The 144179-nt window shown below is 45.2% G+C and overlaps 1 protein-coding gene across 6 annotated transcripts; it reads right to left on the bottom strand.

Annotated features, from left to right (window-relative positions):
* Nucleotides 1-51175: 51175 nt before the first annotated feature.
* Nucleotides 51176-143669, bottom strand: Bcl11a (BCL11 transcription factor A). Of its 6 annotated transcripts, XM_051200660.1 has the most exons (5): nucleotides 143106-143660; nucleotides 135997-136326; nucleotides 66407-66508; nucleotides 59469-61363; nucleotides 51176-51684 (listed from the first exon to the last, which is right to left on the bottom strand). In XM_051200660.1, exons 1-5 carry the CDS (start codon nucleotides 143158-143160, stop codon nucleotides 51583-51585), a joined length of 2484 nt encoding a protein of 827 aa, XP_051056617.1. In that variant the 5' UTR covers nucleotides 143161-143660; the 3' UTR covers nucleotides 51176-51582. The 6 variants fall into 6 exon arrangements, with proteins under 6 accessions (XP_051056617.1, XP_051056619.1, XP_051056621.1 ...); XM_051200662.1 differs by lacking the exon at nucleotides 66407-66508 and having other exon boundaries at nucleotides 143106-143667; XM_051200664.1 differs by lacking the exon at nucleotides 66407-66508 and having other exon boundaries at nucleotides 59621-61363; nucleotides 143106-143664.
* Between the last annotated feature and the right edge of the window lie 510 nt (nucleotides 143670-144179).

Here is a 144179-nt window from a genome sequence, read left to right as displayed (position 1 = left end):
CCCAGGCTACTATACCCAGCAAATCGCAATCACTATAGACGGAGAAAACAAGATATTTAATGACAAAGCCATATTTTCACAATATATATCTACAAATCCAGCCCTACAGAAAGTTCTGGAAGAAAAACTCCAACCCAAGAAAGTTAACTATGCTCACAAAGACACAGGCAACAGACAATCCCACTTCACCAGAACTCAAGGGTAAAGCAGGACAAATATATTCACAATACCAACAACAACAAATCTAAAACAAACAAGCATTAACAATCAATGGTCCTTATTGCCCCTCAACATTAATGGTCTTAACTGGACAATGAAAAGACAGAGGCTAATATAATTGATACAAAGACAGAATCCATTCTTCTGCTACATACAAGAAACACATCTAAGCTTTAAAGATGGGCATTACCTCAGGGTAAAGGGCTGGGAAAAGATCTTCCAATCAAATGGACCCAGGAAGCAAGCAGGTGTGGCTATCCTATTATCTAACAAGTTAGACTTCAAACCAAAATTAGTCAAAAGAGATGAAGACGGTCATTTCGTATTCATTGCAGGAGAAATCCATCAACACAAATTCTCAATTGTGAACATCTATGCCCCAAATACAAAGGCACCCACATTCATAAAAGAAATGCTACTAAAACTCAAACCTCACATAAAACCTCACACACTTATAGTGGGAGACTTCAATACACCACTCTCAACACTAGACAGGACCACCAGTCAGAAACTTAACAAAGAAACAAAAGAACTAACAGAAGTTATGTCTCAATTGGGTTTAACAGACATCCATAGAACATTCCATCCAGATGCAAAAGAATATACCTTCTTCTCTGCTACACATGGAACCTTCTCTAAAATCGACCACATACTAGACAGCATAACAAACCTCAACAGATACAAAAGAATTGGAATAGTCCCCTGTATTTTGTCAGACCACCATACTTTATATTTGGAATTCAACAACAACACAAATCTCAGAAACCTTACAAACTCATGGAAACTGAACAATGTGCAATTGCACCAGACCTGGGTCAAAGAAGAAATAAAGATGGAAATTAAGGACTTCCTAAAATTCAATGAGAATGAGGACACAAAATATCCAAACTTATGGGACATCTTGAAAGCAGTACTATGAGGGAAGTTTATTGCAATAAGTGCCCATTTGAAGAAAATAGAGGATAGTTACATTAGAGAATTACCAGCACAACTGAAAACCTTAGAACAAAAAGAAGCAAACTCACTCCAGAGTAGACACCAGGAAATAATCAATTTGAGGGCTGAAAGCAATAAGATAGAAACCAGGAAAACAATACAAAAAAATCAATGCAACAAAGAGTTGTTTTTCGAGAAAATCAACAAGATAGACAAACCTTTATCCAAATTAACAAAAAAAAAAAAACCAGAAGAGAGAACATGCAAATTAACAAAATCAGAAACGAAAAGGGAGACATAACAAAGGACAAAGAGGAAATCCAGACAATTTTCAGGTCATACTTTGAAAACCTATACTCTACAAAATTTTAAAATTCAAAGGAAATGAACAAATTTCTGGATAGATATCACTTACCAAAATTAAATCAAGAACAGACAAACAACTTAAATAGACCTATAACCCCCAATGAAATAGAAGCAGTCATCGAAAGCCTTCCAACCAAAAATAGCCCAGGACCAGATGGCTTCAGTGCAGTATTCTACCAGAAATTCAAGGAAGAGCTGATACCAATACTCCTCAAATTGTTCCACACTATAGAAACAGAAGGTTCATTACCAAACTCTTTTTACAAGGCCACAATCACCTTGGTACCCAAGCCATATGAAGACACAACTAAGAAAGAAAACTACAGACCAATATCCCTGATGAACATCGATGCAAAAATACTCAATAAAATACTGGCAAACAAATCCAAGAATACATCAGAGAAATCATCCACCATGACCAAGTAGGCTTCATCCCTGGGTTACAGGGATGATTTAACGTATGAAAATCTATCAGTGTGATCCACCATATAAACAAACTGAAAAAGAAAAACCATATATATGATCATCTGTTAGGAATAAGGTTTTTTCCTGCCAGTCGGAACCCACTGTGGTGCCAACCCCAAATAATACACCTAGACTCTGTATTAGATATAATTCTGTTGGCCAGTTACTTGTTTCTTATCAGCTAGCTCTGTCTTAATGATTAATCTATTTCTATTAATCTAAGTATTTCCATGTGGTCTCATCTTACCGGAGAGTGGGCCCGGACCACTATTCTCTCCAGTCTTTACATACTGACCCCTCCTTACTCCTTCCTTGAATCCTCCTTGTTTTCTAGTCCCTCCTATCTTGCTTTCCTATTGGCCAACAGTGTTTTATTTATTAACCAGTATGAGAAACATATTTACAGAATGACGTCTCCCATCATCTCCTTTTTTCGGTCTAAAATAAAAAGAAGGGTTTTAACCTTAGCATAGCAAAATACATCATACAACAGTTACCAAGTAAGAATCACAGTTAACAATATTTAGTCCATTAACATTTAGCAAGATTTAAAGAAAATATTCCATCATCTATCCTGTCTTTGTTAGTCTAAAATATTAATGTAACTTATCTTTAATCATAACTAAGGGAAACTATAATCTTAACTGCCTTCAACTCCTTCAAAGACCACAGAAGGATAATATATAAACTCTAGAAATGACAGAGACAATTCACAGCCTGGTCAGTCACCCGAAGTTCTTCCGTAATGTTCCATCTTCAGCCCATAGGCCATAGTGTATCTGGCAGACTCTTCAGCAAAGCAAGAAACTTTAAACTGACTTCTTGTATTGGCAGTTTGTCAGTCACTTTTCTCTGTGTCCTGCAGACTGTCTGGCAGACTCTTCAATGAAGCAGGAACTCTGTAGCAATGTCCATCTTGAATCAGCAATCACTTTTCTGTGGGTCCTGCATGTCCAGTTTATACATCATGAAGTCAAACAGTCCAGACAAGAGCAGTATCTTGCCCAAATGGCTAGTCTTGCCATATTGAAAGAAAACTTCATAATGTGTTTCTTCGATATCCATCTTCCTTTCTGACGAAGGTGGTGTTGCCAGAAGCATTTATGTCTCATTGTCAAGAAAAGCCCTAAACCATTTTAAATGCCATATTCTGTAAGTCTTTGAAAGGTTTGAAGAATGCCTATTTATCTCAAATACATGTCTGTATACCTAGAAATCTTAACTAACTTAACTATAAGATCTGACTAACATAGGTACTATCTATAATCTGTATTGAATTTTACATTACATTTCTACACAACACCTAAATAAGAGGAGAAATATACATATCACAAAATTGACTTAAATTGTATCAATAAATGAAAATCCACTCCAAAACAATGTATTCATATCTATCCCATAATCCCCTTTTTATCTTTAAAAAGAGATTGGTTGTGGTCATTAACCATTTATAACCAACCCCATTTAAATGAAAACAAACATTTATAAACAATATTTGGGAGTTTTGGGTTCATTCTTTCCAAACTGCTTCCTGCTGGTAGGGGGCACTGTCATTGGGGATCCTAAGAAGATGCAGATATCCTGGCTGTAGTGGTCTGTGAGGCTGCGTTGTCCTGTGGACATTGCTTCAGGGAGTCTTGCTTGTTCAAACCATGTTAGTCGGGAAGGAATCCATACCTTTTTGTTTTCTGTGGAAACACAAATAGAAATCCTTTTCCCCAGTAACCTGTTCTTAGACTTAAATTTTGAAATCAAAGAATTTTTAAAATATATAAATTGGATTGATCCAGCAGCATTTGTTTTTAACAGTTGTTGTTATTTCCTCAACAGTCAAAAGATATAATGCCATACAGTATCCAGATTCTGTCCATCTTTATGTGGCTTTTTTATTACTCTGTTTCTTTTACTTTTTATTGTTTCATTTTTTGAGACAGGGTTTCTCTGTGTAACTTTTATCTGTCCTGGAATTCACTCTGCATACCAGGTTTACTTTGCAATCACAGAGATGTGCTTGCCTCAGTCTCCTGAGTGCTGGGATTAAAGGCATATGCCACCACATCCAGTTACTCTACTTCCTTTTTTCTTTTTTAAACCATTTTATCGTGTTTCTCTTTCTCTCCCAAGCCTACCTATATTTTAAAACACACTGTAAACCTTTAGAGGTTTTTCTTAATGTGAATCTGTCTTTACTGTAAATCTTTCTCTTTTTCTGGCCATGCGTCTTTATCTGGTAAACAACAACATTGCTAAAATAAAAGTCACAGTTGTTTCAGCCATGGTCTGTCCAAGATGGCGGTGGGTACTTTTACCGCCAGAATTGAGAGCTGGGCTCACTGCCTTGGTCTAGGCTACCATTCAGCAGCATGCTGCTGGCTTGGAGATGTGGTCACTGCCATTGCCAGCTCTCGTACATACCAATGAATTGTTAACACAGTTCTTTAAAAGCCGTGTGGTTTTTTGCCGCTTATGCTGAGTCAGAAAACCTCCCTTAAAGGAACTATGCAAATCTCTGCTTGAATATAGCAAAACAGAGTCCAACTGAGAAAAATGCTGCTACCAAGAAGCCTTACTTTTCTCTGTTTTTTGGTTTCTAAAACCCATTTTTAAGCTTCTGTTAAGTTTCAAATGGAAGTTCTTATTAGCCACGTTGTGGCGCCATATGTTAGGAGTAAGGTTTTTCCGCTGGTCTGGTCTTGTCCCACCTCCATGCCAGCCCCAAATAACACACAAAGACGCTATATTTGATATAATTCTGTTGATCTCTTACTAGTTTCTTATCGGCTAGCTCTGTCTTAAATATTAACCCATTTCTATTAATCTAAGTTTTTCCACGTGGTCTCATCTTACCGGAGAGTGGGCTGGTGTTCTGCTCTCCCCAGTCTCTACATGCTGACTCCTCCCTACTCCTTCCTTGAATCCTCCTTGTCTCCTAGTCCTGCCTATCTTGCTTTCCTATTGGCCAATAGTGCTTTATTCATTAACCAATACAAGAACATATTTACAGAATGACATCTCCGATCAATCATCTTCCTAGATGCTGAAAAAGCCTTCGACAAAATTCAACACCCTTTCATGATAAAGGTCTTGGAGAGTTCAGGGAAAACAGGAACATACCTAAACATAATAAGAGCAATATACAGTAAACCAACTGCCAAGATCAAACTGAATGAAGAGACACTTAAGGCAATTCCTCTAAAATCAGGAACAAGACAAGACTGCCCTCTCTCTCCATTATCTCTTATAGCTAAAGCTATAAGACAACAAAAGGAGATCAAGGGGATACAAATTGGAAAGGAAGAAGTCAAACTTTCTCTATTTGCAGATGATATGATAGTTTACATAAGCCACCCAAAAAACTCTACCAGGGAACGCCTACATCTGATAAACTCCTTCAGCAAACTAGCAGGATACAATATTAACTCAAAAAAAAAATCAGTAGCCCTACTTTATTCAGATGACAAAGGGGCTGAGAAAGAAATCAGAGAAACATCACCCTTTACAATAGGCACAAACAACATAAAGTATCTTGGTGTAACACTTACCAAACAAGTGAAGGACCTATATAATAAGAACTTTGTGGCCTTAAAGAAAGAAATTAAAGAAGATACCAGAAAATGGAAAGATCTCCCATGCTGTTGGACAGGTAGGATAAACATAGTAAAAATGGCAAACTTGCCAAAAGCAATCTACAGATTCAATGCAATCCCCATTAAAATCCCACCACAATTCTTCACTGACCTTGAATGATAATAATCAACTTTATATGGAAAAACAAAAGACCCAGGATAGCCAAAACAACCCTGTACAATAAAAGAACATCAGGAGGCATCACCATTCCTGAGTTTAAGCTCTACTACAGAGCTATAGTCCTTGAAAACAGCCTGGTATTGGCACAAAAATAGACAAGTAGACCAATTGAATCAAATTGAAAATCCTGATATTAACCCACATACCTATGAACACCTGATTTTTGACAAAACAGCTAAACGTATACAATGGGGGGGAGAAAAGCATCTTCAACAAATGGTGCTGGCACAACTGGATGATGGTGTGTAGAAGATTGCAGATAGACCCATGTCTAATGCCACCACAAAACTCAAGCCCAAATGGATCAAAGATCTCAACATAAATCCAGCCACATTGAACCTCTTAGAAGAGAAAATAGGAGGTACCCTTGAACAAATTGGTATAGGAGACCTGATCAAACTGAGAAGCTTCTGTAAGGCAAAGGACACAGTTGACAATACCAAATGGCAGCCCACAGACTGGGAAAAGATTTTCATCAATCCTGCATCTGACAAAGGGCTGATCTCCAAAATATACAAAGTACTGAAGAAACTAGTCAACAAAACACCACATAACCCTATTGAAAATGGAGTACAGAAATGAAGAGAGAATTCTCAATAGAGGAAATCAAAAATGCTGAAAGACACTTAAGAAAGTGCTCAACATCCTTAGCTATCAGGGAAATCAAATCAAAACAACTTTGAGATACCATCTTACTCCTGCCACAAGGGCTAAAATTATAAACACTAATGACAACTTATGCTGGAGAGGATGTGGAGAAAGGGGAACACTCCTCCACTGCTGGTGGGAGTACAAACTTGTACAGCCATTTTGGAAATCAGTAAGGCAGTTCCTCAGGAAAATGGGAATTAGTTTACTACAGGACCCGACAATCCCCCTCTTAGGCATATACCCAAACGATCGACATCCATGCAACAAAGACATGTGTTCAACTATGTTCTTAGCAGCATTATTTGTAATAGCAAGAACTTGGAAGCAACCTAGATACCCCTCAGTTGAAGAATGGATAAAGAAGATGTGGCACATCTATACAGTGGAATACTACTCTGCAGAAAAAAACAATGGAATCTTGAAATTCTCAGGCAAGTGGATGGAACTTGAAGAAACCATCCTGAATGAGGTAACCCAGTCACAAAAAGAGGAACATGGTATGTACTCACTCATATATGGATTTTAGACCTAGAGCAAAGAATCACCAGCCTATAATTCACACTGCCAGAGGAACTAGGATACAAGGTGTATTCTAAGAGATTCATATAAGGTCCCTCACAGAAGGGGAAAGGGACAAGTTCTCCAGAGCACATGGGAAGTGGGGGAGGCAGTGAGGGGAGAGAGAATTAGGAGAAAGAGAAGAGGAGAAGAGGAAAGCACGTGGGACTAGGAAGATTGAGTCTGAGGGGGAATAGAAGACGAGAGAGAAAGAGAGAGAGGGAGAGAGAGAGAACAAGCATAAAAGAGGGAGCCATTATAGTTGTGAAGAGAGAACTGAACCTAAAATGTCTAGAGACCTACAAGACTGACTCCGGCTAACAATTTGAGCAACAGTGGAAAGGCTACCATAAATACTTTTCCCTGATAATGAGTTCAACAACTAACCTATCCACCATCATGGAGCCCTCATATAGTACCTGTTGGAAATAGAAACAACACACAACTTAACACTGAGTCGAACTATAGTCCAAATGCAGAGAGGGAGGACAAGACCAGGTTGCAGAAACACATAGATACAGCTGACATGAACAAGAAGGAGCTAACGGGCCCCCAGACTGATAGCCAGGAATCCACCATGGGACTGACTCAGACCCCCTGAACATGGGTCTCAGCTAGAAGGCCTGGGCAGTCTAAGGGACCTCAGACAGTGGAACCAGGATGTATTCCTGGTGCACACAAGGACCTTTCGGGCACATACCCCATGGTGGGATACTTCCTTAACCTAGAGACAGGAGAGAAGTCCTAGTCCCTACTTCAAATGACTTGACAGATTTAGATGAACCATCCTGGATGGCATCACCCTACATGTGGAGTGGGGGGTGGTGGGTGGGAGGGTGGTTGAGGTGCATGTGAGGGGGGGGAGAGAGGGAAAGAGAGAGGGAAAGAGAGAGGGAAAGGGATCTGTGATCAATATGTAAAATAAAAATTTTAAAAATGGCAAAAAAAGATCATTATCAGATCACAAGCCACACAAAAACAAGTATACAGACTGAACTTGGCCCATGAATACCATTTGCCCACCCCTGGAATATCTCATTTTTGTGTGTGTTTTAATCTTATAACTCTATTTGTATTTATTTAGATTATTGCTCATTGTGTCTTAAAATGTCATGTAACTATTTTAACTGTTTTACTGTGCCTTTACCCCTATAGCTGATGCCCTAGCCCCTGCCTTTTTAACTTTATACTTGGGATTTACCTGAACTGTTCCACATGCCTTCAGCATGTTCATCTTAGCAGCTGAATTGGATTTCACCCCATGACTTCCCCACAGTGCACTCACAGGATGATTTGTACTATGTCACTGTATGTCACCTGCTTCTCCATCCCCCTTTGGATGATTATTTGATGGTTCTTTTTATAGAGATGAAACTTCAGAAAGCACCCTTAGACATATACCTTTGTGTATGTGTGCCAGCATTCTCTAGGATTGCTCTTACAAGTGGGACATCATGCTCACAAAGTACCAAAAAGAAAGGCTTTGGCACCGCACCTGGCACCTGGTTAGCATTCACTCATGGGTAACTCTCAATCCCCTTGGAGACCCTTCAAAGCCATTGTGTAGCACTGATATATTCATTTGAAAAGGCTAACATGGGCAAAATGTGTTCAGGACTAACAGTGGGCCCTTCCAGGGACAGAGCAAAAGAAGGTAGGATGATGGCAGCCACTGGGACTCAGGATGTTAGCAGAGAGCAATAGAAACAAACACTACTAACGAAAGAAATGGCAGGGGTGTGCTGCAAGCAGGAACGAGTGTGCTGCAGGAACATCCAGGAGACCAGCTCAACCAGAACATCTGCAAAGTTCTGCAGGGCTTGGATGTCAGGCAGTGGTGTTAGTCCTGATTCATGAGCTGATGGGAGTCCTGGCAAGCGCCAGCTAAGGGAGGGTTCCCAGGATGGTAGCTCAACCAGTCTGAGTTTACTGAACTTGGGCATGGATATGGTACGTCAGAGTTAAAAGTTGTGTCAGAGACAGACTCAGCGCTGACAGTCTTTTGCCTGAGGGAATTCAGAAACAGTGTATGTCAAAGTTTGGGGTGGGCCTGTGCTGCCATGCTAAGCCAGACAAAGCCTTTCCAGAGTCTGTGAAGGCTACACAGAGAGCTGGCCTTTAAGAAGCACTTTCACTCCCTGGTCCTAGTCATGGGAGAAAAACTAAGCTGTTGCCTGGAGTAAGACCGAGCACGGACAGGTGAAGTAGTCCTAAGCAGTCCCATCCAATCACCTGGCCTTTGGCACGCTGTATCTTTAAACCTCTCAATGTGCACGGTTCAGGCAGAGGTGGGCAACTTACTCTTCATCCAGCTGGGGCTGTGAGGGCTCACATTTCCCTCTTTGCCTACACATCAAACAATTATTGTTTTTAAACTGTGGTTATGCCATGAAATCACAGAAAGACAAGATAGGGGAGCACGGGACGTCAATGGCACCTCCCACTCTTTCGGCACATGGGTGTTTATGAAGTCCTTTTGTGTATGTGTATGCCACTGTGCCAGGGATAGCAGATCACAGGATGCATAACACATGGCATGAGCATCACCTGTGTGACAAGAGGGTTGCTGGTTTTAACAGTGCCACAAAGCTGTATATTTTCATTGCCAGAATTCGCTTTTGTGGACAATGAGTGTGATGATGAGATTCTGAGGGAGTTAAAATGGGATAGAAGAAGCCTGGGATAGAAGAAGGCACTGGCAGCCAGTGCTTTAAAGAACCGAGATGCAGAGAAGCAGGAAGGGATGAGCAGACAAACAGATGAAAATGAGCAAGGCATGCTGGGGCTGAGTCCATCACTATGGGAGCCTATACTTCCTAGGGCACAGTCACATCGGCCATCGTGACCTGAGTACGCTGGCTGTACCACACACCACTGTTCTCTCCTCCCCTAGTGTCCTGTAGGATCAGCCTCTCCTGTATTCCCAGACCCCCAATGGAGCCAATGCCCTGGGAGCACTGGCTCTGGGGTTTTCAGACCTTGCTTTCTTGAGCACGTTACTTACTCCGTCTGAATTTTCATTTACTTGATTGGCAAGTGAGGATGAGTGTGTTCTCATTCACACCATTGTCATAAGCATGGAAGATGTAGTCCAAGCTGAGTCAGCTTTTGAGTTGAAAGTCCCATACATCTGTTTCTCTATGAGCATCTGGAATGCAGCCAGATGTGAACTCTGAAAAGATATGATCTGGCCAAGAGCAGAAGCACTTGTCTCCTTTAAAATGAAGCCTCTGGCTATGACCCTTGATTTCTGGATCCCACGCTTTGTCACCATGTTCCCCCAGGATCATGTGCATGGTCACTGGGGAAGATGGTAAGTGACATCAGTCCAAGTAGTTAAAGCATAGTCGCTGTCTTTGCTGCTCCACATTAAGCAAGTACCTCCTTCCTTTGGGACAGTTGTAAATACTACAAAATGTACATGTAAAGTTCTTTCTTCCAGGAAGCCTTTAACATGCCGTCCCTATACCCTTAAATGATGCCTAGATGAAGCTTAGGACAGAGAAAGTCTAGGAACTTCTGTGTACAGACTTGCTAGATTTGCTGTAACAAATCACCACAAACCTAGCAACTTAAACAAGAGCAAAACCTTAACATGGCTTCTGAAGGACAGTCCTTGAGAGAAGTCTCACATGGTCAAAATGAGGGTGTCTCCCAGGCCCCACTCCTCAATGAAGATTCTAACAAAATGTTCTCTTTGGATGACTGGGGTCTCTCCTCACCAGTCGCCATGCTTTGGCCCAATTCTCTGTACTCTGTCTTATGTTCCAAGGGAGACGCCTCCAATAGTGTAGATCTGTAGCCTCCTCTTTTGTCTCGTCTCTAACTTCAGCCAACTAAAGTTCTTTGCTTTGAAAGTCTCCTGGGATAAGAGCAGGCCTAGTTGGTCAGGGACACTCTCTTTTGGGGGTCCTTAATCTAAATAGCATCTATAAAGTCCCTGAGGTCTCAGAAGGTAATATGTCAAGGCTTTTGGAGACGGGGTGGGGGCATGGCCACCCTTGGAAGGCTTTCTGCTGGCCACCATACTAGAGAATCTAAGCCCTCCTACTGTTCTAGGGACTAGGGCAGCAGTACAGAGGCCCACATATGATACTTAAGGTGTCATGACCAAAATATCAAAATCCACAGCAAGGCAGATGACAGTGGTACTCCCATTCCCTGGTTTGATTTCATCGTGGTGTCAGATTATACTTTCTGCCATCATAGGAAGAGGAGGACAAATGGGGCAGGGAGTATGAGCAGAGTATGCGATATACACCTGTGAGATGTCATAATGAACCTCGTCATTTTGTTTGGCATATACTACTAATAATAAGAAGAATTTTTGCCCCCTCAGTGGGCTGGATTCAGAAATAAGAGATGGGTGTCCTTCAGTGGGGACTTATGTGTCTTTTTACCTGTGTTTATTAGCTATAATAATCTAAGGATTGAAAACAAAAATAAGAACAAGATGTTCAGTTTTGTGTCACAAAGTAGCCTTGTACTAAAAAGCTGTACAGAAATCATGCTTGTGCAATTCTGTCACTCCCGCTAGAAATTTTATTTTACTGGTAAAAGAAGTTAATGACAGCAACATTTCTATCAAGTAAAATCATAATTGTTAAACATTTATTTCATCTATGCCAGTCCTCCAATTTCCCTTGAGGGGCGTGTTTTTTTAAGAACACAGGTTGGTACAAAAGTATGCGTTAATATGAAAGTATAAACAAACATGCATCTCAGCTCTCCCAATGATAGATATTTTAGTGCTAAAGTCCTTGGAGTAAGGTTTGAAGTCCAAGCTGGGGTCATGGGACCCAGGACCTGTGATGGGGAAGCAAGGCCTCTGGGGTCACTTCAAACTTCCCTAGAGTCCTAGATTTGTCACTTCCATGTTTGTTCTCTGCTTGTGGATGGTTTTCCAGGCAGTTGGCAGGATTTCTTTTCCACAAAGCCCCAGCCCCCACCCCAGTCCTCTTGCTCAGCCGCAGGGAAGAGAATGGAGGGTCCCTGTGGCTTCCATTTCTGAAGGTGTAAACAGAGTAGGGTCTGGGCCTCCAAGTTTCTTGCCTTTGGGGACAGCAGGAGTCAAGAGTTTCTGAATGGCCATGGGGGTGGGGGCTTCCTGTGTAGGACTTTACACATTTGCGGTCCCATCAATCCAGCACCTCGGGGACAGGAAGCCAGAGGGGTTTGTGGAGCCAGATAGCCAAATAAAAAGAGTTACTTTTACCTTCCTGGAGTTAATTAATGCTGTACAGAGCAACTCAAGTACAAAAACTGACCAGGCTTTCTCTGAGCAGAGTTTCCACATCTCTCCCATAAAGCCAGCAAAGTCTGACCAGGGAGGCCACAAAGGCAGGTCAGGCCTAGCTGGGAGGCACCGAGGAACTCACACTTTCCCTCCACACTCCTCCTGGTGTTTCCCTTCTGGGTCTTATTTTTATTCATTTTTCCAGTTTATAAAACATGCTCACTGATGGGTCCTTGGGGCACATGTGGAAAAGCTTAAAAGACACAAGTACAAAACCAGACGGACCAAGAGTCAGGAACCCAAACCAGGAATTGTCCTCCATGGCCCCACCTCTACTCCTGCCCCAGTAACCTTCTGGCCTTCACCTCCCAAATTTGCTGGAAAGGCCATAAAATTGGGGTTTTCCAGTAGGAAAAAGTGGTGGGTGTGGGAACCCTTCCCTGATAAGGCTTCTCTGGAGCATGGTGCCCTGGCCTCAGTTTTGGGCAGCGCTACCCTTCATCTGTCTCCAGGCCCTAGATAACCTCCCGGACATCCAGGTCACATGCAAGTTACCCAAGTCCCATGCCCTGCATTTGCTTATCAGGAGCTCCAGTTCCCACCCCAGGAGGGAAAGACAGAGAAAGGTTCACCCTGCCTCCACCCACCCCTACCCTTTGTTAGAAGTATGGCTCCGAGATTATTTTAATCTGCTTATTATCCTTCTGACCAATAATATAAGACCAAAAGGGGCCAGGCATCTCCCCAAGTACAGAGGCAGTCATCTTTCTCCTTGGCATAATTCACTTAGGCACTATGTGCCTGCAGCTAACATTAGATGGGCTTATACTCTGGAGGAACCTGACTCAGTCTGGGAGTGAAGGAAGGCCAGTCAAAGAACACACACTTGAACAGAAGCCTAAAGGATGGACAGCAGCTACCCAGGTCAAGAGGAAGTAGGGACAAGTCCCTGAGGGTGCAACAGGAGGCAGTGGCCTTAGATGTACAATGGACAGAACGATATGACCAGTTCACAGCTTTAGAAAGCTCACTCCAGCAGGTGAGCTACCCGGCCACAACTCCCGAAGTCTGTTTGAAAGCCTTCAACTTGAAGGCTTCTGCAAGCATTGCCACTACGTCCCCATGGTTTTCTGGAGATGAAGCTGGGATAGACATAGGGAGGAGCAGACATGGTCCTGGGGTGTATATGTCCCCTAGCTGAAGACAAACTTACTAAGCAAAGCATCAGACCCCAGCTTAGGGAGAAGGTTTGATTTTGAACCACCACCACCCCTAACCACAAAGAAGCCAGGTACAGAAGTACATGCTAGTACCCCTAGCTGAAATTCAGAGGAAAGGTCCTGGAGTTTCCAGCCAGCCAGCCAGCCTCACCAGTCCACGAGGGTTGGGCTTAGTGAGAGACTGTGTCTCAAAAAGTAAGGTAGAAGGCAGTAGAAGAGGACACCTGATGGCAGACTCTGGCCTCCACACCTGCACACATGGCATTGTGTGACCTGTGTGACACAGTGGCATGGTTCTGCTTGTCCTCCTTAGCTTCAGGAAGAAGGTGTTCATAGACCACCCAACATATATAACAGTTGTGCACATATAACACACACAAAAACACATACAAAAAACAGCACATCATCGGATGTAACACAAATGTGGACTTCAGGTGGGGCCTGCTCTCCCTTAGTTCGGCAGACATGGAAAGACCGTCACCCACTCATGGCTCCCTTGGCTTGGCCCAAGGCTGCTGTCTGCACTCTGTTCTGGCTCCTCCGGGACAAAGGTGAAAGATGAGTGAGGCTTCCCAACCATGAGGCAGCACCAGGGCCACTGTCACACATGCTGTGTGGTCTCTGGTCACCGTCTTCCTGAGACTAAGGGAGTAAGCAAAGCCATGCCACTGTGCCACACAAGATGCCACCAGGACTCTGGACTCTTTCCCCCATATAAAGTAACCTTCCAGAAGGACACTGTGTCTCAGTGGCTGTTGGGCTGTGGTATTTTTCACAGGAAAGGGAAGTGGGGGTCTCTGTTAGAATCAGCTACACACCCCATGTTGCCCCAAAGTTAAGATAATGCATGCGTTCTGCTCCAGTTTTCTGTGGGGAGGTTCTCCGTGGTTTATTAAACCCACTTCTGCCCTTCACCCAATACAGGAATAAATGAAAAAGATGTACTTGGCTAAAAAGAAGTAAGAGAATAAGAGACACCCCCTGGCCAAAACATGGGGGGTGGAAATAGGCAATTTTCCAAAAAAGCCATTGCATAGGTTAAAATCACCCCAGGGAAATGTTTAACTTGCTCCTTGGTCATTTATTTGGGCTTTAGGCCACTCTTGGGCTGTGGTGCTTAATGGAAAGAGTATTTACCTTAGCAACCACAGCAAACTGGGATCCAGCAGGCATGCTGGGAGGACACAAAATCCCTTCACAAATGTCACACTTCACATTTGGGGATGCCATCAAGGGAACTTTTAAAAATATTTTTCTGTTAATGATGGTTAAGGGTGGAGAAAGGGAAAGGAAAAGAAAAGGAAGTTCAAGCTCCCTTCGGTCTCTCCCCTGCCTTGCTCCCTCCTGCTCCCTCGCCTCTGGACAGTCTCAAAGCAGGGATGAGTGTCTGGGGGAGAAAGAACCCTGGAGGATGAAGTGTGGAAGCTGTGCTGCCCTTCCTCTGTCTGTTGCCAGTAGTTATCATGCCGGCACCATGCCCTGTGAAGACCCGCGTAGAGTCCCTGGATTATTGCTTTCCCACATGCCAGAAGTGCAGGTGTATGTCCTTGTGAGTTCCTGCATCCAGTCAGTCCTCCATCCCCAATAATAAATGCATCCAATTCCACAAGTCTTCATCTAAAATTAGGCCTGCTGTACACTCACACACACACACACACACACACACACACACACACACACACACATGCACACTCATGCACGCGCCTGTGTGCATGCACACTCACATGTACACGCAGCATCTCTATGTTTTGAGACTCACATGAAGGAATCTGCTATTTAGGTGCAATCAGTTGGACCAGATGGCACAGCTGGCCTAGCCAAGAACCTGGACTATCCAACAGGAAGCAACTGACAGACACATGGACCTTGCAAGGGACTCCAACAAACTCTTAGCCTGACAATTCTCTAGGCTTCTGATAATGGGAGAATAGGTACAAGTGCAGAAGAAGGGTAAGGAGGCAAGCGTCGGAGAAAGCAGGAGAGAATGAGTATCAAGATCTTGGTTCCTGTGTCAGAAAAAGGCTGAAGTCCAAAAGTATTGTTGCCTGCAGGGTGTGGTTCAACCTGGTGCTAGCCTGCCTCTTCACCAAACGACTTCTCTTCCCATCTTCATTCACCATCCAACTCCTGCATAAACCTACCATGCCTATGGATGCCTTCCAACCTCTCCTCTTTCCCTTCTGCTATACCCGCACATTTCCACACACCCTCAAGTTGCAGCCCAGATGTCCTCTAGTCCTGTACTCCTCTGAACATCTTCTGAAGCTCTTAATAGCATTTTTCTTTGTGTCAGATCTGTCTCCATTTAAACTGACAGTTCTTAACCAGAGCCCAGGAGATATATGACACATGTGTCTGGAGATATTTTTATTGCCCTGGCTGAGGGTGGTGCCACCAGTATCTAAGGGTAGAGACCAGAATTTGTCTAAGCATCCTACCATGCACAGAACAGACCCTCCTACACGGCATGACCTACCTACCCCAAATGTCAATACTACCGGTTGAGAAAGCCAGAGTTGTCAGGACAAGGACATCCTTTACCTTTGAAATCACCTTAGCTGTGTCACCCGAGCACACCAAATGCACAGCAGACTCCCAAAGTGTTATATGAGAAATAGACAGGCAGATCAACATGGTTAAGACCACAACTGGAAAAACAGTGTGGCTACGTTTATCTCCCAAAATGTTTTTTTGCATAAAAATATATGGAATTGCTACACTGGTAGCCAGAGAACTGTGGCTACTACAGAAGCTACCAGAAGGAGCACTGGAAGAGAGGGACCCTCTACAAAACTCACCACTAAATTAATCATCTCACTAAACACACTGGACAGTATTTCAATACATGATTCAATATGTGTGTTTCTCTTTTATGCAACTTGCATTATGCTAATTGGGTTGTATAAATTATGATTATCAACATAAATAATTTGCATCCTGAACTTGTTGGTTTTGCTTTCTACATCTTCACACCCTTTAGTCCCTGAGAACTCTGAGGGACAAAGTGTTACAAAAACTAGTTTTAAAATGCATTTTCAACTGGGAAATGGTGGTGTATGCCTTTAATCCCAGCACTCAGGAGATAAAGGTTGATGGATCTCTGTGAGTTTGAGACCACCTTGTTCTACAGAGCTAGTTCCAGGACACCCAGTGCTTTACTGAGAAACTCAGTCAGTCTTGAAAGCCCAAACAAACAGAAAGAAGGGAGGGAAGGAAGGAGGAAAGGAAGGAGGGAGGGAGGGAGGGGGGAGGGAAAGAAGAAAAGAAGGAGGGAAGGACAGAGGGAAGGAGGGAGGGAGGGAGGGCGGGAGGGAGGGACGGAGGGAGGGAAAGAAAGGAGGCAATGCATTTTCAAGCCAGAAGTGCTGGGACATGCCTTTAGTCCCAGCACTCCAGAGGCAGCAGCAGGCAGATCTCTATGAGTTCAAGGCCAGTCTGGTCTACAGAGTGAGTTCCAGGACAGCCAGAGCTATGTAGAGACCCTGTCAGTGCCTTTTCAGAAGCCAGGCTTGTTCCCTGCAGAACTTCCCATTCTAAAAGCAGTGTGACTCTGAACAGACCTATCTTCAGCACAGACAGCCTCTGCACCCCACTCCCTTGCCCCCTGAATCCTACTGTCAAATACACAGGACCCTCGGGTGAGTGTGAAATCAGTGAGCCCTGCTGCCTGCCTGTCTGTTACTCTGAGACCATCGCTCTACTGCCTTGAGACCAGCAAAGCCTTCTTCTAAGACCCTCAGTGCCAGCACAGGCAGTGTGACGTTTGAGCCTTTCCCAAACGGGCTCAGCTGAGCTCCATTTAGGTCAATTCCAGGCAAAAGCTCTGTGCTGGTACTGTGCAGGAAGCAGGAGAGTTACAAAGCAGGACTGTGTCACTTTAGCACTTCCTAAGTAAGAACAGCTAAGGTAATGGAGGCCCAGGCGGAGTGGAGGGCCCAGGAGGAGTGGAGGGCCCAGGAGATGGCAGCATATAAGAGTAGAAGGCAGATTCTGACCTACAGGCTCAGGTCTGCAGGGTGAAGCTCCCTAAGACTTCTATGGCAGTCCTAGAGCAGAATGGGGGAGGAGGGTGTGGGTGGGCTGGACTTCAGGGGCTACTGAGCTCCCTTCATGTAAAGTCCATAGGATTCTGTTTCTCAAGAGGGGGTGGGGTCAGTGTTAAGCCAAACCTATGAGGAACTGAGCCCGCTGGGGCCTGGGGGTCTCTCTCAGACTAAACATCCAAGCCCTGAACTCCCACAGATGTCAGTCTGGCTGGACCGCGCAGTCGGACACCTCTGAAAGGCCATCCACTCCCTGTCTGAGAATAAACAGGACCATGAACTGTTGGATTTTTTCCCCTTCGCACGCATGGGAGGAGGGCCAGGGTTTTCTTCTTTAAGGAAAGAAAATGACATTTCCTGAACTCAGAGGTCAAAGTCTCAGCCTGCCCACCACAGTCAGCCGCACCACAAAGCCCCCTCAGCCTGAGACTCTCTGTGCTACCCCTCACTGCGCCCACTTGCTCTGCCTACACATCTGGCCCCTCCCTTCCATGAAGTCTGGCCTCTCATCTCTATCAGGGGCATACCATCTCAGCAGTCGCCTTGTCCATGACCCAGATTTGCGCAAAACCACAAGCCTAATGGAACCTGCAACAGACTGAGGGGGACCCTACCTGTCAGTGTCCAAGCAAGGAAGTAGACCTTCAAGAGATGAGAATGAAAACTCGGTTCACACTGACTTGTCAACCTGGATCACACAGAGGGAGTCTAATGCCAGGCGGTTCATTGTCAGCTTATTTAAAACAGTAAAATTTGGGGCAAAGTTTCCTGGCAACAAGCATTCCTCTTCCATATGCACAATAAAGCCTAAGGTATGACTACACAGACACTCTTTACAAAGTACATGTGACCGTGAGGGTGGGTTCTATAGCTTTCAGGCCTAAGATCCGGTGTGGTCTCTGACCAAGATAGCACAGATGTCAGCACACTATAAAGTACATATTCCATCCCTGCTAAGGATCAGTTCTATTAACTGGAAGCTAGGGAGGGAGAGTCTGGGATAAACACTCTGGGGGATTTAGGTGAGGTCCTCCTCTATAGCAAAAGGAAGGTGAGGTCTGCCTCCACAGATAGCCAAAAGGTCAGCAGCTTTCTGGGTGGGATAATAAGTATTTTATCTCCTCCACTGAGGAGAGACCCCTGTGTGTTTAACATTCCTGGTGTCCCCGGTGATCTGTGGGCACATTTGTGATCCCAACAACAGGCCATTGCTGGCTGAGCTAGATCATGGCAGCTGCACGGGACAACACAGCTCAGGGTTCCTCCCTGTAGCTGAAGAGGTAAGAGCCCTCGGTCCTGCTGTTGAATTTCTCTCTGGGGAATGGAGAGCACACACCTGAAGGAACCTTGTCTGTCATCTGGCTGGCTGGCTGGCTGCCCTAGAGCCTCCCGCCTGCACAGCACAGCAACCTTAGCCCCTCAACCCTGCTCTGAACTCATCCACTCCTCCCGCTCCCTAGCCCGGTGACACCAGCAAATGGCAGCTCAGGAGGTGTGACACAGCAAGACAGCCTTCATCATGACAAAGTCCACTTTCAAAGCCGCCTAGAATTAGACGGGACCAGTGTGCACATCTCTGATTTAATTGGTATTTATTATTTATTAGCCCTTGATAAGCCAAGTAGCATCCAGCCTTCAAATAACTAGCTGTATGCACTGGCCAGATCTGTTCCCTTTTCTTTGTAATTTTTTTATGTGCCCACCATTCCCACTGAAATGCACTACCCTGAGCTATCCTAGCCTAGGGTATGAGAAGTAGTCTTTTTCTACCAGAAGATGGACCACATGTTAAGCTAAAAAACTGAGGGTCCTGCAGTTACCCTTGGTCCTTTGTTCTTATCACAGACTAGTCACAATCCTCCATGTTTGCTCAAATTCACAAGCTCAGCTCACACTCACACACACTCTTATTTCTAGGTGACCCCAGAATCCAGCCATTTCCCACTGCCTACAAAGACCAGAGCCAACAACAATAACAAAACAACTTGACAGGACACCAGCAAGCACAGGAAGGTCTGGATCCACAAAGTCAATTCTCACATCCGAAATATCCCTGTCACCCCCTGGGTGACATCTCAGATCCCAACTCCTCAGGTCAGAAGGCTCTGACTGCACTTTAGAGTGGCTCACTGGCCTTTGTCTGCACTTTCAAGACCTATAAGAGATCTAGATCTGGTCCTTGAGGTAGTTAAGGAGAGGGTTCCAAAAGGCATGGAAGCAGCAACATCTGCTGAGAAGAACCGGAAATTTTAGTTACAGAGATTTGGATTAAAATCCTGATTTCACACTACCCTAGCTACATGAACTTGACTGAGTGACTTGACCTCTCCAAAAGTCAGTTTCTCTGTAGAAAGCACTGAGCTCACTGAGTTGTCATAAAAGGGAAAGGCGGTTGTGTAAGAAGATGGTCAGTTTCCATCTTTCTCTTGAAGAAAGGAAATTCCCAAAGCTAACAATATGATACTTATTTCTCCATTGAGCCCAAAACCAGTATTATCCTCCCCCCCCCCCCCGAGACATCAATAGAAATCTGTAAGTAAAATGTGTTGTTAGGAAATGGAGAAATTCCACATTCGTAGAAGACTTAGGGATGGCACATTTAGATACTACACCACAGACTGTCAAACCTGCCCTTCAAAGGTCAGGAGAATGTATACTTTGGCTTGAGGGCCTGTCTCTGTCACAACTACTAGACTCTGTCATTGAAAGCAGCCATAAGCCGTGGACAGCATAGCTACATATAAAAGTACTCAAGAGGCCTGTGGATTGACGGTTCAGCAGGTAAGTGTATACCCTGGCAAATATGATGACTAGAGTTCATCCCTGGAGCCCAAGTCAGAAGGAGAGAAAAGACTCCCACACACTGTCCTCTGACCACTGGGCATTTACTGTGACATATACTTGCCTACACACACACACACACACACACACACAGGAGCATATACACAGAGAATGAATGATTTTTTGTTTGTTTGTTTGTTTGTTTTTGTTTTTCAAGACAGGATTTCTCTGTATTTCTTTGGAGCCTGTCCTGGAACTAGCTCTGTAGACCAGGCTGAACTCACAGAGATCCACCAATGCCCAGCATGAGAGAGTTGGGGAGAGGGGGAGGAGGGAGGAGGATGTAGGGGAGCTTGGGGGAGGTAAAAGTGTCTGTTCCTGCAAAGTGTGCTCAGAAAAGGAGGTGCTGTGTCTGGGTGAACACCAGGACTCTTAAATGAGCAACTCACAGAGACATTTTCACATCAAGGTCTACTGATACATTGTGCACAACAGCTAAGTTAAAGACCCAAGCTAGGTGTCCAGCAACAGGAGGGATGGATAAAGCAATTGTGCTATGTATATATAGTGGAATTATTCCTTTCAGCCATAAAGAAGAATGAAGTTATATTGCTTGCCCCCCCCAAAAAAACAATGGAGGCCAGTATAGATAATCATATTAAGTGAATTAAACCCATCTCAGACAGACAAGCATCATACCTTGCTTCTCATTTGTAGTTCCTATATTTTGCATAGTTATATAAAATCAAATACATATATAGTAAATGAAAATACAAGTAGCTTTGTCTAAGGGAATAAAGGGACGAAAGTATGGAAGGGAAGGGAAGGGAAGACACAGGGAATAGGGCAAGGTGGAGTGTGGCCAACATATACCTATAAGGGAAAAAAGCAACTTTTTAAAAGTGTGTGAAGGCCTAGATGTGACGCTGGGCTGCAGATGGCAGACCCCGAGACTAGGTTAATGCAAGCCTTGTGACTAGTCCTGACCCGCACCGTAACACTGGGTGATATGCTGAGTCCCAACTCAGGATTATTTGGCCATGTAAAGTATGGCTTACCTTCTAGAAACACTCAAAGCTTAAAGAGACAAGCAGTATGAAGAACACATTGTTCCTGTCCTACCCATTTTTGGTGCATATCGCGATAAGCTTTAAGATGTATCGATAGCAGGTGCTGTTATCCCACTTCACAGACCTCAGAACTGAGGTGCCGCGAGTGAGAACTGCCTACCCAACACATCTTTCAGCAGAAATGAAGCTCCGCCCTTGCTTCTCTACTATGTCTCCTCTCTCTATATTCAGTTCACCCAGCTTTTTCCTAGGCTCCAATTTCTTCAAATCAGTGAGCAGTTTCCACAGATGGGAACTCAACTGTTTTAAGGGCAAAGGTGACAGGCTCTTCATGGCATGGGGCCAAGTGAGTTGCTGTATGGAGCTCTGGACGTCTCCGGATGTTGCAGAGAGTACATTTAAAGAGCAGCATATGCACCTGGAAGCTGACTCCGGGCAGTTGATGGGGGCTAGGCTGCCAGCACAAGTCCCCAGCCACAGGCTGGTACTTTTCTCTGCGGCAGGCCCCCTGCCCAGTCTTCCAGCTCAAGCCTAAACTCTTGTTTTATTATCCAAGCAGGTCATTAAGCAGGTATAATTGACCTTGATCTATTTAAAGACATTGTTCAAAGCAGCAGCTGGTCTAAATGGGGCAATGAGCACTCATGCCCGTCCTAGGGACCCTGTGTGCTCTAGGAGGAGCCTTCTTAACACAGTGCACAAAGGGGTGGAGGATCTGCAGCTCCCTAAAATCAGAGAACTCTTGATTTGGTCAGATGTGTGGGCTGATGGAGGAATTCAAAGTTTATTTCTGAGCTGTTCTCTTTATCTCTGCCAAATGTTCTTTCTCGGATCCTGCTTGTATCCCCACACACTTTCCTGAGACATACGTACAAACTGCTCTCACACTTGCCAGCATGGGCTAGATATAAATCCCACCAAATAAATGGTCACTAGGGTTCCCTGAGCATCCCTTCCAGGCTAGGCACCTTGCCTGGAACAACTCATTGGTGACTATACAAGCCTCACAGGGGAGTCAATGCTGCCCCATTTTCAACACAGCAAAGTTCAAGCTCAGGCAAAGGCAGGAAGGAGGAAGAAAGGCCCAGCCAGCTTCCAGAAGCCAAGGGGAGAGCTGCTCCCTGGTTGTTGCCTCACCTCTGCTGGCTTTGCTGGCTTGTTAACATGTCCTTAAGCTATGCAGCAGCACCTATGCAGCTAAGGTCTTCTCCAGAGCAGTGGGCTCCTGCAGGACTGTGGTGAATGGGACAGATGCCTCCCAGGCTTACGTGAACAGAGATTATCAGGCTCTGGTGACCAAGGCAGAGGTGCAATCTGGTCCACGGATGAAAAGCCTGCCCCTCACCACAGGGCTACAGACAGCCCGAAACCAGCAACTCTGATGCTGATGCTGCTCCCAAAGCCCTTGAGGATGTGTCTGACCTTGGAGCTTTGTTCTCTCCTTTGAGATTTCTGGTGATGACTGGACCCCATGCTGGAGCTCCAGATCTCACCTTCAAGAGCACAGCTGAAATCCAACACCATTCCCCTCCCTGCCAGCCTCCTATCAATCCCAAAGCCTCAGACAGTAACTACACCCAAGCAGGGGATGCAGACAGGCCGGCCTGGGGGAGGAAAGGGAGCACGTAACCCTCTGAGGCTTCCCATGCCATCACATTAGAAAAATATGGAGCAGGTCAAATTTCCTTCGTTTCTTATGGTTTATAAAAAACAAGTCTGGACTTTGAGTGGGAAGTCGCCTGCAAAGGAAGGTCCCTTAGGCATAGAAACCCAGACAGCCTGCATGTCTGGGGGAGGGGTGACACACTGTTTGACAAAGGTGTCATGTGATATTAAACATGGTCTCAGACCTGTGAACACTGACCTTTGACCTTTGCAGCCCCACCCCCATCTGTCCTTTGCCCCCACCCCTCCACCCCCATTTCAAATCTGAAATGTAGATTTGGCTTGAATACAAATACCTTCCTCTGGCCAGAACCGAGCGTTCACACACTCTGACTGCATTGAAGTGATACAATGCCGGGGTCAGGGTAACACAAAATACTAGGACCGCTAGACATAACACAGACTCAATTTCTAAACACCATTATAGTGCTTGGCAGTCCCAGCCCCCACCCTAGCCCTAGCAGCAGGCTCAAGGGACTTCCCATCCCCCCCTCAAACCCCCCCCCCCGCCTTCCCTGTTTCTCCTGCCTTAGGTGTCCCCATACTTTTGTTTTCATCTTAAAAATATGAAATCTTATCTAGTACTACCCTTTGTAAAATAAGGCCAAGAGCTGGAGAAAGTGTGTACAAAGGCTGTTTGAAGCCTTCTAAGAGTGTAACCCTACACCATTAGGAAGATAGTCCTTCCTTCTGCCTGCCCTGTGCTATTGAAAAATCAACAGACCACAACAGACTTTCTCAGAGCCAAGACACCCTCCGCCTGAGCAGTGGGTTCTGCAGGAGACCTGAGGAAAAGTTAGCCCAGAAGAGGATCGTTACCCAAAATGCTCTCTGTTCAGTGCAGACCATCTACTCACGTGTAACTGTGTGTGTGCACAAGTTTGAGTGAGCGGGCCCCATGTGTGGACACCTGCAAGTGAAGTACGTGCCTGTGAGGGAGTGGATGGATATGTGTGCAAGTGTAGACCTGTGTACAGAAGTGTGTGCATGTGGTGTGAGCTTGTGTGGATACCCCACCGCCTGTCCAGTAAATGAATGTGTGTGAACAGTGGCTCTGTGTCATGGAAGTTCATATGAGTGTGTATCACTGTACCCATTACGTGGTTGGGGGAGGGTTTAAAGAAGATGTGCAGTACCAGGCGTGCCAGCTGGATGAAGGGCCCTGTGCTTCCTCCCAGAAGCTGCTGCGGAAGCTGTAGTTTGGGCGGAGATGAGCAGGAAGCCACACTATGAGCCTTTCTCCTGCCCCTCTCCTAGGACTTCCAAATACTTCACCATAGACTTTCCCTTTTGTGACTGGCTTTCCCTGGGACTGTCAATAAATCCAGCCATGCCCAGTGTCCTCAGCAACTGAACTGACCCCAGGAACTGCTGCCTCGTTTCTCTGGTCCTCAAGCCATTCATACCTCCAGGTCACTCCAACCTCGACTTCGCCTGCGTTTAAAGAACTAGGCGTTGTGCCAATCAAAGCTCTCTCACCCTGAAGAGACCTGCCCAAGTAGGGGTCTTTGTATTACTAGATGGACCAAGAAACACACATCCTCACTTGTTCATCCCTCTAACCCCTCCTCCTGGTGCCTCTACCCTAGTAATACCTCCAAACCTTCTCATCCCCAGCAGTCTACCTACCTAGCAAATGACAAAAGACTCCCGAATTAAAATTTCCCTTTTCCCCATAAATTTATGCTCTTTACCTACCCTCTTATATTTCTAATCTCTTAAACTCATTTAATTATGTCCAGAGTAATTAAACTTGCTATCAGGGGGCATCTGGAAGGCAAGTTAATACATTTTAATTTTACTTATACAATGAATCTTTGATGGCATCCAAGGTGGGGGAGCAGCTTCCTGCATGATCGTTACCCAAAATGCTCTCTGTTCAGTGCAGACCATCTACTCATGTGTAACTGTGTGTGTGCACAAGTTTGCATCATATGCTCACCAGGTTCATCGGTTGCAGGAGGCTGTGGGGCGGGGTAGAGCTGGCAGGCTCACCCAGCCTGTGGAAAAGACCTGGGGATGGAATGGGTTAGTGAGCAGCATGGAGACAGAGCCAGGCAGAGCTCAAGACTCTCCAAGCTCCTGATCCAACAAGGTCCCCAGGATCTAAACTAGACAAAATCAGAAAAACCTGAGAACTGTAATTTCCTTTTAAAAGTGGGAGGAAGTGGACAACATAAATAAATAAGGTGTGGCTTGTTTTGAGTCTCCCTGAGAACAACATGAGGCAGACCTCAGCCAGGCAGGTAGGCAGAGGAAAAACTGTCACAAACCCAACACAGCTCCGATCCAGGCCATGTCCCGTCACTTGTAAAGGAAGAATGGATTGCTGGCCAGCCTTGGTGGCGCACACCTTTAATCTTAGCACTGGGAGGCAGAGGCAGGCGGATCTCTGTGACTTGAAAACCAGCTCTAAAGCTACACAGAAAAACCCTGTCTCAAAAAAAATAAATAAATAAAGATAGTGGATTACATGACTTCATGTCATGACACTGGCAAGTGTCTTCCTGTATCGAGCCACCCCAGTTTTGCCACCTATGGAGTAAATAGAGGAGCAGCAGCTTGCCGAACCCCCAGTCAGAGCCTTGTAGCTCTGGGGAAAAGAGGCTGGAAATGAGACAGATGTGAGCCACACTGAGCATGCAGTATAGGCATCCAGGAAATAGTCCAAATCTGCAATCCAGGTGGGGACATGTAACAAAACTGAAGTTTAATCCAGTAAACGGCAAAAGTGTACCAGCTAAATGGGAGTCTGTGCTGGCTGGCAAATAAACTCCCAGGCATACAACTTATTGCATGCCAGGTCTCCCTCTGAGCACTGAGTGGACACCAACATACATCCTCCTGCACTGGGGAGGCCTCTTGTCCCTGGAAGGTCCCCTTTGCTAAATGGCAACCAAGGCAAGATGAATCCCCTCAGAGAGGGTGAGCGATCCCCTGTGGGAAGCACTCACCTCCCTGGAAACAGATGTCCTGGCCCCACAGCTCCAACTGTGGTATCACATCCCCAAAACACAAGCCCTCCCATAAATCACTCGGGGGGAGCCTGTTTCATTTTCCTGTTCTGATGAAAGTGACCCATGGGGGGGGAGTGCACAAGCCAAAAGCCCTGTCACACTCGAGGGTTCCACACTTCCCTACAGCTTACTGTAAAGGTGCTGGTCAAAACCACCAGGGAACGCCCCAGCCCTGAACCACATTCAGCCCTGCAGGCAGCCCAGGTGGCGTGCCCACAGCCTGGCTTCTCCACTCATCCTTGATCGTCTCACACTTAGCTATGCGGGACCCCAGGGTTCACCTTTGGATTGTTCGGGCATCCTGACTACGTAGGTAGTATTGTCCATTCTGTGCAAGTGTATGTTCTCCGCACCTCTCTTCAACCAGTGTTGCTGAAGTGGATTTATACAAAGGAACCCCACCAATTTCAAATGTGCTGCTCAAGAGGTAGCTCACTTTGGACAGTCAGCATACTGTGTGAAAAGAGAAGTACACTGGATCCTCTGACCGCACCCCTGACTCTCAGTAGTCACTAAAGTGTGTCATTTTGCCTTTTTTTTTAGAACTTACATTTAAGTGGGGTCATTGACTGTGTAGTGTGGCCTTTCCCCTTGGAACACCATCTTTGGGACTCACTCATATTGTTTCGTGCGTGCAGTGTCTCGGTACTTTTCACTACTACAACTAGTTCACTACTCCTTTGGATGCTAAGTGGTACTCCAGCATATGGATGTATGGGTGTATGAATATACCACAGTTTGCCCATTCACCAACTGACAGTGCCCTCGCTCACAGTCACGTGTTTCTCTGACATGGAGTACAATTTGTTTTTGCACTTGAATCATAGTTATTGTTGTTCATTTGATGTAAGATGGTCTTGTCCAGCCTCATTTTGAAATTCAGCTGGTGATTGGCACATGGTCCACTCTGACTCCACTGCTCCATCCTCCACTTCTGCCTGTTACGTGTTAAATTCTAGGAAGACTGAGTCTCAACCCCCATGACTCCTGAGTACAGCCAGATCCACAGAAGCTGGCCTCAGACCTGCCAGCCACCTCTTCCTCCCTTTCTTGGGCAGTTCAGCTCTCTCTCTCTCCTATTAGGAAAGACCAGCCCTCTCCAAATGAATATGCACGGGAGAGTGGACTCCAAATCTCTGCCAGTCTCTGCAATTCATCCTCTTTCCAGAAAAAAAGGACCTCAGGGAGATTTAAGCTCAGCTTTGTGCTCTGGGAAATCCCTGCCACTCACAGGCCACTGGGCCCATGTCAACCCTCTCTCTCCCTGGTCTATCTCGGCAGTGTCTTGACCCCCACTTCTGAGAGGGTCCCAGAGTACCTCTGATCTTCCTCATTTGGCCGCCTGACAGGCAGCTGGAGAGCCTACAAGCCTGGCTTGGGAGACCTGAGCCCAAGTCTTCCCTTGACGTCAGCAAGGATTGTAGACTTCAGAGCAAATCAAGCCCCACAGACCTCCTTTGACCAGTCTTTCTCTCCACAAAGAAGTCTCAAGAAAGCAGACAGGGCTCAAGACCCGGAAGGCCCCAAATCCAGCATGCCTGCGAATCATGTAGAGACCGCTTACCTCTTCTGCTAGAAGCAGTTTAATTAATAAATTAAGGCCATCCTTTGTTTTTCTAAGCACAATGACATTATAGTTATACCTGTCACTAATGGGTCCTGGGCCTCCCTCCCACACCCTCCCACATCCTCCCCCAGTAGAACTTACAGTCCAGTCCCCAGGGATAGCCCCACATTTCTATGCAAATCAAGTGTCCAGAGTGAATGGGGGAGGAGGCGGAGTAGCACTTTCTCCATGGCTGGGTGGCTGGAATATATGCATACTAAAATGCCATTAACAGCTTGGAATTAATCATTGCTCTTACCCCGAATGGCCTAAGAACTATTTTCTGGTGCCTCCTCTGTGAAAACTGTAGATGGCATTTGAAGGTAACGGAGCCTCTGAATATTTTTCTAATTAACACCACATTTTCCTGTCTGTCTCTAGAATGTTCCTCTATCCTAGAATACCACAAATTGTTATAGATATTCGAGAATTTTTTTTTAATTGTACAATGATCATCAGATCCCTTTAGCTTGCTGATAGTGTTGAATAGGTCTGTCAGTGTCGGTGTGACGTAGCAGAGCCCTGATATGCAGCTCCGTCTATGGGGAACCGAAGGACATACATACCCTTGCTGGGCCTCAGTCTCCTCCTCCTTCTAACATGGCCCTGCTCTGGCCTCGGGTCCCTGGGGAATCCTCCCTCCTCCTTTGGCACTGAGATGCTTCTAGTGCTTCACTTCTGAGGAAAAATGGATGTCCGCTGTAGGATCCTGTTACAGCAAAAGGAGACAGCCCCCACCCCACCCGCATCCCCACCCCCACACCGCTTCCCCTGGTCAAGCCAGTACCACATGGACTCCACAGAAGCTAAGCAGCAGCAGCAGCACACTTGCAGCCGCTGAGCCAGTGGGGAGCTGAGTCCCTCCACCCTATAGTCAGGAACAGGAATCTGCTGGGAGCCACTTCATCAGCCTGGAGGTGGACGTGCCATGCTAAGCTTCCAGAAGACTGCAGCCTGTGAATAGCACCTGGACACTTGGGCTCTTTCCCCATGGAGACCATGATAAATGAGCTGGCCCAACTGCTGTGTTTGGGGTGCTTTGACCTGCAGCCATAAATAACTACTACTGCATATTATTCAACAGATAAAACCTTATAGACTATTCCACAGGGGATCAACATCTCCTAAGCCTTAGTGCTGTAAATTGTAGAGCACCTATGGACCTAGAGCATGCCTTCCTAGCCAAGAAGTCACATTCCTAAATGCTACACTGGCCTCCTCTAAATAGCGTTGGCTGTCCTGAACACTGTATTCCTTCCATGAGTTGGGCCTCATTGTTTTGATATACAGGTAGGACCTCCTCACCAAAGCCAGTGTGTAAGCCGCACTGGGAATGGAGCCAATAGTCACAGGGAGGCTAGCCTCAAGAAACTGTTCTTACTTGGCTTCAGTCAACGATAAACCCCAACTAATAATAGTGATAAGTGCCATTTATTGAGCAGTTTGTGCCAGTAGCTTCGTGACCATGTCTCCTATCCTAACCACTGCCGTGAGAACAACTCAGCAAATTTAAGTCATTTGCCCAGTGGTAAACTGCTAGAAACTGTCAAAGCTGGGACTAGCAATACTTTTTCTTTCTTCTTGTGTTTATTTATTCTTACTGTTTGTGTATGGTTCTGAATAAACTATTTTAATAAAGTTAAGAAATGTTTATTTCGTTTTCTTTCTTTTCACTGAACCCTTCATCACAATCATTTCTCCATGTTACACTTTTTGAAACACTTGTTTTAATGGCTACATAATACTGCATTTCTGAGCAGAAGGACTCTGTCCTTACCATCTAGCACTAAAACTACTTCCTGTGGTCCCCTCTCATAAATCTACGATCATCACTCTCATAATAAGATCTGTGATCACATCTCCGACTATTTTCTTAAGATTCACTGCTAAAAGTGGGACCACCAGGTCATGTAGGCGAACGTTTCCTTAAGGCTCCTAATGCATGTTGTCAAATCACTTCCCTGAAAGGTTGTGCCAGTTCCTATTCCCAAAGAGATAAACACTCAACTTCGAAAGCAAGGGGAGTTTAAAAGTGTGAGATAAGCTGACATCTTGTTTAAGGCAACAGCTCCTCAAGTTCCCCCAAAAGAGTCGTCTGAGGAGCCCTGTGACCCCTGCCTGAGGAAGACTTGTTCGGCTCTCCTGAACGGCTGCTGCAATTCCCAGCATCCCCAATGTCATTTTATCATGGTTTAGGAGGGGATTGGGTGGAGTAAGAGGGGAAATGGAAACATTTGCATGATAATAAGCCCGAAACTTAGCAATCAGGCTCTCACAATGTCTGGATATGGTCCTCTCTAGTCAGGGTCTCCAAAATGGGAAGGCCTCCCCCAAGGGGCCAAGTGACTCTCACTGCCTGATCTTCAGTCAGGGCGCTGACATTATTTCCAAACACGATGCAAAGAGAAGGAGTGAGCCCGGTCACAGGAAAGGTAAGAGACAGTTGTGTGGCAGCAGGGCCAGAGGAAGATGCAAAGCTACCCTTTCTAATCTAGAGACGTCATCCTACTTCATTACATGTTGACCTGACTCTAAAGAACAATGTGCCTGTCTCAACTTTTGAATGATGCCATTTTGCTTTTATAAGCTAAATGAAATAAAATATTCTTTTTAAACAAATATCCAAGATGACAGTGGAGGGTTGATTTTGAGGGTGAGGGAAGGGCTGCTCTATCTTCTGCAGTGATCTGTGTCTTCAAGAAAGAAACCAGTCAGGTTTACACATAGCCTCCCTTGGGGCAGCCCCAAGAGGCCAAAAGGGTTCTATATTCTGCACTATTTGGAATGTTCTAGATCACTCAAGGCATCAGCTACTCTAACACTAAACAGCTGTATTTCTGGTTATATGAGTCCACGTAGGCTCAGGAGGCCAGGGGAGGTCTACTCCACACAACCATCCAGGGACCCAGGGAGATGCAAATAAACCAAGACCCACCCTTATGGATCAGGTGGACAAAAAGCTAAATGTTACAATTTTTAAAATGTGTGAATAAATTGTAGGGTCACATATATTTTAGGAACTATGAAGTGGCACCTCTGTGTCCTGGTTTTTTGCTTGTTGACACGTAATTGGCATGTGCATATGTGCATTGCACATGCGTATGGAGGACATAGGCCACCTTAAGGGGGTCAGCTCTCTCCCTTTACCCACTGAGCCATCTCATCAGCCCTTCTCTGTGTCCCTGGCATCAGAGAACACAGGGATGTCCCCATTGGCAGAGCTAAGAATGGCAGGAGAGTGCTGCCCAGGGAGGAGACTGGAGGCACCAGTTGCACAGCTCATCAACTTAAAAGAGGTTTAGCAGAAAGGGTGGAGTCCAAATCGTCATAAGAAGTGACTACGTGTCCCTTACAAGCAGCATTGGCAGTGAGTGGGTTTTTCCAGTCACCACAGCCAACCAGGAACATTTTAGATAGGTCATCAGGACCAGGGTGTCTTAGAATCCCAGGCTCACCACTGCCTTTCTCACCTGCTGAAGGCCCTATCTTTCTGTGATTAAGCTTTTCTCATGCAGAAGCCCAGTCAGAGGTTACTTGTTCTAGCTAGAGGCATGGTTGGGAGGGACTGCTGAACCCTGACAAAATCTGCCTGCTGGTGGGGGACATCCTTCTGTATATATGTTTCTCTTATTGGTTGGCTAATAAAACACTATTTGGCCAATAAAAGCAGAAGATTGGCCGGACTAGGAGATGAGGAGAATTTTTAGCATAGGGAGGCAGAGAGCCCCCACATGGGGACACCATGTAGCTGGCAAAGGAGTAACAGGTCCAAGCAATCTCTTGTAAGCCAAGACCACATGGAAATACATAGATTTATAGAAATAGGTTAACAATTAAGATAAAGCTAACCAATACAAAGCCCTAACCATTGGCCAGCAGTTTATAATTAATAAGTCTCTGTGTATTTATTTGGGGCTAAGTGGCTGTGGGACCAGATGGGACAAGAAAACCCCAGCAACAGACTCCATCTGCAACACCTAGGCCAGGAGAATGATGGAGCAGGAAGACAGCAAAGGAGATGGTGATTTCAGGGTCATGTGGTGTAAAGCTAGACTGGCTTCATATCAGCCCCTGCGACAGGAAGTATCTTTGTCACACAAGCCCAGGGATAAGGGAAGAAAAGTATTCCATCTTTCAGATTTCAGTAATTCACTAACAGACTTCTGGAGAAACAGGATAATTAACAAAAGAAATCAGAACTTCCTGGCTGTTTTAGATTCTCACTCAATACCTTCATTTTTTCTGGTTGAGCAACAACTTGCTGTTATCTCAGGATGCATCATCTTTAGGGTGCCCACCACATCCCAGTTTGCCCAGGAAAGTCCTCCATCTGCAACAAACCAGCTTGGCCAGTCCCCAAAGGTGGATAGCACAGTTTCATAGACAGCACCAATCAAGGGTTATTTTATCAAAGCAACAGGAACCTGGTCACCTGGACAAAGGAACCATGACATCCTCACAAAGGGGACCAAGACAAGGCAGCTTAGGTCAACTCTCAGAGTCTCTGGAACACAGCACTTCTCCTTCACTGTAGGGACAGAAGTCATGGTTTAGGCTTCTGGTCACCCGAGTGGGAGGAGCTTGGAGATCATCTGGTACAACAGACCATACAGTAAATAAGGAGGAAGAGAAGCCAGAAGAGATGCTGATGTACGCAGCAACAGTCTCAGGACTGTGCTCATTACTCACCTAAAGCTTGTTCCACCATGTATGAACTGAGCACTGGAGTCCCAAGCAACCATTTAATGGGCCCCAAGAGATAAGCCTGGACATCTATGCAGGTCTCTGGAGGAACATTCCCAGTAGTCACCCCTGGTGGCAAAAGACAGGGTAGTGGCGACAGAGTCCTCCTGGGGAGCTCCAATATGGTTCCTGTGAGGCTACAGTGTGGCATACCCCATGATCTACCATGCTCTTCCGGGACCTCACAGCTCCAGCTGTCAACCATCATCACAGCCTCAGCCATCTCACCAGTGCACTATTTCTCAAGGGACAAAAAAGGCTTCATTCCCAGAAATGAGTCCTTCGAGCAAGTGACAGCCTTGGTGAACACTGGGCCCAGTCTGTGTGGCTGGAACGTGGGAGGGTGGAGGTAGGGTATTTATTTGGGAGGCATCTGAACATCTTCCTGGGCTCAGAGGTGGCTACTCTGAAGGTGTAACACCATGGGAGCCACACCACTGAGATTACTCCCACCCTGGACAATATTTGTGGGTTGAAAGAAAGGTATATTTCAACCCCAAAGTATGGAACTTTGCAAAGGTAAAGTGAACGGACTCTTTCTGTTCACTTCTGACCTCACCATGCCCTGAGCACACTACATTCTGCCACCCCTCCATTCCCTCTTCTGTAGACTTGCTGTGCTCTGAGACCAGCTGAGAATGCTTCCTAAACATCATGCCACACTCCTCTAACGTGCATGGCTCTTCCTCCTTTAGTTCACATCTCCCTGAAAGTAGACCCTTACTACCAATAATGTTTTACTTTGCTCTCTAGTGCTTGTGTGACTCATCACACACAGTATGGCCAGCATGGGGGCTGCAGGTTCAATTCGCACTGTTCAGTTCAGGTATGGGATGGACGAATGAAAGCAAACACGGACCTTTCAACTAGAAAGAATGGTCTTGCCTCTTGCTAACTAGATGGCCCGAATCAAAAGCATCTTAACCAGTGTAAGCCACGATATCTTTATGAGGAAATGGCAATAACGCCACGTGGCTTAGAAGAACAAATGAAACACGCTTGTCAAATGCTTCCAAACAAAGCATGTCCTTCACCTTTGCCAAGTGTCCAGGGGGCTGGCATTTCTCCTTCTTGGTATTTTAATTCTTCCAGAATTTTCGTAGTGTCCGAATTTGATCATATCCACTATGTGTCATTTCCCCCTCCAACTCCTCCTGGGTCTTCCCGCCACACTCATTTTCCTCCTCCTCCTCCTCTTCTTTTTCTTCTAATAATCGACTCAGTTCACTTAGTACTTCCTGGAGTGTGTGGGTGTGAGGTGGTCCACTCAGGCAAACCCACAAAGAAGAATGCTTCTTCATCCCCCAGCAGCCATGAACCTAGAAAATGCTCTTTGATTGGCAGGAACTGGGCAGTGGTTCTCAGGCCCTTTAATATAGTTCCTCATGTTGCAGTAACCCCGACCATAAAATTGTTTTTGTTGCTGCTGCATAACTTTAATTTACTACAGTGTTACGAATCACACTGTAAATATTTTTGGAGATAGAGGTTTGCCCAAGGAGTCACGACCTATAGGTTGAGAACCACTGTTGTACAGTATTTCTCCCTCTTCAGTGCTAAAGTTCTGGCTGGCTTAACCTAATGCAAGTCTTACACAGGTGACCACAGCTGATGTGACCTGGAATGCAGCAGCTACATCAGGTCCTTCCCATCCTCCACCTCTTCCTCCTTTCTGCCTGCTCTTCTGCGATGTTCCCTAAACTTTCCAGGGGGCTGAGCACTTGTCACTTACTCTCAGTACTTTGATCCATTATGAGTCTTTCCGTGGACTATAGCTTTATGGGTTGTCTGACCCAGTCCACATTCTGTGGTTTTTAACTCTTCACGCTGGAACATGTCTATTATAGTTGATTAGGATGAAAGTGGACTTATCAACTATGAAGACGCTTCCAAGACCAAGTATCCTAAATAAAGACACGGGATGCAGAAGTGCACTTCTCATCTAAGAAGAGGAATTCCCAATTCATGTCATCATTCAGAAATGTTGTCTGAGTCATCTGAGATCCCCGAATCCTTTGTTTTATTTCCCTCATCACACTTGAGTCTCACAGATCCCAGGATATGGTAGGCACTTGGTGTATGTGTGTAAACTTACTTATGTCATGACTCCCAAGTGTTGGAAGTTTAACAGGCTAAAGTGGGAGGGAAATGCTTTCAGAGGCATTTAGCTTTTTGTTTCTAAACCATATTTCAACAGATGAAGGGCCAAAGCTCCTAAGGATAGCCCGAAGCTGCAGCCAGAACAGCCCTGGGCCAGGCGGTGTTGAATGGTGTCCTTTACACCCTGCATCATAAATACTCTCTGCCTAATGAACCCATGCCCCAAAACAGCCCCTGAACTGCTCTGTTAACCCCAATACATGTTAAATTTATGATTTCTAAACAAGATGAAAGACCCGATTGGATTTATTTCCCTTTTAAAAAAAAAGGAAAAGAAAAGAAAGGAAGAAAGAAAAAGAAAAGAAAAAAGGCATTCCACTCCTGGCTGTGTGGAGACCCTGCTTACAGTCAGCATCCACTCCTGACTGTGTGGAGACCCTGCTTACAGTCAGCATCCACTCCTGACTGTGTGGAGACCCTGCCTACAGTCCGCATCCACTCCTGGCTATGTGGAGACCCTGCCTACAGTCAGCATCCACTCCTGACTGTGTGGAGACCCTGCCTACAGTCCGCATCCACTCCTGGCTATGTGGAGACCCTGCCTACAGTCAGCATCCACTCCTGGCTGTGTGGAGACCCTGCCTACAGTCAGCATCCACTCCTGGATGTGTGGAGACCCTGCTTACCGTTAGCATCAACTTGATGGCCAATCCTTGGGCAAATACTCTGTAAATTCTCCTGGTATTTTCAGCAGTCATCTTCCTTTCCCAAACAGCCTAGACCCAACACATGCACATGGCCAGGGACTCCTCACTGATTCACATCTCCTTCAGTGGCTACATCTGGTGGCTTCCTACCTGCCTGTCCTAGAGCAATGACCTCCAAATTTCCCTGTCTGGGTTCCTCCTTCCAGGGAAAACTATAGACAGTCTTAGTCAGGAGTAAACTTGGGATTTCTCTACCCAATTTACAGTTAAGAAAACTGAGGAGCAGAGAAGATAAAGAAATCAGAAAGCTAAGATCACAGCCCAGGTCTGTTCTGCAGCTGGCCTGCCCAGCTGGCCTCAGCAGCTCCTCCCCTGGCATGCCGCACATTCCTGGCCCTTGAGATATCTATCTGCTTGGGGGAGGGGGTTACATGGTATCCCTGCCACCAAGTCCCAGCTCTAGCAGCTCCAGTGAAACACACAAGCTAAGACATCCAAGGAGAGGAGATCCAAGGAAACTTCCCAGAAATTTGAGGTAACAAGCCGAAGGCCTTCTGAAGGTTTCAACTTTGTCATCCCAAACAGAAAAGCATTTGAACTTGTAGAATTCCTGAGGAGCTGGGCTCTGAAGGGTGAGGTGTGGATCCAACCAGGCAGGGGTATGATCAGAGGAGGCCATCAGACGTATCCACTTTAACATCTAAACAGAAGCTCTGTTAACCTGAGGTCAAGTCAATGTTTTGAACCGGACACTGGAATTCCTCCTTTGCAAAAAGGCTGTCCTTGGTTCTGTGCCCTCTTCCTATGGCAGGTTGGGACCAGCTCCACACTGCACATTAGCTTTTTCAAAAGTCATCTCCACTCCACACTTACCACCAGTACATCCAACATACTCCATCCAGAACATAGCATGGGGCTAAGGGCAGGAGTGCTGGAAAGCACCAGGGAACTTTGCAGCCTGTCACAATGCCTGGATCATCATCTCTGGGTCCTTCTTCCCAGCTATGTGGACCCTGACAAAGTATCAGACTGTTCTGTGCCTCAGTTTACACATCTGAAAAGATGTGGGCATTGGCAACAGTTAGGGGACAGACAAAATGAAAAGATAAAGTCCTCTCAACAAGGTTCAAAACGTTTGCAACGCCATGACCTCCTCACTCTTGTTATCACCGGCCACCACTCCTTGTCCTCCTCCAGATGTTCCTAAGATCTTCCAGAGAATGCCCATGTTTACTAATGGCTTGGAACCATTAGCTGTTTCTCCCACCTAAATTCCCTTGCCCTTGGTCTCAGCCTCCACTGACTAAAATTTTTTTCAAGATAGGAGGTAAGATTTGTCCAGGTCATTTCTCAGGTACCAGAAAACAAAATCATTTGGTAAAAAAATAAATTATAATCACTCGTCTGGCACATGAGCATGCTCACCTCTGCCTGGGCACAGCTCACCCTGCTGGGAGCATGCCTTCTGTGCTGGCCTCCATGTGCAGTCCAAATGTCTGATGGTTCTACGGCCCTGTACACTGCGGGCAGCTGTCCCCGCTGTTCCCTGACCACACCTTACTCTCCAGCCCTGTCTAACACTTTGACCTTCAGGACTGGACAGACGTGCACATGAGGACTGTAGCTGCCCCACTTCTACCTTTAAGGTGCAGGACGGGAGAACGGTCCCAACTGGCATACAAAGCAGGGCACGCATGCTCAGCAGGAGACACTTAGGAAGCAGGAATCGTCTTCTTTGTCCTTGGGTACTCCCATAACGTTAAGGAACCCATTTCTTGTGCTTTGAAAGGGTTCAGAAATTATTCAAAAGTAAGAACGTAATCAGAAGGAAGCTCCCCCACCCCCAGACTCCCCTTCCACTAAAGCAAATGGCTCTGAGGGCGCAGTTCACTGGGAAAGCACTCATATCAAATCCAGGCCTTAAAGTGGACATAAATATCAGGTCAGTTTCACAGTCGTTTATCCCACTCTGGGGATAAAACACATAAATAAACTGGAAATGGACACTTTTCCTGCCCCAGGGATATGATCCTGCCCCAGGCTCTAGGCATGCTGCCATGTAGCAAGAGCGGCCAGCCCTTTTCTGTCTGATTGGGGTGGGGTGGTGGCAAAGAGCCATCTCCCTGAGGGATAGATCCCTGGACTTTCTGCACCCTCCCCAGAGCCACCCTTTCCCTTCTCTCCTTCTTTCTCTTAATTGCTGCCACTGTCCCTTCTGCATCACCCACTCTTCACCGGGGTCTTCTGGTATCTGCCTCCACATCTGTGACATTGACGTTGTTGCTGTTTCCTAGTTGAGCCTGTCAGCTTGCTTTCTAAACAATTTTTAATTGCAGTAAAGCATATATAGTTACGTTTATGACTTGAACCCTTTCCAGAATGTTTCCATTGTCCCCATGTGAATTCTGTACCCATTAGCTCCCCCCACACACACACCAAGTTAGCTACTGCTAGTGTCTATTCTGTGCCTGTGAATTTTCCAAGACTGAGAATCTATATCTGGCTTATTTCACTCAGCATATTTTCAAGGTCTATCTGCATTGTGGCATGTGTTAATATTTCATTTCTTTCAATGGCTCAATATCATTCCACAGTGCATCTAGTCCCAAGTTTTGTTTAGCCTGCATCTGTTGATGTTGCAGACATCACTCCAGCCTCTGATTTCATTTCTTTGGGGTATATATGCAGAAGTGACATTCTGGATCACACGGTCCGGTGTGTTTACCTTTCTGAGGTATATGCCACAGTGGCTCTTCTACTTCTCATTCCGAGGATTCCAGCCCCCTCCCTTGTGTCCTCGCCAATACTTATTATGTGTCTTTCTCTCCTGATTCATTTGTCTGGTTGTGTATTTATGTTTAATAGCAGCCATCTTAATCAGCATTGTGACAGATTGCATCTTGGAGCAGCATTTCTCCTGAACTAGAATCAACCCAAGATGAAGAAAGCCCAAGAAGCCATAGGCCAGTGCCTCAGACATGACACCTGGAAAAAGCAAGGTAGGAGACCGAACTTGTCAGAGAAAACCAGTGGTCCACAAACCTCACTCCATGCCATCTTTATGCCACTATGAAACATCTGCCAGCTGTAACCTCAGGAGAGCCCCCAAACCATCTCAGGTCTCAGTTTCCCTGACAGTGGAGCAGCAGCTGCTCTGCTTCTAGTTGTTTCCACCATGTTATGATGAGCACCCTAGGAGTGACTACTTCACAGAGTGACATTGCACATGCATAGAAACTTTCCACAGGACCGGAGAGAGAGCTGTTGCCCTCCATGAACTTATTCATTCCTCCTCCAAACCCCAGGGGCTGCTTCAGCCTCGTTGGAGGACTGCTGCTTGGGGATTTCACAAATTGGCATCATAAATTGTCACATATTGTTCCTTTGAGTCTCACATAGCAAAGTCAAGGCCAAATGGAGTGATGGCCTGACACAGAGAGACTCCATTCCCCAGGAAGCATCTGGAGATATGACTTCTCAAAGGCCAAGTGAGAGAGAGAGTGAAGTTACTCTGAATCTGAACTATGAGGAAAACACATTTGAATGCATACACTGGCACTCGTTAATTAGCAATCCCACTCCACCCATCCACAGGCCCCAGCCCATCTGTGAACATTTAGATGAATCTGAAGGGGTAATCTGAACTTTAAGGGCCTCAAGAAAAAAATGTGTTTGGGATATGAGTGGCTGTTCAGGTGTACACAGGAGTAAAATCCATCCTGGAGAGAGAAAACTACCCCATGGGAACTTGTGTTTGTCCTTTCAAAGGCCACTTCTACTTGAACAATTATATAGGGCTGACTCATCACTCAAGAATTATGTTTAGGGCACTGGGCTTGTTGTAGGAAAAGTCACAAGAGTTTGGGTTGGACCAAGTAGAAAGAGGGGACTTTGCAATGTTACCCTGGAGTTTGTGAAGCAGGAGACTCACCCTGTGGAGGAAGTTACCTGGGTTGAAAACCTCATCAAATACCTACACCAGACACCACAAAGCGGAGGAGACTACGTGGTTGGATGCATCTTTTCCTCTGCCCAACATGAAGTACACTGGGCTCCACTCAAGGTCAATGAATGAAGTCTTCACAGCTCATGCTCTGCACCCAACCTGCTAAGAAACTCCACTGTGTCCTACCTCAGGATAGGGGATGTTAGTTCAACCCACCCACAAAAACCAGATGGGCCTGCTTTGAAGCCCTTGTGACCCAATTGATTGGCAGGTTATCTTTTAACTCATTCACACCTGAGTGTTACCACACTCCTGCCTTTTGTTGTGTAAGACTTTCTCCCCTAACTTTGTTACTAAGGAACTCTTACCTTATTAGAGGCACTTTAGGTGGCAGCAGGTATGGGGAGGCCAAGTTTCCATGAAACCCTTGCAAGCTTACTCAGCCTGCAAGAGGTCAGTTAGCATTTGTCATCGAAGGTATCCTGGGGAGCCCTGTTCTGCTCATCTTCACCCCCCCCCCTTTTCTGTAACAACCACTCTTAAGGAGGTGGGATTTGCTTCTGGGATGAGTTAGGTGGGGACACACCTATACCTTCTTGCCCTAAGCCAATTATCACTGTCAGAATATGACACCTTCAGTAGACCGTTGCAATCTCAGGAGAGAGAGAGAGAGAGAGAGCGAGAGAGAGAGAGAGAGAGAGAGAGAGAGAGAGCATAACTCAGTCGCCTAGAGGCAAGGCTACTGTCTTTGCATTTCTAGTGGCTCTCAAGGGATATTCAGTGACTACGGATCCATAGTCACACTTGGAGTCTCAGGTGGCACACTCTCCAAATGAGGAATGCTTCTGAGTGAACGTAAGAGCTGAGGACATTTCTTGTTGAGCTCACAGAGTCAACCACCTAGAGAAACACGGGGTTTAATGCCTCATTTGACCTGAGAGGAAAGCATAACTCACCTGCTGGGGTGGACAGTGGCAGGAAGTCCAAGTGTCCCACAGGCTGTTTGTGCCACTCAGGAAAGAGGAACTGACCTCTTTCTCATGGGGAAGTACATCTTCTCTTCTAGAAACCACAGGCCCACCAGTGAAGGAGCTGGAGTGAAGTTCCTGTGATGGCCACTGGGTGTGGGCCTACCACTTGCTGCCCCACCCAGAGGGGCTTCCTCTCTGAGAGCTGGCCAGACCCCTGCTTAGACCAAGCCGGAGCCAGCCTCTTTGCCTTCACCGCACCAACGCGTTGTCTCTAAGCCCAAGCCAGGAAAGCAAGCTGTGTACACTGACACTTAAATTAGATCCTTGCAATTATCTCTCCATCCTGACTTGCCCCGTGCCTCTTTGTCACTTCTTTTTATAGCTAAAGTTACGCGCCCTCGTTTTAAGTACATTGTGCATAAGGCATAGGCCAACTTCTGATATATTCCCACAAGCAAAATTAAATACCAGTAACATGTGTTTTAGTGAATTGGGTCCCTCAATTTGCATCTTATAATAAGGATGTTATCATACTGGTTTATGGCTCAGCTCTTTAGTTTTATCTCTCAGGGGCTAGATTCCCCCTCATGAGTTCAATATAAGTCTATGAACTAATGCAATTCTTAAGACACTTTTTTTTTCTTCTGTGCTCGCATTAGCATTTTTGTGAGTGAAAGGGTTTTAGTTCCGAAGTGCACGGAACATTTGCCTTTACTGAGGATGTGGTGGGCTATGAGTCTCCCAAGCCCACCATGCTTGATTGTAAGTGAGAGTAAAGTCAGTAGTCTGGGCTGCCATGTAACACGGCCTCTTTCACCTCCTCACACTAAGACATACTCTCTAGTGCGCTCATTCCCTTACATTTAGATTAATTATAAAACATTGTCACCAGAATATTAAAGTAATGTTTAATACACAGAAGGGAATAAGGTATTCTGGAAAATGCATAATTTCCCTAGGATGATTTTGCCAGTTGCATGCAATATGATCTTTTGATTGCCAGCTATAGAAATATTGTGACTAAGCCTTCACTAGCTTTTTATTTTTGCAACCATCCTGTCATAGCACTTGGAAAACTGTAAGCTTGGCCTACAGGAAAAGAAAGAGGTGCCCATGCTAGAGTTTTCTCTGCTTGGTTCCTAAAGAGGGTGAGAAGAGACTGTGCAGGGTAAGAGGAGCTCCCTCCATGTGGCCAGACCTAATGTGGCTATGCAGCAATGAGAGGACAGACACTCAGCCTGGGACAGGCCTAATTCGTATATGCACACACATGCACACTGTCTCTTGAACAGGAGGAGGTGTCCACATTCCTAACAGGAAATCTTGAATTGGATCCCTCGCTTCGATTTTCCAAGCTCTTTATAGTTGTACGCCCTAAAGACACAGAGCTGCAGCAAGAGGAGGGCTCCAAGTGAGTGGACAGAAATGTGACTGTCATTCCGTGGGGAACAACAGCTTCTGGGGACTGGTTTCCTTGGCCACCTCCCTCTAGGTACTGGGCGCTGTCCTTAGCTCTGTTGGTTAGCAAACAAATGTCATCATGCACAGAGGGCTCATGCCCCGTGAGACCTCCTGCCCAGAGGGCTCGCTCCAGGTCTCTGCGGGTGAGACGTTCCCACACAAGCAATGACTGTACAAGTAGTAAGACCTATAGAAGGGACACACGCCAGCCCAGCCCCGCCCACCAGCACTCACCAAGCAGGCTGGCCACCCTGTTCTACTGTTTCAGCAGCCACCAAGAATGTTAGTAGGGTTCTTTGAGCTTTTCAAACTCACAGTTACTCGGAAAGGTTTCCCACTTATCCATGGCACCTAGTGGTGGTATGGTCAACACCTGTCATCTTGCTTCTATTTTCTTCAAGGCTTCCCATGTCTTTCTGACCTCTACCCTCTGTTCTTTAAAACATACACTGGATAGGAAAAACTAAGCCTTCTCCTGTCAAAGGGCTCAGTCTGGTGACTTGATTACCTCTCCATTTGCAACAGGGAGGCCCCTTGGGTCAGAATTCAGTGTGATTTCCAGTGGGAGAGAGGATAGGTTTACTCTGCCCTCGCCCAGCCACAGCTGTTCTGTAGACACAAAGACTTGCCAGGCTCAGAGAGTGTAAGCTGACCTTCAGCCTGTGACCCTTACCTCTAGACGAAGAAGGGCCTGTGCCTAGGGGAAGTCTCTAGAAACAAGAGAATAATAACTACCAAAGACCAAGGCCCCAAATGTTACTGAGATCACCACAGTCATGACAAGTAAGGCATGTCCATCTGTTCAGAAGGGGGCACAAAATTTGAATATGTATGTGCTGTAAATAAGATATCCATGAGGAATGTTTTGTGCAACTGTGAATATAGACACTCTTCTTATACATAAACCATCACTTGTTCTCACTGGGGGAAAGGAAAAGGCAACTTACACAAACAGGTCCCTGGTATTCACTTATGTGCTTGCTAGCTCAAGCACATGTCTTTGAATGACTATAATGTTACTAAGACGTGGATTGAGCCCTGCACTAATCCAGAAGAGGGGTGTTTAGTAGGGAAGGGGGCTCTCTCTTCTCATAACACTTCATCCTACAGACCCTACTTCCTTTATACTCTATGCCCTCTCAAGGTCCATAGAGACACTGTAACTCAGAGATTGCGGCCATCCTGGTAACATCACTGAGTGTTCGTACTTCTCGGGATAACTTCCACCCTCTTGACTGACTCTTTGTGTGTTGTTATATCCTTGCTTTTAAGTATCTGAAGGATGAAGCCACAAATGAGCCACAGAAATCAGTCCCGGACTAGGATATATATATATAAATATATATATGTATATATATATATGTACATACACATATATACGTATACATATATACATATATACGTATATATGTATACGTATATATGTGTATGTATATATATACATATATACGTATACATATATATATATATACATATATATATATATTTCTCTTATTGGTTGATGAATAAAACACTGATTGCCTGATTGGTCAGGCAGCAAGTATAGGCAGGGCTAGGAGATAAGGAGAATGCTAGGAAATGTAGGCAGACTATGGTCATGTAGAGCCTAGGAAGAGAGGATGTGTCAGGCATTCTCTGGTAAGCCAAGACTACGTGGAGATACATAGATTAATAGAAATGGGGTAATAATTAAGACAGAGATAGCCAATAAGGAGCCCAAGCCACTGGCCAACAGTTTTGCGACTAATATAGAGTCCATGTGCTCATTTAGGACTGAAGGGCGGTGGGACCAGCTGGGACAAAGGACCTCTCATTACACAAATTCTTTGGGTGCCTGAAATATCCTGACTTATGGCACTGCACAGTTGTAGAACAGGCCAGTGTCTAAGACCGGAAATAGAAGGCAGGGAAGTAAGGTGTGGGAGAATACCAAATGACAGAACTCATGACTGCAAAGCAAACTCCAAAGTCTCTATTTTTGAAACGTCACCTCCCAGAGAGCAGAGCCCCAACCTCTTTTTTTTTGTGCAGAGAATACTTCTCTGATTGTCTGGACTGATGTTTATTCCTAATTCATGAAATCCTTGTGAAACTCATTTAATGGCATGCCAAGTGGCACTAAGATAATATTGTGGAACATGGCTTATGTTCACAAGTATTGCTAAGAGAAAGCAACATAACACAACATTTATAAACTTCTACAAGTATAAAGTATAAGGATCTTTTAATTTGTTTCTTAGATTCTCTTGAATCATTTTTTAAATCTTCACCTTCACAATTCTTGGGGTTTGCTGACCTACAAACCTTTTTTTTTTTTGGTCCGTTTTCTGGTTAGGTTTGTCATTTTCCTTTCAGGCATAATGTTAAAGGGTTAAATGCTTGATGAGAAATGGTGCCTTCTAAATGTAAAAATAGTCCCATTGGGAACTTGTTGGCCTATCTGGGCCCCAATGTCTGTATCTGTATCTTTAAGCTCTTCTTGGCACAGACTTCTCACATGGTCCTTCAGTAAGGTAGACTTTTGGATGGTTTTTTAAAGAAAGCCTGGGGTGGATCTAGAAAAGCCCAAATAGGAAATAGATGGACCATAGGGGATGCTCACTGACACAGAAGACTAAATAATGTGACCCAAGTGCTGCACCCTTTGCAAAATCAGTGCGATGGCCAATGTCTTCAGGAACTGGTCTTCTGTTGGTCATGTCACTTCCTTGTCCTGGTCAGTCCATTCGACATCCTGCTACTCTATCCCTTAAACTTGCCTGCAGACATGGTTCTTAGAAAGCATTTACTGACCATATATTTTTAATGTATTGGCCATAAGGACAAAAAATACATGTCCTTTATTTAGCCCACCACTAAAGACCTCTAACATATGGTTCCAGGTCAATTTCCAACATTGTGTTCCAACACTTTCACAGATGAGCCCCTTCCAGCCACACTAGCCGAGTCATTACCATGGGAGCTGGGCTTTGCTAAGCTGAATTGGGCTTGTCATTGCTACTTATCACCAAAACCCTATCCTGCTTTTGAGAGCCATTAAAACTCACCATCTCTGCAGGCCCCAGAAAATAACCTTTCTCTGCATTCCTCTACTTTTCACCTCTTGCTTATGAAATATTCCTATCAGACCCCTCATTATTTGTTTTTATTCCCACAATCTTATCCACTAAATAGGACTACCTGTAGCTCCGAGGAGGGAAACTGGTCAGTTGTTCTTATAGTGACAGGGACACCACCTGGCATACTGTAGGGTGTTGGAGAAGTTTTATGTGTTGATATTATGAGAGATATTTTAATACTGGACATGGGAAAACTCTAGACTTCTTGGTCATGTTCTACTAAAAACAAATTAGCGAAGCTAATCAGTTACAGCTCAATCTGGATAAAATACTCAGACTTCACCCCAGCACTCCAGCACAACCTTTGGTTGCAGGACAAAGACTATGTCCCCATTACTACTCTCTTTAAATCATGTGGTGTTAGTGTTTATAAGCAAGACTGCACCAAATACATAAGGAGACTTCAAGATATAACTATCTCTGCCCTTTGAAAAACAGTTTATAAGTATGCATGCCAATGATGCTACATAAAGAATAGCATTCTAATTCAGCCCACAGTGCTAAAACCCCTCCCCTAGAACTGCTGTCTACATTGGCAAAGTGAATTATATATTAGCATTTTAAAAGGCCCACTGTTCTCACCACATCAGCTTAACTGAGACCAGTTATTTAGTGGGATTCTAATTAATTTAATTCTCCACTGGTGGCAATTTCTGATGGGCAACGACTGTGCCTTTTACCTCTTTGTATCCCTTCCCAAGCACTTTACCCAGTCGGTTGCCTATAGCAGGGACGCAATAAATATTTGTTGATTGAACAAATGAATGAGCCTCGCTGCAGATGGAGAAGATTCATGAGTGAGTTCTTAGATAAGCTTCACAAAACCAAATCAAAGTGGTCCTCTCAGGGTGACAGGGAGGAAGCAGACTGGCCTTGCTCAGCTGTCAACAGGACCAAGCCTTCAAAGCAAGGCCATTTTAGTTCTAATTAGCACTGGTGTTGATTTTTTTTTTTTTTTTTGATATGATGCACAAATCTTGGTGTTACATAATGTGGACAAAACTCTTGGACAAGAACAATACTGAGAGCCAACACGCAGGGGGAGAGATGAGAAGCTTAAAAGTGAAGGTTCTTAAGGGCTGGAGAAATAGGCACCCACAAAGAAGCAGGGTACGGCAGGATGGACTTATAATCACAGCTTTTGTAAGTCCCAATTTACCGTCAGGAAACAGAAAGAAAGATTCCTGGACTCAATGGCCAACCAGCCTGGCCAAAATAAGCTATCAAACTCCAGGGGCAGTGAGAGAGTCCATCTGGGACAATTGGGTTAAGAGCAGTTGAGGAAGACACCCAACATCAGTTTCTGGCTGCCATGTGCGTGTGCGTGTGCGTGCACAGCCACCCATGTGATCATGCACAAAGAGAAAAAGACAGGACCTGGAAGTTGTACTGTGGTAGCAGTGTAGGTTGTCAGTTTATTTCAGCTTCAGTAGAATAGGAGAAATAATAATAGCTAATGCATAAGAAAACCATGAAGATGTAAGAACAAAGCAAACTAGTTACAAGGATCCCTTCCTTGACCCAAAATGTAGGAAAACCTCAATAAATATTAGCTAATATCATTTCCATTTTAACCTGTATTTTCCTCTACTCTACACTCCAGGCAGGCAGTTCACTAGCTAAGGATGAGAAAGGTTAGGTTCTTCATCAAAGACAGCCGGTGGGACATATCCAGTTTCTTGATCTGCAGGCAGCAGGAGTATGGAGATTTGCTTTCTCTAATCTTGCAGCGTGCAGGCCAGAGAGACCTCTATCCTTAGGGCACAGATAAAATGATCCAGGCCTCACAGTGACAGCTTAAATTTCCAAGCCAAAATCACTGTTGTTTTACTTCCTGAAACATAAACTTAGGAAGAATATGGATTTGCCAGGCCAAAAGCACAGTCCACTCCCCTGGGACACTTCCTGACAACCATGAATACTGGATTCTAGTCCTCTAAATCTATTACAGAGTCTAAGAGTGTGGGATATTCCCTACAGTTGTGACTGTCACACTGTCACGTGCTGCCCAAGCATGGGGGCTAAGAAGGTGGAACAGGCCTGGAATGGCGTCAAGGAAGGAACAGCACCTGAGCCGCAGGCTCACAAAGCAACTCGCCCATCTGTGTAGAAAAGTGCAGGAGGCTGTCCTGGAACATCAGTGTCAGAGAGGAAAGAAGACCCCTAGAGAGTCGGAAAAGCAAGAAGAGAGGGAGCTACAGACCAGTCCACAGTGCGGGATGGCTCTGAGGGGAAAGTGCTTCTGTCCCTGAGTTCTGAACTTTGGGTGGGTTTCCGAGGAGCTGTATTTACATTGTATGGGGAAGCAATCAATGGGCAGAACTAGTCACTGTGAAACAGGGAACCATTGCAACTCCTAGAGCGCAAAGGAAGGGCAATGATCCCCACATGCTGCTCAGCTGGCTCTCTGAGGGGAGAAGACAGAGGTCAGATTGGGCAGAAGGGGCTGCCTGCTCGCATTACCAGGAGGGTAAGTCATGGAGCCATTAACTCAGGGTGGGAGAGAGGCAAGTAAACCCTTCCCCTCAGACTGCCCTCAACCAAGAGGAGGGTCCAACCCAGCCCCTTTCTATCTCAGAGTGAACTTTGCTTTTGCAGATGCTGCAGATGAGTGCAGTCCCATCAGGCCCTTAGACATACAGAATCCACCTGTGTCCTCCACAAGGCAAGAAGAGACAGGAGAGGTGAAAGTAAGGGCAAGGCTGACCATGCACACCTCCAGACAGAGTAGGGGCCTGATCCAAAGAGAAGACGAAGGCTTCCTCCTGAAAGGACAGACCGCAGAAATGTGCTGTGGTCGTCACATGAGCCCACCCTGTCAGCCAGCCATCCTACTTCACTGCTCTGGGCTCCAGATTCTGCACCTCCAGTAACAAGATTCAAGGCACGCCCATTGGCTCTTTGGTTCCTAGCAGGATGTGATGCAGCCTTGAAATTCAAATTAAGTGGGTGCTTCTCTTAAATCCTGCCTAAAGAATGGAACAGATTGTGAAATCTATTTAAGTCATTTGCAATGAATTTGGTGTGATGAGTGGCTCTTTTTTTTTTTTTTAATGCCCTTTTAATTTTAAAAGCCATCTCTCATCAATTCTTGGTCAATACATTTATTTCTACCAGTGGAGGTGCGGATTCAAGACTCCTTCCAGGAAGTGGCAATTACAGACACCACATAGTAATCCTCCCTACTAGGGCTGGCATGTCCAAACAAGCCTTTTTTGTTGTTGTTTGTTTGTTTGTTTGTTTTCTTCATTCCCTCTGAGGTGCACGATTTTTTCTGTGGCCCAGGCTTCTATATTCAGCAGGTCAACAGGATAAGATCTGTCATTTGAATCCTTTTGCTCAAGAGCTGGAATACTTTGATTCCAGTTCCAGGCCAGCTGTTAAGGCACCATGTTTTTTTTCCAGCTTGGCAATGACATTCCTGTACACCATGTGATCCCAAGTTCTTCCTTTGCCTTCAGGCCTCTTGTCCAGTCTGTAAAATGAATAACTGTTATGGTTCCTTTCAGCTCTAGTCTCTTCTCTTTCTACTGAATTTATACAGCCAGGAGGAAAACTGGCTGTCATGTACGTGAACATGTCCCATAGGCCTCTTGTAGAAGGGGCAAAAAGTAACATGGGAAAAGCAATGTGGTTAGATTCGAGGAGCTTTTTGATTCAGGGGTCTAATCTCTGCTTCCGGGATTTGTTGGAAATGATTCCTTTGGTTTGATGTGAAGCCAGATCAGAGCAAGCTTCACAATAGTGTCCCCACTGCAGACTCAGCGGGAAGAAGTGTGAGGCTGTTTCTCTTGGACAGAGTGAATTCTTGAAGAGGGTAGGTGTGTTTTGAACTGAGTTTCCACTAGGCAAAGAATCTAGTGCCCTCACACTAGATCCAAGAAGGAGACAACCCTATCTGTGCTACTGCAAGAGAAATGACAGCCTACACAGCACTTGATTTCTAATCTGATCCCTCTCTATCATTACAGTTGGGGCACTGATTTGGAAGAGGAAATTATTTCAGGAATATTAGCACTGAGGTTTAAAAACCTGTTGTAGTAAGTAACTTAACAATCAGCTTCTTCAGATCAATGCTACTCTCTAATGGCAAATAAATAAATAAAATATAAAACCTGAAAGTTATCTCTCAGCATCGGAAGGACCATGCTGTAGTACAGAGGCTTCTAAAAGTACCAAGCCTAAGTGACTGTGCCTATTCTGCCAAGGTCTGGGCACTCGGCACAGCCTCAGTAGAGGCCAAATTTGCTCTTCTTTATCAAGATCTTTCACCCAACCATCACTGGATTTTAGTACTTATTTTTCAGGCATTGCTGATATTTAGCAAGCTGGTCCCATAAGAACTCCAAAGTGGCTCTCTGCTATTACAGGTCCCAAAGTTCTACAGACTTTTGTACATGTGACAGTTGGACAGACGACATAACTAATACGCAGAGACCAGAAGAGAGTAAGAGTAAGGCCTATGTATTTGGTCCTCACCATCCAAGCAGCCAACAATTGGTCCTCTAATGTGTGAGAAGTGCATGCTGGTCAGCCAATTAATGTCTGCAATTTGAAATTCCTTTCTCCAGAGAGGGCACAGTGAGGGCCCCAGTCAGATTATCAATTTCCTCCAGCTTCCACCCAACTCAAATACCCATGACCTTGACATATCACCCAGCGAGATGCCTTCCCAAATCATCAATCTTCTATGAGGTTTCAAAACTTCTACCTCCAGGATAACACCCTTTGGTAATGAACCCTAAGTATGAATTTTCATTTTCTTGCAACTGAAAAAGGTTATGAGTGAAGATATGGAGGTTTTTGGGTTATTTTTAGTGAAGGGTCTTTCTTCTCAAGGCACTTCGGTTCACTCCCATCCAACAAAACAACTTAAAGCTACCTGTTCATTTAGCCACAGAGTCTAAGAAGAAATAAGAGGTGGATATGAAAACAGACTAGATATGAAGGTGTGGAGGATGTCCAGGACAGCTCTCAAGGCTGCAGTTGAGCCAGACCACACAATTGTCTCTCCCAGGAGAGGTGGTACCACTCTTTTTTATCAGCAAAGAGCTAGCACAGCTAGTTGATACTGTTCACCAGATGCTTGCTTTGTGGGCTTAGAGCTCAGAGTTGAACAAGTCAGAATGAAAGTGTGGGACCGGAGAAAGGTTTCTCTTGGAAATAACTTTTTGTTTGGAAGTCCTATTCTGAACACTCAAAAACCCATAAAGGAAGTGTGTGCAATCAAAGTTATTTATTTGTCATGGAAGGGCCACAGAGAGACGACAAGGAGGAAGGAGCCCTTGCTCCATCCATGGACATCCTTGGTCTCTCTGTATGTGGAAGCACACATGTGCATTTGGGAGCCTGGGTAGCCTGTGTGCTAACAGCAGAAGCATTTAGGGAGGGGCATTGCCTTTGACTATAACTGAACAGAACTCAGTAGCATCAACTCTGGTTCACAAATCAACATGGGCTTAGCAAGCTTTAACCAGGCAGAGCCCTGGTCTCCTCTACACTGGAAGCTGTGGGATGCATCCCAGTGAGGAGCAGATACAACATTGGACATGAAAGTACAATACAAATATAAACTAGAGCACTATTATTTATGATGAATAAGCACAAAGGAATCCAGGTGCCAATTATTTTGCTATCTTCTCACTAGGTTAGGTAATCTAGCCAGAGGGTGAACGGGGAAGATTTTCCCCACTTAGGTTCACAGCCAATCTATAAACCTGTAATGCACAGGTGTCTGAGATCTATTATTTATGAGCACATTTTAATACACCATACTGTTTCTAATTGTCTTCTGGATCTGTGGACTGAAAAATACCAAACTGGGAAAAGTTCTCAGCAGATTCAGCGCCTGTCATAGAGCTCATTACAGATGTTAAGGCACTCATGGCTGCAGTGGCCTGTTCTGTTGGCTACCTCTTTCCTCTAGCAACACTTTCCCTTTGTTAAAATCATTTGATGTAAATATTAGGCAGTTTCATGTTTGTCTGCATTCAGACCTATTCACTGGAAGTTTGGGATCCTAACATCAGAATATTTCATAAGCAACTACTGACATTTACCACCCATCCAGTGATGTCATCTTTCTTGAACTAAATTAACAGACAAATTCAGCTCTTACATGTAGTCACCAAAAGCATATATTTGAAAAAGAAGATTCAGTGTGCCATATTTATGCATTATTTAATGGTATGCAAATTATAAGTCAGGCAGGGAAAACACACATCAGCATTAATAAACAGCAATACTTCTACATTAATTATGATATTGCTATGATTTATTCCCTAGTTTTGCATTTTCTCTTTGAAAATGTATGCCATCTGATAAGCAAGAAGCCTATTTCCTTTTCTACTCTCCTGTCCATCCCTTTAATCTGGTACCCCTGACCACCCCAGGGGCTTCTGCAGGAAACAGGTACACAAACACAACGGTCAAAGCAGCCACATTGTCTTATGAGCATTAAAAATTAAAGAACACACACACACACCGCCTAAAGCTCCAACATTTATTATGTCAATGTTAAGCACACTTTTTAAAAGACAACATAGAATGTATAGAAACGAGGGGTTCGGGGCTCATGCTCATTTCCACAATACGGGTAGTTAGGTTGGCTGGCTTCAAAAGGGTCGGGCATCGCTATGATAGCGACAGTCCGAGGGCCCTCTAAATGGGACGGGTTCACTGTTCCAATGTGGGTCTGTTTTTTTGTTTTTACTTTTTATTAAAAAATATAAATAAAACGGCACTGCAGGCCTGGGCTGGAAGGACTCGGCAGGACTCTTGTCTTCGCACAACAGCTTCTTGGAGGGTTACTGTCAGAGAACATCACAAACTAGCAGGATGACGGGCCACGCTGACATCGGCTGGGCGACGCATGTCCACCCCGCCCCTGGGGGCTTCAAAGTTTCTCAGAACTTAAGGGCTCTTGAGCTTCCATCCGAAAACTGCCACACATCTTGAGCTCTCTGGGCACTACGCCGAATGGGGGTGTGTGAAGAACCTGCAAAGAGGTTGGAGACAGAGGAAGGAAAAAGTACAGGTGTGACTTGGCCTGGTGATTGTCTGTTCTCTCGCTAGAACTTTAAAATTATGACTTAAATCAACCACAGGTTGAGCCACTGGCACGATCTCTAATATAATCTCCCTCCCTGGATATGTCCACCTTGGGTCCTTTCCCATCCCCCCCCCACCTCATCACCCGCAGGGCCCAGACTCCCTATCCCGTCATGCCGAAGGCCTACTGGACTTGGGACACACCTGGGAGGAAACACTCTTCCTTAAGACTGACAAAACTTGGCAGCAAACAGTCCTTTGGTCAAGGATAGTGGGAGAGGGGGGAGGGAAGGGACACAATTTCTTAAAATGATAATAAAATTATAAAGAAACAAAAACAAAACTGATGCAAAAGCAGCTAAACAAAAACATGAAATGTCATCAAGTTCAATGTCAAAGCAGTCAACGATTACAAGAGGTGAACAAATCTTCGGACAGAACCACAACTCCCAAGAAGTTGCCCTCAACTTGCACCCAAACTGACTGTAGTTTCTTTCAGACATGAAGGGTTTTTGTTTACTTGTTTGGTTTGGTTTTGTGTCACAGGAAAGGCAATGGTGAAGGAAGGGGAGTATGATGTCCCTCCAAGCTCCCCCTTTCTGTGGGCATTGCCTTGAAGCAACACTGAGAGTCCAGATGTGCTAGGGAGGAAGGTTAGCATCGCCGCACTCCAGGCCTTGTTACCATGGCGACCTGAAGCAGGGGCCTGGGGCCTCCTCTCCCCTGACTCCATGAGGCAGGAGGCCTGTGGTCTGGAGCTCAGCTGTGCCCCACATCCCCTCCCTGAGCCGGGGAGACCTGGACTGAAGGCCCTGCTGTGACCAGGTGGACTCTGGGGAACCCCATGCCTGGCCCAATGCTAGCATTGCCTTGAAGCCTTTTTAGCAGATGCCCCTCCAAACCCCTTTGTCTGACCCACTACCTATATTTAAAGCCTTAATAAACGGAGTACATCATAGGCATGTACCATATTCCTCTAGAGACCTGGGGTCTCCTGCTTAGGAGAAACTGTTTGACTTGCTTTCTTTCATCGTCTCGATGAAAAATCTGGTCGATTCATGTGCCTTCCTTACAGTTTTTGCAGTGTGACAGAAAAGAAAAACATTATTTGGATCAATCATTGAGTTGTGTTCAGGCAAGTTTGGTTACTTAAGTACAATGACCCTTGTGAACTGCATTGGCTCCTTTTCCCATTTGGGAGGGAGGGAGGTATCCACGGTTCCCATGACAGATGATACAGAGAATTAGAAACAGGCCAGACTCCTTCCCCAAAGACTGACTCCCTGGCCATGTGCTGTTGTGAATGAAACAGTGAGCTAACAGGGTAATGAGATGCAAGAAAGCAAATGTGAATGGCCAACCATCCACGTCTACACTCTGTAGGGGTAGGAAGCCCTGGAGCACAGCCTGTATTCTAGTGTCCATTTCTAAAAACAAAAACAGAACAAAACAGAACAAAAAAAAGAAAAGAAAAGAAATAAAGAAAGAAAAAAAGGAAGGAAGAAAGAAAGAAAGAAAAAGAAATAAAAAGGAAAAGAAAGAAAGAAAAAGCTCTGGGAAGGCTTGGGAAGATTTGCTAAGTAGAGATCATGCTTTTCCAAAGTCAGTGTTCACTCTCTCAAAAGCTAATTTCCCAAATCGGTTGAAAGAGCTCTGTCATTCTCAGCCCAGTTCTTAAACACACTAGGCTAGGGGGCAATGAGTGACCACACTATAGTGAAGAACCATGCTTGTATGTGTGGAAGGGAGTATAAAACCAGGAAACAGTATTTCCTCCCTAACTCCCAGAGTAAAAAGCCCAGGGGCTTTTCAATTTCTTTGTGGGATGGTCCCGAATAACCCTGGTGTCTTTCAGCCAACTCCCAGTGTCTGAACAAACCACCTTGTTCCCTTATTTTTCCAGTTTAAACACTATCTAGTCCACCCTCCCTCTGTCGCTTGCTTTTGAGTTCTCACTTCAGCCACTATGAAGATGTACAATATGGACTTATTGCATATACAAAACTGGTATTTAAATAAACAGTTCTATCCACAGAATACCCTGGAGGGGGGGACGGTTTCAACTACTTCACACTTCCTGCCACGGCTGGTACACAAGAAGCAGCATGTTCACCCCACTTCTTAGTAACCTTTAAAATGTGTTAGATTTAGTCTTTCTGAAGACCCAATGAGAGGACAGCAAATGATCCCAGGAAGGGTACAGTCACACTGGAAATATTTAGGGGCTAAACTTTGCAATAATGGCATTCTCTGTATTCCTGCTTTTTAAGTTTTTATCATATGGAGAGGGCTTTTTGTTTTGTTTATTCCCTTTGGGACATCCTAAGCATCAGAGTTCACGTACACAAAGGACATTTGGTATGTCAAAACTTACAAAAACTCAACTGTGGATTTTCAGGGATAACGAACAGTCTCAGTACTTCTTCATTTAAAAATCTATCAGTAATTCACGTTATGTGGTGGGACTATTTGTTTTTTAGATTCCTTTCTAGTACAATTTAAAATGTTTGGGTTCAGGATAGAAAATGTCACTCAGAAGTTCTATTCTTGGTGTCTAAGTGTTCATGTCTCCATTACTCATAGAGCTTCAGAAACAACATTTTATCAGAGGGTTGTAAGATGTCACAAGAGGAAATAACCTGAAGAAGCTGTCTCCCAAGAAATTTATTTAACTTTGGGAACATGTAAATCAAACGTAATCTGTGATTTATCACCAGATATTTGCACCCCTCCCATTCCCAATTTGATTTAAGATATCTCAACCTATAAGGATCCTGCATCCACCATTAATTTTGTCTGTCAGGATGCAAAACCTAATTACACTAAGAGCATAGTATATGGGGGAATTAAAATAAGTACCATATATAAAATCTACACAGCTGCACTCTGAGTTCCCCTGGAAAGCACAATAGGGACACACAGAAACTGATGGATATTTAATATGGTGAAGCAAAAGTCACCATAATCTACAGCTGACAAAACACAGGAGAATATTTCTATTTGTTCTGGAATCAGTTTGGTACCCAGAAAACACAAATACCTTTCCTCAGTTTACCGACAAACATCAACTTCTCCAAGGTGCTTGACCCCCATCCCATCTCAGGACCTGTGCTATAATCCTCCAAATGTCTCTCAGTTCAGTCCCCTTCCCCACTCAAACTGGCTTTAAAAAATAAAACTAAAAACCAAATACCTTACTTTCTCTCTACTTAAAAAGAGAAAACTTCTGGCCTCGCATAAAAGGCATTACATGGAAAGGCAACTTCATAGTCTCCAGGAGGGAAGAACTATGCAACAAAAATGCTACCACGTGAAGACAACAGAACAGCTTTTGTGTGGGATTTTACAAAAATAAGAACACTGTTGGATCCATTCATCTACACTTGGAACAGGGAGACAGTACCACAGAGGCACGTGCTATAGAATAAAGCAAATCGATGCTGCAACATGCAGTAGTTGGAAAACCGACAACACAGATTTCTGAAAGGGTTTTTAAAACAGACCTAACCTGCCTTTCGAGCTATCGCAAAATATGAAAAGATAATGAATTGCAGGGTTATCTACCCTTATTTGCCACCAGCAAGGTAGAACCTAATATATATATAATATATATGTTATATACATTATATATGGATATATAATATATATAAAACAACCTGTGGCAAGTACAGACCATAGGATTTCAGAATCACAAGGTAAACCATGATGCATCTTAGGACCCCAATAGTGGCTTCCAGAGACCTGGCTTGGTCTAGCCACCTTTGGTTGCTGATTTCTGCTTTGTCTTCCTACTTTTTTTTTTCTTCCCTCGTCTTATTATTATTTAACAGATTTAATATATTTGGTGCCTTTGTTTCTGGATTTTTAGCGCTGAGGGGAAGGGTCATTTTTATTACGAGGAGAGGTCATTATGTGGAAGTAGGGAGCTATTTGTTTAAGGACCCCTTTTTTGGCATCATACTCTAAGACAGGGAAATAACTAACGGGAGAACAGGACTTTTAGACATACGATCACAGCAGAAAATCCCAAGAAAGTAACTGAGGAGCTGTTCCCAGGCTCATTGTACCTAGTGCATTCTGCTAAGGATAGAGCAGAGGTTTTGAACAGTACACAGAAATCACTTTCCAATTACCTAAAACTGTGATGCCTAAACCTATTTCCATGGCTTGAGGTATGTCTATTAATATAGTAAGCACATTATGCTCCTTTAGGGTATAATACACACATCAAAATGTCCACAGAAATAATCCTGAAAAAGACAGGCTGGCCTTCTCTCAAAACCTGCTACTTTGTTGGAAGTTATTTACAGAGTGTGTCAAATGAGGACACAAGAAGCTTACATTGTACTTTAATTTTTTTATTTTTTTCAATAAAGGGACAAAATGGGTGTATGAACAGGTTAATGCAGACAACTGCCAAAAAAACACAGACAGTGGTTTTTCCAATAGAACTTAACAAAGACCAGAAACAAATACAATAAAAAGCCAGGTTGTAATGACCTTTGGTCATCCAAATAAAAAAAAAATAAAAACAGAGAAAAATAAAAGATCAAATTAAGAGCCTCTGTTTTGAACAGGGCATATAAGCAATAATAAATAGTGACTCCCATAGTAAAAGATAAAATTTCAAGTTACGACAAACAGCTTTCATCACAGGAATAGAAAAGGCCAATAACAAAATATTCTGCATTGCCATTTACAAAAAAGTCTTGACTAAAGCGGGCTTTCTCTTTAATATGCTTTGCATATGAAATTCTTTCCAATCTAAATATAAAGCACCATTTAGTTTTTGGCAATGAAAAAAAACTGCAAAACATTGTTGTTGTTGTTTTTTTTTTTTCCTTTTTTTTTTTTTTCTTTCTTTCTTTTACTGCATATGAAGGTAAGATGCTGGAATGGAGGGTGGGGGAGGAGAGGGACAAAAGCACACTACATAACAAACCAACGCTATTAGCTTGCAGCACTGCGTACAGCATGGCAGCAGGAAAAAGGGACAAAAAGGATATGTACAACCCCATGACAGCCATTCGTGTGACATTCTAGCAGGCTCCCCAAACCGCCATTATATGGCTTCTCTGTACAATGTCACATTTTGTTTCTCTCTCTCTCTCTTTCTCTCTCTCTCTCTCCTTTTTTGAAGCATACAAATAATTTGCACTATATTATCCTGCCAAATTAAAAAAATATACTGTGGCAGCCTGTCTTTTTTTTTTTCTACTACCAAAAAGGTACATTGATACCTTTTAAGAGAACAAGCAACAGTTAAAAATACAAGCTTCAATATAAATACTATAAGTGCCTAACACTAGATGAACATTTAATTCAAATACCATTCTAGAAATACAGAAAAAAAAGACCATAAATGTGTTTTAGCATAGGAATCAACATGAGTGTGCATTTTCCTATATTTAAGTACTATATAATCTTAAACCTTTCCCCATGTATGTTTTTTACAACCTGAAGAGCGGTGTGTGATCCAAGGCATAGATTTTCCACTACCATTTTTAAATGGATAACAGGTCTTGTAACACCACCAAGACAATGGAACCCTAAAATGCTGTCCCCCCCTAAACATAATGAAGTGTCTTTTTAAAAACTTTTTTCTTAACATTTATACTTAAAAAAAGTTTTGTACAAAAAAATCCTTGCACTGTAGAAGCGAAAGCATCATTCATTTCTATGTTAAGTGTGTTCTTTTTCCATTCACAGCGCTTGCAATGTCCAAGTAAGTAAGCTCATTAGTCAAGTAAATGGCTGGCAAAGTTTTTTGTCTTTTTTTTTTAAAGTTTTTTTTTAATGCTCATCAATGAGATTGTGTTCAATTTTTTCAGCATTCTTGTAACTTTTCCCTTAATAAAGACCTGTAAACTGGGAAAACTGTACAGTGCACTTAATTGTCCTATCTGAGTAGGTTTATTTTATACTCAACCTCTGTATCTCTGATTAGAGAAAAGATACAGGTATCACAGGCAGAGTCAAGTGCCATTTGAACACCAACTGGGGCAGATGCTAGCTTAATTAAAATAAAAAAAAAAGGAAAAGAAAAAAGAAACAGAAAGAAAAAATAGTAACATAATATAAAAACAATGAACCCTCATCCATGTTAGCACAAATAGCACACAGTGTATGGAGAGGAAATGGAACACAACTTTCAGGGAGCACAGACACATACATTGCTGCTCTTAGAATTCTTTCTCTTCTCAAGAATGTCACATCAAATTTAAGTCTTAACAACTCATAGTTAATCATCATTGCATCACTATTAGCTTACATACCTGTTCTAGTTTAAAATGGCAAACAGTACCACATTGTGCTGATAAATCACTTTTTCTGTCTCCTTCTGTCAAACTATATCAAGCTGGTCTCTTAAATATAACCAAAAGATCTTAAGTTTATCATTCGATTGTCCATTTGACAACCATGTAGGTCTGTATCTATCTCGTTCGGTGCCAGAACGGCACTGAATGTGTTACTTTAAACAACTCCTCACTGATGGATGTCCTTCACTATGTTCCAGGGCCTTTGCACCATCTCACATTCACGTCAATCATCATTTAGAAAGAATAAAACAAAACTTTAGGCAAAACAGCCCATTTCTTTTAAGCTCTCATCAGGAGCAAAGAAGCTTTTATACTGGTATAATCAGTTTTGTTCACAAAGTTAAAGTCAAGGGACAAAATGATGATTAACTAGGACATAATGGGTCATATTTTAGGTAGCCATTGTTGTGAGAAATACAACATAGAACTACAAGCTAGGTCCTAAAGTTTATTGCCTCACCCAATGCAGAATTAAGCTACAAGTTTATAACAAGCAGAAAGAACCATCAACATGGTTTTAATAGATCCAAGGCACTCATATTTTAAAACCAAATGATAGAATAAAACTCGTTTTTCTGTCAATTTGTCAATTCAGGGCCTTTTTTCCCTCTCCAATTAATACATGTAACCCTTTAGAGACAGGCATTTAGCACACACTTTTTCCCCAGTGCTATCTGTTCTGTCTGTAGAGGGTTTGTGAACCCAAACACTGTTTTCCCCCCTCGTGTTATAAAATAAAGCTGTACATGATATGCATTACAGAAGTGTGCAGCACGGTTTCTTTTTCCCCTCTCTCTCACTCTTTCAGAACGGAACTGGAAACAGCAACATGTTTGCTCATAATGAATTAGGGACAATTTAAAATAGCCATAACATACCATACATGCTGTCTAATTTAAAAAAGAAAAAAAAAATACACAACATGTAAATTATTGCACAAGAGAAAGGCTCAAAGTTTGCGTAAAATGCAAGAGTATTGCCCCAAACAGATCATGCATTCAAACGGTGAGAAACATAAAGAAATTTAAAACAAAAAAGGAAGAAAGGAAGAAAAAAAAAAAAAAAAAAAAAAGGAAAAAAAAAAAAAACCCAAAAAACAGAAACAGGTGTGCTGGTGACGAGCACTCTCATTCATAGCTTCCATTACTTCTGTTTGTTTGTCTGTTTGTTTGTTTAATCACATGGGACTAGAAAAAAATCCTACAGGGAGTAGGGCTGGAGGACAGTGGGAAGAGGTGAAAAAAGAGGGCATCGGGTGGGAGTGAGGGAGGGTATTAATATACCTCTATTCAGTTTTTATATCATTATTCAACACTCGATCACTGTGCCATTTTTTCATGTGTTTCTCCAGGGTACTGTACACGCTAAAAGGCATCTTACAAATTTCACATTTGTAAACGTCCTTCCCCACCTGGCCATGCGTTTTCATGTGCCTGGTGAGCTTGCTACTCTGGGCACAGGCATAGTTGCACAGCTCGCATTTATAAGGCCTTTCGCCCGTGTGGCTTCTCCTGTGGACAGTGAGATTGCTACAGTTCTTGAAGACTTTCCCACAGTACTCACAAGTGTCGCTGCGTCTGCCCTCTTTTGAGCTGGGCCTGCCCGGGCCCGGACCACTAATATGGGGCGTGCTCCCTCCACTTCCTGTGCCGCTGCGCCCCGAGATCCCTCCGTCCAGCTCCCCGGGCGGTGTGGAGAAGCGCAAGCTCCCGTTCTCCGAGGAGTGCTCTGATGAGGAGGCAAAAGGCGATTGTCTGGAGTCTCCGAAGCTAAGGAAGGGATCTTTGAGCTGCCTGGAGGCCGCATAGCCTGCGAGCCACTGCGAGTACACGTTCTCAGTGTTGGGCATTGCGGCTGGGGGCAGGTCAAACTCCTTCTCCAGCTTGATGCGCTTGGAGAAGGGGCTCAGCGAGCTGGGGCTACCCAGCAGCAGCTTTTTGGACAGACCCCCCGAAGCCGATTCGCCGGGGGAGCAGCCCCGGCCGTTAACAGTGCCATCGTCTATGCGGTCCGACTCGCCGGCCACTGAGTCTTCATCGCAAGTGTCCCTGTGGCCCTCGGCCTCGGCCAGGTGGCCACGCTTATGCTTCTCGCCCAGGACCTGGTGGAAGGCCTCGCTGAAGTGCTGCATGGAGCTGAGCACCATGCCCTGCATGACGTCGGGCAGGGCGCGACCCTCGTCGCCCACGCCCACCACCGCACCCCGAGAGCTGTTCTCATGGTGGCGCGCAGCCTCCAAGCTCAGCCCGAAGCCGTAGTCCACCCTTTCGCTCTCCGTCAGCTCCTCCTCCTCCTCTTCCTCCTCTTCCTCTTCTTCCTCATCGTCCTCCTCTTCCTCCTCATCCCCATTCTCTGGGATCAGGTTGGGGTCGTTCTCACTCTTGAACTTGGCCACCACTGACTTGAGCGCACTGCTGGCGCTGCCCACCAGGTCGCTGGTGCCAGGTTCCGGGGAGCTGGCAGTGGAAAGGCCGTCGTCAGACTTGACCGTCATGGGGGACGATTTGTGCATGTGTGTCTTCATGTGGCGCTTGAGCTTGCTGGCCTGTGTGCACGCGTGATCGCACAGGTTGCACTTGTAGGGCTTCTCACCAGTGTGGCTGCGCCGATGCACCACCAGGTTGCTCTGAAATTTGAACGTCTTGCCGCAGAACTCGCATGACTTGGACTTGACCGGGGGCTGGGAGGGAGGAGGGGCGGATTGCAGAGGAGGGAGGGGGGGCGTTGCCAGGAAGGGTGGCTTGCTACCTGGCTGGAATGGTTGCAGTAACCTTTGCATAGGGCTGGGCCGGCCTGGGGACAGCGGTGGACTAGACGTGTTCCCTGCCAGCTCTCTAAGTCTCCTAGAGAAATCCATGGCGGGAGGTTCCATAGCCATTGGATTCAACCGCAGTACCCTGTCAAAGGCACTCGGGTGATGGGTGGCCAGGGCCATCTCTTCCGCCCCCAGGCGCTCTATGCGGTGGGGGTCCAAGTGATGTCTCGGTGGTGGACTAAACAGGGGGGGAGTGGGTGGAAAGCGCCCTTCTGCCAGGCCGGAAGCCTCTCTCGATACTGATCCTGGTATTCTTAGCAGGTTAAAGGGGTTATTGTCTGCAATATGAATCCCATGGAGAGGTGGCTGGGAAGGACATTCTGCACCTAGTCCCGAAGGGATACCAACCCGCGGGGTCAGGGGACTTCCATGTTCGCTTTCTAAGTAGATCCTTAATCCATGAGTGTTCTGTGCGTGTTGCAAGAGAAACCATGCACTGGTGAATGGCTGTTTGCAAGTTGTACATGTGTAGCTGCTGGGCTCATCTTTACCTGCAAAATAATACAACACCAACATCAATGTTTAATCACCCAGGCAGGCATCAGCAATTGCTTATTCATGTTCCAACATCCCGCCTCTCCTGGCCCCACCCCTAAGTTGAGCTAGGCCTTCAGCCATTTGGTACCCAACAAATATTTGTCAAATTGGTCTGCTCAACATAACTGTTTTCTAAGAATTCCATATTCAAGCCCCATAACATAAAGTTCCTGCCAATGCAGGCTCTGATAAAGAAGCACTACATCCTAGGGGCTTCAGCAAATGTCTTCCTAATTCCCCCCACCCTATTTGCTGTGGCATACACAAGTCATTCATCTCTGTGCCGCTGTCCCACTGGTTAAATGGGGTACTGGGACAAGCTAGACTTCACCCAAGGAAACTTAACTCCCAATGGTCCTGGTCCATTTGCCTGTGGGTTGTAGATGAACCCATCTTTCTCACTACAGATAGCACTGCATATAGATATAAAAAAGGGGGGGGATACAATCAATACAAATTCTCTAGTCCTACACCCCTTAGTAGGAAACATGGGGGTTGTTGGTATTGTTAAAGTGACAAGAGACCCTAGAAAGGCTTTGGAAGAAGAGAGTAACATCACTCTTACTCCAGCCTGGGTGTAAGTTCCACACCATCCTCTAATGACACCCATGTTGAATCTCAAGGGGATGCTGTGATTGAAATTTCAAAAGGAAACTTTAATTCTGATTTAACTAGAAAGCTGTATTGAATCCTCAGGAGTTTGTCCCAGTGCAGCAAAAGAGAGCAGAGAAGTTAGAAGTGGCTGGTGCCAACTTCAGCAGACTCAGCACCCTGGTTGTAGGAGCACTAAAGGCAGCCAGCACTGTGACAGGCGGCAGGCTGAGCAATGCTACCCTAGCCTCCTCCTCATTATTTTGAGAGGCTAACAACTTGAACCAAATTATACAACATCCTGCGCCCTCGGCTGAGACTCGGCTCCAGTTGAGAAAGAAACAGAAAGATACAGTTCAGCTAGTCAACTCTTTGGCCAGTAGCCAAGCTGTCTGGAGAGGGGCCCTGCTTAAGTCACATTATTTCTCTCTTACTGAAAAGAACCCGAGAGTGGTAAATGCCACTTTGGCAAACAGGGGACCAGCTTGACTTCACAAAAATCATTCATTTTTTTTTTCCTGATAGCTAAACTTGAGTATTTTTCCCATGTATGCTTATGTATGTGTACACATACATAGAGTATATAGAGTATATACTAAACAAAAGTTAACCAGACAATTGTAGCCTTAAAAATGGCAGAAGAGACAGTGTTCTAGGGACAAGGGTGAAAGTAACTGATGGCCAAGGGATTAAAAAAATAAAAATAAAAAGGACTGTACTTAAAATATAAAGGAGAAATACACTTCCTTCTTAAGTGAGAAGAGGCCCCCTAAACCCATGGCTAGCATCTGAAGTAACTTCTTCAATGGGACAAAACTCACCAGGGAGCTAAGGCGTGGGCATGAGGAATTCATCAATTATATGATTCCTCCATTTAGCAAGTTGGAAAGAAAAGCTGCCAAGGTCTTCTGAGGAGTCCCAAACACTCATATTCCAAAACAAGCCAGCCTCGCTCAAGAGCTTGTCTAAATAATGGACTCCTGCCCTGCCCTTGCAATTTACTTTACAATGCATTTATAATCTCACTCAATATAGCCCACTCCTGGGGAAATCTCTTTAACAAGATTAGATGGTAAGATACCAAAATTAGGTTTCAAACATTTGTCTAATGTGGAAGGAGGAAGAAAGGCAGAGAGATTTTGAAAGAAAATGCTGACATTAGAATCACATTATCTGCCTATTTTTGTCTGCCTCTTCTCTTCAAAGGGAAATAAAAAGCTTCATTGAGAGTATTTTCATAAATTTTTTTGTTGTTGTTGAACAATGACTTGGGTCCTAAATAAGCAGGGGAAAAAATCCGGTTGCAACTACTGTGACCCTCCATGGCTTTCTCTTTACCTCCCTAGGACTCTGGGTCATTATCATATATTTAGCCTGACAATCAGAACTGGGTAACTAAGGAGCTTTATCAGCTGAGGAAAATCCTTAACACTTCCGTCACTTCCAATGCCTTAAAATCATATCTGACCCCTATAATCTCTTAATGCCTGGGGATGGACCCATAATTAGCAATGATGGCTTCAAATGTGCTGAGATGGGGCCCCTATAAATGCCAAGTTCTGTGCACGTTAAGCCACACCAAGAGACCAAGAATCTCATCCATTACTTTCCCAAGAGGCTTAAGGAAGGTCCGTTTTATTTGCTTCCTAAAATAATTGTTTTTCAGAGCCAGCTATGTGATGATGCTGTCCTTCCCCTCGTACATCAGGTCAGAGAAAACGGCTTTGATCTTATAACGAGCACACAACATACACTTTTCACTGTTGCATTTCGTATTCCCATCAACTAGATATTCTAGATCATGAGGGGCAGCTAGTGTAATCATAATGTCAATGGGAAGGGCTGTTACGATTGAGACGAAAGATTACATGGAAAGAGCCGCTCTGAAACTGGTAATTATTACCAGTCCACTAATAGCAAACGATGCATTACAATTTCACCATATAATCTGTATTTCACTCGGCTCATGCTGGCGCACCACATTATATTACAGTGCTCGCAGATTCTAAATTCCTAAACTGCAGTCATCAATAAATGTGTTACTCGCCGTAATTTGTGAAATTACTTTGTTCATAACATCTTTGATGGTTTAGAAAGACCAGAATTGATTTCCTGCATGGCAAAATTAGGGCTACATTGATTTATTGATGTGTAAAATATAATAATATTCTTCATTTGCTCTGATGAAAATCAACTTCTCACTCTGAGAGCCTCGTTGGGCATTTACCAGGACTGTTTTGATATAAAGCAATAAACTGAGCCCTGCCCCTCATCGGTACAAGAACCCATGGCACTGAAAGTGTTAAACCCAGCCATTAGGCCACCTACCTACTTACTTTTGTTTTATTTCATTTTATGAGAATAGTGTCCATTTTTAAATGTGTCACTAATGTGAAAAGTCATGTGACTGAGGCCTCACAGTTTGAAAGAGCAAGGAAGTCTGTGATAGAACCCTTGAATGTCATTTCCTAGCTTGTGACTTGGAGCCCAACATGAAATCTCCCTGGGCCTTTGGGTTCCTATATGTAAAGTAAAGTATTAACAACAGACCTTTAAAGAATGGCTGAGTTTAAAGTAGAAGTATACACAGCCGGGTGTAAGCAATCAGGTCCGGTATGCAGGTTTTCATTACCACCAGGTGTGATTAAGTGGTGTGTGTGTGTGTGTGTGTGTGTGTGTGTGTGTGTGTATGTGTGTGTGTGTGTGTGTGTGTTTGTAACTAATCACATTGCACTCCTGCCTTGGCTTGGAAAGGAAGATGCATGGCAGCTTCAACCAAGGCTTTGGCAACAAAGGCAAGTAGGGGAATTTTGAGCTACCTTTAACAATTTCACAGGCCACAAGGCTTTGAAAGCCACACAGCTGAAGAGGACCACACTAGCTTTGTCCTAGAGCTTTCTGCAGCCTACAGCCCATTAACACATACCATCTTCTGATTACTTCTGCATTGGTAAGTGTACAAAGGACTTCCATATCAAGCTTTCCCAACCATCACCTCAAGCTCCTAGGCCCCAAGAACACTATGCTCAAAACAGGAGCCAAAACTGTCCTTGGCCATCAGCCTTTGACCTCTCAACTCCACCCTCCACTGCCCTGCTCAGCCTCCTTCCCGTGGCTTTATTCCCATAGCCTAGAGCAGGCTCCAGGCACCCCAGGCAAAAGAAAGAGTGTTTTCCACCCAGCAGGCATGCAGGGACTGGAATCTGCAAAGCCATACACTGAACGCTATAGTATGGGACTAGACCCAGGCTCAGGCCTAGCTGGGGTCAGGGAGAAGAGAGTGCTTTTAACCCCCCACCCCCTGTACCACCCAGCCCTCGGGACCCAAGGGCTTGTGAAATCCTATAGTAGCTCTCTGTTGCCTGGGATTACCCAGGAGTGAATCAGGGTGCATGCCTTGCCTTGCAGGCACCATCCAGAAGCTGGGTAAGGCTAGTGACCCTCCCAGGAAAGAAGTCATTGACAACCTGGCTTTTGCATCTCATACTTGCTTATACTCTCTCCTGCCCTCTTTTCTTCCCACAGTCAAGTGATTTTTTGTTGTTTACTTGAAAATAAACATTAGATGCCATACTTCCCTTTGTCTTGAACCTGCTTTTTTTTTTTTTTTTTTTTTTTTTTTGTTTGTTTGGGGTGGAACCAATTCTTTCTTCAAACATTTTGGCCATGTGTGATTTATACCACATACTTCTACACAGAGAAGAAAACTGAGTTGCTTTCTAAAACATCTTTCAGAAAAACATTTCTATACATGAAAACTCTGACTTTCATAAAGAAGTCCCCATGCAGACCTTAGTGGTGGTAGAGGCATGCGTGTGAAGGCAGCAGCGGACTCTCTATACCTACATTTCTGGGCATTTTTCTCTAAAATAAGGATGAAAACAGAAGTTATATGTGTTGTGTATCCGTATGCATATATATATGTACACATATAACCATGTGTATCTATCTACAAATATACCATGTTCAGATACACATGTGAGTGCATGAGAAACATGTGTTACCATGTCTCTGGAGTAACTGTAAACTCTGCCTACAGTACTGGCTCCTGCTAACAATCAATTCAAAGAACTGACAATGCCATAGAAGTGAATGTCCACAATAAGATGAGCTGTGAACACAGGGATATACCAGCTGCCAGCTATGGAGCCATGAAAAGCCAGGGGAGAAGCGGCCAGGGATGAGCTGCAGGCAGCTCCAGGTCTCCCATGAGAAAAGGGAAAGTCACTGTAGCGACTATGAACCATAGGAGAGCTGGTGCCAAGTGAGTAATGAAATAATACATATGTGGGTACCTGTCTATGTTGGAAGAAACTCCCTCCAGTACTTAAAAAGTAAGGACAGTTTCCAGGAACTCTCATCTCTATACACATGTACATTTGTAGAAGAGATAATGTTCAACTTACAAATACCCTGCGGGGCATATTCTGCACTCATCCCAGGCGTGGGGATTAGAGCTCCATGTGCAGATCGGGGGGAGGACAGGCCCCTCCAGTGCAGAAGTTTATCTGTGAAAGAAACCCAGAATCAAGCACTACAGCCATAAACAGTGTGCATCGTAAACCACAGGATATCACATTTCACTTCCATTAAAATAGATTAACATCATTACAACAGCCTTGCAGATAGTTACCAGACCCAGGGCAGAGAGCTGGCACCCACAGTTTTTGTTTTTTTTTTAATTTTGGACAACAAGGAAGGGGTTGGTTTGAAGTCTGAAGCTAAGCAGGGGCGGCTTAGACTTAGGTCCCTTTGCTTATTTGTTGCTGTTATTTGATTATCACAAAAGATATAGAAATAGAAAGGAGAGATTGGCAGTAACAGGGGTGGGTCAGAAAAATGAGTTTTATCTGCAAGGCTGGTTTACATGAATACAGTGACTATAGACAAGTACCCATGAGGACAGTAGGCTAATAGGAAACGAGTGGGTTTGTGACCTGTTCTTTCTTTCAGGGAATAGCACTGCTTAGCTTCCTCAGAGTCAGGTATTTCAGGACTCAGGGGGCCACACTATAGAATCCTGTCAATGGGGAGAATGCCTTCTCCCAGTACAAAGCAATGGGGAATGAAGATTAGACTTCTAGCGTTTAAATAACTTTGGCCAAGTCCCCCACATCCCTTCAGGGTGAAGGATAATGCTGCTAAGTGACAAGGCAAACAAACAAACAAGCAACAACAACAAAAACCAAAGTTACCCAACAGCAGCATCTGGAAGCCAAGGCCCAAGTTCTCCATCCCACTGTACATGCGCTGACATGCACCCTGTGACATGGTGGCTTCTCACCACTGCATGGAAATCATGGTGCCACACAATCCCTCTTAGCACCTGGCTACTTGTAGGAAAGGGAGCATAGTTTGTGCAACCTGGGGACACTGTGGATTCTGTCCTCAATGTCTGGCTTTTCCAAATACACCCCAGCTAACTACCCCTGGAGATGACCTTGAGATGGAGAGGGAGACAGACGAAGTTCATGTGTTCCAGGGCCGGAGTTCAGAAAAACTGAGTTTAATGGTGAGTAAGTAGGGCATGCTTAACAGTAACCACACTTAAAAGTATTGCCAGTGTACTCCAGAACACCTATCCATACACTGGGGGGGGGGCACAACCCCCACTGAGGTCACATAACTAACTGCAGAGGTCACTGAAAATTGGCAGCTTAAAAATTAATTTAAAAAATCACATGAACTTCTAGCCAGGCTTGCACACATGTTGCATGTCACTACAGCCTTGGTTCCAAAACATAATAAGTGCATATGACACTGTGCATGTCTTTCAAGCTAAGCAACACTAAGAAGACTGGCTGCCTGAAACAGCTGGGCCCAGACTCTAGATCACTGTATATTATGAGCTATAGTGTTTTTTTTTTTACTGCACATAGAGTAGACTGCTCTTAGGGAAGCATAATGGTTTAGTTATAGCAAAGACCTAATACTTCCCTACTGCCATTTTTAAACATGCAAATATCAAATTAGTCTACCTTTGTATTGCATTGTGATAGCATGTTTTATATTAAACATTGTCTGAATTGCTAACTTTTGAATTTCAGAGCAGGGTCGGGGGAAATCAAACTAATTTTGGCTTGGAATTAGGACAGAATTTCCAACAATACCTGAACTAGCGCTAGACATTCTGCCATTTTTAACTCCATATTTATGAGAAGTGGGTTTTCAAAATTAGTGATTATAGAAATCAAAATATCAATGCACTTTGAAAAATACTGAAGATGCTCGCCATCCTGCAATATCAAATATTAAGCCAAGATTTATTTATGTAAAAATAAATACACTCATCCATCTCATTAGTATGCTTATTTGCCTTAGTCTTTAATAACTGTTAAGATTATATGCATACCAAGTAATTGCTTAAAAATAAATTTCCTTATAATTTATTTTAAGTAAATGTTTGATCTGTGTAAGTATTTTATATTTGTACATACTGAAGGTCATAGGAACACTTAGGTGAAAAGGAGTCTCAAGCGGAAAAAATTTAAGGAATTCTTTGTGATCACTTTATAGACATGATGCCAAGTGCCTGTCAGGACAGTTGGGACCAGGTTCCCTTGTGTGAGGAACCAGATGGGTAACCATGGCAGGCAGTAGAAGTCTGCATTACTGGGCTGTCATGGAAGATTACCAAGCCTTAGACCACTGGTTCTCAACCTGTGTATCAAGACCCTTTGTAAGTCAAATGATCCTTTCACAGGATCAGATATCCTACACATCAGATATTTACATTACAATTCATAACAGTAGCAAAATTACAGTTAGGAAGGAGCAACAGAAATAGTTCTATGGTTGGGGATCACCACATATGAGGAACTGTATTAAAGGGAAGGCTGAGAGCCACTGTCTTAGGCCATCTGTGATGACATCATCTACTCTCATCTCAGATGAAAGCCAAGATAGATAAACACACACACACACACACACACACACACACACACACACACACACACACACACACACCTGCAACTGTTAGAGAAGAGACTGGGCTCAAGAAACAAACACGTGTACCTTTTGTTGGTGGAACTAAACTGGGAGTGGGGGTGAAAATCAAGGGTCAGCTTAGTTCTTGAAGCTTTCAAGAAGAAATCTGAGACGTCATTCTTGCACCTGTCCCTGCCTCGGCAAGCTTTTCTGTGGCAGAGCGTGAAATTCTTTTCTCAGAAAACTACACAACTGAGGTATTTCTGTGAACCCCAGCACAAAAGCAACAGGGTCCTTGAACCCCTGCACAGGGAGGGTCTAACTTCAAATTCCCTGACACTTGGGAAAGAGGCCCTACTGTACCCTAGCAAGGAATGGAGAGCTGGCAGTCAAACAGGAGAGCTTGACGGCTGCTAACCTGTTAGCAGCAAACGAGCCCAGAACAGCAGTGACCATGTGGCAGGCAGCGTGTCTCAGGAGCCAGCTTTGTAGTTTGCTTGGAATTTTGGTTTTTGAGTTGTATGAAACCTCAGTGGTCACCTTATCTGTATCTTCGTTTTAAAGTTGGAGATTCTGGGGTCCTGAAAGTAAGGGATGGTGGCTATGTGGATGATTAGTAACTAAGTAAAGAACTGTGTTAGTTTCCTCTTAGTAAAGATCTGTGTTCTTGCCTGGAATATGTCTCCCCCTCTCTGCTGTGGCCTTGGCTAGCTATTAAGTACCAATAAAGGAGGTTCTTCTGGGCCAGCAAGGTGGCTCAGAAAACAAAGGCACATGCTACCAAGCCTGACAACCTGAGTTCAGTTCCAGAACTGACTCCCATAAGTTGTTCTCAGATCTCCATATATGTGCCATGACACATGTGTACCGCCCCCACACCAAAAAGATTACACACATACACACGCACACTCCTAGTTTTAAAATGAAAAGGAAATTCTCATTCTACTAACTCACAGGGCAGACTTACCAGCCTGTATTGGAACGGGCCAGACTATCTATGTGGCAAGGCTTTCAGAAGGCCCAAAGGCGCTAACCGGGTGTCCTGAACTGGAACACAGTACCCACTCTGCAGCAAGAGTCTGTGGACCTTAGTCCACTATCACGCTGTCTACCTCTGCAAATAATCCAGCTAAGAAGAAAGTATTGCCCTTTGCCAGTAATTTATTTTAGAAACCAGCACATTGTCATGGTGACAGTGACGAGGGGGTGGGGGCTTAAATGTCCTCTCCAGGAAGAGGGTCAAGCAGGGCTGATTATGAACTCAACTGATTCCTGCCGCTTCTTCCACTAAAACCACCCTTTAATGTTCTCCTAAGCAAGGAGAATCGACATTCCCACATGAACTGGAAATGCTAAATTGTTAATAGCCTCCCTAGGGTTTAACTTCTTGCTATGATGCCTTCAATTATTTCATCACATCTTAGGCAAAGTAAAGTATCACAATTAATGTTTCTGAGCATCAACCAGAGGAGCTGTCCTGCCTTCCCTGTTCTGGGAGAAGGAAGAAAGCTGTGCTGGCTGAGGACCTCTTTCTGGCCTCTTCTCTCCCCAGGGAGAACTAGGCTCCTCAGCTGCCTGGAGAGTGATGATCTATAGTTACGTCTGCTTTGTTTCTTTGTGGGTACTCTTAGTGAACGGCTTCCCAGTGTAGACCCCGACCAAGACCAAGCAGATTCTTGGGACCAGTCTCAGAATTACCTGATCAGAAGCGGAGTAAGATGGAGGAATGCCTACATTAAGTAGGCTCTTCAGGTGACTATGACTCAGAGTCAAGTCTAACTCAGTTTAACTGAGAGTAGGAAGAGAAGTTAGAAACTGGAAGTTTTAATGGTCCTTAGTAGGGCTCCATGGACCACGAGACTGTCATCCCTTCCACAATCCTCCTCTTTCGGGATTAGGAAAGTCAAAATTAGAGAAATTCCTAAAGGTCCCTTCATGTGGAGTTTAAGGTTCTAGTCACTCTTCATCTATCCGTCACTGACTAGTTGATTCAGGCTCCTTATCAAGTAGGAAGCCACATGAGACAGCACTCAAACTACCACGTCAAGCAGACAATTCCCACTGCTTCCCGACAACTGCAGCAGTGGCCCAGTGTGTTTCCCTCTTCAACACACATATCTAGCTGACTGTGTCCCCAAGGAGAAGCCTAGGAAGCACTGGCCTCTCTTTCTCCTTGTGGATGACAAACCTAGGGGACTTGACAGGCCAAAGTAAAGGATCTGAACTGTCCCTTCAGCTCTACAACCCTCAGGTCTTCCCTTCACCTAGTCTAGTCTAGAAACTTCTTAGCTGACTAAAAAGTAAATATCCTCTGTGGCCCGCTACTTCTAGCTCTTGACCTTTAGTTTTACATTGGGTACCAGCCCCTCTCTGAGAGCCTGATTTACCAGAGCATTCTAGAACAAACATCATCAAACCTGTGTCCTGAGTTGCGTTGATTTGGATTGAATGCATGCCAGTTTTACCACGGCATGCAGAATTTCTACTTAACCTTCTGCTACTGTCAAGGTGTACTGACTTTTATTCTGGAATGAGCATTTTCTGCTTTATTACACACACACACACACACACACACACACACACCACTAAATCAAGGTGATCTCTATTTTGTTTTTTGGTTGGTTAGTTTGGAGACAAAGTTTCACTATGTAGTTCTACCTAGCCTGGAACTTGCTATGTAGACCAGGATGCCCCTGAACTTATAGAAATTGGCCTCCTCTGTCTGGCTCCTGAGTGCCAGAATTAAATGCTTGTAACACCACACTAGCCCATGATGTTCCCATGATTCTCTTGAAATATGTTCTGAAAAAGCAGAAGCAAGTAAGAATCCTGAACATAACACTCTAGAATTTTCTTCTTTGAAACTTGGTTGGTTTTTATATACTATTTGATACCACACCAGTGACTTAATTGCATCACTCATTTAAATACTCTCTTTTTAATTTCTCCGCCAATTCTGCTCTCTCAGACCTGTGATTATCCAAACGGGTTGCTAATGTCACCTTGGAAGAGTTCTTCCTGTAGGCCTCCTCTCAATGAAGAAGAAGGAAGAGATGGCATCTTTTATGCCCCTTATCTATAAAAATGCAAGCCACCAATCTGTCAGGCCTAAACAAAATTTTCTGCAATCTGTGTCTTTAACATAAGCAAAGCATATAATTCAAAAAATAAAAAGAGAACTTGCTTTTCTGAAGAATAACTAAGCAGAGAAACATTGTGTTCCGTCTCTGTGTTGAAATGCAGATTTCCCACTAAAAGGCAAATCTTTCATTTCAAAAGGTTGAATAGGATGGTACTTAAAAAAAGAATTCCAGCTGGTTAAATTTAGGGTGTTGAAAAAAGTTCACTCCAATAATATTCTTTGGCTCTGGGCCCAAAGTATTTTCACTTGATCGTGAATTAGATAAATTTTTATTACACTTTAAGCTTTTGCCTTAGAATAGTGGGGCTTTTTGAGGGGACTGTGAGGGCAGCTGAATAAAAAGCTAAATTGTCTTACGACAATTTTTTTTTGTTGTTTATTTAACCATGTCCCTCACTATGCAGAAATGCGTGCTCTAGGATACATTCCCTTCATTCATTCTTACATGCATTCATTCAACAAATATTTACCAAATGCCTATAATGCCCCAAGCTATGATCTGACTTCTGTGGGAAGTACAAAGTACTGAGACTATCATGCAGGGCCTGCATCCAGCACAGAAGCTACAGCCTGAATAGACGCTCCCACTCAGCATAAAAACCGTGTCACGAGAAAGGCACAGGACTGCTGTGGAAACCCACAGGAAGAGAAATCTCGGTGGGTTGTCAGTATCTATAGATGGTGGGCTCTCAAATCTGCAGCTGGTCAAATCTTTCATATACAATAGCATAATATTTACATACACTACACACATCCTTCCACATTCTTAAGTCATCTCTAAAACACTGCAGATGCTTAAGGAAAGGCATTTCTGTTTGGGAAATAATAACAAGAAAAATCTGTACTACAAGTTGAGGCTAGATACAATTTTTAAAAGTACTTTTAATCTGAGATTGGAAGAAACTGTGAACACAAAAGCCCCTGGGTGGAGATGCCTAAGTGTCACTCACTGTGGAAGGGAGAGCAGGGCTTGGGAAGAGGGTGACTGACAAGACAGACTTGGAGAGCCCAGAAAAAGGCTTTCTAGACAAAAGCAAGAAAGGGGTGTTGCTGCTCTGCAGAAGCAAGCTGCTGGAGTGAAGGAGCTCCCCAGGCAGTCACACTCAGACTAAAATACCACACAGCCATTCATCCAGGTGACAGCAGTGGCTGTGGTCAACCAAATGCCAAGTCTTCAGCATCATGGAGCCATGTGGCTTACTCCCAGAAAGATCACCTGCCCTGTTTTGCCTCACCCCCCCACTCCTACCTCAAGTCACCTTCTCCTAGTCAACAGTAGGTGCTCTGCAAGAGAGTCAGTGTTGATAGGCCTGCTCTTCTTTGAAACACTGCCTCCCCGGCATAAATAATCCATTTCAGATGTATTGCCAGTTTAAGATGCCCTTGCACTGGTTGAATCCTTTTCAGCAAACAACTGTGAAGAGATGTTAAGATCTCCTACACTACATTGTCCCTTCCATCATCAGGATGACCTTGCTCCAAAGCTCCCCTTTCTTCTCTTCAAAGCCATGGGGAGAGGTGTCAAAGTGGGGATCTTTGTCCCCCTCTGAGTCTTTATTTGAGGATTGTGTGTGTGCCTCTATTGGATGCATTTTCCAGGTTGTTTGGGAGGAACTTGAGAACTACTTTTAGAGATACTGAAGACAATGCTGCAAGGTTTGGTGGGATAGTGCACTCCTGTGATCCTAGCACCCAGGAAGCCAGTGCAGGAGGATAAAGGACTTGAGGCTAGCCTAGGCTATATAGTAAGTTCCAGGCCAGTCTGGGCTGAGATCCTGTCTCAGAAAACAAATGAGAGAGAGAGAGAGAGAGAGAGAGAGAGAGAGAGAGAGAGAGAGAGAGAGAGAGAGAGAAATTCCTTTAGGCAATGTACTGCATCTCAGTCACACAGCCTATCCCCAGATTCTTTTCTTGCTGGAACAAAGCCATGGACCTTGGTGCTTCAGTGCTAACTCTGTAACCCACCATCCATTTCTCACTTTGAATAAATCCCATCTATTTCTCACTCTGAATAAATCCCATCCTCCTTCTGGCACTAAGTCTTTTTAACTTTAAAAAGCGAAGCCTGGATCAGCTGAGTGGCCCCTCTCTCCTGCTTCCCATGCCAGTCCAAGACTCCTTGTAACCAAGCTGGCAGCTTGGCTTGCTGGAGGAACCTACAGGACAGTGTGAGCTTGGATACCAAGCTAATGTTTTTAAACAGATAAAGTGGTCCTGGACTTGCACCTCCCAGGGCACAGACTCGCAAAGTTATACCCGCTGCATGGCAGAGAGGAAACCTAGGTGTGTCCTGAGTCAATGAGAGGGAAGGTCAGAAAACAAGGAAGAAACATCCCACACACCCAGGCTAAACCTCAAGGGAAAAGGTCCCTGCAGCCCATGCCAGGCAGAATGGCAGAGCAAGGCTAGGAACCAGTCAGCTCCACTGCTCAATGTATTGATGCGAATGCGCAGACCTCGAAACTTGACAAGAGTGCCAAGCTCGAGTGCCTGTAGTTCTTGCCGTCAGTCATCATGGAGTGTCCCTGGAAAACCAGTGTAAAACAAGGTTCTGTAAACTGAATCACACTGGCTAAGTGAAACAACTTCACAAGTTTCCTCAGTCACATTGGCTAACTGATACAACTTCCTAAGTCCCCTCACTCTCCTGAGTTCACCAAAACTTGGCGAACTTGTTAAAAGGTAACATTCTACCTTTTAAGTGTGCACCACACCCCCACTCCTGTAAACAAACACTTCACATTGAGTGGGGGACTTACTATGAAAGGAATTCTGCTGTGAAACCTTTGGAAAAATTAACAGTCTTTCTAGAGACAAAAAAACAAGCCTTTCCTTTATCGATTTTTCATTCATGAAATGTTGGTTGTGTGTTGGACCTTCTGAAAGCTGAACAAAATCACAGTCAGTGGCTCCGTGAGTTGAAGGGGTGAAGGACCTAAGAAGCATCCCTGAGCATGGTTTCTGCAGTCAATTGTCTAGCTTCATAAAATATGTTCTAGATATCCTACCTCCAAAAATGAATGAAAGAGTAGGAAACTGCCATCACAGTCACCTGCAAACCTTTGAATAGGCATGCCCAGTAACTATTAGACGTCGGGGGAGGGAGGAAGAGCCATTTCAACTGAGGTAAGGAAGAATTATGGGCACTGTGAGATGGATCCAGGAGAATGGCCATTTGCTTAGCAAACGTTTAACTCTGATAACACCTGCCAGGGCAGAGAAGGGTTTGTCTATCAAAGCCTGCAGAAGACACAACTCCCCAATTACTGTGAAGAGGCCACTCCTAGCCTTTTTATCTGTGTCAATTCACAACAAATGCCATTTACATCTTTGTATCACCATTTAATCAGCCTTGGGAAAATTGGAGAACAAGATAAAAGAACAGACTTTGGAGAGGATCCTTGCTTTCCCAAGGATGACAAGGGAGAGAGACATGGACCACACATGTGAGGGGATGCAGGCAACATGACAACCCAGTTAGCTGGGGAGTCTTCTAGTCTATCCTCTAGAACTATCTGAACAACCATTTAAAGGATAGGAGGGTCTAAAGAATGGGAATCTACCCCCCCCCAAAAAAAAACCTCAGGCAACACCTCACGCTGGAGACAGGATCAGGGTATCAAGTCTTTGAAGCTGACCTTTTCACCAAAGTGTGTACCCTGGCCCTGTGAGCTTTACACACCCACACACCCCACACCCCACTCAGACGTAACCCACTGTGAGCAGTGCAGTCAGGGCTGGTCCTCAGAGCCCTGTTCACTTTCTGGAAGACAATGGCTCCTCACTGTCCACCTCAGGACCCACCCTCAACATGGGCCACAGCAGAACTACAATGTCAGACACTGCAGATAACTGCTGGGCTTTCTGGGACTATTCTGAGGTACACACACTTCAGGGAAAGTGGGAGAAGACCCACTCTGAGCTGAATATTCTGGGACATTCTTGGCCAAGAAATTGCAAGAACCAGAACTGGCCATTCTCCAGAATTAAAACCTATTATGCCCGTGGTTAGCAGAGGACTGCTCAGAAATTACCAGAGCTAATTTAAGGAGTCAAAGCTCCAAAGGCAAAGAAAAAAAATGGTCTAGCAGGTCAGGTTCTGACATTTCCTCAGGATCAGAACTAGGCCGCCCTCTCGCCTGAGGTGAGGCTCAATCTAGGAGTTCTATTGTAAGGCGGGGCCTCCTCCCATGACAGCTTGTCCTTTCAGAGCAAGCCTGCTCTGGACAGGCACCAGCCACTGTCTTCTCAGTCCTCTTCACTTTGGCACAGACAAGGCACAAGGCAGCCCTAACTTCTCTAACAGGGCAATGGGTCTATTTTCCTCTTTATTTTCCTGGATTTTTATTTCAGCTTCAAATCCCTTATTTTCTACAACTGACCAATTCAAAAGAGAGTTCCCAGAGCAAAATGGAGGTGCACACCAGCACAAGGCAATCACCCCAGAGGTGGGATGCTGCTGGCTCTTCTGAGGTTCCCTGGTTGCCGAAGCAGTGAGGTTACCTCCAAACACCTCACACCAAGACTTGACATTCACCAACTACATGGGGACTCAGAGTATGGAAACCACACACACACACACACACACACACACACACACACACACACACACACACACACACGGTAAAGAGGCTGTTCACCACAGGCACTGAGAAGGGCCTGTGGGACCCCAGAGGGTTGTTTTCATTTTAAATCTGATGCTGCATGGAGAGTGGGTCTAGGAGGTTCTCCAGAAACCCTCTGATTCCTTGCTGGTCCAACCTTGAGGATGGCCCCCAGGCCCCCAGTGCAGAGATCCCTCAGCTTTACTCTGAATGTCAAAGACGCTGCTCTCCCTTAACAAGCCCCTCAGGCTGAAATCCTTTTTCCTCAGTGCCTCAACCTTCAACTGTCACCAGCCCACAGATCTCTGCCGCCATGGTACTCAGGCCCTGTCAGGTGGTGCAGTGTGTGGACAGCAGCCTGACGCTGTTTCAAAGAGACCGACCAGGCAAGAAACGTCCTGTACTCCAGCCCCAGCTCTAACGCAATAAAATGTCTTTTATCAATGTAATTCAAGCCAAAGAGTCAAGGGTCTGTCACCATTTTAAAAAGGCTTATTACATGGCCACAAAAATTCGCCTCAGGCTGAAACCTGGCATGTAAGGTACCAGCGTGGGACAGGCTCTTTTGATTTGATTTTATTTTCTTACAAAATCTGAAAATGAAACGCTTCTATCCCTCCCTTCCACCAACCGTTTTTTGATTTATGGAGAGGAGGAAAGAAATCTGAAGTTGACAGGTTGGGACAACTCTGCTCAGCTTTCCCACTCAAAAGCTGCTTTTGTTAAATCACATTTTGCATTTATGGCCTGCGGCTCTTGGCTGACTTTAATGGCCCCTCCACTGTGGAGCAAGCTGTGGACTTCCCCAGGAAGAGGCCCCATCGAGGTGATGCCTTCTCTGTACCCAGAGGAGGAGTGTCACAAAGGCCAAGGGGATAAGGGGCAAGGCCACAGGTCATCCAACACAGGGGCCAAGAAGCACTTGCCTTTCCTTGGAGGCCTATGTCTCCTTGTCATCAGCATGTGTCTACCAACGGTTCCCAGCGATCTTCCACCCTTCAAGGAAGAGCAAAACTACACTGTCCAGTTCTGAAGGCCAGACACCACATTGCCTGGACAGAGTCCTTCACCAGTGCGCACAAGTCCGACACAGACAGAGCTCTTCCTCCTACAGGAGATCTACTGTACATGAGCCCAAGGATCCAACCCAGACCTGTCAGTGACCACTGGGAAGCCTTCCCTTCCCCAAGGCAGCCAAATCTCCCTAGTAAATTATTCACTAGCAAAGGAGCCTCCAGGCCAGCCTTGAACCAGGAGGTGATTACCGCCCCTAGAAGGTACCTGCTGGCCCACTGGCTCATTGTACTATTTTGATGATCTGTAATTCTATATTTACTCAATGGTTGTTAGGGACAATCCAGGTTAATAATTCACTTTGTAAATGCTGTGTAATTACACACTTAGAAGAGATGCAATGGCTGTCAAATTTCCTCAGTCTCTAATAAATTCATCCCAGTTGCCTGTCTGGGCTGCTTTCCCCATTTCAACTTTACTCCACCTTCCCCCTATTCTCACCACCACCTGCACCCCAACATTACAGTCCACCTGTCCAAATGCTATCACTGAAAACACAACTGGCCGTGGAAGGTGCACTCAGCTGGACGTGCCCCAGGCCCAGGTAGAGCCCCTTTGACCACCCACTTGTTACCCAGATTGCCCCAGACCACAAACCAAGGGAAGAAAGCAAGAGAGGCCTCGGGCGTGTCCCCAGGACAGTGGGGACTTCCCAGCCAAATAACTAGCAAGAGCCATAGAGTGAGAAGCCATGTCTGTGGGCCAGGCTCAGGGAGACCCTCCCCACTGGAAGGATGCCTTCTCCCCACACCATGCTAGGACAGGCTAGGAAGTGTGAACGGAAAAACATGTTTCATAAAATTAAAAATTTGGGTCAAGGAGCCCAGAAACAGCCAAAACCTTTACAGGGACTCCCATCATCATCATCTCCTGGGAGCTAAAAAGGGCCTTCCATTCCTTCTCCATAGCACCTTCCTCTTAGCACACACTACCCAGCTGGAGCACAGCAACATGCTGCCAAGTCACAGAAAGGCAAAGGGACTGCGACCTGGGTCACCTTGAGCGAGGTCTGAGGCTACCCAGGCCACAAGCTGGCTTAGGGGGTTTTCTCTGAGTGTAGCTGGTAATAGCAGAGGGGAGGGGACCAGGGTGTGAGCTATCAGCAGCCAGCCTTGCTAGGAGTGCCTGAAACTGAGGTGATGTGGAACATCTCCAATTTTCCCATCCACACTCTCCAGCACGTAACTCATTCAAGAGTTTCCAACCGCTTTTTGTTGTTGCTGCTGTTCCAAGACACGTTCTCAAGTGGCAAGGGGGCTTCTGGACCACCACAGTGTCTTAGATGAGCACAACACATATGCCATTTGGAAGGTGGGCTACGGATAGCCTCGGGGGTCAGTGCTCATCAAACCCTCAAGGGCTGACATTCAGACACTGTACCTGAGAAGATCTCCCCTCCGCCTGCCCTGTGGGTCCTAACATTCACAACTAAAGGATGGATGGGAGTAAGCTGCTGATCCCCAGGCTGAAATATGGCCCTCACCTTCAGACTTGACATTCGGGTGTGGGGCAGTAGGCACACACTCAGGCAGATGAGGCAGTGGAAGGGCTTTCTATGCACACTCAACATTCTAAAGCCACTCTTTCTGGGGAGTTCAGTTCGCCTGGAGTTTGCTGGCTTGTTTGTTCAGGTTATGCTTTCTCTTCCTTCATTAAAAAAAAACTGGAGCTGTTTTTCCAGTTTCCTGTTCATGGAGCGGACAGAAGGAGGGTATGCAGTGGAGGAGGAGGTGTGTGGGGAGGAGGCTGAGAGATGGAGCACGGCCGAGAATATCCGGAACTGGAGAAAAGTGAGAAACAGAGCTTTTTCTTGGCTTCCAAACAGTTGTAATTTCCACACCACTGCTTGGTTCCTGGGCACCAGGCACAGAGAGTAGGGAAGGGGCATGTGACAAGTTTGCCACAAATCAGGATTTGGCATTTAAATCCACAGGAAGCAAAAAGAATAGAGGGCCTGTTTATTTATAGATTTGAAGATGAATTGAACAAGATAACCAAATCGCACTTCTCATGTCTCTGAAGGAGCAATGCCATTTTGAGATCTGGAAAGTTCCCCATAATTGAGTACCATCCGACCCCGACATGCTGCAGCCCAAGGGGGAGCTCAGCTTTCTGAAAGCAGGGCAGAAGGCGGCTGCTGCTGTGGTAGCCCAAGAATTCTGCTTTGAAGGACAGGTTGGTCCCACACTACATTTAACTGGAATCAGTTCATCTGATTATACAGTGCCTTGCTTTCTGGAATATGTAATCATCTCTTTCTGATGACATTTTAAATATCCAACTAGACAAATAATTGCAGCATTAATTGATAGCAGAGTCAAGCTGGAGGATAGTTGATTGGCAGAGGCCCCACCAAAACAAGTCTTCTTTCAAACTGTGCAAGAATGATGCCTACATCTAACTTTTGCTGATAAACGCTTAAAGTCTGATTTACTGATAGAGGAACTGCAAGGAAACCTCACTTCAGCCTGTGATTGCTTTGTGAGATGTGCTTTATATTACTTCCCACGAATAATCCCAAGGGTAGAGTGGAAAGAAGTGGTATAGCAGAAAGATGTCTGCTCTTTAGCTCTGTTCCTCCTGAACAATACCAGTGACATTAAGAGACACTCGGCCCTCTACTATTTATTAGAGGGTAGAGACGTGGTCTCAATAGGGGGAAACCAAGAAAAAGATGCCCAAATAGTCAGGTTCACTCAGGTCTTTGAAAATTACTGAACTCAGTGCCTTAAACCAAGCTTCAGATTCTTCTGTTCCGGGTTCCAGCAAGACTCCTATAATCTCCACACAGTCACCACAGTGTCAGGGTTCCCTTAGCTTCAGTTCATTTCTCCATCTAAGGTGGAACCCAAACTAATCATTGTCTGCATCACTCATTTTGATTGCAGTACTCAAGTTGGCACACTGAGTTTGATATTTTAGGCCCCATGGAGTGCTGCAATGGCCAGAGGTAAGTTAGAATACTCATCTCTAGGAAACATCAAAATGAATGAGCCAGTGTATTAGCAGATTATAGATTACAGTAAGGGAAATCTAAAAGAAGTACCCAAACGCTTCAGCTAGCAACAAAGGAGGAATGTGGTGTGTGTGCACGTGTGTGCAACATGCACCCACCCCAAGTGTATAATGCAGGCTTCTGTTCATCCCTTTTGACTGTGCCTGCTTTCTTTGCTTCATATTCTTTCTTTCGTCCCATCTTTCTCTTGTAACCAAGTCTCCTGGTAGGCAAGGGGGTCCCACCACTTTGGCTGGAACCAGACGCTTGTTAGATGTCATGATTATCTGCGTAGTGACACTTAGCGCATGTGAGAGGGCTCGTGGAGCGTGTTACTCTCCTTTAGAGCTCCTCTGTTAATTAGGAAGCCCTCCGATTTTCTGTGAATGCAGGTCACTATCGACAGCTCGTGTTTTTGATGCTTTGCCTGTGACAGTTGTTGGGCTGCCCTTCCAGGAGCTGGCAGGATTGTCCAGACTCTGACAGTGTCAGAGAATTCAGTCACCACAGCCGATTCACTGCAAGTTACAGGAAGGTCGCAGTCTACTTCCCCATAGCCTTGAATATACATTCACATTCAGCTGCAAAATAGCTCCAATTTCAGAACTCTCTGCCTTCTCTCCCCTCTTCCTTGCACTTCTCTTTCCCATCCTCTTTTCCTTCTCTTTGCTCCCTCTGGTACCCTTCCCCCATACTGGTCTTTGCTATGGAAAATGGACACACTTCTGAGAAAGGGAACTCAGGCTTATAGGCAGCCCATCTGCTTTTCATCGCAACAGCAGTGACTGTGGAACAGAAACTGGACCCCACCCCAGCTCCTTTCTCTCTCCGTGTGTGTGTATGTGTGTGTGTGTGTGTGTGTGTGTGCGAAGCGTGTGCGCGCGCGCACGCACGCGAGTGTATGCGTGAATTCTGATTGTGTGTGTGTGTGCATGTGTGTGAGTGCGAGTGTATGTGAGTTCCGATTGTTTGTATGTATGTGTACATGTGTGTGAGTGTGAATGTATGCGAGAGTTCTGATTGTGTGTGTGTGTGAGCAGCTGCACCTGGTGAGGCTGAGGTCAAGTATATACTTCTACTATGGTTCACATATTTTTCTCTTAAGGGAAGGGGACTTTGGAGGGGCAGTAAAAAGGGGAAGGAAGGGAAGAAAGCATAACAGCTTTCTTGCAGTAAAAATGCAAGCAGGGCTGAAATTAGACTATCCCTCTCCTTGGAAGAGCTCAGGGTGGGATGTGCACATTCAGGGGGCACTGCCTACGGCCATGGAATGTGAGTTTACATACTCTTGCTTGGGATGTGACCAAAAGTGAACTGGGTATTTCAACCTGAATAGGAAAAACGATTTGCATACACATGTCACCAGCAACAAGGTAACGCTGTGGGAAGAACAAACAGGACAAGAAACACGGCTCCAAGGAATCTCAGTTGCCTAAACAGCCCCTTCTCCCTGGAGGCTGCAGCATATGCATGGGACTCTGGCTTTGCAGCAGCTACCTTATGACATGCCACAGGCTGGGATGTGGCAAGGTGCCACAGGCATCATACAAACCCTGGATTTGCATGGCTCAGCATCTATACTTGCCACAGCAAAGCAGTTATGGCAAGGGTGCTCAGGGTGCCACTAGCTGTATCCTAGAGCCAGGCCTCTGTGGACATTATTGCTGTCCACTTTTAGACAGTAGTCCCAGGGAAACCTCTGTGCCTTTACGCTGTGAGAAACCCCACAACTGTATGAGCCAGGGCAGGCTCCTCATCTTTTAGATCCTGCCTGTGAGAGAAGAGCAAACCTAGACTCAGAAAATAACAGGAAAAGTAGCAAAACCTGATCAATTTGTGTAAAGAGAAACCTCCCTCCAATGTCATGAAGCCGCCAGATACGAGTTCTTAGGAAGCTGTCCCAGCGGCCCAGACAGGAGAAACCACACCTGCTACTCTCCAGTGAGAGAGGAGACGTCGCCTTTCTTTGGGGACTGTCAAGCAGTATCTATCATACTAGCAGTGCCTCCTGTGGACATTAAGACGAGCTCAGCCCAGAGAGGGTCAGGGTTTTCCTAAGGTCACACAATAATTACAAGCTCTCCATACATGCCCCTTTACCAAAAGGAGGGCTTTTCCTTCTCACAGGATCTGTTTTCAACTCGCAAAGGAGGAAAGACATTGCTCATTTCAGTGTTTCTCTCCCCAGCTTTCTTTTTCCAATCTTCTGCTGCTGTTCTGGTTCCCTTCTCCATCAAAAGGAAAAGGGGGAAAAAACTTAACAGGAGACACTTGTGGTATATCCAGGGACCCACTTTGACATGTACCCAAAGACCCCTAAGAACTTTCTAGCAGCACAGAAAGAGTGGATTTGGCTGAATGACTGCCACGGCAACTGTTGGGGTGGAGCGGGTGACTGCAATGGGGGCTCTCGGGATCCTTCCTTGTTCTGTAGGTGGACCACGACTCACTTCCAGGAGCAACTTGGTACTTGTTCTATTCTCTCCCACACACATCCCAGGTCTACCAGCCCACTTTGCCTGTCTCCAAGCAGCAAAGGTTGAGCTGCCTTCTCACACAAAGAGGAAGAAAGGGGGCTGGGTTGTAGAATTTACTTCATGCGCATATATCCAGTTAAGTGCTGAAGTGAGAAGCTCAAAGAGCTGGGTCCGGGCCAGTGTAGACACATGCAGAAGATGGTTCTAAAGACTCACCTATCCAAGCTACTCAAAGAAAATGGGTGCAGCTGGCTTAGGAAAACCCAGACCTTCCCCCTTCCCAAGCATGGGCGCCCAGCAGTGGGCATGAGTGAGTTTCTCAGGCTTTTAAATGAGGACACGGAAAGCCAGCTCAGAAATAGGAGCTGTTTTTCAAGAAGGCTCTGATCACAATTGATGGCAAGCAATTGACATAAGGACCCAGACTTAGAATGACAGCTACAGTTTGCATCTGAAAACCCCCACAGGCTTAGCATAAACAGTTCTCAGCAGGTGGCACTGTTTCCGAAGGTTATAGGACTTGGGTCAGTTTCTCAACCTGTGGGTCACAACCCTTGGGGGGGGGGTCACCTAAGACCATCCGAAAACACAGCTATTTACATTACAACTCACAGCAGTAGCAAAATTACAGTTATGAAGTAGCAAGGAAAATACCTTTATGGTTGGGATCACCACAACATGAAGGTCATGGCCTCCAAAAGGCTGAGAACCACTGACTTAGGGTCTATGATGGTCATAGACTGCTAGGGGCAGACCCTGAGCTTTACAATCCAAGAAAGTACCATGAAAAAAAGGTAACTGGCGCTTAACTACCTCCATATATATATATATATATATATATATATATATATATATATATATATATAATTTTTTCCTATTTTCTTATTTTACATATCCATCACAGTTCTCTCTCCCTCCCTCCCATAACCCCCCCGCACCCCCATCCTATTCCCCACCCACTCCACAGGGAGAGTGATGCCTTCCAGGAGCGATCATCAAAATCTATCCAATTTAGCCATTTGCAGTAGGGACTAGGCCCTCCCTCCTGCCTCTAGGCTAAGGGAGTATCCCTCCATGGGGAATGTGCTCCCAAAGTCCTTTCAGGAACCAGGGATACACCCTGGTTCCACTGTCAGAGGTCCCTTAGACTGCCCTGGCCTTCTAACTAAGACCCATGTTCAGAGGATCTGAGTCAGTCCAATGCTGGTTTCCCAGCTATCAGTCTGGGGTCCATGAGCTCCCCCTTGTTCAGGTCAGCTGTGTCTGTGGGTTTCTGTAGCCTGAAACTAGCTCCTTTTCTTGAGCAATAGCATGAATGCTATCTATCACAAGCAGCCCGAGATGCATTCTGTATGTTCCAGATCTGGACACTGCTGTGCCCTTTCCTTGCTAACAGATATGGAAGCAGAGCAAATTTATATTTAATTTTAAGATAACTTCTTTCTGAATGAAAAAATACTTGGAAAATGCAAAGTTAATGCAAGCAACCCTCCTATAAACCCAAGCTGGCTGCTGATGAGCCCAGAGCTCTGTGAACAGTGAAGCTGCCTGCCTTCAGTCTTCAAGTTGCTTGCCACAGGCAGGAGCGGGAGAGCCTAAGTCACATAATTTTAACCTTTTACGCATGTAACGATCTACTTAATATAATATTTTGTCTTTAGAAAGTGCAAGATGATTTGATATTCTGAAACCTATATTTTGCAAGTTAATTAGCCAAGCTCCTCATGCTAACTTTGGCTGGGCCACACTGCACCTCCAGCCAGGCTTTTGGGTGGCTGCACCCCTTGCCATTACACACTAAGATTGTTGCACACATGGATGGGATGAAGAAAAGTCAGCAAGAGGAACAGTGCAGCGGGCAGGTGTGTTTTTGCCATCCGTATGGAAATCTCAAATGGAGATAATCTGTTCTCAGGACCTTCAGGAAGGCTATAACTAATAGAACATCCCAATCCTAATCAACACTAGATATTTAAAAATGAATACAGAACTGGGTAGAAGGGAAGCTGAACAAGGAAGTCCAAACTCAAGGTCACAAAGCTACAAGTCTTAGCTGGTTAGGTTAGCCTTATTTTCTGATAGTCAATCCAGCTTTACAACAGTCACTGTTCGTTTCTCACTCCCTTTTTGTGAGCAGTGCAATGCAAAAAGCTGGTTTATCAGTGACGCTGCCATCTGCCATTCAAACTAAAGGGTACAGAAAGGTTGAGACTAGAAACTTATGAACCCTTTACGGAAGATATGAGGCAGGTGACACCAACCAACCAAACAACCAACCAACCAAATAAATAAATAAATAAATAAATAAATAAATAAATAAATAGGGCTATTCCTAACTCTATCCACCTCATAATTTCTGACTCTAAAGATCATGTGACGTGGTTTCCCAATCTCTAGAATGAGGTCTAGGTCTGGAGCATCACCATGGTCTTGACCTGACTAACTGGTTAGGAACTGGGTCTGTGTACATCGGTTCCTTCCTCCTTCCCCTATTACTTTTTGCTTTGGTTTTAAAGACATAGTAATGCCTATCATTCACTTCATTATAGAGAAGCATTAAAATATCCTGAAAGAGTTTGTCTCAGTTGCTGTTAAAAAGAACATTTCTTCTTTTTCTTCTAAAAACACAAGGAGTGAATCTGGCTAATTCATCAAAACCTGTGAAAGATGGGTTCTCTGATTTAACTCAACAATTTCTCCAAGAATCCTGTCTATCAGAAGGGAGAATCCTAATCTCTATGGAGTGTGGGAAATGCCGATGCTTTCTCCCTGAATCCTCCCCTCTGTCCTTGGCAATCAGTTACATGATTTGACAGCATTTAAAAATGACAGTACTTGAGGTAATAGGACAATGCCATAACAGGATTACAGCAAATGTGAAAGAAAGGACACACGTAGGTACTGTCATTTAGGTAATGTCATCTATGATCAGTTTGTGTTTCATTTTTTGCTGACACACAAGTCAGTATCACTTAGACAATTCACTGCAAACCCGCTATGGCTGCAACAGTTGCATATTGGATTAACTGCAGGAGAATCTGGTGGAACTTTCCATCTTTGGTTGATGTGGATATAGTAACAATAAGATCTTACACTAATGACCAAAGAGTACAAACTAGCCCAAAGTTACTACCAACATAAATGATTTTATCTTTGGACAAAGAAAGAAAAAACGTCGGTGGTAGGGGTCACAAACCGTAGGAGACCCAGAATCTAGACATCCAACTAGACTCACACAGAAGGAGCTGGGCCTGGCCCAAAACAGCCCAGTTGCCAACGAGGTTCCTGCTAACCACATCTTTTCTCACCCAAACTCCTTGATGCCACTTAGCTCGTGGCTCACTGGAATCTTCGGAGCACCAGCCATTCAATCCAGGCTTACCTGCTTTCTAACTCACCTCTGCCACTGGAAGCTTTATCCATACCTACCAAGTCTTCTAGGAGCCATTGTTCCCTGGCAGTAAGCACATGGCTGCCCTGCATGACACTGAAACAGCTTCCTCTGTCCAGCTGACCAACCACAAACCAAAGCTCATTTTCCCAACACCCGTCTAAACCTGACTAGAAGGGGAAGCAATGAAAGAGGCTTAAAAGAAGTTCCAATGTTTTAAATACAAAAGGAGTTAAGATTTTTTTCTAGAACATTCTGGGACACTAGGTTATCCTTTTTCTTTGTTAGTTAGCTAATCTCTAGAGACTCAGGTCCCTTTTCTTTTCAACTGCCTATCTATCATCCTCTTCAACTCTTCTTTTATTACATTCCAATAATTCATTCAAACTCAGGCTAGCCTATCCACCCAAATGGATGCTATCAGAGAGTATATAAGGATATGGATTTTTGGTACCTGCCTTGCTTCATAACACATCATCATAGTAAATCCCTCCATGAGGAACTATCCAGGCCCTGAGCACCTCTCCAGCATAAGGCACTGGAGGACACGGATGAGACCTACAAGGAGTTGATGTAATGGGTTGTAACTACCAAACCTCAGGCCCGACCCTTTGCATCCACAAGAGTGACATGCACACTCCCTGTATTGATTGTAACAGTTGGATGCAGTCTCCTATAGTATTCAGCTCATCTTCTAGAATGGACAAGTGAACAGGAGAGAACCCACTCCATGAACCTTCAGTTTGGTTCCCCGGGACTGCCACTGTAACTCCTGCTCAGAACATTCTCACAGCATACCATGATCTGCAGGATGGAGACCAACTCCCGCACTCGCCATTTCAGAGTTCCAGAATTCATGTCCAAATTGCTATTCTGAATCCACCAATGAAAATAGTCTGCTCAAGTGAAAAAAAAATTTCTTCTATCCTCATTTCCTTTCTGGCTTTTCTTCTTTCTCTCCAACTTTCTAGAATGTTGAACATGCTTCAAAGTCTTGCTGAGGGTCATCAACTGAGCAAGAAGATGGGCCCTTGCAGAGCATTTGTGAACCCCTCCTTCCCTTACAGCTCAGCTTTCCCTTGCTGTGGCCTCTCTGCCTCTGATCAAGTACATGTCTTCTCAGCCTGTTACTTAGTGCTGGGACTTCTACTTGTTTTTATTTTATTCCCCAGTAAAAGCATAGCATCTGATATGACACCCAAGGAATGCAACGAACTACACTTTACTGCTCTTCCTAGTGTCATTTCTGTTCAGAATGGTAATTCCAACCTTCTTAGTTCCCACAAGCAGTCCCTGTCCGATATCTGCTTGAACTTCCAGATAAAAAAGGCAAGTGGCAGTAACAAGTTATGCTACACAAAGATTAGCTGACTACCCACCCTCACTCAACAGCCACCCCACACCCTGGGGAAGAGCAAATGTGAAGTTCCTGGGCCAGCCAGACCATGTACAGTGAAATGAAGTCTGACTTGAGGATTAACCTCCAACACAGCATTTTCTTTATGTGAAGCCCAACTTCAGGGCTGCCCAGCTCTGCCGATGTGTGTCAACTGTGCATATCTGTATCTACAAAGAAGTGAGGTCTACATGAGCATGTCCTGAACACAAAACCACAAAGAATGGGTTTCTCTTGTTTGTTTTTGTTTTGTTGAGACAGTGTCTTGCTATGTAGCCCTAGCTAGCCTGGAATTGCTATGTTATGTAGATCAGTTGCCCTAGAACTGAAGGCAATCTTTAGGCCTTACTGTTGGGATAGTAAGAAGTGAACCACCAAACCCAACTCTAAAAACGCAAGCAGCAAACACACACATTCTTGTTCCATAGCAGCTACAGGGTCTGGTAAGAGGAGGTCCTGGTAGACCCTATGGCTGTGGATAATTTAACAGTTGTTGGAAATGTTATATGATAGAGTGAGTGCCCATAGTAAAGCACCCTAGGTGTCTTTAGTCAACCATGAGAGCCAAGACCTAGAACCAGGAGAGGGCCAGGTAGCACACAGCACACCTTCCGCAGAGCTTTTCCACCTTAGTAGACCCAAATCTACAAAACCCTTAGCATTCATCTAGGTTTGCCAAATAAATGCATGAAGTCCAGACACCACATGTATGCCCATTGCACTGGAAACTGCAGGAGAGACAGTTTGGGGAAGAAGGTGAATGTTAAAAACAAAAACTCTCACTTTTAGGAAACCAACTGGGAGTTTCTGAGCTAGCATCAAACAATAGATATGACTGAGCTAGATACGCTCTCTTTCTCTTTTGGTGAAGCCCACTGTGATCCCAAGAAATAAATGTCCTGTCGATCTCTTTTACACACACACACACACACACACACACACACACACACACTTACTTCTTAGGAGTGCACATCTCTGCTCCCATAGCCCAACCCAGCCTACCTCTTTCATGTAGTTAGTGGTGTCTGTGGTACCTCCTCAGAACCCAGACAGCATCCTATTCTTAGATTCCTTCAGAAAATCCAAACAGTCAATAGACATCAAGCAGCCTGTCATGCTACTCCTACTATTAGTTTTCTTTTGTCCATTTTATAGAGGCGAAATTTGTATACAATGAGTCATTTGTTTTAGTGTACAGTCTGATGAACTCTGCTATATAGCCATGTAAGCACTACCAAAATCCAGACATAGGACATTTCCACTGCTCTAAAAAAGGTTCCTCATGACCACAATCCCCACCTCTTTGTAATTCATGATCTGCTTCCTACCAACATTGTTTTGAATCTTCCAGAATTTTATAGAAATGAAATCATACAGGCTGTCACCTTTCATATCTAACCTCTTTTTCACTGAGCAGAATGATTTTCAGATTCAACATATGGTTAAATATATTACGATTTCACCCTTTTATTGTTAAGGTGTAGGCATCATATGACAGTTCACCTACTGATTGACATTTGAGTTGTTACCACTTTCAACTATAATGATCATGTCACAATAAATACCTTGCCTGTGTATTAAATTTACAAGCGCAAGTGCATATACCTTTGTATCCCTTAAATAAATATGCCTGAGGAATTTTGAAAACATAGAAAAGTTGTGGGCTTGAGAGTTCAGGGAACCCCATTTTGTCATCCTCTGCCTGCCCCATTTCCACCCCATTCCCTGAGGAGCTCAACTCCTGAGACTGTGCTCCAGCCATCTGGTAATCTCAACAAGCGAATGCCCCCTTCCTTCAAGCAGAAACCTCCCAATACACTAAGGAAATGATGGGTACAGAGCCCAAAGCAGCTGCATAGTAGACATCCTTTGGGCCACATGTAGCCATTTAAAAATGAGAGCCCTAAGAGCCCCTGTCAGGCCAAAGGAGAGGTGGCTGGTGTGTCCCATTAGCAGGAAAGTTAAACTGAGGATCCTAGGGAGATTTGCTTTGTCAAAGGCCTGGAAAAGACAGAAAACATCAAGTTTTCTGCCGCTGCCCAGTATTGTGGATGGGAAAGAACCGGCACAGAACCCCGGGGCACCTGCTTCCCTTCCTTCATCGGCTACAGCAGCGCAGGGCCCTGAGAGGGCTAGGGCCTCAGGACCAGAGCTGCAAAGGCCCCACTGCTGTGGTGGAGGCGGATGACGGGAAAGTGGTGTGGGGATCAAATGGAGTGTGGATAAAGGGGAGGGAAGCCATTTTAAACAGAAATAACTCAAGAAGAAGCAGCTGAAGGGAACAGAAGGGAAACGGCTGGCCATAAACAGGGGCGGGGAGGGGGTGTGCAGAGGCGAGGCGTAGGTGCACTAGCTACAACACCGGGGGCAGGAAATGACGCTCTTGCTTGTCATCTGCACGTTCCTCTACACTGGCCAGTGATTAAGGCCACATCTCCTTGTCCTACTTGAGCCTAGGCACCCACTGTAAACAAGCAGGTTGGGATAAATTATGTCTAACGCCCTGATGTCTTATAAACTATGTGCCATTTGCAGAGATGAGAAAATAGGGAGAGAAGAGTAGACATGGCCCAGAGCTAGCCAAGATGAGACATGTAATGTGAAGAAAAGTGTTCGTTCCATGTGCCTAACCTCCAGTTGACACAGCCAGACTTGGGGCAATGCCGCCTGGCTCTGTGGTGACAAACAACTCGTCTCACTCCTAATGACTCACCACAAACTTGGTTCTTCAATGATAAAATAAAACAAGACTGGTCTGTAAAAGAGAAATAATAATTGTGACTGCTTCATAGGGTCATTAGGAAAATAAAACCAGTCCAATTTATAAAGTATGCCGGACAAGGAGTAAGAAAGCTCTGAGCTTGTGAAATAAAATGCAAAGCTCCTGGTATTTATGACTTACACATCAGCAGAAACAAGGTTCGCAACCTTCTCCCAACAGCAAATGTGGATCCACGGACAAGGGAGAGAAGGTCAGTGATTCAAGGCTACTGGGACAACATCAAACGGGAATGCAGACTGCAGCACAGCAGAGGGAACCTGAGAGCAGGTGCATGAGACAGACAGGTCACACGGAAACTGGATGGGCAGTGACAAGATGTGGAAACAGAGACAAAGGATCTCCACCTTCTTTACAGTTTAGGGAGGGATGCTCTACTCAACCAAAAAGGCATACAAACCATATTATTCTGAATGAGAAATAGAATCCTGTTCTCCATTGGCAAAAGCCTTTAGAAAGAAGCCAGTTAAGCAAACAGCCACAGACCTAGCTACCCAGCCATTCATCTCCCATCCTGCCCACAGGGGCCAAACCCTTCTGTGGGGCCTGTGATAAAGCAACTGTTAGCCTGCAATAGGCCAGCTCCAAAGGTTTATCAGCCCTGGTGCATTGTGTCTACGAACACATGGTGCCTGCCCTTTCCAGTCAAGGCTATTTCTTACCTGCTAGGGCTTTGAATTGGGAACTTGCTCATGCACACCTGAGGCAGAGATCAGTCACATCCTTACAAAGAGTTGCCAAACCCTGCTTCACTTACTTCCTTATACCAGAGACATAGGTAGGCTCCATCAGAGCCCAACACCCTAGACACAAGTTCAGGTTCAGCTCAGTCAGTGGGCATAGTCATGGTGTTTTCTGAGTGGGGTGTAGACATTATGTGTACTCAGACCCTGTGGTTTGAGTTCGGGGTTTCCCTGAAAGGGAAAATGTTTGAAAGCAACCCAGAATTTGCATGTACAGATATAAGGTGCCAAGTGAATTCCCTCCTACACAGAGAGAGGTAACTTGATACCCTCTCCCAGCACAGAGTTCATGCCACATGGGAGCCTGAGGCAGAGTACACACACGTGAGAGCAAAGTTAAGGCCAACTCTCAATAGAACTTTCCTGTCTTCAAGGCTGTTTCCATCTTTTTAGAATATTTTTAAGACACCTACAAAGCATACCGTAGATGTGGGAATATTGCAACAAAAGGACTAAACCAAAGGGAGAGGTCAGAGTCCTTCCCCCGACACGAACACTGGGTGACTAAGGCTTTAGGGAGGGGTAGCAAGCAGACACAAGACTGAAAGCCACAAATGGAAGCTCCATGAAGGACTAAACGAAGGCAGCTGGGACTTGGTTGTGGGAACCCTGAACACCTAGACTGGGGAGGTTCTAGGGACAGAGAAACGCAGGACCTTTGCAAGTGGCTCCAATAACCGTTTAGAGAATTCCTGGCCAGTGGCTGTGCAAAGTCAGAGACAAGGGACCAAGGCAAGAGTTGAGGATCTAAGAGGCTGGCAAGGGGGCAGTGGTTAGTCCTATGAAGCAGGCCTACAGAGCAGTAACAGAGTACTGGGCTGGGGAGTTTCATAGTGTCTGCTATTGCCCTCTGGACAGCTCTGGGCACAGCAAAAATGTTTCCCTAACAGCTGCTCCTAGGAAAGCAGGGAGAGTATCCGTCTTCCCCAAGAAGCTAAATTGAGCCAATCTCCTTCTGGAAGATAGCCAGCCAGTAGCCTTTCACTTTCTGGGTGCCAACATGAGCTTCTCTGTGCTAACAAGAGAACTTGAAGTTAGCTCCACCTCCGACCTCCATCCCTGTCTGAAATGCCAATTTCTATAAAACAAACAACCATGAGACACAAATGAGTAGCACTGACCAGGGTTACTCCCGAGTCTGGTTCCAGAGGCACTGTAATTCTCAGATGAAGATTAGTGGTCCCCCCACCCCCACGCCCCAGCACTGAGTACGCCAGAGAATACAACTGGCACCTGTTGGCCAGCCAGTCCTAACTGAGCAGCATCCTCTACAAATCTAGAGATGAGTCTTTCCTTGCAGCCTTCTCTTGCTCTACTGACATCCTTTTGTAGGGTGGTTAATGACCTGTAAATGCTCAATGATCTAGAGAAACAGTCCATGAAAAGGCATACCACTGTGTGTGTGTGGGGGGGGGAGGGATTTTTATAAAAATGAAATCAGTTAAATGCTCTGCCTTATAAACTTAGATTTGTTCAAGACTATAAATAATTAGTGTTGAAGTGTATCTAAGAAGCCGGAGTCAATCCCTAAAACTTGCTGTCAGCTTTGCAATGCATGAGAGGGATGCATCAGAGAGCTCCAAAGTGAGGACTCAAGCACCAGCACTGAGATTAAATTAGAATGTCATAGGCAGACAAATTCGTAGCTGCAACATCAAGAATGGGCTGGAAACTTGATCAGCGCTCACCCACTGCCACATCCTATAATGGTAATGATAATGACTATTATGATGATGATCATAATAATAATGGCTTCCACTGGATGGCACTTTGCAGCTTGCAGGGCAATTTAACAACATTTATTTCCCTTGAAGCCCTTCCAGACCAATCTACTTTTCCCTTTCTCTGAGTGACCACCTTACTATCAACATGAATTTCCCCCCAAAGACTCTGGTGTGACAGAGATTGCTATGCACAGAACTAGGGAATACCATGAAGGTAAGGGACCTGGAGAGCCATGGGGCAAACCCTAAAGAGATGGGTCTGGTCCTTTGGAAGAGTACACTCTGGGCAGGGCTGGCACACCCAAAGTCCTGGTAGATGGGCAGGGGGAGAACAGAGTTGGACTCTAAGCAAGGCAGGCCTCTGGGGACATGGGTGTGAGGCTCCTTGAGGGAACACCACAGCCCTGGGCAGAGAGGTGGTAGGTATAGATAATGCCCACAGTGATAACCAGAGGCCCCTGGAAGAAGAGGCCTTGGACATTTCAGGATGGGCACAAGGACAGCTTGCAGGAGGATCAACGTGCTCCAAAGACTCCGCCCTACCCAAGACCCCTATCAGTGCCAAACAAATACATAGAACACACACCCAGAATGGGTTGGGCAAGAGGGGGTCCCTTTAAGGTTATGGGATGTGCCTTGAGAAGGTAGAGCGGTCCCAGTCTCCAAGCATTGCATGACCCTGGTACCAGGAAAGCAACAGGCTGCTTCAGGCCTACGTCTTTTCCTAGAAGTGGGCTGGCACACTTGCAACCCAGTCACTGCTGGCGCTTGATCCTCTCAGATTTCAAAAGCAAAGAGGTGTAGAACACTGGGCCAAGCTGAACAGAAGGGATCGGATCTCACACCTACTCATCAACACATAGGATCTGGGAGCCACTGAAGAATGGAAGAGGCCGGAAGGCAATGAGGCCATCTTATGAGCGCAAGGGTGCTCGGAGTCACCCCACTGTTAGCCAAGAATAAGAAATATTTGAGACGACTGGAGATTCTGTTGCTCGAGAAAGCCTCTCGAATTCATATCCTAATATTCACCTCATACATGCAGTTGAACTGTAGACCTGTCCAGCTTACTCACAAGGTACCACTCCCTGCTAGGGCAGGACGCAGCTGTGTGGGGAGCAAGATGGGGGCAGTGCCTCTTTCCATGCCCCCCGCTCTGTCCACACACACACGGACAGGCACTGGGAGTGTTCTCCAGCTCACCTACCTTTCTTGGGGTGGCTTCTCTGATGTAGCCCCTGGTTCTCAGTTTACCAGGGCTTCCGTTACCTTTTCCATCTTTGGGATAGAAGCCAATGAGCTGGAGAACAGTGTCTGGCCAGGCACAGCCCAGGTCAACCAGACACAGGGAGAGTAGGCAGGGTTCTTCAGTGGGCTTCCGGAGCCCAGGCATGTCTGTATTCCTGCCCTGCCATACACTCTTCGTTCCATGCTTGAGGCTGAAGTAAAACAAAACAAACACCCTGCTGGGAGGGGCTTGGTGATCTATGTCACTCAGGGAGAGGGGCCTGACACACATTTTTCCCCTAGGAACAAGAAGGGAAGTGAGTTTTCCATTTTATATATAGGAGCCCAAGCTCCAACCTGAGTCCAGCAGGTGAAAAGTCAGATCGACTATTTTGGAGACCAAGCTCCTTTGTGTTCTACCCTTTCCCCCCTCGGGACCCTGGCTAAACTGTAATTCCACTTGGACCCAAGCAGGCCTGGAACTCAGAGAATTCAACCTGCCTCTGTCCCCTAGTGCTGGGACTAAAAACACGCACTACCAGGGGAGTCTTGCCTTCTTCACCAGCCCCAGGAGCATAAGCCCCCAGGTCCAAAGGGTCACAGAACGACCGTGGTGTAGAGAGGTGACATTTTCTAAAGATGCTCAGCACTCTGGCAACTTAGTTTTCTCTCTTCTCCTAGCCCATGAGCAACAGACTCAAAGGCCCAGGTACACCTCCAGCAGCTGGCAGGCGTCAAGCAGGACTATGAAGGGTACAGAGCAAGCGCCAATCTGCCTGTTCCCAGGGCAGGCCAGCCTGGGCGAGCCCCTTCAGCCAGGGCACCCCCCCATCACAGGCTGTTTACCCCAGCTGGCTTTTGTCTCTGGCCCGCCCTGCTGCAGCTCCCTTCCCTCCCTCTCTTGCTTTCTGTCCTCTGCCCAGGCCTGCCTAAGGCTGCTTGCCAAAGTGATTGCATGTCAGGGCTATGCCCGGGGCACTGAGGGCCGCAGCTCCCAGTGTCCTGCTGTCCGGGATGCCTGATAATGGTCTGAGGGTGGAAATGTTGCCCCCGGGAATGAAAATCCCCAAGACCAGCATGGGTGAATGGAGGACAGGGCAGACAAGGTTCCTGGAGACTAGTTCCCAAGGACTTCTGCCTCTGACTCCTCCACCCCAGGAACCACACCTGTGTGGGCTGACAGACATGCCTTCCCAGCAGGGCAGGGAGTGGCTGGTGGCCTGGCCAGCACAATCACCCAGGCAGTATGGGCATCAGAGCAAGAATCCTGTGCAAAAGCAGGGACAGAGTGGGGCCCTTTGAGGCAGGGAAGAAGCTACACTAATACTCCCTGGGAATGAAGATCAGGATGGTCTGCTGCCTGTCCCTTTCAGATGGCCCCTTGGAGAGGTTAAACTGGTGGCCTGCACAGCACAGCTGGAGATCAGGACCAGCACACTCTCCTCCAAGCCTTGGCAGTACAGTATGCTGAGCATTCCCAGGGTGGGCAGGCATCCTCTGTTAGCGCGCGTGCTACCTGGCTGTGAACTCTGAGGAGCTGTTTCATCTCTGTGCCTCAGTTTCTTAATCAATGAAATGTGTGTGCTGGTGTTATGCCAAACCGCCCATGGTTGCTTTGGGACTGTCTATGAAGCCAAGCCCAGAGCAGGAGCCCCACAGTCCCTGGAACTCAGGAACAAAGCTGGGTGTGATGTTTGCCCTTTGGGGCTCTTCACCCTCATCCAGGGAAGACCTGAATGGACTAGTCCATCCTGTGGTGAACTAATCCAAAACTGGAGGTGTTCACCTGCTCTGGGGACCCTTCCTAAATAAGATGCCTCTGCAACATCGCCCCAAACCATATATGTTTGTAGAGAGTTCTCCATGAAATCTGTTTTGTGCTCACTTCCAGCTATTAACTAGGAGATGCTATCTTTATTCTGCTTGTGCTCAATGGCAGCCAATTCTGTACATGTGAATTAGGGGTCCCAGGGAGTCTGGGACATTTGGAAAATGAAGGACCCTTCTGTCGTATGACTAATGACACATTAATTCCAAATGTTTGTTATGTGTTCTCCTGAGGTGCTAGCTTAAGTGACAAACTCAGGCCTTTCTGAGCGCCACTGTGCCTTCCACAACCAAGTGTTCACCTCACACACAAGCTTGGGGAGAGGAGCAGGCAGAAAAGTTAAACTTGCTTATACTTTCCAGTTAACTTGTTAATGAAGAGGGAAGGAGTATTAAGAACCTTTTATACTCCTTGTGTCAAATCTCAGACTAGTGGAGCTGGGGGCAGAGGGGTTAAGACTAAGGCCAGAGCACCAGAGACGCTGGAGACCTGGCAGCTCTGCATGTCATGCTCAGGCCTGTCAGAATCATAGACATTTGTGTAGACACTCACCCAAGCACCCTCGCAGAGGAAGATGGACTTAGGTTCCATCATCCCCTTCAATCTCTCATCCTGAGTTTTCCAGAGTACCCAGAACTCTGGATGAACAGGAGGTGTGCTGTACTCCAAAGCCAGAGCTTACAGCAAGCCAGCTCTGGCACGACAGGCTGCGAGTGAATAGAAAAATGAGTTCTAGGGAAAAGCCTCAGCCTGGTCCCATCAGAGTAACTCCTTTGTGGCACCCTGGTGCAGTGCAGAGGCCTTGACGGTATGGATGCAAGTTTGGCCACTGCACTCCATAAGCTTCCTAATTTTCCCCTGGGTTGCCTCCCTACAGCATCTTCATCAGACAAAAAGCCCCCCTTCACAACGAATCATGCTTCCTTATTCTAAGAAAGTGGCCATTTAAAATGTTTTCTAGCCTGGTGTCAAGTCATATACCTGTCACCTTAGTACTAGGGAGGCAGAGGCAGGAGGATGCCAACTTCAAAACTACTTAGTAATAAGATCTTGTCCCACAAATCATTTATAAACATGGCATTCTTTTGTATATGGCACAAAATTCTTGACACATTATTGAAACTTTGTTTTTGAATTGCCATCATCAGAAAAAAAAGGAAGGAAGGAAGGAAACACAAATTTGGCTCTGATTATGGTAACACAAAGGGGCAGAATGCACTCAACAGACAAAGGAATTCTGTGGTCACCAGGAAGTACCATAAGGAGATACTTAATCTTTAAGGGAGTTGAGTTTCATGGGGATAAAAAGAGACAGGGAAGGAGCAAAAAAGAACACCATGGTTTCCCCAACACCTACCTTCTGTCTTCCAGGGCCCAAGCCTATGTAGGATGGATAGCTACTGGCTTGGAATATAACCAAGGTGTCTGTCATCCTAATGCATGGTATGTATGTTTCAAGTCTGGAGGCCAGTAACGAAGGAGTTTGTGTACACCTGGCCACACCAGGACTCACTCACTGCAAACCTGAATGCTCCTCTCCTTGGAGGGTGATAACAGTCAATTAGATTGTGCCGGCCCCACCCTGAAGCTCAGCAGTATCCACTCCTAGGAGGACCAGGACAGACTGAAAGCTGAAGGACAGCTAGCTGCAAGGGAGCCTGGCTCACCCAGGGTCCCTGAAGCAGTCATTAAAGGCCCCTCATAACACCACCCCAGCCCAGACAGCCATTCCAAGAACTGAAACTGTGCCCACTTGGGGACAAAGAGCTCTCCCTGGACTCTGTCCTCCACTGACTCCCAGGTTCACCTGCCTGTGGATTGCTCTGGTCTGGCACAAGCAGCCATGGAACTTGGGTCTAAGCATTAATTCCTGATGCCACTGGCTATTTCCACGTTCGGAAGCCTCCGTGGATTCAACACCTAGCAGCTGCTAGCTCAGAACTGAGAAACCTGGATTGACATCACCCTTGTCTATGGAAACCTACTTTGTGAGGACTAACTGAACCTGTGTAGAAGGTCTGAAAGACAACATGCAAATTTAGGACCTGTTGATGGAATATTCTGGATCTTTTGTCAGAGTATAATTACTTTTTGTATCTTTTTTTCAATTAGACAATAATTTATATTTATCTAAGCCTCCTGAAGCTGATGACAGTAATTTGTCTGAAAACCAAAATCTTACACACACTTAAACCTGCCAACCCACTCTCCCAAAGAGGGAGCTGTAAAAAAGAAAACTTCAGACCAGCTGGGCTGGCAGACCTACACTAATGCTCTGCTTGAAATGGAGGCTCAGCCTGGACGCCAGGGAGGTCAAGTTCACAGCGAAAAGTAAAGGGATGAACAGGTCCGCTCAAAGAACCAGGGCCTCCCCTCCACGCTGTGGCAAGAAAAGGTGAGGCCTAAATCGGGTACTGAGGAGCTCACTGTGCCTTTCCGAGTCTGCCCTTCCGCAGCTGCTTTGGGACTGTGGTGGTAAAAACCCTGATGTTCTGTTGTGTCCTCAAACCCTAGAAGATCCGATTGCATCCTCTCCCCTGCTTTTCCCAGCAGTGAGCAACTGCCGCACCTTCACTACTCTGACCCGTTAGAATCTATCATCTACCCAAACCCAGCAAAGCCTGCAGCTGTGACAAAGCAGACGTGCCATTGGCCTTGTCTGGACCTCAGGTGCCTTTCTCCTGCTTCCTCACAAGACAGCACAAGAGGTGAGAAGAAACACACCATGCATTTCCCCCGTCTTCATTATTTACAGCATGATGGTTCTTAGGTGGGACACACTGGATTTTTCATAAACCCAAACTGTCGGATGGCTGGCAAGAAGGGAAGGAACTGAGAAGTTGCTTCAAGGTTGTCCTTTAAGAGTTCCAATCTTCCAGATTTTTCCAAGTGCCTGCTGCGGTAATAACAGCCCCAAAGGAACACAATGCTTTGTCAGGACTTGCAGGTGAGACAGGCTGGGGCAGCTGTCAGCTTGGGGAAATCACTCATCAGTGAGAGCTGCCTTCAGCTGGACAAACACCGCACTGTGGGCACCAGGAACAGCGGCTTTCCTGTCTTGCCTCAGAGGCCAGACCAGCCTTCCCTTTCTTCCCTCCCACATGCTCCTACCCCTCCTTCAGTTTCCTGAGCTCTTTGGAGGACAGGGAGCCCTCTCCATCACTAACGCCCCTTCCCACTAGCCACATCTCTCAGTCAAGACGGCCACTTTGCAATGAGGGTGGGTAAATAACCACCCCCAGCCCACACACACCGTAGTCTATAGGCAGGGCTAATTCTACCTGAGTGAGGGAGCAAAACGATGACGAACAGAACATCACGCAACCGGCACACACATTTGCTAGACGCTGTGGGGTGGAGTGGTGAGATTTGACAAATAACCCAAATAGGTCTTTTGCTGGATGTGGGACACTACAGTAGGCTTGACAGTGCAAGTGACACCAGATGGTCTGAAAAGACCAAGAATGACTCAGAGACCACTAATTGCTATTAACACCTTGGGATCCTGCCTTTTCAGCCATCAGTTGACACACAGAGAGAAGTAAGAACAACTAGGCCCAAAGTAGCTTGTGGGACTTTGAATGCTAGCTCTCCCTCCGTCCGAGGGCAGGTGCTAGCTAGGGGCTGGAATTCCGGCCTCTCCGTGAAGCTCCTTGAAACAGGTGCAGTCTAAGCTGTGTGTCTGTCTTACACCACGGGGCTCTGCCAGTGGCTTCTGTCCTACTCCTGTAAAATCTCCTGAACCGACAACAGCCTCCAGGATACATTGGCTTCAAGTGCTACCAGATAAACCTAAGGATACCAGCAAGCAGACCCAGCAAGGTGACAAAGACCTCACCAAACTGTGTCTTGGTGTTTTCAGCCTTAGCTGGTCCTCTACACCCCAGGAAAACTACACAAACACAGCACTCCAAACACATCTGTGTCCATCTCTCGGAGGACTGAGTATGTGCTCCTGCCAAGCACCCTTCTAAATTGTGAAGGCAGATTTACCACCAACGAGTGAGTGCTTCCCATGCTTTCTTTCTTCTCGACACCAGATAAATATCCATTTTTCTGTCCACAACCTCAAACAATGTCTGTAATGCTGAGATTTACACATGTGTACTTACAAACGTTATTTCATTATATCCGCCACAAAACAACCTTTCTGCCTAAACATTCAATTAATGTAATTAAATTGCTACCTGATGGCATTAGCTAATTTAACTTGGGATCCATACTATTGAAGAGCATGTGCCTTTTAACACCCTGACTGGAAAGGCATGTGATGAACAGGGCTATAAACATGTTGGCGTAACTGAGCTGTTTAAAAATAAATTAGCAAACTATAAAAATAAACAGTAACATACATATGTACTCAATTATGAACCAACTCTAATTTTTGTTCTGAAATACTGTCTTTGACCTTGGTCATAAACAAGCACTATTAAAAAAACATAATATCCCCACAGACAGGAGGTCAATAATTAAATGGTCACCCAGTTCAGTACAATGCAAAACAAGACACCAAAAGAAAGGGAGAGAGAAAGCAAAGCGGGATCAAAGAAAAGCAAGTTTGTCATCCTCGAAAGGACGGGGAAACGTTTACAGCACCCTTAAGCTGCTTGGGCTTGCTAACACAAAGCTGCTTTCTGCACAGCCAACAGAGTTTAAAAACCTGGCTGAGTACTTTTGCATTTCCAAATGATTTGCAATCTCTCAAGAAAAGAGGGAAAAAACTGCTTCCAAATGCAGCTGTTGCAACAGCTCTCTGTCTACACTGTGCACTGGGTCACGCCTGGCCTCCTCCCCACCTGAACGAGCTCGCCATTCTGACTCTACCACTACCTCTGAGTCCTGAGCTTTTCAAAGACATATGGAAGAAATGTGGAGCCCATCGTCCAAATAGCACCAGACAGAAAATGGGGAGGGGGCAAAAATCAAGCTGTTGAAGCTGTACCCGAGACATGTTTCCATGCTAATCCAATACTCCATAACAAAGGGCAGCTTACCACAGGACACTGAACTATGGGTTATTGTTACAGTTACTAAAGCAAACACAACAAAATTTCACAGAAGACACAGTACATGCACAGCCTTCTATAAGCTTTAAAAACACATGGGTCTTCAGAGTTAGTTGCCAAGCACAGATATACCCCAACTTAGCAAGACAGTGCAACGCTCCCTTCCCCCAAAGACATGATAAAACTAGAGTTCTCATTGTCCTTTATTTCACAAACACAAGCAATTGAACAACAGCTACTAGGTTCTTCATCTCAAAGAACCAGCCCAAAACACTGGTAACCTGAGGGTTTGTCTGCCCTCCCTTAAACAAGAACAAATAAGACCAATGGATATAAGAAGCCACATTTGGTTCTGAATGCAAAAGCTGGATGGAGAAGATCTAGGAAGAGATTCCTGAGTGCACAGGCTTCCAACGCAGGCCAGGGTCCCTTCAGGAGCAAGAGCAGTCCCAGAAGTGCAAACAGGACAGGACATCACGTAGACACAGCTGCTGCTATGCCTCGGGCATCCTCAACAGGCGTTTCTGAAGGACGGAGAAGGCAAGGCCAGGGAATGGCATGCTGTGGCACAGCATTTTGCTCTCCTCCTGTCGGTGGAAGAAGTAACTGCTGAACAAGGAATAAAATTTACCTCAGCCACCACAGAAAACTGGCCTCAAAGCACAGTTGTGAGAATGAACATGGCAGGAAAAACTATGTCAAGATGCACCCCAAGACTTAGGTACTTGCCTAAGTAGGACTCTGGGAAAGACTGTCATTAGATCTCCTAGCCTGGCTCCCGGAAGCCTGAGCCCTTCTGTGAGCCCTCCTTTGGGTCACCTCTGATTCTAAGTATTCTTTCTGTGTTTTGACAACTTAGCAATGTGGAAGCAGATAGACAGACAGAAAACCAAGGCTGAAATGAAGGATGCAGAAGTTGAACTGCTGTGTTGCAGGTCTTTCTCGAGACAAAGAAGGAAAGTACTGCCCTGCCAGCCCTTAAACATGGAGGCTTCTGCAAAAGAAAAGGTGGCCTGGACAGAAACAAGGACTCCTCCGTTTCTCATTGAGTCTAAAGAGTTGAGCTGAGGTCAGAACAAAGAAGCAATTTGTTTGACTACGGTCCTTGCAAATTACCCCCACATCATTTCCTTGATCTCAGCTTTGGCTGGCTTGGGCGTTGTGAAGATTCCAAGAATTATTTTACTTTTTCATGAGCGGGCTCTCACTCTCCTTCAAGGGGAATCAGTCTGCCAGCCACGTCTTTTTAGGAACTGGGAATGGAGGAGGATCTGTGGAAGGAGATTAAGAGGTCTCCTCACAAAACCTCAGGCCCACGCTGACCAGGCCTGAGCACAGTGCAAAGATACCACCAGGAAGGCTTTGGCATCGAGGCACAGTGGCAGTCTGCCTTTCCTGAAGAACTCCTGCTAGCATTTGGCTGAAATCATCTGAGCTGCAAGCAGTGGACAGAAGGAGATCTCCCAACAGCTCCATCTGAAGGTCAGTTTCTTTCTCGCACAGCCCTCTGGGAAAAGAGGCAGCAGTGTAGGCCTGCGCTGAGGAGGATGGGTCCTAGACATGTCCACACACCCTCATGCCTCCTATGGTCTCCCTTGCTCATCCTAAGAAAGTCTGGTCCAACCCCCCCAGTCACCAAGTCAGACATCTCAGGGTCCGCTTTGACTCTTCTTCCTCTCATTCCCCTAACACAACCCCTTAACAAGTCCTGTTAGTTTTATCCTCAAACTCTGTCCAGAATCCAACCCCTTCTCACATCACACCCCCACTCTGTTGGCCTAAGCACCCACCACCTTGCCTAGATTATGCTTGACTGCCTCTGCAGCCTAAGTAGTCTTCTCAGCATCCTAGTCATGTGATGTCACTTTCCTCTAGTGATTTCCACTTCCCTTCAGTCAATGCCAAAACCCACACAAACAGCTACTCTCTATCTCCCAGGCCTCAGTTGCCACTCACCTCTGATGTTCCTTCATACTCCTCAAAAGAGCCCTGCGACCAGGCTAACTACACAGAGAGCTTGTCTACCTTTATTCTGTCTGGAAATTTCCTCAGACCCACAGAGCTGGTTTCCTCACAGGATGGGCCTTCCCTAGCCATCCTATCTATCAGCCATCTACCTACCACACACACCTTCTCTCTCTCTTCCTCACCTTATTTTTCTTCAAGGCACTGACATAGTAAACAATGCACGTGTTTATTTACATAGGGTATGTCTTTCCCAGCTAAAATAAGAATGCCCCCAAAGGGCAAGAATGTCTTTTAGGCTTTGACCACTGCTGTATGCCTAACTCCAGGAACAGTTCCCTCTGCATGGCAGGTGTTCAAAATATTTGTTGAAAAATGAATGAGGGAACCTTCACCATTCCAAACTGCCAGGAGGCTGTTCAATGCTGCGTCTATAAAACTGTCAGGCAGCCCAACCTGGGGCACTTACTTGGCTTTGGAGTTTGGTTTGGAGCCAAATTCCATTTTCCCCACAGGCCCCAGGGCCTAGAGGGAAGAGCATTTTGCATTATAATATAAATGAAGGGGTTCCTCTGGTTTGAGGAAAGGGGAAAGTGGGAGGGCGGGCGGGTGGCAGCAAAGATCAAATGTAGGTCTGTTCCTTGCAGTTTAGAGGGGCCATTGGAGGGAGAAAGGTTGCTTAGAAACTTAGGAAAGGTTTGACTTCAACGCATGTGTCCCATGTGGGTCCCATGTGGGTCCCATGTGGGTCCTGTGGCCCATGCCTCCCCTTGCAGCCTTGCATCTCCAGTCACACTGAGAGGCCATGCTCACACAATGCTGCACAGAAGACACTGGCCAGATCAAACCCTGAGATGCCATTGGTGCCTTTAGACTCTCCTGGAAGGGTTGAAGGACTAAGACAGGAACAAGGTGAAAAGACCAGATCTCTACCAGAGCGCCAGGAAGCATCCAGAATGTCTACAGTGCCCTTACCCACCTTGGCATACACTTTGACTGGTAAATAAATGCCCCTTCGTGGGCAATAACAAGGAGAAATCTGAATAGAAAGAAGTTGCCAGTTTGGAAAAGAATACCATTTAATGTGACTCACTCTACCCCCTTGCCATTAAAACACTTAAAGATGCTATTCCTGCAGACAGAAAGTGCCAACGGCTGCTCATTAACATGCTAATATTTCTCTCATTTCCAGCAGTTTCACTTTCCCTTTCTCTTTTTTTTTGGGGGGGGGAAGGGGCCAGGGGTGCGGGTGCTGTTTTAAGTTAACATAGGTAATCTAATTCAAAACTGAACACTTAAAGAACACAACTCGACAAAACTCTATTAATGACAACCATCACTTCTGTTGCAGTTTCATGAAAACAGGCATCATTCAGTTGCTGTGTTTTTCCCAAGCCACAGAAAAGTTGTGCTAGGTTGAAATGCAGTAGGCAAAGCTTATGATGTAAGGTGTAAGGGGAGAAGCATGTTTGTTATTCTCCAGCTTTGCCCTCTTTCCTGTAAAAGCAGGCATGGATGGCAAGCACATGGGAGAACAGAGTTCTCGTCCACAATTAAAAGATCAATGTGCTCATGGGACTCATGACCCTCAGTCAAATGTGCAGGCACAGTCACCAAGTGGCCCCAACAACGGGGATGCAGATAAACCGTTCAAAGACCAAGTAGAGGGAGCGTCACAGGACTGACTGAGCCAAGCACAGAGCGACTCCTCCCAGCGTCACAGGAACTCTAAAATGGGAATGTGTGCAGACGCTCCATCCTACCTTTCAAAAAGCGGCAGAGCACCAAAGTCAAGGAGCCAGGAAGGACCTGTTGTGCTCGCCCACCCGAGATGACTGTCAAGAGGAGGCCTTCGTAGTTCTGATGGGATGATTCAGAGATCACTCATATCTCAACCTACTGCTATGGTACTGCTGAAGGTGGCAACCTAATGCCCAAGAAAACCCATGACCTTCAGAACTGGTGTGGCTGAGTTCTGCTAAGAAACCCAAACAAGCTGCTTGGCCTCCCTTGGCCTGTGCACTTTTAGCCTTTCTGGCTCCAAGTCTTGGTCTCAGGCAGAGAGGCTTTGCCTTCTTCACTCCAGCACTGCCCCACACACATCCAGCTCTCAAGTGAGAAAGTTTGCATTGGTAAGGGAGTCTGCTGACCCATTCACCTCCCTTTCCAGAACCATCACACTTGACATACAGTAAGTGCCCCACAAGACAAATGGAAGGAACTGGCTGACAGGATTAGATGAGGTGGTGTCTCCTCTAGGTTCTAACTTCTTAGGTCTCAAGAGAGCTCAAGCTCCCAGTAACTACATGCAGCTCATCCCATTTAAATTGGCTCCGATGACATAATTGTGGGGGCACCCTTATGTTACTTGAAGTTGGTTCAAAGTCTAGCGATAGTCAGAGTCTGATGAAGATGTTCTCTTCTGGATTCTCATCTATGAGTCACCTTTAACAGGGGCAGGAGAACAAGCAGGTTTTATATTACAATACACACCTAAAGTGAATTAACAACCACAACCACATTGCCCACATACATGACACCCTCTTGGAGAACACAGGAGAAAAGGAGCTTTAATTCATAGATGTGGCAGAGACTAATCTCATCCAAAACTTGACACCCAGACCTGCTTCTAACAAATCATGCTGGACCAGCCATTACTCACCCCAGGAGAGGGCAGGCAGGGCAGCTGTTTGGGTTTAGGCAAGGCATTGGGGGGGGGGGGGAACCCAGGTTATAAATGCCACTTCCCCAGAACTTTACTAAGAGCACCTCTGCCTGACAGTAGTGATGATCTCCTATGCCTCGCTACAAAGAAGGCTTCCACACTGGGCCACACTTGGGTTCCTAGTTTGAAACCATTGGCCCACTTTGTCAGCCCATTTTGAGGGAGGACAGTATCAAATCTTGAAGAACAAGTTGTCTAAAACTGCAACTAAATTTGGCTGGTTTTTCATTAGTTGGTCTGGCTGACTCTTTATACAACATGACATAGAGTAAGTGAATTCGGTTGCTGAGAGGATTTCCCTACTTAAACATAAAAGGAGACAGACAGAGGGCTTTGAAACAGAGACCAGAGCCTCTCGGGGCTACCTGAAGGAGGCCACATACAGTCCCTTCCAAGCCCAGGCCATTCTCCCTGCCATAAGAGGCAGCTTTGGGGCTATGGACAAGATGAGCTGTGCTTCCTACACCCTCCAAACCTCCAACTATGTGCTCCCTTTAGTCCCCAGAAGCCGTACCCCAGACCCCAGGTGACTAAGGGCAGGTGTTGCAAGCTACTTAGCCATAGAGTTAAGCTCACCAAGATGTCATCTCCCAGACCCCAGGTGACTAAGGGCAGGTGCTGCAAGCTACTTAGCCATAGAGTTAAGCCCACCAAGATGTCATCTCCATTCCAAATCTCTCCATTTGAAGAGACACAGGGACTAAACAGGGAAACGACTATCCCAGCTCACTCCTTCCAGTGACAGGGAATCAGGATATTCAAATCAAAGCTAGGCCTCCAATCCATCTACCTGAGTAAATTACAAACAACACCAAATATGAGTCAGGACTATCTATGTGGGGTGGCACAAAAATACAAAATTATAGCAACAATAAAAATAAAAACAGGATCTCTGTCCTCTACAAAGGCTATGCACAATCTAGAGAGGACAATCTTGACACTGTGAAGCATTGTAAACATCCCGAGGTATCTTTTTTTCTAATCCCAGGGAAGCCCCTCTTCAACGGGCAAGCTGGTGATAAACTCAAATTTTGGCCAAGTCCCAGCCCAAGACTCCTATTATCTAAATGACCTGTGAAAATACAGCAGGCTCTGGACCTGTGGAGCCAGGCCATCCCATCTCTCTGGAACAGCCCTGCACTTGTAGGCAAGGGGAAGGCTATCTGGAGCACACAGAAGGGCCAATGTAGACTCAAGGGGTTCCTAGTAACTCCTGATCACCCCACAGCTCAGCTTCTCCATTTCTGCTCCCGAATGGATACTTGAGGCAGAAGTTCCCAAGTCACCCAGCCCACTGTGAGGTCATCCTGTGGGGATCAGACTCATCACAAGGCTGAGCAAGATGGGAAGAGAGCAAATCTGAGAAAGATCCCATGGAGGGATGGCCTCCAGGCTCCCCTTGGGGCAGGGTACCCAGGGTCCTTGAAGTCAGAGGGCAGGTGGCCCTCCTCACCATTTCAGTTAATCTGTCTTCATCAAACAGTACAAACAAGGGAGACAGGACTTGAAAAGCCAGCCTTGTGGCTATAGGCCTGCGATTACTCACGCCACGGCTGTGTGCTCTGAAATGCTTTCCCATGCCTGTAATGCTTTTCCTATCATCCTACACACTCATGGTCACCTCTCCTCACCCCGGCACACAAAAAAGATGCACTTACTCCATGCATTTAGGCTTTGTTGTACCATTAAACACAATGACCAACTCCTGTTGTTTTAACACGGGCTTTGTTGGAAGTGAAAAGACTTGGCCTTGCTGGCTCCTGGGGAATCTGGGCTCTGCCTCTCCAAAACCTTTGTTCTCCACGTCAGCAGAAAGTTATGAACAAGTCTCCCCCGAGCTGAGTTACAGCACAGACAAGAAAGGCCACTCTGTATTTCTCCATCTCCGTGAAGTTGTCACCAGCAGAGCAGCCAAGGAAGAGGCACCTTTGGAGACAGGACCATAATTCTCCTCCTTCCCGAGAAGTGGAGGGATGGGTAGGGCAGGAAAACCAAGTTCATATGGACTAGGCCACAGAGGGGCTACCAGGAGGGAACAACTCTTATCCAACTGTAGTGACCAATGAAGGAGACCCAGGATTCCTGTGGACATCAAGCCGAGCAAAGGTCCCCAGCCAACAGTAGGTTATCAAAACACAAGTGGGATCTAAGAGTGCAGAGAGGGGGACACAGGAAACACTCAGGTGGCTTGCCACTGCAGTCTACCATCATCTGACCAGTGTGCGAAGAACAGCTCTGAGGAAGTAGCAGGTTCTAAAGAGGGTTGTAAATAAGAACAGATCTACGAGTTCAATTCAGGGAAGAGGGTTACTCAAGAAGATGCAGGCAGCGACTAGAGCAAAGAATTCTGAAATATGCGGGGTTTTTAGGCCCATGCTGATGAAGAGATACTTTGTCTTCTCTGGAATGCAGAGGAAATGGGTTTAAAATGAAGCATGAGGGATTGAAGGTAGACAAAAGGAAGGATTTCCTGCTATTGAGAGATGTCTTTAAAAATAGAACTGTATGGTTAGGAAGAGGTCAGGCTGGCTGAGTCTTCTGCTTCAGAAAAAAAATAAACCCTTCACTCCTGCACCTCAATCTTTCCCAGATGCTCAGCAGTCTGAAGAAGAGAGACAACCTGCCAGGAGATATGCTGTGTGAGCGAACATCAGACTGCCAACACTAGAGAGATCCCAAAGCATCAGGTGAGAAACTCTGCCTGCAACAGGACAGAGCAAACAGGGAGGAGGAGGGGATGCCAGACTACGCAGAACAAACTAGCATCTTTCTGGGTTACTCATGAATGCTCCAAACTGCACTGCCAGAGCAAAGCTCACAGCTAGCAAAGGGCCGAGCCATCACACACCGAAGGCCACACAAGATGAAGTACCATTGCTGGTTCCTGCTGGATACAGGGGTGTGAGCTGGGGCAGCCAGAATGAAACCAAAGTGTGGAGATCTAGCACTGGGTTACATCTTTATCTGCCTGGCAAGAGTCTGTCTGTCCACCTCTCCCTTCAACCTGCCTAGGTCGATGTAAGAGTGTGTGTGTGTGTGTGTGTGTGTGTGTGTGTGTGTGTGTGTGAGAGAGAGAGAGAGAGAGAGAGAGAGAGAGAGAGAGAGAGAGAGAGAGAGGCATCTGTGACTGAAACCCAGGGACGACGACAACAACAACAATAACAAAAGCCTTTCCCTGAAAGTGCAGACAGAACTTTTAAAAACTGTTTAAAAAGAATTACTGAGATTTAGCTATCTTAATCTAAGAAAGAAGCCCAAATGTTCTCTACCCAGATCCCATCCATCAAGCCCAGGCCTGCAGTCATCTCTTCTTGTCCCAGCTGTGGTCTTCTGGGCTCCCATCCTGCATAGACATTACAGACAAGGAAAGAATCAAATCTGACTATGGTCTCACACAGCCCACTATCTGAAATAGACCCAAACATTACTGCTGGGTACCAAGTTGTTCAAAGTATCCGCCTTGTGAGGGGCTGGATGTAGCTCAGACTTCTCATTATGCCTGTAAGAGGAATCCATCTGGCCTGAACCACCACAGCTTAACTAAGGAGAAGAATCAGAACTAGGGACCAGATGAAACCTGGGTGGAAAAGTCATGAAAATACCACACGACATGGGGGACACAAGGCAAATCTCACCAGATCTGTAGACCTCATCGCACACCAGACTGGGTGAAGGAGACAGAGGAGGCCTTGAAAGACTGTTTAAGGCAGTGAGAGTCTATCCTTCATTATGGAGTTCCACTTGAAACGGCATTCAGAGCCAAATGGAGTAGCGGATGTCAGTTACCCTGGCCAGTGCCCCAGATCTGAGTCTCTGGCCAGCCACAGCTACAAAAGAACACACTATCTCAAAAGCCAAAACAAATCAAACTTTTCTTTAAGACAGGGATATCATCATGCAGCCATGGCTAGCCTAGACGATGTAGATCAGGCTGACCTCAAACTTGCAGTGATCTGCCTGCCTCTGCTTCCTAAGCCAATATGTATGCATGTATGTATGTATGTATGTACATGTATATGTATAACACATTGAAGTCCACCCAGATTCAAAATAGAGAGGGAGCCACAGGTATATATGTGGGAGGGACATCCCAAGACCCAGTACTTACCATGCAAGATGATCTGAGCAGACTCCATGCACATGCCCATTTAGAGTGTAAAGATTATAAGGCTAGCATCAAGGTGAGACCTATCACCACAGTAAGCATCACAGAGGAAAGTGGGATTTTCACCCTCAACATTTGCAGAGTACAAGGCGTCCCTGACAGGTAGTATCAAGCTAAAACGCTCCTTTTAACCAAATGCATCAAAGAACACTTTTAAATACAGATATTAACAAGGGGTTGGGGTGAGAAATGCAGCAAGAAACATAACTTAAGGAATATGCATTCTCCACCTATAGGCATCAGCATCGTTAAGGCATTTCATGCTTTTGGGGTTTCTTTGTTTGTTTGTTTTTTGTTTTTAATTTCTTTAACCCCAAATGGAGAAACATAAAACAGAACATTACACCTGCCAGGTGCTGGACCCTGGAAGTCAGTACATCAGACTTTCAATGACGTGAAAGTTAAAGATTTAAAAAACGTGTTGGAACACTCACTCTATGCAATGCCAAAAATGTGTCTATAGCTTGTAAGGAGAGATGAGTGTGGGGCATAGCAGGAGAAAGACAGCATGCACATGCTAAAGAGGAACTAAGGTCCTTACTGGCTTTCTTCCCTTGCTTCCTCCTTCTTTCTTGTGGAGGAAATTGCTACTGAAATATGACATGCTTTGCCACACCAAGAAATTAATCACTAAAGATAGTGAGGCTGGAACCACTGGAACCCTGGAGACTCCCAGGGCCAGCTCAGCTTGCTCATGAGGTTGGGAGCAGCTAGGCACTGGGACACACCTACTCGGTCCCAGTCTCTAGGTCACATCCTATTTGCTACTCCAGGAATTATAAAATCCCACAGAAAGCAAATAGAATCCTTTTGCTTGGCCCTATCACTTGCTTTTTGCTGGGTCCTATCATTTGTCAAGCATGATTTAGGAATTAATGGCTATGCCTGGCTAACTCTCTCTTGCACCTACTTATTCTCCTCTCTCTTTCACAAGTCATGTCAGTGAAGCATGGCTGTTCTTAATAATTCTCCCTAAATTCTCATGCATAGCTATAGCAAATCTGCTCCGAAGTGTATGTCATACCCATACCACTCTTCTTTCTCCTCTTTTTTCAGTTTTTTTTTTTTTTTTTTTTTTTTTTTTTTTTTTTTTTGAGACAGGGCTTCTCTGTTTAACAGCTCTGGCTGTCCTGGAACTATCTCTATAGACCAGGCTGGCCTTGAACTCATAGAGACCCTCCTGGCTAAACGTATGTTATATAATGTGGAATCTTCTTATCGAAACTGAACAATTCAAAAGCCAACAACCTTGTAATGTACTTCACTTGCACACCCTATGGATAGGAGCCCCTCAAAACTTAGAGTTATTTACGCACGACTATTAAAGTTTCCCTCAAAAGTTCCCAGGCAAACGGGTGCCTGCTTCATTCTCGCCCTCACAATAAACTCTTCTGCAGGTTTTGTTTATTTTGAAGAAACATTTCACTTTTTTTTTCAAGACATGAGGTGTGAATGATGCAAAACAGTATTTGGATATGTAAACTAAGTTATTTGCATAATGCATTCCTAATCAGTGAGTATAAAATCCTGCACTCTGAATTCTTAAAAATCTAGATCATAAAAATAAAGAGCATTGCCCTTTGATGGAGTACTATACACATTTGCATTCTGTTTGTGAGAAGGAAAAATTATTCACACAGAGTTTTGTGAAAAATTTTAAGTGTCTTTGATGTGCACTGTTATACTCCAAGTCTGCCTCAACATAGGAAGCATAAAGGTCTCAAACTCTCAGGCACAGGACAGAACACCAAGGAGAGCAGAAAAACATTTGCATCACAAAAAAGCAGATGTTCCCTCACCCTATCAGGGTTGGTCTGCCTGCTGACCGGAAGGGAGCTATGCAGCCCACTTTCACACCACCTTGCTTGCCAGTTAAGCCAGAAACAATCTACAGTCTTCTCCCATGGTTTTTAGTGGCACTGGCAGGAGAGATTAAACCTTTCTTTATAGAAAAACCAGCAAGGAAATGGTGTGAAACAATGAAGACAAAAAAATTACTCCAGCTTTGTACTTTGTAAATTCCCTGTCAATCAAGCATAGTGATAAAACTGAGTTTGAAAAACAATGTGTCTGAACCTTTTGGGAAGGAATGGAACAGGACCAAAGGAAAAGGAGGGGTAGCCTACAGGTCAACAGCATCCCTAGTACCTGAGCCATGTGGTAGGGAGGCCAGTAATACAAAAGGTTAACCAGTTCCCCAGTCTCCCAAGAGTCACGTCAATGCTAAAAAATCCCAGATGGCCACAGGAGAACACAGGCAAGAAACATGTATGTACACACACACCACTGATCCTTGAGGGTGCCAGGTTACATTTGCACAGCAGCTGCTCCCTATTGTCTACTGCCAGTGAAGCCAAACCAGCCTAAAATTTAATTTAATCTGCTGTAAGCCCAAGTGTCAGGCACTTAGATGGCAGCTAAAAGCGCCACTCAGATAACTGAATGACACTTGCTAATAATAGCTTCTGCATGAAGCAAGCAGGAGCAGACATTTTGTGTAGCTGGCAGGACCTAGGCCTGGGAGGACTTGTGAGCTTTCAGCTTCCCTTTAGTTCTACCTGCTGCCCACACCAGCTTGTGGCTGTACCAATCCTACCTGCCACTAGCTGCTGCAAACTCTTGACTCACTTCTCTGAACCTGCTTCCTTGGAGTGTGTGTGGTCTTAGACTCTGTCTCTCCAGTGTCATGGCTCCAAAGCCCTGTCTTCATCAGTATGCCTGGCTCCAAGACTCCAAGGAAAGAGGCACTGACCTGAGCCAGCCCCACCGCCCCCAGCTCTTCCACAGAAACACCACAGATGGCAAGGGACTCTCTTTTCTTCTAGGAAAATGGACTCCATGATAGCATGGGCACGGACCCCAGGAGCCACGCTGTTCCCTCCCTTCCCCCTTAAAAATGACCTTTATGAACACCAGACTGAGCTTCCAATCCCTTCCTGATCCTGAACCCAAACCCTTGTCAAAGCAAAGCAGATCTCACCACCTCCCACCCCACCCCCCCATACAGACAAACAGCCAGCAGGGCATAAGCCAGTCCCCACTTGTACCCCGCCCCCAGCCTCACCTTACCCACAATCCTCTGCCTGCTGGACTAGTTAAGTTGATCCCCTACATCACATTATTTCATCAGTAAATACTTCAATATGTAATGTTTTAAAAGAAGGGCTTCCCCCCCCCTCTTAATTAAGCACAACCACAAAACCATTACCACACCTAGAAACAATAATAAAGTGACGATACTTCCTTATCAAATAGGGCAGAACAACTCTAAACTCAAACCCACTTTTTCCCATCTGAGTATACTTTGGAGGACCCCAACCACCCACATTCAAGTCTGAAGCTGCCAAGGAAAGCATTCAGAAAGCCGGTGTCTCAAAGTGTGGCCACCCCTGTTTACAGCCACCTGTGACATCAGCCCCACCCACCCATCCACCCCCCTCTTGCAGTCTTGTGCCCACTTGGGGCTGAATATCCCCACCAGGATCCTCACTTGCCTAACTCCCCACTACGCCCTGCGAATGCATCAGCGGAGCAGGCTCACTCCCAGTGTTCACAACTGGTATTTATTTTCCTTCTAAGACCATGTCCTCTTAGACAACTCTGCACAGAATTCATTCACAGAGCATGTCTTAGATCTACCGCTGACTAGATGTGTCAGTTATGTTCCAAATGGGTTTTCACAGGTCAAGGTTCTGCAGGCAAGAGCAAATACTATTTTTAGACAGGATAAGGTCACAATGCTTTTAGAGACAGTGAGGTCTACAATAAAACCTATTGATCAGCCTTTGGAACTAGTGCCCAGAGACACAGACTGAAACAAAAATGGCCTGGCCATTTTCTCTGTAGCCATGTTGGGTAAAATCACATAGGACTTAATATCTTTCAGGATGTACAGTAAGGAAGGATTATTAACCAAACACAGAGACTGCTCACAGGAAACACACCTTGGAGAGGGACTCCAGGGTCACCCTTCACAACTTAGGAGAGGTCAGGAGGCCTTCTCCTGGGCCATGCCCTGACACTTAAACTAGGTCTCTCAACCAGGTGGGTGTGAAAGACAAACTCAAACGAAAGGCTGGTCCAAGCTGGATTGAGGAAAAGTGATATCTTCATGGGAATGTTACAAAATCTTCCAAACGGACTTAACCATATCATAACAACGTCAAAGGCCCTACCTCCACATCTGACTGGCTGAGAGACTGATTGATAATAGATACTATGGCCATACCACCGTGAACCCATCTGATCTCACCTAGTGACAGACAGACCGGTGTGTGTGAGTGTGTGTGTGTATGTGTGTGTGTGTGTATGCTGGTGTGTGTGTGTGTGTGTGTATGTGTGTGTGTGTGTATGCTGGTGTGTGTGAGTGTGTGTGTGTATGCTGGTGTGTGTGTGTGTATGCTGGTGTGTGTATGCTGGTGTGTGTGTGTGTGTATGCTGGTGTGTGTGTGTGTGTCCTGGTATATGCTGGTGTGTGTGAGATCTTGGGGTAACACTGTTGATCTGTTTGGGGATTTTTCTAAAACACACAGTGAGTCTTTCATAGGTGTGCTACACCTATGAAAACATCATTTCCAGGTGAAACTTGAGAGTTAAAATTTAGAAATACACAAACAGAAGCCCAAGAAAATGAAACCACACACACACACACACACACACACACACACACACACACACACATACACACATGCATGTGACAACCAGCCAAACCCAAAAGTTGCTGAGTTTACCAAATTGAAACAACAGCACTGAATGATTTACTGAAGTCAACAGGAGCCTTAAGCAAAGCTACTGATTTAGTAGCTTAGATCTCAGAGTTCTACTGCAAGGTCAGTCAATCAGAGTGCTCATCAACACCTGTCCTTATCAAATGTGCTCTATTATTGTGGAAACTTGGAACCCCAAGAACTAGTGTGAAAATTGAAGGTTTCTTCATTTATCATTTACTCCTCTTTCACAGTCCAGCTCGAAAATAAAATATGCCATGGTAAACATAATCCATATATCACATATGACACAGCTGACCCCATCAGTGTGCCAGGCCTGGCCCAGCAGCAGATCCCCACCTTAAAAAGCTCAGCTGAGACATCTGCATGGTGAGGGGCAGGGCAGGAGAAAGAACCCGAGCTTTGAAATCCCAAGATTCATACATTGTTGCTGTCTTTTTGGCATGAATGCTACTACACATTTGTGTGGCCTGTTATCTTCCCTAGGTTTGGGGGGGGGCTTATTTTATTTTTTTATTTTTGTCAGAGATAGAAAAGCATTCCAAATCTCAAATAGCTTACAAAACCCTTACAGAACACATCTAAGGGAAAAAATCATAAATTAAAGAGGTAATAATTTAAATAAAATACTTTTTATTGAAGTTAGAGAACTCAACTGTGTCTGTGTCCTACAAGAAACATGTATTTCAAAATCGGCCCATTTCCCCCTGACTCTGAGGGAGCTATAAAGGAAAGTTTCAGGCAACCATACCCAAAGGACAACTGCAAACGATCCTGTTCGGGATACTCCTGGAAGCATTGCCTTACCTGTGGCTTAATGACATATATAAATGCCATTTCCTGGACAGGGTAGAAGGTAGACTCGTCCACACTAAAAGTCAATTGTAAACAGTGTTTTAAAAGATGGACTGCAAGATCACGTGTCCTAGAACAGGCCATATGCTTTTACCTACATGAAGAATTAAAAAAAGAACAGTTCCCCTCAACTTATGCTGTCTTCCCACAATAACAGAGGGTGAGTTCTTCTAAACACGTTGCATCGGATGCCTTTAACAAGCAAGAATGTGAAACTCCAAGAACTCAGCATATGCAGGCTGTGTCCACATAGAGAAGCCAGCTTTTGGGGAAGGAAGGAGCAAAATACCACTGAATTCAACCAGTTAATTGAATTTAAAATACCTGCTTGTTTGAATGCAAGTGACTTATTTTTTTTAAGTGTATTTCTATTTTGATATAGTTAGAGTTGCCAAAAAAAAAAAAAAAGCAAGCTTGAAGAAAGTACACATTATATTCTTTGGAGTCTATCAAAAAACCAGCTTGCAGAGCTGTGTAAGGTGGAAAGTTTTGTAGATTATCAGCGTTCTGTTATGCTGTGTTTCACTTTTGCTTTCAGCAATTTGAAAGATGCCTGGAAGTATTCTGCCGCCGCCAAAGCTCCCACCTTTAAGGCAAATCAAGAAATGCTCAGCTCTGTGTATGTGAGACTCACTCAGCAAGTCAATTCCAGGGAGGAGGCAGGAAAGTGGTGGTGACGGTGGGCTGATAGCTCATGCCAAGCCAGTCCCAAATACCTGATTTACAGATGAAAAAGAACAAGATGCCAACATGTGATTAGAGAGGCTAGAAGGAAGGTGCAGAGTTCAGAGTTCAGCTCCCTGCATCATGGGCAGCTCCTAGCAGCCTTTAACTCCAGCTCCTGGGAGGCCTAGATCCCCCGACCTCAGAGAACACCTTCAGTGTGTGCACATACCCACATGCAGACACAGGAAGATCACTTAAAAACAAACAACTTCTTTTTAATCTTTTGGGGAAATAGGTGTGATAAGAGCCCAGGTTCCCCTGGCATAGTTCAACCAGGATCAGCGCTCAGACACCCTGGTTATCTAGTCCAGTGTCTCTTTTTGTTTTGACTTATTTACATTTATTTTACACAAACGAGTATCTTACCTATTTATTTTGCATGTATGAATCTTATCATGCATGTGCACCATGCGCATGCCTGTTAGATCCCCTGCAATTAGGGTTATGTACGGCTGTGAATACGGGCTGGGTGCTGGAAATCAAACCAGGGCTCTGGATGACTCAGAACATGGGTGCTGCATACTTGGCAAGAACACAATTGCTCTTAACCACTGAGCCCATTCTCCAGCCCCCGATGTCTGTTAATATCATTAGAAGTTAATACTTCCTGTCTAGAAAAAGCTACAATGCCCAAAAGACCTCAGATCACCATGACCCCTTAGCAAGTCTTGGTAATTTTCCCATTGCTTTCATGGAAAGGCAAATATCTGACTGCAAAACCTTTGTTGGTTTTTGTATGGCTGTCTTCTTACTTTAAGTTTATCCTAACTGAGGTCCCCCCTTCTCATGACGGACAGACTTATTTCCTAACAGAGGGTCACTGAGGGGAAGAGGGAAGGCGGCTTTTTTTCTATAACAAGGATTTCATACACCAGGTGCAGAATAGCCATGGTTCCTCTTACCAGTGACTTCTGCAAAATCCAGACAGGATCGAATTCCAAAGTGGGTGACTGAGTCAAATGCAGAATCCCATATTTGTAAGTGATGTGTTCCAGCAGACAGCTACTAGGTGGTTATATTTTGTACTTTCTTCCCCAAAAGATTCTTAAATAATTTCCACTTTTCCAAAGGCTTTCAACTTTGGGCTGTACCCATGCCAAATCCTCTATGCATCTAATCAAACAATGAACCAGACAAAGCACCACGTGTTCACCCTTTACCATTCGGAACGTGTACATTAATTACCTCAGATTTGTCTCCTATGTCTTCCCCCGCCCTCCTTCTTTCCAAGACAGCAGTCCTCAAAAGCGTCCGCAAAACAAAAATGTATGGGGTAATTAAATGGATATTTATAATTAGAACTTAATAATTTGCATCGGGGACAAATGAGCTCTGATTTTAATCTGCAGTGCATTTAGATTAGCCCGAAGATAGTGTAATTTGATGGTTTATAGGCCCTCCTCTCAGGTTATGAAACAATACCAAGCCTTCAAATGCATCCTGTCTGTGTCAGGAGCCTGTTCAGAAAAAGATGCAATGAAAATGTTTGACAATGTGAAAGCAGCCATAAATTACATGACAACTGTGTAAAAGTCATGATGAGACAAATAAAGGACTGACCTATAATGCACCTGACTCATCGTGACACACGCGACTCCCTGCACTAATGCCTGCACGGCCAACGAGTTCCTAAGCGGGAAACTACTTAGCGCCAGGAACACTGTAAATTATCACTAGTCAACAGCATTGATTTTTAGTCGACATTTCAATCAGGTTGGAATAGAAACACTACCCAGTTCATCCAGCGGCCTCCTAGCCAGTCCACAGCCCCTCTGAGGTCTCCACCGTCATGGCTTTGTTAAATCTCCATTGTGTTCACCATTCAATATTTATTGTGGTTTTGCCACATCCAGGCACTTGGCTTGAAGGGCCTGCATCTTGGAATGTTAAATACATGCTTACCTTTAAGGAAGGCAGAACCAAAAACAGGGGGAGGAAAGAAAAAGGGAAAGAAACAAAGGCCACCATCAGAGATCTGGCCTGATTTTTAGGGAATAAAAGGAAAACAGTAGGAAAGAGGGTGTTCTGAAGTGATGGGCATTCCTTCTAGCATTTTCCTTCCAGCCTAGAAGTCCCAACAAACAAAACCAAGAGTTGCTCTTCTGGAGCAATCTTGGAGCCCCACTGAGTTCCTGAACCCTGGTACACAGATACAAGAGAGAGGAAGTGAAGAGGGCAGGAGCAGGTGTCCTTGAGCAGAAGCCACTGAGGGTGCACACACTGCCAATCAGTAGAACTGAACTGGAGGCATGGGGGTCCACCAGTCTCCACTGTCAGCATCAACTCATGGGATCCCCTGGATGCAAACCAAAGGCAACATTATGGTGGTGGATCTGAGGTGGAGCAGAGCTTTCCAAACAACAGCACTCCCTTCTGCCAGCCGTCCAACCCCAGGGAGTCTCCACACATAGTAGGTTCTAGTAGGTTCTTCTAAACAAGGGCAACTGTGTGAATGAATGGGAACCTGAAGAAAATACCATTTGGTTTGCAGATACATTAAGTAATCTAAAAGAAACCTCAGGTCTTGCTTCTCAAATGCTAATGTTAATAGTGTCAGAGCTTTGTGTGGGACAACTGGGAGAGGGCTAGGTGAGGCTAAAAAATTGCCTCAGGAAAGCCGGAGATGAACTGGGTGGACTTGTTGACTCTAGTTTCCAGTCAAAACTTCCCCTTCATCTCCTTGCTTGCTTTCCTGACTTGCCTAACCATGACAAACTTCAGTCAGAAACAAAGCCTCCTTGAAGCAGGTTAATGCCTCCAGCACCAGGTCTCCCCAGTAGCCATCTCTCTCTCTCTCTCTCTCTCTCTCACACACACACACACACACACACACACACACACACACACAGGAGAGCGTGCATGCACATACTGTAATTCTGACTCTACATACCCACCTGTTTGAAAAAGAAACAAATGTAAGGAGACAATCAGAACTGCAGAAGGTCAGACTTCAAATGTTTGGTTTCTTGATCATTCCACTATTATCTCCTAACCAAGTCACACAACAACAGTTAATAAGTTCTCATCCTTCTCCTCCTCCTTTACGAGACTGTCACTGAATGTCTGGCTCCTGGGTAGATGTGAAGCAAGGACTTCAAAGCAGTGCTCCCACACAGTCCTCCCAGAGACTACAGAGCAGACTCCCCTTTGCCAGAAAACTGGAAAACCTTGACCACAGAACAGCAGGCACCATGTGTCTGACAGCAGAGCCTCCCTGCCCCCCCTCCCCGCCCTGGGAGGTAGGTGTCCACCCCACTGCAGACAGCTGTGATGTTACTGAGATAACCCAAGTGATACAGCTCTCCACTGAAGGACTGCATCTTAAGTAGTTATGGGTAGTCGAGGAAGTTGCCCAGAACTAATGGCACCAATAGGCGCACTTCAGACACAGGGCCACAGCAGCAACTCTCAAGCACAGGGTTCGTATGAGTTCTTCCTGACCTGTCCCACTGACCCTTGAGTATCAGAACATGAGGTTTCACATAGAGGTTAAATGACTTGCCAAAGTCTCTAACCAGTTGGTGGTGAAGCAGAAATGTGACCGGGTATGACTGCCTATATCCATCACACATCCAGGAATCTACTCCCCCTAAAACAACAGGTGTCTATGAAGAGTAAAATCCCATGCACTGTGGGGACATCCCTGAGGCCCCATCACATCACTGACGTACCCTGACCTGGGAATCCCTCTCCATGGGCTCATATAAGAAGGACTCTGCCTGGCCTGGCCTTTGCCCTCCCATACCACACCTCCTCATCTCACACCTGCAGAACCACCCGAGACCCCAGTGCTAACCATGAGCTACGGCCGTAACAGTGACTGGTCTTTATCAAGTGTTCTACACCAAGCCCAACAACTTTATCCATCTTCACTGGGTGTTGGCCCCACCAGGAGGTGGGTCCTATAGCTTTCCTCACCTTATAGTTGGGGTACTGAAGCCTGAAGAGACAAAATCTGCTCAAGGTTACACAAGTAGAAATGATAATTTCTCTACATCTTCCATGTACGGTGTTTTATGTGCTCAGATGCTAAAGAAGAAAAGAAAGAAGATGAAACACATTTTCAAGGGCTATTTACCCTTTGGGTCCTTCTCTTTCTTACCAATTCAGTTACGAAGACATCCTGATGGAACACAATCAGACTGCATCTGAGACTGAGTTTTGTGGGTGGCTACTGAAGAGTCCACAGGTCCCCAAATTTTCCCAATTTCTTTTTAATTCATCTCCCTATGAGGCTAGGGATAGAAACATGGTTTCATCTCATTCTATAGGAATATTTGAAATTATGTCTTTGCAAGAATATGATGAGGACCAAAAAAAAAAAAAAAATGTGTGTGTGTGTGAACAGCGAACAGCATTTCAGACAGGTCCCTGGTGTTCCCTAGCTGGAATTGTACAAGCCCAGCCCCAGCCCCAGCAGCGCCTCTGGTGGGAACTAGAACATGCATCCTGCCAGCACATAGCAGGGAAATTCAATTACCTCCCTGACTGGTGGCAGGAGGGCCACGCAGCACATTAAAAGACCTAAAAATGTCAGGGAATGATTGGGCTGGTCGCTCATGCTTCCAACACTCATATGTGGAATGTGGAATGTCACAATAAGCTAAGAACACAGAAACAGACCAAAAAAGATAAGATAATCAGAACAAAGCCAGTCCCAACACATAGGTTTGCCATCAGCCCTGTGTGGGAAGTGCTGGGCTGCCAGCATGGGCACATTTCCCATCCTGGGACTCTCTCTGGACCTCTCTTTAGATTTTCTTCCTCAGCCACCAAGATATTAATTCACAGGTGCTTTCCCACAAGTTCAACTTCAACCATTAAGACAAAAAATGTTCCACCAATATCCTACCTGCACATGCAGGCCCACTAGACACGCCCTAGCCAGCAGCACCCAGGAGCTTACACATGCTGGCCTCCCCAGCACATACAACCCTTTGGATCTTAGGCCCTCTGGGCACCGGTGTTATCACAAGTCTTTTTTCCCCCAATGGCAAGCCAGGAAAGATCATAGAACCCAAGTATGTAGCCAAAAGACTAGCCCCAACTGGTTTGGGGGGGGGCGGGAATCAAGCTCTGTGTGTGTGTGTGTGTGTGTGTGTGTGTGTGTGTGTGTGTCTTTTGCCTTTGGCCAAAAGACCTAAGAGCATTTGATGTACAGTCAGCAGGTATTTAGACAAGAAAGAAAGAAGTGCGGGGGGGGGGGGGGGGTGAATTTGGAGAAACACTGAAAAGGCTTCACTGCACTGGGGTCCTGACACGCTCTCATCTAAAGCCTGGCCTTCAGCCAAGTTCATCTGTTAATGGACAGCCACAATCCAGCCCTGCCCCTCCCCCACCTCCCCTGCCCTCCCCAAGTCTTCTCTATTCTCCTACCTCTTTGGGGCTCCTAAAAACTAGACATCGATTATGTCTGCACTTTTCCCTTTCTATTCAAGATAAACAAAGTGCTTAAGTTCAGGACGCACCCTGGGACCCTTGACAAAACAATCTATCATTCTGTCTGCTGAACCAGTCTGGCTACACCATAGCCAGGGAAGCAAGGCTCCCAACGTACAATTTTCCCTTTGTGCTCGCTCACTCTCACCACTAACCTTTTCTTTACCACCTTCTCCAGAGCAGATGGACTTGACCACTGTTGCTTAAGCCCCTCCTGGCAACCTCAGACACTGAAGAAAAGAAGGAAGACCTTGACGCCCCTCCCCCTCTGCCATCCTACACACACCCCATCCCTCAGACTCACACCCTCTCCACTGTCACCCAGGAAATAAATGAAAGGCAGGAACTGCCCCTTCCTTCACTCCCTGAAAAAAATGTTTTAAGTGAGTTTTGTTTTAAATCATATCCATTAATTTACCCGGACTTGCAATTAAATGCAAGTACACTTTTTACAACCAGTACGGAATGTATTAATTATAACTACAAATGGTCAAATGAGAGCACAGTCTCTCCTAAAAATATTAATAAAATGTATAATAAATAATATTAATGAAACAAAAATAGATTCATAAGCCTTGGCCTGGGCTTTTATTATTTTGCAAAAGGGGAAGTGCAGCCCACGAAGCTTGTTCCACACACTTTGGCAGAACTCTGTCCAGCCACCACCATTAAACTCTAAAGAGTATGTTTTGGCCACTCTCTGGATTAGGGGGCGGGGAAGGATGCTGGGCCACCGTGAGAAGCTGGTGGTTCTTCTATCCAAGACAGGGTTAGAAACACTCAACCAAGAAAAGCCAGGCCAAACCGGTTCACCTTCTAAGCCAGGCCCAGCTAACTGTTCAGGTGGTTCCCACCCCATCCACCACATGGACAAATGAAAGCCCCAGAACCCAAGTCAATGGTCTTAGTTAATTAGAGTCTCGGGTTTGGCATCAGCATCTTGCTCAAAGCACCCCACCCTGCACTAGCATTGGAAGCCACCTTTTGTCTCTACCACTGTCCCAGCAACCTGCCCTCACCACCCCATGGCTCAGTCCAGCACACCCTGCCCCGCCCCTCCCCCAACCCAACACACCCACAGAACAATTGAATCTAATTAAGATGAGGAAGAAATTTGCATTTTCCTTTCATTGTACCCCTAGTAATCACACAAGTTCTTCAAATTTTGAGAATTTTGTTCCCCTGCTAATTATTTCCCTAGTTTTGCATTTCAAGGCACAAAGACAGCCTATCTCCATGGTGGTCTATTAATAGTTCAAAGTTTTGCACTCAGAAGGTAGGCTGCCCCCCCCCACTTTTAAATGATTCTCTCATTTCCAGTTTTGTTTAAAAAAAAATGCTTTGGGGGTGGTTAATTGTGGGTTTTGTTTTGAGTTTGTTTTGTTGGGTCTCTTTTTTTTTGTATTGTCTTCTTTTGGTGACAATGGTATTATTAATATTTCTTCAAAACAACAGTGTCCGCATCATTCTGCATATTAGAATTTGATCTTACAATAGTTACTGTCTGCCTGGCTTACTGATTTATAGAACTCCAGCATATAAAGAAGAAGAGAGAGAGAAAAAATTCCTTGGCACAAGTGTATGTTTGCTGATCAAATTTCAGATCATGTGTTGTTCATTATTATGACTTTACTGGAAATCAGTTTGCCACAGTGAAATAAATGATTTATTTAGTACACCTTCTACCCCTTTGCTCCCTTTTAGGGCTTTGAAAAAAAAAAGTTTTTTTTTTTTAGGTATATTTAAAAACATTGGATTAAAGCAATGTTTCAACATCTATAAATTCTCTCAAAATACATTTTGGAGCAGCTTATGCAAAGCCACACATGATTTTTAAAGAGTTAATGAGACTGTCCTACCAACAAAATTTAATGGTGATTTAAGAAATTCTAATATTTTTCACTTACTTCCTGCAGAATCATTTGTGTACTTGACATTTATGCAGTTTCTCCATTACATAACAATCTACCCTGGGTACACTAGATCATGCCAATCTAGTAGAAGGAAATTTGCACTCCATATAAGCAGAAGTTTCTAGTCGGTTTTGACTTACCATTATGTTTCAATGTAAAGTGTTATTATAGCCGGGTGGAAAACACAGCTACTCCACACTCACGTTTTAACTCTAATACTGTCATCTTTCTTACTGCTTCTAGGGCTGTCAGTATTTACATTCCTGGAAGTTAAATAAACCTACATGGCAAAACTCCTGGATAGACTGAATAATAAGGCTGTGGTGACTGAACTGTTTACTCTTTACCTTGTTAGGTTCCCATTCTTGTAAAGTTTGGGAGAGACACAGAGAGAAGGAATGAAGGGGGCTGGAGAGAAGGAAAGGGAGAAAAAGAAAGGAGGGACGTTCACACACTGGCTCCCACATGTCACAAAGACCTGTCTACCCACAGCCAACAGTACCAAAGCAGGGCGTCAAAGTTACCCATGCCCATTTTGTTTTGGTTTCTTTTCCAAAATACTAGGTCACCTGAACAGCCCCTCTCCTGTCCCCTCTCACCCCAACATAACAATATGAAGGGTTTTTTTTTTTGTCCATTTTCAAATAGCAAATTATCCATTAGATTTCATCATATCTTAGTAAAGCAATTACATCAAGAAAATGATAGCGCGTGTGGAATCAATTATGCATGCAGTTGGCCGGAGACCAAAGGCTGTGAAGTCGGAGAGGGCAGAATCGTTCGACACACACAAATAAGAAGCCCCTGCATCTCACAGATGGACCCCATCAGTTCATCTTACTGCCTAAAAAGTTCATGCACTTAATAATTTATTTGTGTTCTGGATACTGTTTCCCAGCTGAATATTAACAACTTTGAACTGCAGCATGCTTTTAGCATGGTATGGATGGAAGTCACAGTAGGGCGAGGCTAGAGCCCTCAGAGGTTAAAATTATAGTTGTGTTTCTTACACTTTCCATCACAATTTATTTTCTTTCATTAAACATTCCTTTTAATCAAAATATCAGTGTCCATATTCTGATTCTGCTTGTTAACCAGCGGTAGACTCATAAACCAAAGACAAACCTCAATAATACAGCAAAACCAACACCAAAATCACAGGCTCTCAAAACTCGGAAACCATTAGTTAACACCTTGTTTTCCCAAGCAAGGCTGTCATATGCCTGGAGAAAGGCACAGGGGCTAGAAGACACAGTGGAGCTCAGAAGACTCACTGGACCTCCCAGATGAAAAAGCATCCTAGCCCAGTTCCCAGACACAGCCGAGGTGCAGTTGTTTATTCAAAAGCAACCAAAGCACCATTCCAAAGGTTGGTAGCTTTCTCCCTTCGAAAGGGGAACCTGAAGGATGTCACAGGACTAAAGTATGCAGGCCTCCCTGCTATCAAACCACTAACAATGGAGCTGCCCAACAGCCTCTGGGGAGGACAGAGACAGTCAATCCATACTGCTGTGAGTTTCTGGATGTGCCTCAATCACACACTTAAATTTTACAGTCTTCTTCCCAAATGAGAACAATTTCCAGCTAACACGTCCACAAACTGTACTTAACGTTAAAAGAAAACGGATAAAACATATGTAATTACTCAAGGTTAGACTTCTAATTCCTCAATCCACTAAAGGAAACTTGGCAAGAAGATGCATCATTTTGCTCCCTTCTACTGGGGCATCTGAGGAGGGGAGCCACTGAGGCAGCTAATACACAAAACATGATCAAAAGTGATTAACAACAGCTTCATATGCAAATTGCATTAATGAAGGAGTGCAAAGTCATCATGTAAATTAAATATGTCAAATCTCTTGGTGAACTTTCAATCTTGAGAAGAAAAAACACTGCTTTAATTTTTTTACATCATCAATTTTGCAAGATTGAAAATCTAAGAATCTTGGTGTTACAAACAATTTTCACCTTTTTTTTCTCCTTCAGCAGGCTGACAGGCCAGCCTGATGTGCACCGAATGTACATGTTAATAGGCCAATCAAAAATGCAAAACAATTCGCAATTACTGGAAGGACCTAATGGTCATTAGAATTTACAACTAGGTAATGAACTGAAGTCTGCCCACACCATGCATATTCATAAAGCAATTTAGCCTTTGAAGATTAAAGAAGTGCTTAAAATTCAAATGAGCTTTAGCAAATTATCAGTAAGATTCATCCAAAAAGCAAAGGGTTTTTCTTCCTATGATTTCCTCATTTTTTTAATGCAAAATTGTTATATCTTCCAGACTGAGCTTAAACTAAACAGAGAGCCTCCAGTCAAGCCAAAGGGGCTAAGAGACAGACAGAGGCTGCAAACATCGTTATGGACTTTGTTCATAAAACTAAGCCCTTAAGAGCCAAACGTATCTCTAAACATGGTAATTTATCAAAAACAGCCCAGAGTTGCTCATAGGCAACACTACACAGTCCTCCAGCAGCACAGATTACCACGCGTCCCATCCCCCCACCCCCGCCCTCCCAGAAAGCCTTTTCCCCCTCAAGTTGCCTCTTCTGTATAAACATCCACTGTGGTAGAAAAACAGCTTTTTCATGGCTTGGAGTGGCATGCCTGTTAGAAGTCTCTGCTTCCAAAGGAAAGAGAGTAAGAAGGGAAAGAAACGGAAGGGGAAGCAGGGAACACCGTCTGGTTTACTTGTGGGAGCCAACGTCCTGTCCTTTGGTATTTGTAGTCCCGACTGCCCCCATACTGCACGGGCAGCACTTAATTCAAGAAGGAAGGGTCATGCAGACATCAGGTGACATTCAGAAAGTTGTATGTGCACCCAGCAGCAGCCCACCCCAGTCAGTGAAAAGTATCGTGGGAATTTGGATTTTCATGCTTCCCAATTACCCATCTGGAGAAGCCTCTCCTTGCATGCTGACACCTCACTAACCTTCCGACATTTAAAAAGGCATAGTGGCAGAATTCCCAATGCATCGCTCTTCCCACACCCCAAATAACCACCGAAGATGTAAGTATGTTCGAGTCCTACCCCAGCTGGTGGACAAGCCACTCTGAGAATAGCAGCTTTCAAAGGACCACATGTCATGCTGAGAGCTCCACTACTAGTCCCCAGAGGATCTGTGATGTAGACTTCCTTAAACTATCGAAAAATATTACAGTAATAACTCCTGTCTGCCACTCTTCCCTCACCCTACGACTCATCCCCATCTCAGGCTTTCCAAGTAGTCCATCTTACCAAAAATGTGGGTGCATTATGAAGTAAAAACTAGAGTGGGGTGAGAAACCTCAGGGTCTCCTCCTGGTTCCCTGACTCTCACATTGGCAGGCCCAGCTTTCCTGTGAGCCACATTTTATGTTTATCAGAAAGGATAGGGCACGGGGCTGGATGGACCTTTCATCCACAACCATCTGTGTGAACCACAAGTCCACAGTCCTGACCAATTCTGTTTGACGCTAACGTTACTCTACGTGGGTAGAATTCAGTGAGTGCTGATATGGGATGTGACAGGGTAAATCAGTATTAGATTAAAGACAAAAGTTTAGAGATTGATGCTATGTTGCAGAGCAAATGGGACTTGAAGGCCAAATTTTCCCCTAACTGCCTTGGAGTTGTTTTTTCCTACCATCCTTCTGCTGGCCAGTCACACAAGAGAATGAAATATATACAGGACTTGGGATAGTCCTCTTTAAATACAATACCTGTATACTTAATATATAGCAATTAACTTGTGGTCAGGAGTCTGCAGGCAGCAGGCTGCCCCATACAGATAGCAGGGGAGGAGGGCCCAGAGTGAGGACAAGCACAAAGGACAGGTCCAACGACAATGCCTGCTGTCGGCAGCTGAATTATTTTTATACAGGAATTTTTATCTCTATTGTACAAACAAGTACGTGTCTGTGCTGACTTGTTAAGTAATCCACTTGTATGTAGAATAAGGTTTTTTTCCCCCTGCTTGCTACCAGTCACACAGCTCCAAGATCAGAAGAAATACATGGTCTTTGAAGCTGCTCAAATGTTTTAGTTAAAAGGACAGCAGTTGTTTTCAAAGATCCAAGAGTATCTTTATCAGAATTAAATTTTTCCTTATTGATTTTTCCCCTTAACATAACAAAAACATAACATGAGAAGGTTACGATTTATTATTAAAAATTTTCAGCCTTGAAATCATTCTTCAATAGTCAGTGCTCACTTTTAAATGTAAAAGAATATTTTTTTTTAAATCTTAAGGTGGAATGAAGTAGGAGAAACTCCTGAGATTTAAATTTTAACACCTGTTAATGCATTGTTTCAACTGTAAACTCAAAGGATTTTTGGCTGGGGCAGGGGTTAAAATAGGCAGTTTTTAAAAAATGGTTTGTTGTGGCTGGCCCCTTAAATGTAAGCAGGTCATGAAATCGTGGTGTACCTGGAGTCTGAATGGGGGAGGCTATTCCCTTTTGTCCAACAACATGTCCTGTCTTTGAAACATAAAGACCAGATTCAGCAAGTCAAGCACTGTGCTCCCACAAGGTAAGAATTTTATTTCCCTAAAAATTATCAGATGTGATCTTCTTTCTTCGTCATTCTTGAATGCATCATCAAGAAAATGAACAACCATGAACGTAAAATTCAGTGTCTGTGCCTAGAAGGCGTCCCTGTGTTTTAGAAAGTTCAAAAGGAATATGAAAGAAGGGGCGGGGGAGGGGGCAGCACCTGTGTTTGTGTATTCTCAAGCACCTCTTCGGTTTCTTGAGGACAGTTATTGATTTTAATGGGTGGGTTTACCTCTATCTAAAGGCAACATCAAAATGTAGGTGTAATTGTTCTTCACCAATGCTAATGACAGTGAGGGCACAAACAAAAACTCACTGTGAGTGGCCAGAGGTCCTCAGGTATCCCCTTTTTTCAACATACCTGCTCCAGGGACCCACTGGGAATTGCCTGGTAGAGACCGATCCGGCTCTGAACAGCATGCTGCCTACCCTATCCACTAAAGGGTGTGCAAAGTGTCTTTCTCACCTCTTTTACACAAGTTTCCCCCAGATCATCTCACCTCTAGGTGAGTATAATTCCTTGCTTAGCACTCTAAGAACTTGGAATTTACCTATCTAGGTAGATCCTAAGGGGGATGAAAGGAAGAAGCAGGGGAAGCCAGGGAAGGCCCAGCCTAACTCTGGTGCACACGTCAGCTGCACTTAGTACATTGCCTTAGAGGAGCTGCCTGCCCGAGTAACCCTTCCAGCAGGGTTACATCAGACCTGCTGGGTCTCTGGGGTGACTCAGAGATGAGACACCTCAGCTCCCTTGTCGACAAAGTTATAATTCGACAGTTCTGGCAGCTTATTTTTCCAAGTGTTTTGTTTCAGGAAACATGTGTATTTTTCTTCATATGTTTGGTGGATTTACCACAACTGGTTCTGACAGCTGTTGATTCTGTTAAATGAACGCATTATAAAAATTCTCTATAAAACCTCAAGCAATAGCAAACTCAAATATAATAGAAAAATATTTTAATGGAATTCTGATTGAGGTTTTTTTAAAAGTAGCATAAGTAAAGGTATAGAAGTCCTTAAATCAGCACTCTCTCTCTCTCTCTCTCTCTCTGTGTGTGTGTGTGTGTGAGAGAGAGAGAGAGAGAGTTTGAGTGAGTGTGAATGAGTGTATATGAGTGTGTGGGGGGTATGTGTTATGGGTGGGAAGGATGTTGCAAATCACCAAATATTTACACTGTAGTCCCTTTGTTGGAATCACATACTTTTAACAGCAAAAGCTGGAATTGTGGCTATTTAAAATTTTTAAATATTCAAACACCAGTAATTAACCATATGAAACAAATTATGTAGCATTTCTCCATACCAGCACATTAAAAAAAAAACCTAACTGGTGGTGGATTGGGGGTGGCGGATTTGGGGAGCCATCTCTGAGAGAAGAGGATAATGTTTTCATTTTGCTCTAGATCAAAGGAGAACAAGATGAGAATGTGGTATGGCCAGCATCCCTCCATAGCTGTCTTTCACACTGGGCTATCTAACTTTACACAATCCCAGACTAGCTGCATATTAAGCTAGCTGTGTACAGCTTTATTATGGTGCAGTGGTGGAGAAGCATTAATATTCTGACTCTACATCTGACAGGGCATTTACATGCGCCCATCTGAGCGGCACCTGAGAGCCCCTCCAAGGTGCAGTAACTGTGCGCCTATTGTAAAGGCAAATGAAGCTCACCTATTCCCTGCTGGGATCAGAAGTGACCTCGCCACCCCCCATGCCTCAAATCCTTCCCTTGCCAACCTAACTCAATGCCATCGCAGAATGACGAATGAGCTCAGAAACAGACCCCAAGTTACTAACCCTGCTAAGAACAGCAAAATCCTTTGCTGAATGTTTTAAAAATGCATAGGGAGTACAGCTGGCCAGGAAAAAGCAGAGAGACAGATTCCATCGAACCCAATATGGAGTATGTTACATTCTAAAACTGATTAGAAATACAGTCTGATGTTTACTGGCTTCAAATTGAGTTTGGCATCAAGCACACTGGCTTTAATAAGGCTGGCATTTTATTATTATTATTATTATTATTATTATTATTATTATTATTATTATTTTAAATTTGCCTTGGGTTCCAGAGAACACATGTGGAAAGCTACAGAATTCTTATTCGTCAGGTTACATTTCCTTGAAATTAAGTTTGTGACAGAAAATGACTCCAGTAGCAATAATATGGTTCGTGCTCAAATTAATTAGGTCATTGTTATAAAAACTACATGGCAAATTACAAAGGTAAATTTACAGATATTGGCCAGTGCTCCATGCCCTGGCCGTAAAAGGGAAAAGCAGTTTAATAGTGCTGATTTACCTGGACCACAAAAGGAACAGAGGAAAGGTACAACGGTCAATTTTCTATTTGTGTTACAAATAAAAATACTGGTCATTCTCCATTAAGTTATATAGTCTGAACATATTTTATGAACTTTACTAATGTCCTCCAAATCGACACATAAAAGTCTGTTTGATTTGAAATATTAAAAATGGGCCTTACATTTAAAACTATATTTTATCTTTGAAGTAACAACACTGCTGACATAGCCATGACCCAAATGAAACCTGAACTAGCAGAAGGTACTAAAGATCCTTGGTGATTAAATCTCACGCTACATTGTGGCAAGGTGCCAGAGTCAGTCCATCTTGGTGCTGGGTGTTTTTACTGAACGCAGCCAGTACTGCTATATGTAAAGATAGACAGAGCCTTGAAGTGAAGCCCGTCAAATGATCGCTTTGTGTAATAAAGGATGCAAACAAACCAACCAAGGTAGGGCAGACTAACAACACCCAGTGACATCTTCCGTGGGCCTTCCTTCTCCCTCCAGTCTTCTATTTTCCCCACAAGAAAGCCAAACTGTGTCAGTGACAGTCATGCAAAACCACATTTGCCTCTTTTCCTTTATTAAATACCACCAGTAAGACATCATGAAAATCTAAAATCTGTATCCCATGTTTGTTATGTACCCCAATTTAGCTCTCCCATATTGGCCAAACACAGAAGCTACAGTGTGAAGTTAATGACTTTCCTGAACTCTAAAATGTGCCATTAATACGAATCCAACTGGCCTCTTCTCTGAGCTGAAGGTGCCTGTCCTGACCCAGCTGACATTTCTACACCTAGCTATGTTTTCCAGCCCATGGACAGCCACAATCAAACGCCACATTTCCTGGGAGAAAGGTGTGCAAAACATAGTCCAGATCTTCTAAACAGGAACAGTGCAAAACCTGCTCCCAACAAGGACAGTTGATTCGAGAAATTACAGCACTTGGGGTTTTTGTTTATTTGTTTTAGTTTTCACAGAATAAACACACAGAAAGGGAAGAAAACTTTGTCTCCTCTGCTCCTATTCTTGCAGTGAATACATATTTGTGTTTCCAATAAAAGGCCATTTTTACATTAACTGTCTGTAACAGCAGGAGACAGAAGAAGAAGCACAATCCCCACATCACACACAGGATGCTCTCCATATCACGTGGATCTATTCTCAAAACTATTATTTCTGAAAGACCCCAGGAAGATGCACAGTACCTCTTTTCTGCACCCAGAGGGTGACGACATCACAGGGACTTTGAGACCTTTGGGGTCCTCTACATTTTAGATTTTGTTTTTCTTTTTTGGCTATCCAAAGTAAATTTAGCAACCATGAGGGCCACCCTGTTTAATTAAGCTTTCAAAAGTCCTCTGACAATGCCAACCATTGTAGGACACTTCTGTAGCTCAATCACACAATCACTGTGTCGGTTCTATTTACAATGTGTCTTAGAGTTTCTCAGACATTGTACTTTGACAAAACATCCAAGCTGCCAGTCCACAACCTTTCCCTGTCTTATTTACAAATACAGCTTGTATACAGTAACCCAGTTCCACCTACATGAGTTTGTGGGTAGAGGCCTCACAAATACTGCCTCCCTATGAAAATGCTCGGTATTTGTTACAAAACAACATTCTCTGCTCTACAGATTCTGAGTTAAATAAAAACGTTTGCCAATACATTTGTTTTTTAAAGCATGGTGCTTTCTGGTTTTTGCTGATACACTGAAGATTGACTTCAGAGATTAATATTATTTTATTCAGAATCATACAAATAAAGAGAAATGAAAAATAAGCAGTCATAAGATACTGTCATTTATAGTCTCATTTACAATTAACATACAAACACTTCCTCTAATTCAGTCTAGGCTAGGAAAGAATGAAAATGGGTACAAAGAGAAAGGGGAAGTTAGTTCTGTAAATTCTGAAAAGAGTGAGTATGGCACTTGGTTTACCTGTAAGTAAAATGCTAATGCAGTTGCTTTTAATATTTCCCTACCCATTAGAGGCTGTCTTGCATATCATTAGCCAGATCAGTTGTTGTATCTGGGCAGATAGTGCCAAACACCCCAGTGAAAATACCTGTATTCTAGATGTTAGAGTAAACAACAATGTTCCATCAGGAGCAGCAGGCTTCTGCCCTGCATCTTAGCACACTGCTTTCCTATTCTGTTTAAAAGCTAACTTTATGATAGGCGAATCTTATTTTAAAGATTCCCGTGTGCAATGAGCAAAACTTCAAGACTGACACTGTGAGATAATGTTTGGGTCCCTTTCTGTAAAAGAATAACAGTTTTATACTCACTAATCCTCAATTAACATTCTACTCATCATAAAATAAAAGTCTCAAAATATATAAAGCTCCATGGGTGAAAGGCCGCTCCTATCTGTTGATGGGTTTTGATATGTATATTGATGAACTGGACCACACAAGATAAGCTGCTAATAGCTAGTTAAATGAATACTGTTCAATAGTCTCTGTGGATCATAATCATATAAGGCTCTGAATATCTTAAAAAATTGGAAAGGCAGCTTGCTCACGACATTGGATATAGGTAACACATGTGCATATATGAGAATGCACAGCCATCTAGTCATCAGGTAAAAACAACCTGCAAAAAAACCCAGTCAGCTTTGGGAGACCTGAGCATAGCCCATTCCACATAAAGTGCTATTTTACTGCAGCTCTTAAGAATTTTGCCATCCTGTTTCAAAGTCCCCAAATTCTAGGCTTTACCTAGGAAGATTTCATTCCTTCTTCCTGCCTGTAAAATGGCATAGACCACACAGTGACCCCCAATCTAACTTATGTCACTTTCATAAAGTCTTTCCTACTCAGCATGCTTAAATGACTGTCTTTCATGTAGTTTCCAAGCATATTCTTGTAGACATTCATAAGCATATTTCTTCCCCAGTAGAGACCACTGCTTTCTCTTTATGACACACAGTTCAACTGTCTACTGAGGGGCTACTGTTGGGAACCGTGGTAGACTGGATATAGGGAAATCAGTCGGGAGGACAGTCATCTTTCCAGAACTTTGCTTCAGAGACACCCAAGGTCCAGAGTATCATAATTTATGTGCAATGGTGGAACATTAATTTCACTATAGGAAACAATTCATTAAAGTGAATCACAAGAAGCCATGACTCTAGTTACTGACATCTTACTTTGAGATGTGACCATGCTATTTATGCTCAGCCAATACCAAGGTAAGCACAGGTGATTAAGCACAATGAAAAGAATCAAGATGTTGCAATTATCCCTGCATGAAAGGTTTACCTCACCTGGATTGCATGTATATACTCAATGAGTATCTGAGACGCCTTAGATAGCTTTCCATTATGGAGAAACAATGTACTTATTCCCCCCTAGAAAATATATTTCAAATTTGAACATTTTTTTCTTTCTTTCTTTTTGGCTTCTTTAGACTCTCCCATCACACTAGTTTTGAAATATCACAGGATCATTATGACAAGCAGCAAGTTAAGGACTATTTCTTTCCCTGCACATCCATGTCGAGTCACAAGTACAAAAGTAAAAGGTTCTAACTATTTATAAGGCTTTCCCTGGCCTTCAGATCTGTCTTCTAAATCCAGAGGCCCTGATTTTCAAACTGGCTAACCTGAAACTGAAAACCTGCTTAGGCCTTCAGTGCTTTAATTCTCAACTGACAGACACTGTGTTTTGTCTTTTAAAGGAGCAGCTCGATATGTAAATATGATGTTACATCATACAAGCCTTACTCCATATTTGGTGATTTAGCAAGGCTTTGGATCTCCAAATCCCCTTCCGCCTGCTCTTGCTTCATTAATCATGCCTTACATTTTCCTTCTAGTCACAAGACAGCACATGGAAATGGTCATTGCCATATCCTACGGGGCAGGGGGCGGCAGAGACAAATATCTTAACCTACATGTCTCAAAGGCTAAATGTGGAAGCTTCTAGAACACACTACACAAGCAGCTTTCCTCGGCAGCAGAGTCCTTATTTCACTACAGAAAAAGAAAAAAGAGAATGTTCCACTTGATCTTAATGATCACATGCCAGATTGGGGGGGGGTATGAAGGGGGTGAGGGTTATGCCATATAACCCTCCCCCATCACTGATGGTCTGACTCTATGGTTCAACCATTTCAAACACGAGCTCCAATAAGCCCTGTGACTGTCTACATTGCTTTTCCAAAAATGAACAAACCTGCTTTTGTAGGGTGGGGGCAGTGCAGAGAAGGGACTGTCTCCCAGATGTGGCAGGCCTGTCACCACAGAATCTGCTTTTGCTTTGTCTGACGTGCTAAAGCAAACAGTGTTTTAAGAGCCACTGCCTAGTGTTGCTGTTTACCACTAGAGCAGGGAATTAAAGTCCCTCTGTTAGCTTTTAATTCCATTTCCCTGGAGCTGCTGAGAAACCCGAACACCTAGCTACCTTCTTGGTAAAATTAACGGAAAGAGAGGCAGCTATTAAATATGTGCATGCGTTTTTTTTCCCAAGCAAATTTTTACATTAGGCTAGAGAGGAAACAGAGGAGTCGGTACTGGACATTTGTAAGGGTGACATGTGGTTGTGTAAACCATAAACAAAATCAAGATACATCTGTCAAAACCACATCAGACACAAGAGAGAGCACTGAGAAGCATTTATCACTGAGCTGAGGAGGCAGGCTGCAGGGAGCAACCATTCCTGTCAAACCAACCTTTTGAAATTTCCAACATGCCCTTAAACTTTTCGAGTAAGCATGTCTGTGCGCTTCAGCAACTGCCCTCTCTACTCTGGCCTGGCCAGTCGAAAATGGCATCTTAAAGTCAAGGTCACAGTGTCATCCCACCACGGGCTGTGTTTAATTACAGCCCCACACAGGCTGACAGCCAGTATGGATCCAAGGCTAGCCCTGGAACTCAGTTAACTCTTTCCAGCCCTTCAGACAAGTCATTGACTCAACTACAACTGCCTGTATGGTTACCTTTCGTCATATATACATCCCCAAGACCAGAAGTGGTCACTGGAGACTGAGCTGGGTGTAGTAAGGTTCAACACTTTAAAATGAGAAGGCAAGCAGAGGGAAGAAGAAAGCTTTGGAAGTGTCAGAGCCAGGCAGAGGATGTCAAGTGTTTAACTTTCCCACCTACATCTGACTCAATAAGGTGGGGGAAAAATTTATTGTCGGGGTTCTGGACAGAAGCAACAGGAATGATAATTAACATCACAAGACTGTCACGGACAGTCACACGGAGAAATACAGACAGCACTCCACCATGCCTTCCTGCCTTCCTACAATACCTCTGCAAACGAAAAGAAAACATGCAAACAGCTTTTCTCCTTGCTTCTCGGTTACCTGCTATGTGTTCCTGTTTGGGGCAAATTCCTCTAGATGACGTTGATAAACAATCGTCATCCTCTGGCGTGACCTGGATGCCAACCTCCACAGGATTGGATGCCTTTTTCATCTCAATTGGTGAAGGGGAAGGTGGCTTATCCACAGCTTTTTCTAAGCAGAGGCTGCCATTGCATTGTTTCCGTTTGTGCTCAATGAAAATAAGAATGTCCCCCAATGGGAAGTTCATCTGGCACTGCCCACAGGTGAGGAGGTCATGGTCCCCTTCTGGAGCTCCCAATGGGCCGTGATCTGGTTCATCATCTGTGAGAATGGCTTCAAGAGGTTCGGCTGTAGTTGAAAAAACAAAAACACAATTTTTAGAGAACCAGTGTGGAGAGAAAAGGGAGGATATACATTCTCAATTCTACCCCCACCCCACCACGGCAATCTCCATAAGACACCCCACAAATTGGACATAGGCAATGTGCAATGTGGAGGGTATCAATAATCAAGTAAATTGATCAGTGAGGGTGACCATCATGTTCTAAAGGAAATCCCTCCAACTTGAATAACTTCAGAGAACACACACACACACACACACACACACACACACACACACACACACACACTATAATTTACTATATATTTTTTAATGTGACTTTAATAGTTAACACAAGAAATGTAAAGAAAACTTAAGATAATAAATATGAGAAAAACATGAACTGAAACCAAATGTGTTTCCTTCCATACAGTAAGTTGTCTGTTGTGCCCAGGGTTAGAGGGGAGTAAGCACACAGACTGTGTGTGAGTGTGTGTACTGACTGTACATACAAGGCCTCACAAGGGAGAAGGCTTCTACACCACACAGGACTGTGCCACACTTACATCAAAGACGTCAGGAAGTGACTGCATCCACCTAACTAACCATCCCCACGCAGGGAATCTCATACTGCCAAAATCTCTCTGTCCTCATCCTCAGCTACTCCACAAAATCAAAGGAATATCAAATTTCCTGGCACTTCTCAAACACACTCACTAATGGGATACTTCTGAGTAGTTAAGAAAATAAGCCAACTAGTATGATTTGATTTTTTTTTCATTCTGAGGAAAATATTGTCTAAAATATTCTGAACATGTTGGTTCTTAGTGGTTTCCATGACATAAGATCAGAGTGGACTCCCAAGCTCCACACTTTAGAGGGCTGGGCATCCTTTCCTCAGAGTTGAGATGCTTCATCTAATGTAGTCAAAGTTGACTCATTTTCTGAGTGAGCTCCAAACGCTTCATTACGGGATATTTCTGCACACACAATCACCAGCGTGTGTTATAACAAGGTAGACATGCCTTTCTTTCCCGTCTGCTTTTTTGGTTTTTTTTTTTTTTTTCTCTCTTTTTTTTTTTAACTCTGCACTCTATTTCAGCAGCTTCTATTATTTTTTTTAACCATGCAAGTGGAGAAAGGGGAGCTGGGAAATGTTGTTTACACCATCTTAAAATACTAATTTTTTTTTAAAAAAATGTACAAAATACAAAACATGTCCAGGATGCCACCAGTTAATAAAGTGAAGCAGAAAATGTACAAGTCTTAAACAGTTAATCAGTCTGACCTTCTTTAGCAAGCTGCCAATTTCACATTTAATGAACTTAAAGCCACAGAGAATCAAAAAATAGATTTTAATTTGAGTGTAGAATATTGGAACAGATTTTGATAAAGTGCAAAAATCCAGCGAACTCAGGTTAAATTTATTTCAACCCTACCCAGGTTGAATATTGAGGGGGAAGATCTGGAGTAACTCCCAGATGTGCTGGGTGAAATAATATTAAGAGTCCTGCCTAAGCCGCACCTGTGCTCAAGTAGGACATGTCATAATTCCTCGCCTTTGGTACTGCCTCCTAATTGAACATAAGGTCACCACAAGAATATGAAGGTTATCTCTCTACTAATGAAGACAGCAAAGCAAGCACTTAAATGTTTCTTTGCCCAACATCCTGATCAAAAGACAAATACAGAATGCACAAGTATGCCTTTCAGATAAAGGAGGCAAACGGAAGTGCTTCTCATTGTCTTCCAGTCATTTTTCAACTGCATTTGCTTTCATTTTGACCAAGTGAGGAGTGGGAAGTCGTGATCCATGATTCCTGCTATTCAAATTAAATATTTTAAATGAACATTGGCAATTGTGTCCCTTTTTGCTGCTGTTGTTTAGCTACAAGTTCTGGGGTTAAGAGACTGTGAGGCTCAGGGAGAGATTTTGTTCTATTAATGGTAGAACGTTTTTGCAAATCCTATCATCAGGATTCATTTGGGGTTTTATTGTTGTTGTTGTTGCTGCTGCTGCTTTCATTCCCTGACGGATTTCAGAATCTAGGAACAGTGTTAGGAGCAAAGGGGATACTCTCTTAGATATCAAATAGTTAAAGGTAATTTGGTACAAAACAGACTTAGTTAAAGTCTTCTAAACGTAGTGACTGAACTGATTTACAATCCAAACCAGGAAATGAAGTGGTAATTCACAGGTTGCTGATTACACCTCCACATCTCACCTAATTAATTTTATAGGAGGCAAAGTTCTTGAAAATAACAAGATGATCAAATGTACAGATATAAAACCTGTAACCTCAACATTTTCTATGCTCTTAATGTAAATTACTACTAATTAACAAGAAATATTCTAATATTCGAAATACATCTAACATCGGTTTACCTGAAAAACATTTGGCTAGCTGTGTTCAGAGAAATAGCAAAACGTGTTTTTATTATTGCTTCTGCATTATTTTTTAAAAAAAATCAGACCAAATGGGCACAAAGAAAATATGAAAATACAATTCTCTTGCTGCAGCCTACTGATTTGCATTGACATCCTGTCTCAGTGGCAACCAACATTTCCTTTCTGGGCATCAGATAATTTCTCTGTATTTTAATGCAAATTCCTCATTCCCTAAAAACATTTCTAACCTCAGCCATTTTACCCCCTCCCTTCAATTCAACTCCATCCTAATTCTCTCCTACAATACCACCCTTTCTAAGCTCAGGCCTAACTCTGTACAAAGCGGGGAGTCCTCGATTGAAGTGGAAGGGAGTGAATAAATAATCACAATAATTAGCCGCGAATTCTACCTACAAGGGGAGGAAGACAAGATGAAATGCTTCTGCTTTTACCAAGACAGACTGTGTCCCAGCGACCGCAGATCGAGACATATTTATATATTTGTATTTATTTCTCTCTTCCCCTCCCCCGCCACCCCATTGCAAACACTTAAAGAGGGGTCAAAATCCTTGTAAGAAATGTTGGGAGAAGGTAAGAAAGCCAGAGCTGCTGGTGAAGGGGGAAGGGCAAATGGGAGCTGTGTCAAGTTTGCTTTCCAAGTGGATTTTCTTAACACGATAAAGCAAACGTAGGCTGAAAAATCAGAGAGGCAAAGCAAAGAAACAAAAGCAAAGCCAAGGGCTACAGGCCGGGGGACCAGGGGCCGGGGCCCTACGGGAGTAGGCAGCTTAGAAAGTAAAGTTGGGCTCCCGGGCTCCCTGGTACAAAGCGAGCAGCCTCCTTCCTGGCTGCAAGCTCAGGCCCTGCACAGCGAACACGTGCAGCAGTTACCCGCAGCCGGAGCTTGGAGGCGGCGGGTGGCCCCAGGATTCGGCTGCTGCCTCCACGCCCATCCAGGCCGGCTACCGCCGAGTGCCGGTTCCCTGAACCCGCCAGTTGGTGAAAAAAGGAAGTAAGGTTTGGAAAACTGAGCTGAATAATCTCAAGTCTTGGCTTCATCCCGCACACCCACAGCGCGGGTCCTGAAATTCATTCTGTGTGCACAGGCTAACACTTTTACTTTGGAAGATCTGTGCAAATGTGTTTCGTCCGCAATTCCGGGGACCGTGTGCGCGCCAGGCGGCGACCGCGGTTATTCATTATTAATGACGCTGCTAGCCCGCATCATTATGATGATAACTATTACTATTGTTGTGATTTCGGGCTTCCAGGCGAGAGCTGCAGGAGGCGGGGAGGGGGAGCGTAGGGGTTGCCAAGCCGTCCGGTAAGCCTGTGGTGGCCGCCGAGACCTGTGCTGTGCGCGGGGATGGGGGTGGAAAAAAGTGATCCTAGAGGCCAAGGACAAACTTGCCATATCCCTGCTCTCGGCCAGCTCAAAGCTCCAGAGCGCACTCCCCCTTCCTGGATAACAAAAATGCCTTCCCTGAAAGCACCCTAAAGTGCACCGGGCTCCGCGCAGGGAGCTGCCGGATCTCCTTGCACGTGGGGGGGGGGGGTCGGCTGCGCGCCCGGCGCTTCTCCACGGCCCCAGCCAAACGCATTTTTTTTAAGTAAAAAAAATAAAGAACAAAGACCTAAGGGGTAATGGGGGGTGGAGAAAGGGAATTCTGCCTAACCGTTCGTTGCCCCCCCACCCCCACTCTCCCAACGTTCTTCCCTCCCCCGCCAAGAAATGCCGGGCAGCGGATGGGGGAGGCTCTGGTACAGGTTCAAGTTCGCTGAGCTTTTCTTGATCTTGTTCTGCCTCCTAGCGACCAAATGGCTCATTCAGTCCACGTAGCTGAGGACGAGTGTTGGGGAGGGGGTTTCCTAAGGACCCGGGAGGTTCCTGCCCTCTGAGCACCCAGAAAATGAAAGAAGTGATTCCTGCACATACCCCTCCAACTGCCCTCCTACTCCAGTGTCCCTCCCCGGGACAGCAGAGACTAATCCTCCCAGCCTGGAGAGTCCCAGAAGGGACCCAAGTAGGAGGAGAGTAGTGAGCAGCTCCGACTGCGCCTCCCAGACTGTCCCTTGCGCCCCCATTGCATCCTTCCAACTGTCCCAAAGTCCCGGCTTTCCCGAGTCCTGCGAACACTGCCCTTCCTTCCCGCCGGTACCTGGCCGGGCTGTAACTTCACACCGTCGCGCGCCGCGTCTGCTCTGTATCCGGCGCGGCCGGTGGGAGTGGGGGCGGGGGAGAGCGACGAGGGAGAGATGCGCGGGGGTGGGGAGAGGGAGGGCCCCGCAACGTGCCAGGGCGGGGGAGCTTCCGAAGTGTGTGACAAGTTCCTCGGCCGGGGGGGGGGGATCCCAATGAGCACCCCTCCCTGAACAAATGCAGAAGAGAACTTAGGGGGTCCCTTCAAGCTTTCGTCAAAAATTAAGAGTCACGAATGAGAGAAGGATTTGATGGAGGGGGGGGCATGCTTTCCTTACTGAACTCAAACTTTCCTAAGTGCCCACCATCCGCCTCTCCAAGCACACCTTCTGGTGGAGTTCGTCAACACCGCCACTAGCAATTTACATAAACTCACAGAAGCCCCTGACCAAGACAGGCCCAGAGTATAGGACAAGAACCCAAAAATGGGCCTCTCTGAGTCCGGGGACCCTGCACCCCAAAACGCACACTCAACACACTTCTTACCTGCCCTGTTCCCCCCTCAACCTAGCCAGGCAACTGCTTTGGTCCAGGAGGCTACTGGTCAGATTGGGAGGGGGGCAGGGAAAGCACGTGTTAAGCTCCCCGCCGCCCAAAGAGTACCCCGGGTGTAATGGAGGGGAATCATCAGAACTCGCCTTTACAGTTGCTCTGCAAAATAAAAATGTTTTGCAAAACCGAATTTCATCCAGCAGCTTTCGCTGTCTGGGAGGTCGGAGGGAAGGCTAGGCATTGTGTTAGGGGCGGACCGGAGCGCAGGCCGGGCTGGCCAAGTCGCGGCGTGGCCTGACGCGGTGCCTGGCGGGTGGGCGGCGAGCGCCGGGTGGGCGATCCCGACTCCAGACTGGGGTGCGGCGAGGTCGAGCGAGGCCCAGCCGCTGCGGCCGCCTGCTCCGGGGCTGCCGCGGCGCGCTCGGTCCTCTGTCTGTTTGTTGGCAGGAGGCTCCCGCACACGCGGTGCTTGTAAACATTCAGACACGAGATTTTTCCCAATCAAAATCCACTTCCACTTTTTTTGAAAATCTTCCAAAAAATAGTAAGAGGAGGGAGTTCCTCGCTCCCTCTCCAAGCCGCCAGCGCTCTAAGTTTGCAACTTGAAGGGGTTTTGAGGAAGGGGGTGTGAAGGGTTTTTTTTCTTCTTCTTCTTCTTTTTTTTTTTTCTTTTTTCTCTATTAAAGATTGTGGAATTTCTTCAGGGGTGGGGGATGTGGAAGAATCCCAGAAAAGCGGTGAAAAATACGACTGGAGGAACATTTGGTTTCTTTTGGGGGGGCAAGAAAATGTACATTCTTTAGCGTTACTTTTTTTTTTTAACGGCGTCTTCGCCTCATCTCCTCCAGAGCTCAGCCAGGAGGGGCGGGCAAAGGCAACCCGCCGGCGGCTGCTCGTGCGCCCTCCCTCCCTCTACCGCGTGCCCCGAGCCGCCTCCTCACTCGGCCCTTGCTCCTGCCCTTCCGCGGCGGCGGCGGCGCAGGAGGGCAAGCGCGAGGAGCCCGCACAAAAGGCGGCGGGACAAACACCCACCTCTGGCCGAAACAAAAGACGGTAGAGCCGGGCGCGACTCCGACCCTTCCCGGTCACCCGGCTCTCCCCGCCGCTGCAGCCCCTCTCCGGACTCGGCTGCCTGGGAAGTACCGGGGTCCCCTCTACGGTCCCACTTTCGTACTATTGTGAGGGGTGACTACTTTGCTCCTACTGCACACTTGACCGTGCACACATTGGTGTCCTAAGGCCAGTCTCACCTCTTTTCTCCCCAGGAATTGTTTTTTAGACTTGACGCCCTCCCTACCCCCTCCATTTTCCTACAGTGAAGTGGAAACAACCCCCCTTTCCTTCCAGCTCCCACCCCCAGGTTTGCATGTGAGTTGTTCGCATCCTTAGCATTGTTCATTATTTTTGCAAAACTGGGGTAGAAATCATTGCATTCCTTTTTGAAAGAAGAAATAAAGCGGCGGAGAGGAGGAAAGAGGAGGAGTCAAATTTTTTTATATATATAAAATTAAAAGGTGCGTGCCGTCTTAAAAGTGCACACACGGTTCTCGTTCGAGAGATCTGGGGCTTTTTCCCCTTTAATATCTTTTTACCCCAACTAACGAAGATTTTTCACCTGAATTTTTTTTTAATGCATGCACACACCCTTCTCAACCTCACTTTTGCTTAGCGTCCTGCGCTCCCTCGTGATTATTAATAATTATTATTACTATTATTGGGTTACTTACGCGAGAATTCCCGTTTGCTTAAGTGCTGGGGTTTGCCTTGCTTGCGGCGAGACATGGTGGGCTGCGGGGCGGGCGGGTGGCGGCGGCGGCGGCTTGCGGACGACGGCTCGGTTCACATCGGGAGAGCCGGGTTAGAAAGAAGGAGACTCCAGAGAAAATATCTTCATCAGTGCCTTTTGACATCCAAAATAAATTAGAAATAATACAAAGATGGCGCAGGGAAGATGAATTGTGGGAGAGCCGTCATGGCTTTTTTTTTTTTAAGCAAAAAAAAAAAAAGAGAGAGAGAGAGAGAGAGAGAAGAGAGAGATAGAGGGAGAGAGAGAGAGATGAAAAAAATGGCAAAAGCCCCCCTGAGCTGCAAGTTCAAGTGCGGACGTGACGTCCCTGCGAACTTGAACGTCAGGAGTCTGGATGGACAGAGACACACAAAACATGGGCAGGGCGAGCAGGAGAGAAGGGGAGGAGGGAAGGGGAAGCTCACACCAATGGACACACATCAGGGGCTGGACATGAAAAAGAGACCAGGACAAGCCAATGGCCAGTGCGGGGCGGGGGAGGTGTGGGGCGGGGGGCTCCGCAGACGCCAGACGCGGCCCCTGGGGGAGGGGCGGACGGAGGGGAGGGGGCTCTGGGGCGGCTGGCTCACCAGTGGCCGCAGCGAGCGCCGCGGCGGTGGCGTGGCCGGGAGAGAAGAAAGGGGTGGCGGGGTGGGGGGGAGGAGTGAGGGGGAGCAAGACTTGCTCCCTGCTCCACTCCCCCCTGCACACACACACACTCACCGACCCTAAAATGAAAAATTATTTGGGAGGGGGGAAGTGAGCAAGAGTGCTCCAGGACGCTGCAGCCCAGAGCCGGGGAGGCGCGGGCGGAGAGAAACCAGGTAGAGTGGGTCCCCGGACACCCTCCTCCATGCGCACACCTACTTCCCCTCCCAGCCAGCGGACGCTGAGGGTTGGAGTGCAAGCCCCGAGCCCGCGGCAGCGCTCTGGAAACTTTGCCCAAGGAAAGCTAGGAAAGAAAAAAAATCACCCGAAGTTGAGAGCTGAGCCTGCAAGTTAGAGCTCGGCAGCG

This window comes from Phodopus roborovskii, unplaced genomic scaffold (assembly GCF_943737965.1).
Source record: "Phodopus roborovskii unplaced genomic scaffold, PHOROB, whole genome shotgun sequence".
Taxonomy (NCBI): Eukaryota; Metazoa; Chordata; class Mammalia; order Rodentia; family Cricetidae; genus Phodopus; species Phodopus roborovskii.
This window is presented reverse-complemented; position numbering and strand designations above follow the sequence as displayed.

What these genes read in the sequence shown, in the direction of transcription:
- Bcl11a (XM_051200659.1), bottom strand. Translation starts at nt 143,160, where the DNA reads ATGTCTCGCCGCAAGCAAGGCAAACCCCAGCACTTAAGCAAACGGGAA. An exon ending in CAAACAGGAACACATAGCAG is followed by an intron (nt 66,509 to 135,996) that starts GTAACCGAGAAG and finishes TTTCTTTCACAG; the next exon opens with ATAAACTTCTGCACTGGAGG. An exon ending in ATATGCCCCGCAGGGTATTT is followed by an intron (nt 61,364 to 66,406) that starts GTAAGTTGAACA and finishes ATTATTTTGCAG; the next exon opens with GTAAAGATGAGCCCAGCAGC.